Source organism: Rhinoraja longicauda, chromosome 8 (assembly GCF_053455715.1).
Source record: "Rhinoraja longicauda isolate Sanriku21f chromosome 8, sRhiLon1.1, whole genome shotgun sequence".
NCBI classification, from domain to species: domain Eukaryota; kingdom Metazoa; phylum Chordata; class Chondrichthyes; order Rajiformes; family Arhynchobatidae; genus Rhinoraja; species Rhinoraja longicauda.
The window spans coordinates 27,640,393-27,784,571 of NC_135960.1; the positions used below are offsets into that span (position 1 = coordinate 27,640,393).

The 144,179-nt window shown below is 41.2% G+C and overlaps 1 protein-coding gene across 1 annotated transcript; it reads left to right on the forward strand.

Annotated features, from left to right (window-relative positions):
- The first annotated feature begins 3,569 nt into the window (after nucleotides 1-3,569).
- On the forward strand, nucleotides 3,570-113,832 carry cfap221 (cilia and flagella associated protein 221). Its single transcript, XM_078404428.1, has 25 exons — nucleotides 3,570-3,684; nucleotides 25,387-25,554; nucleotides 26,617-26,717; nucleotides 36,910-36,996; nucleotides 38,736-38,831; nucleotides 39,559-39,659; nucleotides 41,727-41,830; nucleotides 42,846-43,005; nucleotides 50,643-50,781; nucleotides 60,876-60,972; nucleotides 64,242-64,350; nucleotides 64,599-64,686; nucleotides 81,484-81,573; nucleotides 85,845-85,940; nucleotides 87,487-87,583; nucleotides 88,573-88,700; nucleotides 89,816-89,896; nucleotides 90,093-90,200; nucleotides 92,258-92,443; nucleotides 97,447-97,599; nucleotides 100,597-100,697; nucleotides 104,054-104,149; nucleotides 105,907-106,011; nucleotides 109,621-109,677; nucleotides 113,496-113,832. Exons 1-25 carry the CDS (start codon nucleotides 3,570-3,572, stop codon nucleotides 113,626-113,628), a joined length of 2,796 nt encoding a protein of 931 aa, XP_078260554.1. The 3' UTR covers nucleotides 113,629-113,832.
- Nucleotides 113,833-144,179: the final 30,347 nt, after the last annotated feature.

Sequence of the window (144,179 nt, forward strand, 5' to 3'; positions counted from 1 at the left end):
CACAGAGATGAGTATGAATATTGACTTCTCTAACTTCAGGTAGCCCTTGCTTTCCCTCTCTTTCCATCTCTCCCCTTCCCAGTTCTCCGTCTAGTCTGACTGTCCTCGATTACATTTTATCTCTGTTTGCTTTGTTGTCACCTTCTCCTAAATAACAATGATCTATTCTGCATTTTCCTTGATCCATATCTCTTTTGATGTCTCATTTGCACACCTTATCTCTATCTTTATGGAATCCAGTATTTTGTGTCTATCTTCAATGTAAACCAGCATCTGCAGTTCCTTCCTACACCTGGAGAAGTGACGTATTGGTACCCTTCCTCAGACCAATTGTAGGGAGGGAATCTTCTGGAGGGTTTTGATAGGCAGAGGGTTGGACTAAGGCCAAAGATGAACACACCCAAGGTGTGTGTCAAAATTATTAGAGAGTTGGGGCTTGTGTAGCTAGAGGAATGATGATGGGAAAATTGTTTACGAATAGACGTGGAGAGGGAGGGCAGAGGAGAGATAGGTGCAAGTCAGCCAGGGGAGGGGAGGGGGAGAGGAAAGAAAGGGGGAGTTCATAAGATCATAAGTGATAAGAGCAGAATTAGGCCATTTGGCCCATCAAGTCTACTCCACCATTCAATCATGGCTGATCCATCTCTCCCTCCTAACTTCTCCCCAAAGCCTCTGACACCTATACTAATCAAGATCCTTCTATCTCTGCGTTAAATATATCCACTGATGACCTCCACAGCCTTCCGTTGCAAAGAATTCCACAGATTTACGACCCTCTGACTAAAGAAATTCCTCTCCATCTTTTTCGTAAAAGAACATTCTTTAATTCTGAGGCTCTAGTCCTAGACTCTCCCATTTGAGGAAACATCCTCTCCACATCCACTCAACCCAAGCTTTTCACTATTCTGTACATTTCAATGAGGTTCCCCGTCTTCTTCTAGACTCCAGCTAGTACAGGCCCAGTGCTATCATACAGAGGGGATTATGAAGGAGAAATGGGGGGGGGGGGGGGAAGGGATGTAGAGGTAACCTAAAGTTGGAGAATTCAATGCACATTTCATAAACCAGCATCTGCAGTTCCTTGTTACTGCTCAATACTCATACCATTGGGTGGCACGCTACCCAAGCACAATATGAGGTGCTGTTCCGGCAGTTTGTGGCCCAACCATGGCAGAAAGGTCAGTATGGCAATGGGAAGAATATTTAACATGGTTAGCAACCGGGAGTTCCTGCAGGCCTTGGCGGACCGAGTTCGGCAAAATGGTCACTGAGTCTATGCTTAGTCTCACCAATGTACACGAGGCCACATCAGGAACATTCATTGCAGGAGATGAGGTTGGAGGAGGTTAGGAGGTGCACGGCCTATCAACCCCCCCCCCCTCGCCTGTGTTACTTCGACAACCTTCTCTTGCGTTTGTTCCATATACCCACCATCCTCTGTGTGAAAAGGTGCCCCTCAGTTTATTAAATCTTTTCCCTCGCATATTAAGCATATGTCCTCTGGTTCTTGATTCCCCTACTCTGGGTAAAATAATTTCATTGCAGCAGGAAAAAGTTAGACATAGACCAAATTTCAAGCAAGCGCAGACAGGGAAACACAAGGAGAAAAAACAAAGACTATTAAGAGGGAGAGATTTGATGACCGATAAGATGTTGATGTAAGGAAAAATGGGTTGGTTTGAGAGCAGGTAATGAAGTACATTATAGGTCTTGCAAAGGTATGAATGAGAATATCAGTTATAATATAAAATTGTTAAATTTAGAAGGCTGAAGTGAGCTAAATTAAATGTGAATCATGAATTAAGAATTACTTTAATTAAAGATTGAGGATTTAAACCTAAATGCATGGGTTCCTGAGTTTTTTGAAACTTGCCAGTGAAACCCTACCAAATTCAGAACAACTTTAGATGGGAGGTGAAGAGCTGTTTACATATTCTTGCTATAAATACTGCAGATTTGCAGGTGCTTTCTGAGCAAAAGCTTTTGTTTATAGGAGTTTCAATCATTCTTTTATCATTAAGAATTAGAATAAACATTGTGAGGATTAGTGCTAAATGTATTGCTTGGTAACCACAGTAACTAGTTTGGTTGACCTGAAATGTCACCTATCCATGTTCTCCAGAAAGGCTGGCTGTCCTGCAGAATTGCTCCAGTACTTTGTGTCTTTTTTTAGGCTTGCTTATTTGTTTGTAATAGTTAGAATTGCTCCACCATAATATGAGAACATGTTTTGTTTTTACAGTATTCATTGGGACACAGAGAAGAAGGAAACAGGGCAACTACACAGGCTCAGCCTTAGTCTCTTGATGACATACCAACAGCTGAACAATAGCAAAGTGTATGTGATAAAGGAGCAGCTCACTAGAGGCTACATCTTTCAATGCAGAATACAAACCGAAGTTCAGTTCCTCAAGAGGGAAGAATAAAACATAGGTTTGGAGTCAGAAAGGGTCAGTTAAAGAGCAAAAAGGGTCAAAAGGAAATTGGTGGCAAGGAGTGGAAGCATTGGTGGAGTGGGAATGAGCACTACTCAAAGATGGCTTAATCATAAAAATAATGGGGTCCCAGACTCACTGGCAACTCACTAATAATTTTTTATCAGTCTGAAGAAGGGTCTCGACCCGAAACGTCACCCATTCCTTCTCTCCCGAGATGCTGCCTGACCTGCTGAGTTACTCCAGCATTTTGTGAATAAATTCTCCCTTTCATGCTCCCTTCATGGTGAGATGGTGGTGCATGTCCAAGAAATTTGAGCAAGATATGTTCCTGCAAGTTTCCAGTGGCCTCTATGTGTAAGGGTACAAAATGAATAGCAATTAAAATCTCTAAATTTCACACAATTTAATCTAAAATACACTTTGTATCTAAATTGGTATGCTAATCTTTACAACACTGCAAAATTCCACCATGTTTATATTTACAATTAAGGTCTTTGAGAAAAATTTGTACCACAAATTGGTACATGATAAAAAATTCAGACTTTTCAGCCCCTCCAAATGCCGCCAGATGCCCAATCTACCCTCAGTGAAATGCCCTATGATATTTTGCTGCAATGTTACTAGTTCAAAAGACAGTCATGTAATACTTTTCCTTTAAATGCAAATACGGTTAAGAATTTGCAAAATAGTAATTTATGATCGTTATCGATACAAATCTACAAATATAGCCACCATGAGAACATACCACACAACATTTTAAATCTTTTTATGTTGTTATGGGAACAGTACACTTCGCTATGAGAAATTTCCTCTGCGTAGCGATTTGCAGTCGACACGTTTGGGTCCACCCCCACCAAGTTCAATTGTTTTTGGAGAAAGTTTTAATTTCCATTCCCAATTTTGCAGGGGACATTGCTTTTTTCTCCCTCCCGGTAGCCCATAAAGATAACAACAGTTCAATCATAGTCATGCACTATTTAATCTAAGATACATTTGGTCTTATTACCGTATCTATCGACATACTCATTTTTCACAACACTGCACTATTGAAGAAGCCACCCCTATCCAGGCGGTGGACACAAGTTGCACTTCTTTCAACGTGGGAGAGCCGCGACCCCTGAACCCCGTCACATGACCGGAAGCTTCTACTGTTTGTTTCGGCGGCCCGGTTGCTATGGTAACAGATGGTGGAGTCGAAGCCAGGACCCGGGACATCGAGGATTGTCACTGTCTCTGCTGCAACAGGGTGAGTGAATGTCGAGCCGCCTGGATAAACATGTGGCGCCGTAAAACGTACAGCAGACTGTCCTGCTTTCTATACAGCTTCTTACAACTGGAGGGCGACATGCCAATCACTCCCCCTCACCCCCCCCCCCCCCCCCCCAATATCCGATACTGGTCCTGTGACAGTGTTTACTTCAACAACTTTTGGAATCACTATTTACAGATTTTGTTAGCGCCGTGTAATTGAAGCACATTGTGCATTGAGGAGAATACCATTCCCCCAATTAGAGACTGGAAATTTGTTAAGGCAGTATGCACTTTTGCCCTCAGACACAAAATGTTGGAGTACCTCAACGGGTCAGGCAGCATCTCTGGTAAAAACGAATAGGTGACATTTCGGGTCGGGAACAGAAAAGTCACTTGGCTATCTTCTCCAGAGATGCTGCCCGACCCGCTGAGTTACTCCTGCATTTAATGTGTCTATCTTTGGTATAAACCAGCATCTGCAGTTTCCTTTTTATTACGGGGCCGGTAACTGGCAGCATTAGCTGTGGCAAAACTGGCAGAGGAGGCATTATGTTTGATTTCAGCAATTGACTGGTCACACAGAACAGTTCCTTCAGCATCAGTGTGCCCATCTTCCATGGAATGATAACGACTTTTACAATGGAAACTGGAGTCATACAGCACAGGTCTGCTTTGGACATCTATGTTAATTTCATTTCACAGCAGTTGGCCATTATTTTTTACTCTATCATAGAATCGTCCAACACGGAATTCTTTATCATAGAATTGTCCATGCCAACCAAGTTGACGCACTGGGTTAGTCCCATTTGTCTGTATGTGACTCACTAAACCCGTCCTACCCATTTATCTGGCAGCAGATTCCAGATATCTACTACCCTCTGAACGGAAAAGTTGACCCAAGGTTCCTCTAAAATTTCTTCCCTGCCACTTTAAACCATTATCTTCCACTTTTTGAATGGGAAGAAGACGGTGACCATTCACTTAATCCATGTCCCTCATGATCTTGTACATCTCAATAAGGTCATCCTTCAGCCTCATGTCAAGAGTCAAGTGAAGAATGTTTTATTGTCATATGCACTGAGAATGGGAACAATGACATTCTCACTTGCTGCAGCTGAATAGGCTTATTGATGCAATAAAACATAGATATAATAATCACTAATAAAATAAATTAATAAATGTAATATGTATTAACCATAATATTGCAAAAAAAACAAAATCCATAGTGCAACCAAAGACACAATCCATAGAAGATCATAGTTGCTGATGTGGTGGTTAGTGTTGTGCAATGTTCAAGTTCCTGATGATTACAGAGAAGATGCTGTTCTTGAACCTGGTGGTCATGGTTATCAGGTTCACCTTCTTCGTGATGGTAGCAAAATAAGAGCATGGCCTGGGTTGCGTATGTATTTGATGATATTGGCTGCCTTTTTGAGGCAGCACCTACAGATAGATCCCTTTGATGGTGGGGAGTTTAGTACCTGCGATGAACCAGGCAGTGTCTACCATTCTCTGTAGTCTCTTTCGTTCTACAATTAATACGAGTCGTTAAATCAGGCCATAATGCAATCAGTATTCTGTCAAGTATTCATTGACATACTGAATCACCTCAATCTTCTAATGGAGTAGATTCATTGATGAATGAATGACAGAGCTTCAGCATATGCATGCCCAGGTCTTGCTAATGTTGAGAGTAAGATCTTTGTTCTTGTAGCATTTAATCTCACTCCTGTACATTGACTTATCCTTACCCATTATTCATCCAACAATGATAGTATGATTGGCAAATTTAAAAATGGGGTTGGAGCTATGTCTGGCTGCATCATCGTGAGCATTGGGCAACTAGAGCAGGGGACTGAGCACACTCTCTTTAGGAGTTCCTGTGTTAATGGTTATTGAGGAGGAAGTGCTGTTGCCAATTCATACTGATTGTGATCTGCTGATGAGGAAGTTGAGCATCCAATTACATATGGGTGAGCAGAGACTCAGTTCCCTGAGCTTGCTGATAGGTTTGGAGGGGCAGATGGTGTAGAACGCCGAGCTGTGGTCGATGAAAATGATGTTCGTGTTCTTATTGTCCAAGTGGTCCAGTGCAGAGTAGAGAGCCAGCGATATTGCATTCCATGTTGATCTATTGTGGCGGTAGCAAATTGTAGTTGGTCCAGTTTATTATGAAGGCAGGAGTTCATCTGTTTCATAGCTCAAAGCACTTCATTACCACACTCCGAAGCTCCAAACAAAAAAGTTCCAGGCTATCCAACCTCTCCTTATAACTCAAACCCAGTAGCATCCTAGTAACGCTCTTCTGCACCTTTTCAAAATTAATGACATCTTGTATGATTGGATGACCTGAACTGCACACAGTACTCTGAGTGTGGTATCACCAGCTTGTAAATGCGCATCATGATGTCGCAACTTTTTTGTTCGGTGCCATTCTCTATGAAAGCAAGTTTGACAAACACCTTCACCACATTGTCTATCTGACTTGCAATTTAGGGAACCTCGCATTTGTACTCCCATATCTCTCTGTTCTGCAACATTCTCCAGGGCTTCACAATTTATTGTGCAAGTCCTGCCCTGGGTTGACAGACCAAAGTGCAACACCTTACATGTTTCCTGAGTGTCATGAAATACATTAAACACAAACCTTTAATATAACAATTTAAATGTTAATTATGTTTCATTATAAAATATTACAATGCTTACATTTAAGAAACTACCACCCTTTTGTTTTTTTTTGTCTATAATGAAATGCATTCTGTTAGTTACATTTTTTTAAGCAATCTTTTGTAAAATTATTTCATCCTTCAAAATTAATCAAAGAAGACTAGGCAGTCAATGTCAATATTTACCGATACAACCAAAATTGCTTTTATTGTCGAAACAATGAAATATGGTTTATTGGGTGACGAGACTGTGTATATTAAAATAACTCATTCAACTGGGGCTGCAATGATAGGTAGACACAGTGTGAGCTCAATTATCTTTGCAAGATCTAGGGAGGAAAACTATATTTCTCTCCATCTCTTGCAAAACACAACAGAAAGTTTATGTCTGTTTCAATTAGACATTATTTTGGGTGATTATTGTTTTACATTTGCTCGTTCACAAAAATGACATTTGTTATCCATTAAACTATGGGTGCCAATTCTGATTTTGCAAGTGGGAAGGGTGTTTTGTATATCATACACTCCACTCTATTTCTCAATAAGGCCCACTGAAGTTGTTCTGTACAAATCCACGTAACTAAGCACAGTTGTGAAGAATCCTGTCTGCATTATAGTAATTCTTGAGTTTCAATGACACTTGTGTCACAAATAATTATGCAGCATCTTGATTCGTACATTTATGTTGATCAATAATCATTCGGGGTGAAATTGTGTCTGTGGTGCAGATCAATAGCCCCTTAAATTGCCTCGTAACATTTTCCTTATCCTGTTTTATTCAAGATTGAGAAACAATTGGATTATGCACATTTACTCTGTACAGTGTTTTTATTTGTTATGAGGTTGGTTCAGTAGCCATGAGAAAGTGAAACGTTTCAAGTACACGTCTGAGAAATTAGTATTGTCAGCAACCAAATGTCCTTCATCTAAACCTTAAATTTCTTTTGAAGATACTCATTCAAAAAAGCAGTGAAGAACTGCTGGTAGAATTTAGAGAGTCAGGCAGCATCTGAGGAGGCAAGGAGATAGCCAGCATCAGATGGAGACCCTGCATCATGACGTGGACTGTGTAGAGTAGATAGCCAATGAAAGGAGGTGAAGTGGACAGAGAAGGCAAGGTTTGTCAGGCGAGAGGTGGAATCAGATGCGTGGGGAGATGATGGGCAGATAGAGCCATGTGGGGAGGAGAGGAGTAAAGTTGGCAGACAGTGGCTAGTGGGTGAAAGGTCGAGACAGATCAGGAAAAAGAGAAAAATAAGTCTCTTGGAGACAAATGAGCTGGGAGGTGTTGGGGGAGGTGGGCGGTTGGAGGCAGGGACAGATGTTACAAAGTGATGTGGAAACACAAGAGGCTGCAGATGCTGGAAACTGATGTGAGAAAAATGAAAAGTGGAACCAGATTTGGGAGGGATTTGGAACCAGAATGGGGGTGTCGGGGCTGAAGCTGGGTGACGAGGGGAGGAGGAAATAGAATGAGGAAGAAAGGAGTTCTGGGCACATGGCTTACCAAAAAATGGAAGATGTAATATTCAAATCAGTACTCAGGCAGAATATAAGATGCTGTTTTTCTTTTTTTTTTGGCGTGGTTTCACGCCGGCAGTGAAGTAGGACAAGACTGACAGGACAGTGTGGGAATGGAAAGGGCAGTTGAAATGGTATCTAAACAAGAGGGCAGGTTGACCATTGAGGACAGAGCATAGGCTGCCAAATGGTTGCTCAGTCAACGCTTGGTCTCCCAATGTACGGGAGGCCTTGGTGCCATCCTCATGTATTTTCTCTCTCTCCATCTTCGCTATCTTCAACATCTACACCCTCTCCCTATCTTAACGTTTTGGCCCATATTCCTTGCCATGTTTCAGATCCCAGTTCTGAGTCTCAATCATGTTCTAGCCCTGGCATTTTCACGACGAGTCTTTACTGCACTCCAGCTGCATATCCGATCCCGATGAACAACTACTCAAGTGAATCCATTCCCATAAAATATGGGTCACACCCATACTCCCGCTCCCTGTTCCAGTCTGAGTTCTGCCCCCACACCTCACACTGTTCTGGGTCATGCTCAATCCACACATTGACAAAGAGTTACAAATGAAGCTGGTCAACACATAGGCGATTTCAAAGAATTTTGAAAATAAGTCTACAACAGTCAGAGTCGATGTGTTGAGCCACAGAAAATGGGCAAGTTGTTAAATGAACACTTCTCTTTTGTAGTTACCGAGGAGAGGAACGCAAAGGAATTGAGGGAAATGATTGGTGACATGTTGGACCACATTCCATTTACAAAAGAAGATATGCTAGCAGTTGTAAATGAGAAACAAAGAATTGCAGATGTTGATTTATACCAAAGATAGACTCAAAGTTCTGGAGTAACTCAGTGGGTCAGGCAGCATCTCTTGAGGAAACTTATGGGTAACATCTTGAGTCGGGACCCTTCTTCAGACTGAAGACGTCTTTAGTCTGAAAAGGGTCCTGACCCGAAATGTCACCCATCCTTCTTTTTCAGAGATGCTGTCTGACCCACTGAGTTACTCCAGCACTTTGTGTCTATCTTTGGTAAAGAACATAATCTTGGATAAACCCTTAGGACCTGACCAAAATGTGTCCTTGGATATTGAGGGAAGTTAGCGGAAAAAAAGTGCTGGGCGTCTAGGAGAGATATTTGCATCATCTAGCTACAGGGAGGCACTGGAACACTCTAGGCTGGCTAATATTGTTCCATTATTTAAGAAGGGCATTATCAGTAAGGGCATTGAGTACAGGAGTTGGAACGTCATGCTATAGAAATACAAGATGTTGGTGAAACCACATTTGGAATATTACGGCAACAGTTCTAGTTGCCATATTATAGGAAGAAGGTAATTCAGCTGGAAAGGGTGCAAAAAAGATTCACCAGGATGTTACCAAGACTTAAGGGTTTGAGCTATAAGGAGTGGCTGGATAGGCAGGGAGTGTTTTCCTGAAGCAAGGGAGGCTGAGAAGTGACCTTATTGTGGTTAGCAAAACGAGAAGCATAGATGTGGTGAATGGTTACAGTCTTTTTCACAGGGTAGAGGAGTCTAGAACATGAGGGCGTAGGTTTAAGATGAAATGGGATAGATTTAAAACAGATCTGAGAGGCAATTTCTTCACTCAGCAAACAGTGCATATATGGAATGAGCTACGAGAGGAAGCTGTAGAGGCAGGTACAATGGCAAAGTTTTTTAAAGACATTAAACAGTTAAATGAGCAGGAGAGGTTTAGAGGGATATGATCCAAACACAGACAGATGGGACTAGCTTGGCTATAAAACCTCGTTGGTAAGGATGAGATGGGTTGAAGGGCCTGTTTCCATACTGTAGACCTCTATGACCCTATCTGAGGAAAAGAAGAATGCTTTGTAGACACTTTCAACTTCTGTGGAGAAATGGCAAAGAATTCACGATCAGTGTTTCCCTCTGTTCCTGCCAAGATACGACTGAAATAACTTGGCATGTATCATATCATATCATATCATATATATACAGCCGGAAACAGGCCTTTTCGGCCCACCAAGTCCGTGCCCCCCAGCGATCCCCGTACATTAACACTATCCTACACCCACTAGGGACAATTTTTACATTTACCCAGCCAATTAACCTACATACCTGTACGTCTTTGGAGTGTGGGAGGAAACCGAAGATCTCGGAGAAAACCCACGCAGGTCACGGGGAGAACGTACAAACTCCTTACAGTGCAGCACCCGTAGTCAGGATCGAACCTGAGTCTCCGGCGCTGCATTAGCTGTAAAGCAGCAACTCTACCGCTGCGCTACCGTGCCGCCATCTGTTCACTCCTACATATACTCCTAAAAGGAAATATCAGTCGGTCCTTCTGGTGGGAAGGACACCTTGTCCCAAATTCTTCAAATCATCCTGTTTACTCAAATTAGTTTCACTATTAGCATCCTAGGCACAATAATTCCAAAAATATACAGAAATTAGCATTATCTAGGTGCCAAAAAAGGTCCCATTGTGAGTGACTTGTATCATGACCAAAGGTTCTAAACTCATTTTAAAATGCAGTGAAAACAAATCCACGACACGATTAATAAGATCGTTTACTGAACAATCTGTGCTGTAATTGACCATTATGAATAGAATTCCAGTTCAGTTTAGTTTATTATTGTCGTGTGTACTGAGATACAGTGAAAAACATCTGTTTGCATGCTATCCCGTAAAAGAAAAGGCAAGACATGAATACAATCAAGCTGTCCACAGTGCATAGATAAAGGAAGGAGGGGTACGACATTTAGTGCAAAGATATAACATTGAAGCCTGATAAAGTACGATTCAAGAAAGTTCAAAGGTCTCCAATGAGGTAGGTGGAAGGTCAGGACCACAGTGTAGCAGATGAGAGGACCATTCAGTTGCTAGATAACAGCCGGAAAGAAACTGTTTCTGAATCTGAAGGCGTGCGTTTTCAAATTCTGTATCTCCTGCATGATAGGAGAAGAGAGAAGAGGGAGTAACTGGGATGAGACTGTTGACTATCTTGGTGGCCTTGCCGAGGTAGCATTAAGTATAGATGGAGTCGATGGAAGGGAAGCTGTGTGCAGTTTGTGTGATGGTCTGGGCTATGTCCACAACTCTGCAATTTCTTGCAGTCTTGGATGGAGCTGTTCCCAAACCAGGCTGTATGCATCCCGATAAAATGCTTTGTTCGTCGAATCTCTAGAAGTTCGTGAGGGTTGTTGGAGATTCTTGCTAAATGGTGGAGTGGGTTTGAAGGGCCAAATTGCTTATTCCTGCTTCTAAAGTTAGTTTGTACAACAATGAAGATCAGTGATATATGCCTAAAATGGTGTGGTTGTACAACCTGGAGGGATCTTTGATGTGGTGGCATTCAAAATGAAGCTGCTCTTGGCAGAAATCACGGGTTTGTGAAGATCTCTTAACAAAGCCTCAGTGATTTGTCCTCGGGCATCTTTTAGATAATAAGCACCATAGCAACAATATGCCAGTAGTGGAGGCAGCAAATATTTAAAGTGGTGTATCCGGTATCAATCAAATCATTTGCTTTGGTTTATGAGGAGTATTACATCAGTGCTGGAGTAACTCAGCAGGTCAGGCGACATCTCTGGAGAACATGGATTGGTGTTGTTTGGGTCAGGATCTTTCTTCAGAATTCTTGACTTATGCATTGAAAATGATGAAGGGATTTGGGAAGTCAAGTTAAATGGGACATCATATTACAGCTCTACAAATCATTAGGATTAGCGTTGATATGCATCTTGGTTGGCATGGGCGAAATGAACCGGAGGATCTGTTTCTATGCCGTATAACTCTCTCTTAAATCATTCTCCGTAGAATAATCAGCCTCTGACTTATTCTTGTGTTTTGTAACTGGTTGTATTAAATTTGTTGTCAATAATTTAGTTTAGAGATACAATGTGGAACTAAGCCCTTCGGCCCACCGAGTCCATGCCGATCAACGATCAACATGCACTCGTTCTATGTTATCCCAGTTTCACATCCTATACACTTGGCACAATTTACAGAAGCCAATTTATCTACAAACCTGCACGTCTTTGAAATGTGGGAGGAAACTGGAGCACCCGGAGAAAACCCACGCAGTCACAGGGAAAACGTACAAACTCCATACAGACAACATCCGTAGTCAGAATCAAACCCAGATCTCTGGTGCTGTCAGGCAGCAACTCCACTGTTGCGCCACTGTGCCGCCTAACTTACAAGTTTTGTGATATTACAAGTTGTGTAATGACTGTGTTGCCATGTTTTGGAGAAATTTATATTGGGACAGAAAATTAGAAACATTTTAACATCCAGATAGGATGATTAACAAAAACAAAATAGATTATAAAGGAAGTTAGCTAGGAAGATTAAAATGGTGAGTAAGCTTCTAGTACTTAATAAAAATGAAGAGAGAAACTAATATACACAGCAGTTCCAATAGGATGCTTTGTGATATGAAGTAAAACTAAGGAATATTTCAAAATATGTTTATGGTCGAATCTATCCATGCTCATCAACAGTAATAATAAAAACACAATATGCTGGAAAAAGCACGAAGAAACAAGTTGGCATTTCTCATTGATTTTATCTCGTCAGAAATTCTGATGATAAGTTATACATAAAATATGAATTGCTCCATAGCTACTGTCTGACACTGTGTATTTCTAGTTGTTTTTGTTTTCATTTCAATTTACCAACAACCGTTTGACAACCTTTGACAGATGGAATCAGATGGAATCTAAAGTGGTGAAAGATGCCGATTTCCCATTAAACCCCAATAGATGTAGTAAAGCTGAAGTCCAAATATTATGTACTTTGCAATAGTTTACATGGTGAATCCAGGGTGATGAATCTGTGGAATTCAATGCCACAGAAGGTTGAGGAGGGAAAGTCAGTGGATATATTTAAGGCAGAAATAGATAGATTCTTGATAGGTAAGGGTGTCAGAGGTTGTGGGGAGAAGGCAGGAGAATGGAGTTACTTGGGAGAGATAGATCAGCCATAATTGAATGGCAGAGTAAACTTGATGGGCTGAATGGCCTAATTCTACTCTTATCACTTATAATCTTATGATGGTGGCAGTTCTTTAATTGCAGTTGACTAGGCCTCATTGACAAGGGCAAACCCTTTTTTTCCAAGCTAATTCCTAATTTGTAATCACGATTTCTTCAAAATTAAAATCTATATTAGAGTATAAATTCATCAAAATATGTTTGTTGGTTAGCTTTAAGATGACCGAATAAAAGCAAGAGTTTTATGTTACTTGGGAAGCCAGCATGAGGAGGGAGTGACTATTCCCTTTTGTTTCTGTGTTTCAAAAGGATGATATTTTATGAGAAGCGAAATTTATATACACAGAATTTTTTTTTTTCTCGCAGTAGTACAAGTTTAATCGTTCTATTCTTTACTTTATGTCATGGATTACAAGCACAGTCCTTATGCTTCACTTTAAAAAAACTGGGATGAATTATGAACGCATTGAGCATGAGACATCTTTTATAATCAGCTTAATTTATTGGAAATGGTGGCACGCATTTAAAATGATTATACTATTATGTCTTATGACTTCCATTAATATTTCATTTGGAAAGGTTACATTTCTATAAACAAAGTTATCTCCCCTGGAAACAATCATAAACTTAACGTCAGGATAATAAATTAAGTCCTTATATTTAAAACATGCATCGGCCTCACAAACTAGATTTTTTCATACATTCACAGTACTCAGAAATATATCTAAATATACACAGCCATGGAATTTTGGGGTATTATTTGAAAATTAAGCTTTTGCATTTGCACATGAAATGGTAGGTTTTGTATTTAGAAAGTCATTTCTGGAAAGATTATTCCCAGACTTTGCTGTTTTAAGTACTTATTATTTTGCATGAATTGTTTGGATTTTCTAAAGTGCTATCTACTGATCTTTTTGAATTCTTATTCTTTTCTGTTCAGCTTCTATTTTCAAGATCATATTGCCTGCACTGTATAGTATATCAAAGTAGGGATCAAAGTACAGTCCAATTCAATTATTTCCTGAAATAATAAACAACACCTTTATTAAAATTATTTTTACTTCTTTTTTAGAAAGGAAACACAATTAATGAGCTTTCAAGGCTGCTTGACATGAAAATTGACTTTTACTACTTTTCAGAATTAAACAATAAAGACAATGCCTTTTTATCCCCCACCTCAAAGGCTTCCGAATAGAATATTAGTAAGATCTTGGTGCATACTAGGATTAAGCTGTGACCGCATAACCTTCTTCTCAGTCTTTTAGCTGCAGCATATCATCTGCAACATGTGCATACCTGGAGTTGAGGTCATCTGTAGGATGGTTCATTTATTACTTCTACTCCAGAGTAAAATAGACCCAAGCATGGTATGTAATTAATAGAATACAGAGGACACCTGCCTGTGTGTGTAGTCAGCAGCTGGGCTTTAAATATTCATGAACTCCTTCAGTGATGTCTGTGACAAGATAGGCCTCAGACTAAATAACTGGATGGCATAGATTTGTTACCAACCTGTCTCCATTGCTCAACATTGGCCTCTGATAATCAAGATCTTTGATGGTATTTGAAAAAACATGGATCATTTTCCATATCTTACAGTGAGCCTTCGTACATTGGAGGTACCTCCAGTGTGCCAGCACACTCTTCATCCACTTGCTCTCAGTAGAAGAGTAACTTGGCCAAAGCTGCCTTTATTGCCACACTTTATTGTTCTGAGAAAATGGTGTGATTATTGTCCTTCAACAATAGCATTTCTTGAGATGATGGTACTCTCAGAATGGTCATGAAATCGTTTGGCATAGAAATAGGCCTTAAGCATTCCATGTCGGTGTTGGGTATCAATGATCTGCCTATACGGTTCCCATTTCAGTGTATTTGCCCTGTAGTCGTCAATGCTAGTGTTCATCTAAATATTTTAAAAATGTTAAGTGAGTAGCAAATTCCACCACCACCCAAGCAATGCAATCCAGATTTTTTCACCCTCTGGCGATCTTCTCTTCTAAACCTACTCACCTCAATTTAAACCTATGTTTTCTGGTCATAGTCATCTCTGCTAAGGGGAAAAGCTTCTCACCATTTATCCTATTTCTGCCCCTCATGATTTTGTACATCTCCGTCAAGTTATGCAAAGAAAGCAAACCCGGTCATCCAGTCTCTCCTCTTTGCTGAAATGCCACATTCCAGGTAATGTCCTGCTGTATCACCTCGACAGTCTTTTGACTGCAATTACACCCTTCCTTTTGTGTGATAAATCGAACTGTACACAGCATTCTAGTGTGGCGTAACTAATGGTTTAAATGATTGTGCTATTGTGATCCTGCTCTTATATTTTATAATAATAATAATAATAATGCATTACATTTATATAGCGCTTTTCAAACACTCAAAGACGCTTTACAGGGATTTCTAGAACATAGAGAAGTGAATAAATAGATAAATAAGTAAACGAACAGAGAAAGGAGACAGAAGGTGAGGTGACCTTCAGTGGTTGAAGGCAGTGCTGAAGAGGTGAGACTTCAGTGATGTTTTGAATGTGGTGAGTGAGGAGGAGTCTCTGACGGTTTGGGGTAGTGAGTTCCATAGGGTGGGAGCAGCGATGGAGAAAGCCCTGTCCCCCCAGGATCTGAGTTTGGTCCGGATGGGGGACGACAGGAGATTGGCAGCAGCAGAGTGGAGGGTGCAGGTGGGAGTGTGCCTGTGGAGGAGGTCAGTCAGGTAGGATGGGGCCAGGTTATGGAGGGCTTTGTAGGTCATGAGGAGGATTTTGTATTGGATTCTCTGGGGGATGGGGAGCCAGTGGAGTTTGTAAAGGACGGGGGTGATATGGTCACGGATCGGGGAGTGGGTGAGTAGACGGGCAGCGGAGTTTTGAATGTATTGAAGTTTACTGATGATTTTTGAGGGTGAGCCATAGAGGAGGCTGTTGCAGTAGTCCAGACGGGAGGTGATGAAGGCGTGGATGAGGGTTTCTGCAGCTGTCAAGGAGAGGGATGGACGGAGACGGGCAATGTTTTTGAGGTGGAAGAAGGCTGTCTTTGTGATGTGTTTGATGTGTTTGTCGAAGGAGAGGGTTTGATCAAAGATGATTCCAAGATTCCGGATGTGAGGGGAGGTGGATACTGGGAGACCATCAATATTGAGGATGAAGTTTTGGGTGGATTTGGTGAGCGTTTTTGGACCAATGTGAATTGTGAGGAAGATGCAATAAGGCTGCAGGGTGACTTGGACAGGTTGTGTGAGTGGGCGGATACATGGCAGATGCAGTTTAATGTAGATAAGTGTGAGGTTATTCACTTTGGAAGTAAGAATAGGAAGGCAGATTATTATCTGAATGGTGTCAAGTTAGGAGGAGGGGGAGTTCAACGAGATCTGGGTGTCCTAGTGCATCAGTCAATGAAAGGAAGCATGCAGGTACAGCAGGCAGTGAAGAAAGCCAATGGAATGTTGACCTTCGTAACAAGAGGAGTTGAGTATAGGAGCAAAGAGGTCCTTCTACAGTTGTAACGGGCCCTGGTGAGACCGCACCTGGAGTACTGTGTGCAGTTTTGGCCTCCAAATTTGAGGAAGGATATTCTTGCTATGGAGGGCGTGCAGCGTAGGTTCACTAGGTTAATTCCCGGAATGGCGGGACTGTCGTATGTTGAAAGGCTGGAGCGATTGGGCTTGTATACACTGGAATTTAGAAGGATGAGGGGGGATCTTATTGAAACGTATAAGATAATTAGGGGATTGGACACATTAGAGGCAGGAAACATGTTCCCAATGTTGGGGGAGTCCAGAACAAGGGGCCACAGTTTAAGAATAAGAGGTAGGCCATTTAGAACGGAGATGAGGAAGAACTTTTTCAGTCAGAGAGTGGTGAAGGTGTGGAATTCTCTGCCTCAGAAGGCAGTGGAGGCCAGTTCATTGGATGCTTTCAAGAGAGAGCTGGATAGAGCTCTTAAGGATAGCGGAGTGAGGGGGTATGGGGAGAAGGCAGAAACGGGGTACTGATTGAGAGTGATCAGCCATGATCGCATTGAATGGCGGTGCTGGCTCGAAGGGCTGAATGGCCTACTCCTGCACCTATTGTCTATTGTCTATTGTCTATTGTCTATTTCAGATTTGTTGCAGTTGAGTTTGAGGAAATTTGATTGAAGCCAAGATTTTATTTGAGAGATGCAGTTTGTCAGTGTAGAGTGTGTGGTGGTGGAGATTGATTGGTGGGGATGAGGAGCTGGATATCATCGGCGAAGCAGTGGAAGTTGAGACCATGACGGCGGATTAATTGACCAAGGGGGAACAGGTAGAGGATGAAGAGGAGGGGGCCAAGGACTGAGCCTTGGGGGACACCTTGGGGGAGGGGAGCAGTGGGGGATTTACAGTTGTTAATGGAGATGAACTGGTGCCTGTCAGAGAGGTAAGATTTGAACCAGGATAGGGCTGTGCCGGTGATGTTAAAGGAGGTTTCAATTCGGGTGAGGAGAATGGAGTGATTTATGGTGTCAAAGGCGGCGCTGAGGTCAAGTAGGATGAGGATGTTGAGGTTGCCAGCGTCGGAGGAGAGGAAAAGGTCGTTTGTGATTTTGAGGAGCGCAGTTTCAGTACAGTGGTTGGAGCGGAATCCGGATTGGAAAGTTTCATACAGGTTATTGGTAGAGAGGTGGTATTTGAGTTGGGAAGCTACAGCATGTTCCAAAACTTTGGACAGAAATGGTAGGTTGGAGATTGGTCTGAAGTTGTTTGGGGTGTCAGGGTTGAGACCAGGTTTTTTCAGAATGGGGGTGACAGCAGCGATTTTGAGGGATGGCGGGACGATGCCAGTGGACAGGGAGGAGTTTATTGTTGCAGTGATAAGTGGAGAGAGAGCAGGAAGGCAGGCCTTGACAAAGCTGGAGGGGATGGGGTCCAGAGAGCAGGTGGCAGTTTTTATTCCTGTGAAGAGGTCAGAGAGGTCGGTGGTGGAGACTGGGGAGAACTGAGGCAGGGGTTGACAGGATAAGGGGGGGCAGGTGGTTTGAGGGGGAGCAGGTGCGTTGGTGGTTAAGGTGCTGTTGATGCTGTCTATTTTGCTTTGGAAGAATGAAAGGAAAGTGGTGCATTTGTCAACTGTGAATGATTGGGAGATGGTGTCCAGGGGGCTGAGGAGTTTGTTTATTGTAGAGAAGAGTGCTTTTGGGTTTCCGGAGCCAGAGTGAATTATTTGAGAGTAGTAGGTGGAGTGGGCGCGGGAGAGGGCATCTTTGTAGTGCTGCAGGTGGTCTTTGTAGGCTTGGGAGTGAATTGTGAGACTTGTTTTGTTGCGAAGTCTTTCAAGTTGGCGGGCATGAGTTTTCATCATGCGGAGTTCGGGGGTAAACCAGGGAGCAGAGTGGGTGAAGGAAACTGTTTTGGTTTTTATGTTATGTCCTGGCTAATTAAGGCAAGCATAACATGTCCTTTCTTTCTCACCTTTTCCACTTATGCTGCTGTCTTCAGTGATTTTTGGACATGTACACCATAGTTTCTCTGTCCCTCAGTACTTTGCAGGGTCCAACATTCATTATTAGTCCTTGAAAAAAGTATTGCTTCATACATTTCAGAATTAAATTCTGCCATTTCTGTGTGATCTTGCCAGCCATCCTCACTATTAATGCTATCAAACCTTGTGTTATCTGTGAATAGACTAATCATAGATCCTACATTTTATCCAGATCCTTAATGTATATATACAAACAGCCAGGGTCCAAAACTGATCTCTGCAGTACATCAATGGTTACGGTCTTCCAATCACAGAAGCAACCTTCGACTATCATCTTACCCTCCAATGACCAAGGCAATTTTAGTATGATTTGCCAAATTATCTCAAATCCCATGGGATCTTCCCTTTTGGACCAGTCTCCCATGTGGGCCTTGTCAAAGGTCTTACTGAAATCTATGTATACTATGTCAAGCACACTACCTGCATTTCACTGAAATGCATGTAAACGCCATCAAGCACACTACCTGTATTTTACTGAAATCCATGTAGACTGCATCAGCACACTATCCTCATTGACACTTCCACAAAATTCAGTCAGTTTAGTCAGATAGGATATCCCCATGACAAAGCCACGCTCACTCCCCCTGATCAATCCCTGCCTTTCCCAGTGCAGATCAATTCTGTCCCTCTGTTTATTTTCCACTAATTTCCATATAGATTTCAAGAAAATGAGGGTAGAGTGCTTGATTTAATTTACATGGATTTCAGTAAGACTTTTGACAAGGTTCCACATAGGCATGTGAAAACTTTATTCCTTGGAGCGCCGAAGGCTTGTGGGTGATCCTGTAGAATTGTATAAAAACATGAGGGGAATAGATAGGGTGAAAGCACACAGTCTTTTTCCCAGGGTAGGAAAATCATGAACTGCAGGGCACTGGTTCAAGGTAAAAGGCGAAAGATGTAATTGGAACCTGAGGAGCTTCTTTTTTACACAGAGGGTTATTGTTATACTAGACCAAGTGGACCCGTTGGGCCCAAACCTCTCCTGCATTGGTGCAGCACCCTCTCCTTCCCCCTTCCCCTCTCCCCCCTCCCCCCCCTGTGAATAACTTTAAAAATATAACGCTGATTTCAATGAAACTTCTTCCATTAACACCAAAGGGACGACGGTGAGTAAGGTGGGCCTAAAATTGTCGCGCTATTGTGTACCGTTTTGGCTGTAGTTCAGGAACAAACAAACGAGAGTTTTAGTATATAGATGGAATTAGCTGACAGAGGAAGTAGTTGAGGCAGATCCAATACAACATTCAAAAGACATTTGGATAGGTACTGTGGGTGTCGGGGATGACGCTGGGTTTGGCAGTGACCACACCAACACTCGCAGTAGGGTGAACACATGATATATTTTACTTACATTGGTAAGAAAGCCCAGGATCACATGGGGGTGCTGTCCCTTGCTATCAGGGTACAAGTGCATGGAGGCAGTGGCGATCTTGAGCTTGTCCCGGTAGCTCAGTCCTAGTCTTGAAGAAGGAGGTGTGGTGAGCAAATGGGATTAGCTTAGGTCGAGCATCTTGGCAAGTTGGGCCAAAGCGTCTGTTTCCATGCTGTAGGACACCGACTGAGTCTAATTCCATCCTAACCTATTTAAATCTCCGCACATTCGCATAAACTCCCCACTATTTTCTGCCATTCATCTACACACGAGAGGAAACTTACTATGGCCAATTAATCCATCAACTTTCACATTTTGTGGATGAGGGATGAAACTGGAACACCCATTGAAAACCCCACATGGTCATAGGGAAAACGTGGCAGATCCACACAGACAGCAGCGGAGGTCAGGATTGAATCTGAAAAAAAAAATGTATTGCACTTAAGGAAGGCATGTTGAGTTTGAGTAGTGTCTAGAAGTATAGGCTATAAATGTGTCAATTATATGCCTTTCCTGCCAATTGATTAGGTCTGGGCACTGATGATTGATTAGTAATCTTGCATCATCTAGGAAGTTTGGGTTAAAATTATCCGGTATGTAGTGCTATATCAGGCTGTTTGATGGTCAATCAATAAATTTTCTGAACTTAGAACTTGCTGACATCAGTGTGAATGTTTATAATGTAAATCCATTGTCAAAGAATGGGATGGAGCAAATTATGATAATTCCACAATGATATCAGAAAGAACAATTTTTGTTAATCTGGAAATATGTTACTAATCAGTCTTCCCTTATGATGCTTGAAATAAACATATTAACCCTGATTGATAGCAGCCCATCATACACTCTAAATGTGTGATGACTACACTGACCTAATTGCATAATTCTATATAGTCGGTGATCTAAATGGTCAACATTTTAAAAGTATCTTCTATGTTATCACATTAAACATTACTTTAATTGTAGTTTATAATTTCAGAATCCAAAATTTGGAGAGAATTGCACATTCTGTTAATAAAAATGCTAAAATTAAGTGCTCAAGGCACTGATACCTGTTGCAAATACTTAACAGATGGCTGCAGGAAGTGATCTATCTATTTACAAACAAAACTTTATCTAAGTGGTTTGAAAATCCGGTCAATACAGGAATGAAAGTAGTTTCTTATTAAACCAAGAATATTATGTTGTTTTGCAGTTTATTTTACAAATGATAATAGATCAATAAGTACAATACACAATTTACTTTGAAATTCAAATCAATCTATTTGCAGTTTTAATATTTCTCAGTTCAATATTTTGTGCTCGATTAAACAATATGGATGTTTTTAAAAGTCATCCAGTAAATTAAATTTTATATTGCTGGTAAACCTTCAGCAAATATCTTTTTCAATGTACAAAGGAATTAAAGTGAATGGTGTTAAATGTTTATAATATTTTATTTGGTTCACTAATAAACGTTCATTTAGCATTTCTTTTTTCCATGTGAGATAGTTTCACTGACAAAGGGAGGTTAGAAAACATTATTTCAATGATCTGCCAATATTGCACTTAAGGAAGGCATTTTGAGCTTGAGTAGGTGCCTAGAAGGGGACCCATGCCTCAGGGATGATGGGAGAAGAGAGGGGCACCCAGTGTGGGGGGGGGGGGGGGGGGGGGAGGGGCACTTTAGTTTTAGAATCCTCTGCCCGGAGGATAAGCATGCGTTTGTTTGTTTGTTTATTTGTTCGTTCCAGTTAAGGCGCTGTGCACAAGGCAGCCAGCCAACAGTCGCTTGTCTTTTTCTTTTTTTTCACTTTTAATTTAATTTTAATTTCAAGTTTTCGTGTACCTTGTTGCATGCTATAACTGTTGGCAGACCAATTTACCTCCGGGAATGAATAAAGTTCTATTGTATCGTATTGAATTGTATTTGCTGTACGAGATTCACGCCTTGTGAAATAGTACAAAATGTAATACCACTGCTCTGCTCTCTTTCAATGCCTTTCTATACCACGCAAATACCACTACAATAAGCTGGTGACCAAATTGAATCTTATTAGAAAACTAGACGACCCGTGGACACTTTGGGTACAAACCTCTCCTGCATTGATAAACTTCTAAACGCAATTTTATTTACCCCAAAAGCGCTCAGCAAGATCCCAGGGTCGAGGGCCGCCGCCGGGCCCGGCAAGCCTCTCCCAACTGTGCACACGTGGATACCAGGCACGGTAACCCTCCTCCACCTAACGATCCGTGACTCCCGGGGCCAGGAGCGTGCGAGGGGGGAGAGGAAAGGGGAGAGGGAGCCACTCAGCCGGCCCCGGGCGGTCATTGCAATGGCCAGCAGCAGGAGAGCAGCCGCAAGGTGCTGCTGCTTGCCTGTCCTGCCTTCGATCTTAGACAATAGACAATAGATAATAGACAATAGGGGCAGGAGTAGGCCATTCAGCCCTTCGAGCCAGCACCGCCATTCAATGTGATCATGGCTGATCATTCACAATCAGTACCCCGTTCCAGCCTTCTCCCCATAACCCCCTGACTCTGCTATCTTTAAGAGCTCTATCTAGCTTGCTCTTGAAAGCATCCAGAGAATTGGCCTCCACAGCCTCCTGAGGCAGAGAATTCCACAGATTTACAACTCTCTGACTGAAAAAGTTTTTCCTCATCTCCGCTCGAAATGGCCTACCCCTTATTCTTAAACTGTGGCCCCTGGTTCTGGATTCCCCCAACATTGGGAACATGTTTCCTGCCTCTAACGTGTCCAATCCCTTAATAATCTTATCTTCTTTGACCTCTCTCTGACGCCGCACTGCACCACGGGAGGAAGGTCCGTGCTGCACCATGGGAGGGAGGTTAGGCATGGGGCATGCCGGGATGGGCGCGGTCCTCCCCGGCAACCCTCCCACAACTGCGCATGCGTGGATCCGGCGGAGATATTTATTTTATGTAGGATGTGTCCGAAATACAGCCAAAACAGTACACTAGAGTGCAAAAATTTGAATGAAACTTGACACTGCACATTGCAGGCGAATGGTGAGTAAGGTGGGCCTAAAATTGGTACATACATACAAGATGAGACTTTTAGTAATATATACAAGACGGGCGTGGACCCGTTGGGTCCAAATCTCTCCTGTGGCAACCCTCCACCAACTGACGACACTCACCCACTCTATCCCCTCTCAACCCCCCTTAAAGGTCCCTCGGGGCTGGAGGCAGGCAAGGGTGGAGAGGAAAGTGGAGAGGGAGCCACTCACCCGGTCCCGGGCGTCCATCGCTGCGGCCAGCAGCAGGAGAGCTCTCCTCACCCCCCCCCCAACCTTATTGGCCGCCACCCCCATCACTCCGGCGGATCCCGCCCCTCTGAGCGGCAACCCTTCCCCAAATGCGCACGCGCAGATCCGACGACCATTTTACGTAAGTATTAGATCAGCGGGCCACAACTGCACACGCACGGATGTGGTGGCCATCTTACGTAAGTATTAGGTCAACGGGCCCCAAATGTGCGGGCGTGGACACGTTGAGTTCCCATTGTACGTCGAACACGGAGGTATTATTGCACAGGTGCGGCTGATGGGCAGGGCAAGTGGAAAAGGGATTTATTAAAGTTTAAAAAGTGAATAACTTCTAAAATATAACAACCATTTGAACTACAGGCCAATGGTGAATAAGGTGGGCCTAAAATTGTTGCGCTATCGTGTACCGTTTTGGCTGTATTTTGGGTACGAACAAATATGCAATCAAACATAAATACGTACAAATGAACAAATATACAAGGTGAGAGTTTTAGTCATATATAGATAGATGGAAGATGTATATTACATTTGTACTTGGCCAACCCTTTCCAGATTTTGCTAGAAATTTGAATAGGCTTCTCGTTATAATGATTTCAGTGATAATTGCACTATGTTCATTATTGTGGGGCAAAATATTATGAGCAGTTAACATCCCATCAAAGCAAGCTAGCACTTATTAAAACTACTCTGCACTTAAAAGGAAATGCTCATGGTGAAAGTCAGTCTAGAGATCCAGTTATCTGGTACCCACATATAAACACAAGAGTGGGTGCTCAGATTTTTGGATATGTGCATGAATTGGAGTATTGCAATTATTTGGCTGCAAGTGGACAAAAAAGATCTTCAGGCAGATGCGAAAGTAGCTGTGGAAGGAAATGACAAAAAGATTAATAGAGGAGAAATGTACAACTATATAATAAAACTCTCGTTTGTTCGCTTGTTCCTGAACTGCAGCCAAAACGGTACACGATAGCACGACAATTTTAGGCCTACCATAATCACTGTCGTCCCGTGGTCCTATGGGGCTCCATTGATCTGGTACTCATGTAAGATGGCCGCCTCATCCGCGCATGCGCAGAACAAAAGCGTTCGCGCCTGTGCAGTTGGGGCCCGTTGAGCAGAGCTCGGCCGTTTGTCTCTTGTGGGCGGGAAATCCAGGCCTGGTGCCGGGGGAAGCAGCAGAGCTGCTCAATTTGCTGAATTCGGAAGCTCTCCCAATCTGTAAGTATATATGAAGGACTGGAGCGACTAGGCTTGTATACACTGGAATTTAGAAGGATGAGAGGGGATCTTATTGAAACATAGGATTATTAAAGGATTGGATATGCTAGAGGCAGGAAACATGTTGTTCCCAATGTTGGGGGAGTCCAGAACCAGGGGCCATAGTTTAAGAATAAGGGGTAGATCATTAGGAGCGGAGATGAGGAATAACTTTTTCACTCAGAGAGTTGCGGATCTATGGAGTTCTCTGCCTCAGAAGGCAGTGGAGGCCAATTCTCTGGATGCTTTCAAGAGAGAGTTAGATAGAGCTCTTAATGATAGAGGAGTATGGGGAGAGGGCAGGAACGGGGTACTGATTTTGAATGATCAGCCATGATCACATTGAATGGTGGTGCTGGCTCGAAGGGCCGAATGGCCTACTCCTGCACCTATTGTCTATTGTCTATTGTCTATTATTGCTTTTTTGGCAACATGACAAGCATTTTCCTTTGATCTAACAATAGCTTTCAGTTCCCATAATAATCATGGTTACTTTTCCTACAAAAGGACAAAAGAATGTTAGAAATAAAATACAATACACAAAAGTAGTGTGGGAAGATCTGCATTGAGGAGGATAAAACATTTACAGAAAGATATTGATAGATTAGGCAAGTGGGCAAAAGTTTTATAATTAATTATTTTAACACATTTTCCATTATTTCTGTTCAGATCTGCACAAGTGTATTCACAGATCATAACTGATTTTCTGAAGCACAATATATAGTTTTTCAAGCAAAATTATATTTCATTATCCACAATTTTGTTTTTGAAAGGTATGAATGTGAATAAGGAAGGAATGTTTAACATGTTGAAACTTCTACTGTACTTTGGGTTAATGTAAAAATTGCAAAAAAGAGATTCACAAAGTGAAAGATATTACGATTCAATACCAAATACTATTATGTGGTCAAGGGAACAGTGTTGGTTCTGTTGGAGCACACTATTTGCAAAGCTCTTCTTAAACTTCCAAAAACCATTAGAAATTAACATTTAAGCATTTATATTATTCATGTTCCAATGTTTGATTAATATACTTTTTAAACATTATTTGTTATTAATGTTAAACATAATGCTAAAGTCCTAATATGAAATTATTTTCATTTGGATGTTTCTGTTCTTTAGATCAAAGCAAGTTGTTTATATTGAATGCTATCATGGAGGTGGAAAATCATGCTGTCCTGCAGTTAAACAATCATGGTCAAGTCCTTATGAAGCCAGCAATACTTCCAAATTACAGATTGGTGGAGGAACCCAAGCATGGAGACGTGCCAAATCATTTATTGGAAACAAGTAAGGTTAATGTCGAGAAATAATAGAAATAAATAATACAATTAAAACCTTTGGACAAATAGCAAATACAAGAATGACATTGTAATCATTGTAATCCAGTCCATGAATATATTTTCAGGATTAGGGTTAGGGACAATATAATTTATAATTTGGGGACTTGGGGGCTAAACATTTAGAATTGTGCTTTTTAACCAGGTCTTATAGAAAGTTAAACATTTCCTTAATTGGAACTTTCAATCTGATAATTCTCTGTCCCAGAGGGGCATGAATCCTCTGTTATTGAGTGCATTCAAGGCTGAGAGATGTAGATTTTTTAAAATCCAGAAAATCAAGGGATATCAGGATTAAGTCAGAATCTGGAATTGAAATAAATGATCAGTTATGATTTTGTCAAATGGCAGAGGTATGTAAGACTTGCTGAGGTATGTGCCATACTCTCTCTTCTGTTTCTAATGTTTCTTCTGTTCTTAAATTCATCTGGGTTAGATGCAGTCAATAATCATGTAGGTTAGATGCAGTCAATAATACCACGTAGGTGAAAATATCTTGACAGTGAGGGCCGAAGGAGATAAAGTTATTTCCTAGCTCTTCCCAATAGCAAAACATGCACACTTTAAAAAGCCTTGACTGCATTTTTAAACACCATTCACCTAATTCCTGCCCAAAATTAAAAACGAGTTTACAGTTTTGTTTGTTTTAGTACAATAACAGTTGCTGTATAATAATGTTGTTGAAAAGGACACAAAGTGCTGGAGTAATACAGCAGGTCAGGCAGCATCTCTGAAGAACAAGGATGGGTGATGTTTTGGGTCGAGACCCTTTTTAAGACCTGAAGGAGTCTGAAGAAGGATCTTGACCCAAAACGTCACCCGAGTCTGAAAAACTCACCCGAAAACTTGCCTGAAATCTCACCCAGTCTAAAGAAGGGTCTTGACCTAAAATATCACTTGAAGGTAGTTTTAATTTAAATTGTATGCACATTGGAAGGATCATAAGGTCTATTCAAATAATATTCCAATGGATACTTTATCAGTTTCTAATTCTTTCCATTCTTTATTGCAGAGATTTATAATACATTACAGAGTAACAAAACAATTAAGGCTATCCCTGGAGTGCTACATTTTGGAGGCTTTGGGATAGGAAAACATCATCAACAGAATCTGGTAGGCTAAAATCCTACGGTAGAGAAATATTTTTCCCAGTTAACTTAATTCCATGGTGGTAACTACATTGTCAATATGGGGAACATATTGTAGAAGACCAGTTTTGACAATTTTTTCTTTGAATATTTTTAATTGATTTACAGAATGAGGGCATTGTGGCAAAGCCAGTGTTTATTGCCCCATTTATTGAGGCAACAATGATCTTTCTTCTTAAATTGCTGTAGTTTATGAAGGCACTCACACAGCAAAGGAATTTCAAGGATATGGGGTGACATAGAATCAAAAGATGTAGAGTCATTTTGGATAGAACTGAGAAATTGTAAGGGTAAAAAGATGGTAATGGGAGTTATCTACAGGCCTCCAAACCGTAGCCTGGATAGAGCGTGCAAGTTGCATCAGGAGTTCAAATTGGCATGTAACAAAGCTAATGCTATGGTGGTTATGGGAGATTTCGATATGCAGGTAGACGGGGAAAATCAGGTTGGTACTGGACCCCAAGAAGGGGAGGTTTGTAGAGTGCCTCCGAGATGGATTCTTAGAGCAGCTTGTACTGGAGCCTACCAGGGAAAAGGCAATTCTGGATTTAGTGTTGCATAATGAACTGGATTTGATAAGGGAACTCAAGGTAAAGGAACCATTAGGTAGTGACCATAATATAATAATAATGTTTTAATCTGCAATTTGAGATGGAGAAGATAAAATCAGAAGTGTCAGTATTGTAGGTGAACAAAAGGGGACTATGGAGGCATGAGGGAGGAGCTGGCCAAAGTTGACTGGAAAGGGACCCTAGCAGGGATGACGGTGGAACAGCAATGGCAGGAATTTCTGGGAATAATCCAGAAGATGCAGGATCATTTCATTCCAAAGAGGAAGAAAGATTCTAGGGGGAGTAAGAGGCCACTATGGCTGACAAGTGAAGTCAAGGATAGTGTAGGAGCCATTTGTGTTTACTAGCTGTCTTAGCATATTATATTATTTTGTATCCTGCTGTATTATTTTTGGACACTTGGGGGTTGTCGTGAGATAAATACATATATGGCCATAGGTGCATATATGGACTGTGAGGAGCCAGAATTATGAGTATAATTGAGCCAGCAGAGATGTAATGCGTCAGACACGGAGAAGCTGTGGCAGGATACTAATTCTTACCAAATAAACGACGGGAGAAATACTAATCTGTTTGTATCACTATTTCAACAAATGACTAATTAAACTGAAATGTGAAGATCTGTCTGTTGTTGTTTGCGTCAAGAACTATCACTCCACTCCTCCGTGAAATGGCAAGCGGAGACGGGTCGATGAGAAGAATCCAGGTTGCCGTAATTTTGTAAGAATGACCTCAGCCGGAGTGAATAAACTAAGAAACTACCTTGTGTAGGAAAATAACTGCAGATAGTGGTACAAATCAAAGGTTATCACAAAATGCTGGAGTAACTCAGCAGGTCAGGCAGCATCTAGGAGAGAAGGAATGGGTGACGTATTACCCATTCCTTCTCTTCTAGATGCTGTCTGACCTACTGAGTTACTCCAGCATTTTGTGATACCTAAGAAATTACCTCACTGAGTGAAGATATAAGTAGACCTGTCTCTAAAGAGTAATTTAAAGTTATAATTGGCTCAATGAGTGAGATTGGAGCATGTGAATCGACTGGATTGAACAGGGATTGTTTTATTTTGCAAGCCTGATCCAAATACTACAGACTGATCAGGGTCATTACCTGCGTTAATCTGACTACGGAGATTGAAAACATCGAAAGCCTCCGCACATGGAGTAAGTACAGCATTAAGCTTTATTGGAAAACAGTTTTTCAGAAGTTGTATTGGAAAACTGCTACTGAAAAGCTTTGAAATGCTGAGAACAAAGAAGTGACATTGAGCATCGCAAGATATCAGTTTGTTTTTGAATTCCCTGTGATAGATACGACTTTACGTTAATACGTTTCAAAGGGACAGTGACGTACAAGTATGCTTGTACTTAGATCTGTTGTTCAGCCATAAGGTGGCGACATCAGAATGGATTCCCAAGGGGAAAATGTTTTTTCTTCATTTTGTGGACCTTCAAAGTTCTCTTACGTCTTGGAATGGGTTGCTACCCTGAAATGCCAGCATGAGATCAAAGAAGAAGTAGAAAAACAGAAAAGACAGTTGAAAATAAAAGAAGAACAACTGAGAAGAAAGAAAGAATGTTTGAACTCAAGATATAAACAAGCTACCAGTTTAACGGAAGCTATGAAAGAGCTAATGAAATCAAGTAAAAATGTAAATGAAGTACAATTCAACTTGATTCAATTTAACCATCTCAATAATCAAATTAAAGAAGAATACGAAGCATTGAAACAGCTGAGAAGACGGAAGGAATGAATGGAACTAGATGCTGCAATAGCACCAACCAAGACAAGACTCAATGTACTTGATGCTATGAGATCAAGAAAGCTCGATAGTATCTGATGGGATGAACTCTTACGTGGAAAAAGGAATTGCTCAAAAGGAAACATCAGCTAAATTAGAGCTGCAAACAGTCAAAATCAGTTTTGCTAAGAGTGCAAGACCTGTGGATGCACAGGTGAAAGAAAATCATCCTGAAATGCTTCACAATGAACAAAAGGACAAAGGAAAGAAACCAGTACATACAGAACAGAAGGAAAAGCCAAGGGCGAGTGATGCTGTTCTCCCATCTCAAACGTGTGGACATATTGGGGCCGGTGATGAAACTTGCATCTCCTCCAAAGCAGTCCAAGCTGATCCATTGGCACCATTAAAACAAATGATGATTCCGAGAATGGAGCTTACAGCTGCAGTCCTAGCTGTCAGAGTTGACAAAATGCTGTGAAAAGAATTCTGGACTGGTAGCACAATGGTGCTTAAGTACATCAATAACAAAACTAAACACTTTCAAACATTTGTAGCAAACAGAATCTCTTTCGTAAGGGATGCTACTGAGGTATCACAATGGAGATATGTTAGCACAAAGGAAAATCCTGCAGATGAAGCATCGAGGACTAACAGCAGACCGCTTCTTAAGCTGGAAGAGAAGAAGATTGAAGAAGATCCTGGTTAATGGGCAAAATATTGGAGGCCATACCAGATGCACAAGGTCTTGTGCGCACAGTTCGACATCAGACTAAGAGCGATATCTTGGAAAGACCAATAATGAAGATATGTATGCTCCTAGAAGCTGATACCTGAGTACAACAAAGACTGGTGGCCTTAAAGATTGAAGAATCACTTAAGTAGATAAGATGCCAACATATAGTGCATGGTTTATTTTGATTATGCATGGTTTTAATGGCTCCTTTTAATGTTTATTACTTATTGTTTTGTTATATACAGAACAATTAGGGGCCAGTGTGTAAGAGCCATTTGCGATTACTAGCTGTCTTAGCATATTATATTATTTTGTATCATGCTGTATTATTTTTGGACACTTGAGTGTTGTCATGAGATGAATATATATATGGGCATATGTGCATATATGGACTGTGAGGAGCCAGAATTATGAGTATAATTGACCCAGCAGAGATGTAATGCGTCAGACGCGAAGAAGCTGTGACGGGATACTAATTCTTACCAAATAAACGACGGGAGAAATACTAATCTGTTTGTATCACTACTTCAATAAATGACTGATTAAACTGAAACGTCGTGAAGATCTCTCTGTTGTTGTTTGCATCAAGAACTATCACTCCACACCTCCGTGAAATGAGGCGGCTCGATGAGAAGAATCCAAGGTGCCATAATAGACAGTATAAAACTAAAAGGGAAGACGTGTAACATAGCAAAGATGAGCGGGAAGCCAGAGGCTTGGGTAACTTTTAAAGAACAACATAAGGTAACTAAAAAGGCAATACGGGGAGAAAAGATGAAGTACGAAGGGAACCTAGGCAAGAATGTAAAGGGGGATAGTAAAAGCTTCTTTAGGTATGTGAAGAAGAAAAGATTAGTTAAGACAAATGTGGGTCAATTGAAGACAGAAACAGGTGAATTTATTATGGTGAACAAGGAAATGGCAGACGAGTTGAACAGGTATTTAGGTTCTGTCTTCACTAAGGAAGACACAAACAATCTCCCAGAAGTACTAGGGGACAGAGGATTGAGGGTGAAGGAAATTCACATTAGTCAGGAAATGGTGTTGGGTATACTGATGGGACTGAAGGCTGATAACTCCCCAGGGCCTGTTGGTCTGCATCCCAGGGTACTCAAGGAGGTGGCTCTAGAAATCGTGGACGCATTGGTGATCATTTTCCAATGTTCTATAGATTCTGGATTAGTTCCTGTGGATTGGAAGATAGCTAATGTTATTTCACTTTTTAAGAAAGGAGGGACAGAGAAAACAGGGATTTATAGACCAGTTAGCCTGACATCGATGGTGGGAAAGATGCTGGAGTCAATTATTAAAGAGGTAATAACGGCGCATTTGGATAGCAGTAACAGGATCAGTCCAAGTCAGCATGGATTCTATGAAGGGAAAATCTTGTTTGACTAATCTTCTGGAATTTTTTGAAGATGTAACAATTAAAATGGATAAGGGAGAGCCAGTGGATGTAATGTATCTGGACTTTCAGAAAGCCTTTGATATGGTCCCACACAGGAGATTAGTGGGCAAAATTAGAGCACATGGTATTAAGGGTAGGGTATTGACATTGATAGAAAATTGGTTGGCAGACAGGAAATAAAGAATTGGAATTAACGGGTCCCTTTCAGAATGGCAGGCAGTGACTAGTGGGGTGCCGCAAGGCTCGGTGTTGGGACCGCAGCTATTTGCAATATATATTAATGGTTTAGATGAAGGAATTAAAAGTAACATTAGCAAATTTGCAGATGGCACAAAGCTGGGTGGCAGTGTGAACTGTGAAGAGGATGCTATAAGGATGCAGGGTGAATTGGATAGGTTGGTTGAGTGGACAGATGCATGGCAGATGCAGTATAATGTGGATAAATGTGAGGTTATCCACTTTGGTGACAAGAACAAGAAGGCAGATTATTATCTGTATCGCATCAGATTAGGAAAAGGGGAAGTGCAACGAGACCTGGGTGTCCTTGTACATCAGTCACTGAAAGTAAGCATGCAGGTACAGCAGGCAGTGAAGAAAGCTAATGGCATGTTGGCCTTCATAACGAGAGGATTTGAGTACAGGAGCAAAGAGGTCCTTCTGCAGTTGTACAGGGCCCTGGTGAGACCACACCTGGAGTATTGTGTGCAGTTTTGGTCTCCAAATTGGAGGAAGGACATTTTTGCTATTGAGGGAGTGCAGCGTAGGTTCACGAGGTTAATTCGCGGGGTGGCGGGACTGACATATGATGAAAGAATGGAATGCCGGGGTTTGTATTCACTGGAATTTAGAAGGATAAGAGGGGATCTTATAGAAACATTTAAAATTATTAAGGGATTGGATAAGCTAGATGTAGGAAACACATCCCGATGTTGGGGGAGTCCAGAACCAGGGGCTACAGTTTAAGAATAAGGGCTTGGCCATTTAGAACTGTGGTGAGGAAAAGCTTTTTCACACAGAGAGTTGTGAATTTGTGGAATTCTCTGCCTCAGAAGTCAGCCGATTCACTGGATGCATTCAAAAGAGGGTTAGATGGAGCTCTTAGGGTTAGCAGAATCAAGGGTTATGGGGAGAAGGCAGGAAAGGGGTACTGATTGTGGATGATCAGCCATGATCACATTGAATGGCGGTGCTGGCTCGAAGGGCCGAATGCCCTACTCCTGCATCTATTTTCTATGTTTCTATGATATAGACTATCCTTTGATGAATGAAAGACAATGTATTTTCAAGACAGGATAGTGTGCAACATGGAAGGGAACTTACATGCAATAGGGTTTCCGCAAATCTACTAGCTTTACTTTTCTACCCGTTAGAAGTCACAGATTTGACTAATGCTTTTGAAGAAACCTTTCCAGTTAATAGCAGTGCGTTTTGCAGGCATAAAATGTGATAGCTATAAAGAGAGCGCAGAAGAGATTTGCCAAGATGTTATCTGGAATAGGGTGCTGGAGTTTAGAAGGAGAGATTGGATAGGCTAAATGTATTCTCACTGGACCATAGGAGTCTGACCATATGTATGTTCATAAAATGAAGAGAGGCATAGACAGGATAGATAATCGGTATATTTTACCCAAGGCAGGGGAATCTAAACTAGAGGGCACAGGTTTAAATTGAATTGGGGAAAATTGAAAAAGATCTGAGGGGCAGGTTTTTCCACACAGAGGGTGACAAACAAGCTGCCAGAGGAGGTGGCAGAAGCAAATAGCGTTTGGACATGTACTTAGACAGGAAAAATGCAGAGGTTTGGGTCTAATGCAGGCAAATGGGATGAGCTTGGGTAGATATCGGTATCAGGGTGGGCGAGGTGGGCTGAAAGGTCCCTTTCCTGCGCTGGTAGAGAAGGAAGTTAAATGTTTAGGAAGCTGGATGTGGTGCTAATCAAACAGGCTGTCTTGATCTGTCTGTTATCAAACTTTCATCGAACTTTGTTGGAACTATGTTTATTTGGCAATTTGATTTCATCAAGTATGATTATTTGGCCTTGCAGATGAAAAAGGAGGTGAAATCACTACTTTTGAGATACCCACACCCTGTCCTGCTTTTGTAGCTATAGTATTTAAGTAATTTTTTTCCATCAACTTGAGCCCTGTGATCTGAACAATAGGAGGCTCGGTGATCATGCTGTTGAGTACCCAGGTGAGTGATTAGACTCTATCTTATTGGTGATGGTCATTGCCGAATCTCCACTATCAATTTTTCTGGCAGTTGCAGTTGATCGAAAATTTTATAGGACCAACAATATAAACAATATAATGTAAAGTGTGATAGTTGTCACTTTATTTGTTATATCTGAAATATATCCAGTGTTGCTGCATGAGGGCACCAATTGTTCCATTTCTTTAGCTTCGTTTAGTTTAGAGATACAGCATGGTACAGGCCCGTTTGGCTACCGGGTCTGCGACGACCATATTAACACTATCCTACACAAACGAGGCACAATTTTTACATTTACCAAGCCAATTAACCTATATTCCTGTACGTCTTTGGGTTTCTAAGGGATTTTGAATGGAATTGAGCTTCATCAAATCATTATATCAGTCCCGGTGATGAAACAAAGCAGCTGAAAGCTTTGTGCCTAAATAACTCTTATCATGATGCGGAAGTGGCGGCGCCTAACGGCTGCGGCTCGCTAGCAGTCTGTTCGTCTTTTTTCCTTTTTTTTTTGTTGTGTGTCGGTGTTGGGATGTTTCTTTTTGGTTTTTTTTGTGTATGTGTGGGGGGTGGTGGTGTGGGTGGGGGGGTGGTGGTGTGGGTGGGGGGTGGTGGTGGGGTGTGGGTGGGGGAAACCTTTCTCTTTTAGGTCTCTTCCTCACGGCACGGGGTGCGGCTCGGCCGCGGGGCCTTCCATCGCCCGGTGCGGCTCGGCCGCTGGACTTAACATCGCCCGGCGCGGCTCGGCCGCTGGACTTAACAGTGCCCGGTGCGGCTTGGCCGCGGGGTTTTCCATCGCCTGGTGCGGCTCGGCCGCGGGGCCTAACATCGCTGGTGCGGCTCGGCCGCTGGACAACAGTGCCCGGTGCGGCTCGGCCGCGGGGCCTAACATCGCTGGTGCGGCTCGGCCGCTGGACTTAACAGTGCCCGGTGCGGCTCGGCCGCGGGGCCTAACATCGCTGGTGCGGCTCGGCCGCTGGACTTAACAGCGCCCGGGCCGCGGGGCCTAACATCGCCCGGCGTGGCTCGGCCGCGGGACTTTTCATCGCTGGTGCGGCTCGGCCGCTGGACTTAACATCGCCCGGTGCGGCTTGGCCGCGAGGCCTTTAATCGCCTGGTGCGGCTCGGCCGCGGGGCCTAACATCGCCCGGTGCGGCTCGGCCGCGGGACTTAGCTGCGCACGGCTCGGTCGCGGGGCCTTCCATCGCCCGGTTCGGCCGCGAGACGTCTCAGCGCCCGGTGCGACTCGGCCGCGGGGACTTCCATCCCCTTGCAGGGACTGTGCGGGTCGGTCGGGGACGAGCTGTCTGTCCGTGGGCGTGGGGAAGAGAGTGGAAGTTTTGTTGCCTCCATCACAGTGAGGAGGTGTTTGGAGTCACTGTGATGGACGTTTGTGTTGGGGTCATGTGTCTTGTGTTCTTTTTTGTGTGTGACTGCTATGTAGTTTCGTTCGGTACCTTGGTACCGAATGACAAATAAAGCTCTGTTGAACTGTTGTTGAACTGTTGTTGAGATGATTGACCTCCAACAAGCGTAACCATTTTCATTTTTGTGAAATGGGACTCCAGTCAGTGAAGAGTTTTTACCCGTTAATTCCCATAGATTTCAGTCTTATTAGTGCTATGTTTTATGCCATACACAGTCAAATACAAACATAGTAATTTTTACCTCACCCCTAGAATTGCTCTCTTCATATTTGGACAAGGCTGTACTGAGACAGCCAAATCCAAATCAAGCGTCTTTGAACAGAATTGTAGTACATGTTACTTGATACCAGGGTCAAAGACACATTCCATCGCTAAGCTTTTGATCAAAAACAGATTAATGGAGCAATGATAAACAAGGATCTGCAGATGCTGGTTTACAAAAAAAGACACAAAGTGCTGGAGTAATTAAGTGGGTCACCAGTGCTTTATAATAATAACTTGGACTGGGTTTGTCCTGTGTTTTTTGGACAATGCATAACATGACAAATTTTCCATGATCAAAAAATGAACAGCTGGGGGATCTCAATGGGTCAGGCAACATCTGTGGAAGGAAGTGGACAGGTTGGATCAGGATTGAAGTAGAGGGGAGAGGGCTAGTAGAAAGGTGTTGGACAAGAGCTAGTGAATGGTGGATCCAGGTGAAGAGCAGTTGATTGGGAGACAAGTCAGGTAGAGTTAGATATTACCTGACCTGTTAAGTTCCTTTAGCAGTTTGTTTTGTTGCTCAAGATTTTGAACGGAGCCTTTAGCACTGTTGTAAGGAAGGATGAGAGGAGATCTTATCGAAACGTTGTAAGAATGTTGTAAGAACGTTCTGTTGTAAGAATTTAGAAGGATGAGAGGAGACCTTATCGAAACGTATAAGATAATTAAGGGGTTGGACATCGTTAGAGGCAGGAAACATGTTCCCAATGTTGGGGGAGTCCAGAACAAGGGGCCACAGTTTAAGAATAAGGGGTGGCCATTTAGAACTGAGATGAGGAAGAACTTTTTCAGTCAGAGAGTTGTGAATCTGTGGAATTCTCTGCCTCAGAAGGCAGTGGAGACCAATTCTCTGAATGCATTCAAGAGAGAGCTAGATAGAGCTCTTAAGGATAGCGGAGTCAGGGGATATGGGGAGAAGGCAGGAACGGGGTACTGATTGAGAATGATCAGCCATGATCACATTGAATGGCGGTGCTGGCTCGAAGGGCCGAATGGCCTCCTCCTGCACCTATTGTCTATTGTCTCGGCCCATGGCCTTTCCTATGTCAAAAGTTCCCAGCCATTGTTTGCTATCCCATGGAATTAATTGATTAACTCTTTAAATCATGTTGATAAGAATTAAATGGTGTAGAAAAAACATTAATTAAAGATTACATGTTTGCTGAATTAGATTTTTTAAAACATAAAGTTATTTACTGAATTATATAATGGTCAATGATTTAGAGTTCTGAAATGGAATTATCAGGAAATAATAGCAACAGATAAATTTAAAAAAAAATTTAAAGCTCATCCACAGATAATATTTACTGGCTGCTCTGTTTCAGAGAAGTCCTTAATAAAGAAAAATATTTTCAAGGACTTTTACAGTAAGAATAGTGCATTAACATCTGAAATTTATGTTAATTCAACAAATTCAAATAATGCCCATGAATGAAGATGTCATCCTTGCATTCAAAGGAAAAGCTTATTTTCATTATTATTAACCTCTGGACTTCCAGATTTAGATGTGGATCTGTAGTCTCCAAATTGGTTGGGAAATTTGCAGCCCGATTAGAGGTAAAAGCTGACAATTTTGCCATTGTTATAACCCAAACACAATGCCTTAGATAAATGAATTTACAATTAATAGTTTCTTCTAGTACTTGTAAATCATTCCTCTAATGCAAAATTATTTTTCTGTTTTAGACTGAAATAAAACCTTGTTACTGAAAACTAAAGGAAAAATACCATACCATATCACGTTTAGAGATAATTATTCAAATTCAATGCATAAATGTTGAATTAATTGTTTCTTTACAGAAACTGCTAAATATTTCTTCAGCAAAGACAAATGTTCACATTTTAACTCCTCAGACAAAATATTTCCAAATTAAATATACCAAAAAGGTAAGTACCCTTTTAACCTATTGTTATTGTTCAATGGCAAGTTTATTCAATCTTTTTATGAATCAGGCAGAGAAGAATTAAAGTAGGATTTATTTTCTTCCTTTCATTGACCTCCTCTTATGAGATAAATGGTCAATTTTCCCTTTATCATCTTTATAAACATTTTTGTACATCCATGGTCAATCGATTTTCCTTTATATTTATACTTTTAACCTTTGACAAAATGATGAAACAGAACTATGGCTGTCCTTGAAACACAATCCAGCAATAAATTATTGAGCAACCCTATTTACTAATTACACGCCAGCATGCATCTGGTAGATTTGAAGTACTTGAGGTGCTGGTAATAGCTGCTGGAATATGAGGAGCAATGGTAATTCAAAGTTTTTGATGCGATCATTAGAAACATTGTGGAGATTAGGAGGCAACTTTTAATGAAAAGACATTTTGATCAAAAAATTAAGTGAGAATTAAAAGTACAGATGCTCCCCGACTTACAATGCTTTGACTTACAATATTTCGACTTTGCGATAGCGAGCCGCAGCTCACGTCCGGTCACATGATCACGTGTATTCAATGCTTTTCGACTTACGATATTTTCAGTTTCCGATGGGTTTCTCAGAACGTAATCCCATCGTAAGTTGAGGAGCACCTGTACTTTTTTTCAACAGGGAGGGAGGTTTAACGTAAAATTGATTAAATTATTGAACAGAGAATTAGAAATGGGGACGAGAAAAAATGAATTAGTTTTAAGTTGGTGAGTTATGCATTTTATATAGCTGTTTATATTTTATAAGTTTAATGCAGTCAAATTTTGTTATTTATATTATCAAAGGTAAGTTTCCAATAACCCAGTATCTGAGTGTTCAGATCTCATGATGGTTCAGTGCACTTGTGCACCAATTTTCCATGCTCCCTTTAAGCTCAATGGTACTATGTTTCATCTGCTCCCTTTAAATTCACCAGGTTTTCTAGAAAATTTATTGTATTTTGTTATCAGGCTTCTGAACAGTACTTCCGTAGGCTAGTCGATTGCCCAATTAATCTCTCCCCCATTATGGACATTGGACTTTGTCTATGAAACTGGTGCTGTTACAATGATGAGAAGTAACTTCTGTGCTCTGCATCTTCCACTTTGCACTACCTGTTTTAAATGTACTTGTAAAAAAAAACACAAAGTACTGGAGTAACTCAGTGAGTTAGTAAACATCTCTGGAGAACATGGCTAGGTGATGTTTTGGGTTGGGACCCTTCTCTTGTACTTGAGTTAGGCTTGCTTGTATTTACGTATAATATTAACTAGTTTGATGGGATAGCATGCAAAACAAAGCTTCTGACTATAGAAACATAGAAAATGGGTGCAGGAGTAGGTCATTTGGCTCTTCAAGCCAGCACCGCCATTCAATATGATCATGGCTGATCATCGAAAATCAGTACCCCTTTCCGGCTTTTTCCTCATGTCCCTTGATTCCCTTAGCCCAAGACCATACCTTGATACACGTGACAGTAATAAATTTAAATCAAAACTACCACATGACATATATACAAAAACAATTGAATTAATAGTGTATTAATTAGTGTATATCAATAGGGATAATTTCAAAATGACTGGAAAGTCTCCTTGTCCAGCATCACCATACTCCTATGAATGCTGGATTATTGGAGTTCAGCCATACATCATGTTTGCAATGTGTATGTTACTTTTAAGGAACTAACTTATGTTGTAATCTATCATGCAGAATCATTTGGTCCCTGGAATGTCATTTATTGTTACAGTTGATTTCTGTCCTAATGAATGGCGATATTACTATGACAGTATTCGTGTTCATTGCAAGGTGAGTCTTTAAATTATTTCTCAATAATGGCACTAGATGTTCGCTGTTCTCTGATACCAACTTACATTTGTTGATAATTTTGGTTTAGTCTACCTATTAACTTAATCTTACTTATATGACTCTTGGACTTCTATGACTCCTTACAGCATTGCCTATGCATCAAAACATGGTGGTGGGTACAAGTGATGAAATGTTTTGTATAGCTTCAGATAAACTAGTAAAGGCATTCTTTATGTAACAAATTGTATTTATGACTTTAAACTTGTATTGGGACAGACTTTGTAATCAACATTGAGTAAATTTTCGTTATGACATAAGGGAAAACATCCAGGCTTCACTGTGTGAATTTCCCAGGAGGAATATTTCTTAATGTTTCAAGACTATTCAAAAACGACAAAAAACAGAGCTGACTAAAAATATTCAAACTTTTAAGAAATTTGCAAAAACTGGAATAACAAGAATAATTCATGTTGTTTAATGCAACAAGTACCTAAGTCCCTTTCAGTCTTTTCCTGCACTCAAATAAATAGTGAAGTATTATCTGCACTTCTTCTGACCCAGAATCTGTTTGAGGGAACAACAAGAATACCAGGCCCGTATTCTCTAGAGTTTAGAAGAATAAGAGATGGGAATGAAATGTTCAAAATTCTCCTAAAGAAATGTTTGGTTGCCAATATTTCCAGGGTACATTTTAATTTTTTACTTTTGTTTTGTTTTTTTGTCTCAGGAAGACGAAACACTACTTATTCCTCTGCATGCATATCCTGTTGCAAATATAGTGGATTTTCCTACTTACCTCAGTATAACTGATGTCACTCTTGGGCAAAGGTAAGATAATACAATTGCCTATTTTATTAAAGATCTTTACTTTTTCTTTATAATTATCCAAATGTTTCTGCTTTTATAGTCAATTTCATGTGATAGTTGGAGTATGTTAACTTCATTGTTTACCAGGATGCGTAGGAAAATAACTGCAGATGCTGGTTTAATTCGAAGGTAGACACAAAATGCTGGAGCCATTTTAACAGTCTTCTAAACATTCTTTCACTTTCAAAGAATTCCATATGTACATCTCTAGGTTTCTGTATTTCTTTAATTTCATAGTATTTGATTTATTATTTAATTCTAATACAACCCTTGAGTATTGCATCTTTTAAATTTATCTCCAACACATATATTATCCCAATATTTACAGGGATGTAAACTGCTGCTCTGTGTGAAAAGAGACCCTCTGGATTTATTTATTTAAATTTATATTACGAGGAATGGAGGTTGGCACCATCACCAAATAAATTTCTTGTCGCAAAGATAGAAGGAAATGGGCCAAACACGGGCAAAGTGGACTAGCTCAGATGGGGCATCTTGGGCAGCATGGATGTTGGGCCAAGGAGCCTGTTTCTGTGCTGTATGACTCTGTGCAGTATGACTCTGTGCAGTCTGCCCAAATATCCTCAACCTGTCATTGAACCTCATTGAACCCGAATAGTGAAAGGCCTAGATAGAGTGGATTTGGAGAGGATGTTTCTACTAGTGGGAGAGTCTAGGACCAGAGGCCACAGCCTCAGAACAAAAAGACGTACCTTTAGAAAGATGAGAAGAATTTCTTTAGTCAGAGGGCAGAGAATCTGTGGAATTCATTGCCACTGAAGGCTGTGGAGACCCGGTCAATGGATATTTTCCTTCTACATTTTCCTGGCCCATCATAAGTACTGACCCCCCTACCTTCAAATGTTTCTATAGGAGGTGATGTCTCGAAAAGGCAGCCAGCATCATCAAGGACCCACACCACCATGGCCGAGCTTTCTTTTCACTCCTGCCATCGGGAAAAGAGTATCGGTGTCTGAAAACTGTGACATCCAGGTTCAGGAATAGGAGTTTTCTCTCACATTTCAAAGACTTCTGAGTAGATTGGTTAACTGCCTACAGTAAACTAGTGTAATGATGATGAATTGTGGAATCTAGGATGAGTTATGGGAATGTGGGGAGTATAGAACATGATTCATATAAATGGGTGCTTGATGTACTTGCTGGGCCAAAGGGTCTGTTTTCATGCTGTATGAAAGGAAGCTACTTAAATGAGATCCAGTTGTGGGATTTAATTGCATAGTTTCTTCGAACTGGCCAGATTACATAGGTATGACAAAACATTTGAAAATGAGACTGGCAAAAGAAGAATGAAGATTTAAGGTATAGAACTTCATCAAGTTGGGTAAATGTGAAGCAGTATCCATACGAATATGATGAAGTGTCTTTTTTAATAACTAACCATTGCTTTCAGAAAATAACTTCACTTAGAATGATTGTTTCGATCCCTGGAAAGTGGAAGGGAAGAGGTAAAACGACGGTTATGAAAGAGTCATAGAGTCATACAGCATAGAAATTTGAGTCCGACTTATCTGTGCCGACCAAGATACCTCAATTGCACTGGTCCCATTTTTCCATGCCTACAGAGTTGAATCTCCTGCAGTTGCATGGGAAAGTGCCGTAAGAAGGAGAGTGGTCGGTGGGCACAGATGTGTGGACAATGGCATGTGAAGGGAAACAGCGCCTTCAAAGTGCTGAAAAAGGAGGGAAAGATGTGTCTGTTTGTGGAAACTTGTTGAAGACAAGCATCCAGAGACCCATTGTCTTTCCAAAATGTTTGACTTTTATTCTTACAGTGGAATTTATTATTTAAAAAAGAAACAAAAATGCAACTTACACCATTGCACTCCATAATTATTACATACTATGTTTTCATGTTTTTCTTACTACAAGATTAGCTGGGATCTACTGGATTATTTTGGATTCCCTTTGTAGTTCAGAATAACCATTGTTTCAGGCAAATGAAGCGATTCCTCTGTTTGCAAACACACTTCACAAATCATACTAATATTATTTTCCCAAATTTTACAGCAAAGATATCATCATTCCTTTGCGATGTAGCTGCCCAGTTGATTTTGAATTTCAGCTGAGTTGCCCACAAATGCATCCTGCATTCAAAATTAAGCCGACATCAGGTATGATGCATGTGTAAATTGCAACATTTAAGATAGTAATCACTGTTGGACCAAATGCTTTACCCCACCATTCTTCCCCTCCACACTACCTCCCCCCAACCCAACCCCAACTCTGTAGTGGAATATTATATTTATAATAAACTCAACAGGTATATTTATTTTATTCTGGCTGGAAATTTGAATTATAATTATTGTTGAAACCTTAGACTAAGACCTTTTTTAGGCAACAAAATAGAGAATTTTATCTTCATTTTTATGAATATTTTCATCATTGTTTGAAATCAGATAAAGAATAAAGAAGGGATTTGATAATTAGATTTTTAAATAAGTTAGTTTCTTTGAGCACAAAAACTAACAAGTTAAGCTTGAAGATATCTAAGGCAGGGATGTCAATGTAGGGAGCATTTAGGAACAGAAATAGGTAATAGTACAGAGTACTCTGGTGATGGATTGGGTGTGGAGCTCAGCTCAAGTGAACACTAGCTTGAGGATGCATACACGGTTGGAATGAAAAATCTTCATGTAACCATTAATTAATTACTAAGATACCAGCCATATAAAATGATTTAATATATTTTATTAAATTACACCCAAAGTGACCAATTTATATCACATCACATACATACCTTTCAACAAATTCTAATAGAGGCACAAGGAACTACAAATTCTGGAATCTTGAACAAAACATAAAGTGCTGGAGGAACACAGTGGGTTAGGCAGCATCTGGGCAGAGAATAGATAGGCAACATTTCAGGTCCGTGACAATGGACATTTGTGATTTAACTGGGAATTTTCTAATGTGTCCCCCAAGTAACCATTGTAACATTGACAGACATTTAGCAACAATGCTTCTTAATGCATCTACCCAAGATTATGGGAGCCAATATGGAGAGGACCACAGGAAATTCCAAATGTTGTATGCCAAATGTGGACTTCTTTCTGATAATAAGGACTAATGCACCTGTTGATTATTGTTCCATTTTATAAATGTAAGTGCATGGTTTTCTTCACACAGGAATAATACCAGCTGATGAACAAATTGACCTTGTTGTCACTTATACACCTACTAACCGTGCTATGGCTCAAATTGAGGTGCAGCTCATCGTTTCAGAGTTTAACACAAAACCCTACATATGTACTATCGCTGGGAATTACTCTCCAGGGGTTGAATTAATGTAAGTAATAAATTGTGAAATGAAAAATTGGATCATTTATTCTCTCATGAAGATTTTCAATTGATACATTTATTTACATAGTAGAATTGTAGTTAATTCATTTCAAGCTTATACAAAAGATAGACACAAAAAGCTGGAGTAACTCAGCGGGACAGGCAGCATCTCTGGAGAGAAGGAATGGGTGATGTTTCGGGTTGAGACCCTTCTTCAGACTGAAAGTCACGGGAAAGGGAAACGAGAGATAGATGATGATGTAGAGAGATAAAGAACAATGAATGAAAGATATGCAAAAAAGTAACGATGATAAAGGAAACAGGCCATTGTTAGCTATTTGTTGGGTGAAAATGAGAAGCTGGTGCAACATGGGTGTGGGAGGGATAAAGAGAGAGGGAATGCCAGGGTTATTTGAAGTTATAGAAATCAATATTCGTACCACTGCACTGTAAGCTGCCCAAGCGAAATATGAGATGCTGTTCCTCCAATTTGCGCTTAGTCTCACTCTGACAATGGAGGAGACCTAGGACAGAAAAGTCAATGTGGGAATTGGAAGGAGAATTAAAGTGTTTAGCAACCTGGAGATCAGGTAGGTTCAGGCGGACTGAGCAAAGATGTTTAGCAAAACGATCGCCCAGTCTACGTTTGGTCTCCGTTTCGCTGTACACCTACGTTCAGTCTGCCTGAACCTACCTGAAATCCCCGTTGCCTGTGGAAAACCACCCTCTTGCCTGTGTCCACCTGTTACCTGCTTACTTTATCCTGCCTCTCCTCGCTTCAAGCTTTCTACCCCCATCCCTACAATCAGTCCGAAGAAGGGTCCCGATCCGAAATGTCACCTACCCATATTTTGGGTAGAGTTGTTGCCTGACCCACTGAGTTTCTCCAGTACTTTGTTTCCTTACTTCACAAAAGTTGTGTTTCCTTGGATACAAAATTTAGCGATACTTTTGTTGGACTTTTCTAAATTGTTGAGCAATATTGTTCACTTCCAACATTGGAAGTGGCTTCCCACTGGTATAGAATATAATTGAATACGTGCATGTGTGTTTCAGAGCATCCAGGCATTCAAGAGTGTTTGTAGGCTTAAAGTTCTATAGCTTCTGTAATCCCACAGGATTTCCTGTTCTGACAGTCCATCCCCCAATCTAATAACACCACTCAGGTGCCTTAGCAGAGTAAAACATACCCCAATGAGGAACCCCAAAAACAAAGCCAGAAGCACTTTGTTTAAAGCTGTTTTTCTACAGGAAATATCATTGGCAAGTCATCAGGAGACAAAAATACATTTTAAGTGATTTAATTAACTTGATTGAGCCTCCACAGCCCTCTGGAGTAGGGAATTCCAAAGATTCACCTTATTTTAAGTGAAGATATTACTCCTTATTTCAGTTGTTAAAGGCCCACCCTTTCTTTTGAGACCATGGCCCTTGCTACTGGATTCTATGGAGGGGTAAAACATCATTCCTACGCATACCCTATCAAGCTATCTAAATTTTTTCAAAGTTTTTATGAGGTTACCTCTCATCCTTCTAAATATGAGTTCTAACAGCGAACAAACATCAAAGACCTCAATCTCTCCTCATATGAGTTTCCCACCATCCCAGAATGGTGAAAAGAGTCTTATGAATCTTCACTGCATTTCCCCAATAGCAGCATTTTTTAAAGTTAGGAGCCCAAAGTTCAACATAATACTTCAGGTATAGTTTCAGTATCGCATATGTAATTATAATAATACATCGTTATTGAAATCCTCTTTCAACAAATGGCAACATATTTGTTTGCTGAATATGATGTAAACTCACAGAGACAATAACATAATGTCATTTCAGGATGTCACACTCTTAGTAAAGTGGTAAGTGTTAATTATTGACAGTCACTCCAACTTTCAAAATTAACTATTATAGCAGTGTGCCAAGAAATTGGATTAACCCATCTTTAGCGTGGTAAATGTGTCCAGCATTTTGCCTAAATGCCAAATTGGAGGCACCAAAAGCAATTGCATTAAGAAATTGTTGTTTATTTCCTTTTAAAAAGCATTAAAGCCAGCCACACAGTCTGTCATGACAATTGGGAAATCCATGAGTTTTGGGTTGAGGAGTGGTTGGAAAACAGAGTGGGAGAGAGCAACCGAGCTGGGGATGACTTATCAGACAGTGGTAATAGGATCCTTATGTTATGGAGTGAGTCAATATGACCTTGCACCGTGAGTAATGACAGTGTTGATGCCATGGATTAAGATATCTGTGACCTGAAGATATCAGTGTTTCAATCTGTACTATGGGGTGATAGCAACAGAATTGTTAATACATTAGTATTGTTGTTGGACAATTTTTTTTAAAAATGCAACAGCAGGGGCATTTACATTCCAATTTTCAGCAATTCTTATAAGCCACAACTTTCTAATCTAAATTTTACCACTTTGTAATTGACCTGTGATAAGCATGATGATATTGGCATGGTCTGGAAACATAATGGGGAATAATAATCTGTAAGAGTGAATCAAGTTGGGAAGTACCTAGTCTAATTTCCAGTGTATTGAGCTTGAACAGGATATGGAGCAAACCTTTCTAAATATGTGTAGGATCATTAATATTGCACAAATGGATTTGCTAGGCATTGGAGTTACATTCCTCTATTTGGAATGATTATTTGCTTTCTATTCTTTTTCTTTTGCCTCTTTTTCCTCTGTTGATTTAAGGCTTAACAGTTTTCACCTAAATATTTAATTTACCACTGAATTCATCGTATTAACACATTACAATGCATGTGCTATTAATTTAACAATCATTCAGTAAAATTTGTTAAGAGGGAACAATTTAATTGTCATTGAGTCTGATCTCATATGCTGTACGAAGGATTTTAATCCATACATCAAACAATATGTAGTGCAAGACTTTGTGTCTATCTTCATGAAGAATAAGTTGACAAAAGCAAGACTAACTAACATTGGTTGGTATCAGCCCATAGTTGTGATGTACAGTGCATTCAGAAGTATTCAGACCCCTACACCTTTTCCACATTTTGCAACGTTACAGCCTTATTTGAAAATGGATTAAATTCTTTTTTTTATCATCAATCTACACACAATACCCCATTATATAAAAGCGAAAACAGGTGTTTAGAAATTTTTGCAAAGTAATTAAAAATAAATAACTGAAATATCACATTGAAATAAGTATTCAGACCCTTTGCTATGACACTCATATTTGAGATTATGTTCATCCTGTTTCCATTGGTTATCCTTGAGGTGTTTCTACAACTTGATTGGAGTCCACCAGTGGTAAATTAAATTGATTGGACATGATTTGGAAAGGCACACATCTGTCTATATAAGGTCCCACAGTTGACAGTGCAAGTTAGACCAAAAACCACGCTACCAAGACGAAGGAATTGTCCGTAGACCTCCGAGACAGGATTGTGTCAAGACACAAATCTGGGGAATGGTATAAAACAATTTCTGCAGCATTGCAGGTCCCAAAGAGCACAGTAGCCTCTGTCATTCTTACATGGAAGAACTTTGGAACCACCAGGACTCTTCATAGAGCTGGCCGCCCGGCCAAACTGAGCAATCGGGGGAGAAGGGCCTTGGTCAGGGAGGTGACCAAGAACCCTGTGGTCACTCTGAGAGAGCTCCAGAGTTCCTCTGTGAAGATTGGAGAATCATCCTGAAGGACAACTATATCTGCAGCACTCCACCAATTAGGCCTTTATGGAAGAGTGGCCAGCCGGAAGCCACTCCTCAGCAAAAGGCACATGACAGCCTGCTTGGAGTTTGCCAAAAGGCACCTGAAGGACTCTCAGACCATGAGAAACAAGATTCTCTGGTCTGATGAAACCAAGATTGAACTCTTTGGCCTGAATGCCAAGCGGCACCGCTCATCACCTGGCCAATATCATACCTACGGTGAAGCATGATGGTGGCAGCATCATGCTGTGGGGATGTTTTTTAGTGGTAGGAACTGGGAGACGAGTCAGGATCGAGGGAAAGATGAACGGAGCAAAGTACAGAGAGATCCTTGATGAAAACCTGCTCCAGAGCGTTCTGGACCTCTGACTGGGGCGGAGGTTCACCTTCCAACAGGACAATGACCCTGAGCACACAGCCAATATAACGCAGGAGTGGTTTCGTGACAAGTCTGTGAATGTCCTTGAGTGGCCCAGCCAGAGCCCGGACTTGAACCCGATCGAACATCTCTGGAGGGACCTGAAAATAGCTGTGCATCCGCGCTCCTCATCCAACCTGACAGAGCTTGAGAGGATCTGCAGAGAAGAATGGGAGAAATTACCCAAATACAGGTGTGCCAAGCTTGTAGCGTCATACCCAAGAAGACTTGAGACTGTAATCGCTGCCAAAGGTGCCTCAACAAAGTACTGAGCAAAGGGTCTGAATACTTATGTAAATGTGATATTTCAGTTTTTTTTTAAATTACTTTGCAAAATTTCTAAACACCTGTTTTTGCTTTTTTATTATAGGGTATTGTGTGTAGATTGATGAAAAAAAAGAGAATTCAATCCATTTTAAAATAAGGCTGTAACGTAGCAAAATGTGGAAAAAGTGAAGGGATCTGAATATTTTCTGAATGCACTGTAGACCAGAGAATAGCTTTCCTGCAAACAGCACACAAACAGCTTTTGTGTGGAAACCTCCAGAATTCACTACAATAGTGCAAATTTGTCTGCTGCATTCTTATGAAAACTGAAGGAAATATACTGTTCAGTCACTTTCAAATTGGTTTCTCAATGTGGTTTCAAATTGGCATTAGGTCCCTTATTTTCATATTCAATAAGGTTAATGGCAGTTTCTGATGCGTGGTTTGGGTTAATTATGGAAGTAGATCACCTCATTATGGAGGGAACGTATTTTGATGTGGAATATGCCGACCCACTTACATTGTCCAAAATAATCCACTTGAAGTTGCATTAAATGTATTTATACCATAACTGTTTCCCTTTCAATGGGCGCACCTGCAAGATGTGCAATTGGATTTTTAAGTGTACAATGGATTTCTAAGCAGCTCAATAGATATTTAATCCTATCCTTAAAGGAATTATTGAAGCCATTTCACAAAAGGACTGGATAATAGTTTGGTTGAATGTTTGCCAGTGCAAGAAGGGCAGAGTGATAAGAACTCCACAAGTCAATAGTAGTCACTAGCCTATCCAACTCAACTGCAGAAGGAAATGGAGAAGATAGGTTACAGATATTTTGAATGAATGAATGAATGAATAAATGAATAAGTTTATTGGCCAAGTATGTACACATACAAGGAATGTGCCTTGGTGCTCCGCTCGCAAGTAACACCACAATACAATACAGTACAATACAATACAATACAATACAATATATCTTTATTGTCATTGTACCCAGGGGTACAACGAGATTGGGAATGCGCCTCCCATACGATGCAATAATTTAAGTAATTTAGACAACAGCAACCCAACAAAATAATTGTAACAGTTTTAGACAGGGTAAAGTGCAAGTTGATCTATGCGTTGTGACCATCCGGCTCAGCAGGACCGGTTCATAGCAGCTATGGCCCTGGGGATGAAGCTGTTCCTGAGCTTCAATTAAGAATAAAGCATAAAACATTAAAACATTAAGAATACAACATTGCAGTTTAAACATGTGAGTGAAATAAACCAGAGCAAAAAGAGACTACAGACTTTTGGTTATTGAGTAGACCTGCTACTCGCGGAAAAAAGCTGTTTTTATGTCTGGCTGTGGCGGCTTTTACAATCCTGAGTCGCCTTCCAGAGGGAAGTGCTTCAAAGAGTTTGTGGCCAGGGTGAGATGGGTCAGAGATGATCTTGCCTGCTCTCTTCCTGGCCCTTGCAGTGTACAGTTTGTCAATGGGGGGAAGGTTGCAGCCAACAACCTTCTCAGCTGATTGAACGATTCATTGCAGCCTCCGGATGTTGTGCTTGGTGGCTGAGCCAAACCAGACCATGATAGAGAAGGTGAGGGCAGACACTATGATGGCAGTATAGAATTGGACCATCATTGCTTGTGGCAGATTATGTTTCCTCAGCTGCCGCAGGAAGTACATCCTCTATTGGGCCTTTATGACTGTGGAGTCGATGGTGGCCCCCCATTTAAGGTCCTTGGAGATGATGGTTCCAAGGAACTTAAATGACTCCACAGATGTGACTGTAGTGTTGTTGATGGTGAGTGGGGGAGGGGAGAGGGAGCTCTCCTAAAGTCTAAAAGCAGTTTCACTGTCTTAAGAGCATTGAGCTCCAGATTGTTACGAAGGCACCAGGACGCCAGCTGTGTCACTTCCTGTCTGTGGGCAGATTCCTCCCCATCCTGGATCAATTCAATCAGGGTTGTGTCATCCGCAAACTTGAGAAGCATGACAGAGGAGTCTGTGGAGGTGCAGTCGTTGTTGTAGAGAGCGTAAAGGAGAGGGGAGAGTACACAGCCTTGTGGTGTTCCTATGCTGAGGGTCTGCAAGTCCGAGATGTGCTTTCCCAGCCTCACATGCTGCTTCCTGTCTGTCAGGAAGTTGATGATCCACTGACAGAGGGGTTCAGGCACAGTCAACTGGGAGAGTTTGGAGAGTAGTAGCTCTGGCACAATGGTGTTAAATGCAAAGCTAAAGTCCACAAACAAAATCCTTGCATAGGTCCCCTGGCAGTCTAGGTGCTGGAGGATGAAGTGCAGGCCTAGGTTGACTGCGTCATCCAGCGATCTATTGGCCCAATATGCAAACAGCAAGGGGTTTGTGCTGTGTTTCAGCTGGGCCAGCACAAGTCCTTAACAGGTCTTCATGACTACAGAGGTCAGTGTGACAGGCCTGTAGTCATTAAGACCAGTGATCCTTGTCTTTTTGGGTACAGGGACAATAGCGGAAACTTTGAAGCAGGCAGGGATAGTACAGGTTTGTGGGGACTGGTTGAAAATGTCTGTGTAGACCAGTGCCAGTCGTTCGGCACAGAGCTTGAGGGTAGAGGGGGAAACATCGTCCAGTCTTGGAGATTTCCGGCTCTTCTGTCTCCTGAATAGGCTCTCCACCTGCCCAATTGCTAATGTTGGAGATGGAAAAGTGACTAGACTGATTTTGGGCAGCGTAGTGTGTAGTGGACGAGTGTCCAGTCTTTGCAGACTGGAGTCAGGCTGTAAGTGGGTGTGAAGTGGTGATTGCAGATGGGTGGGGGTTGGGGGGGGGAGGGGAATGCCCAGTCTTTGCAGACTAGAGTCAGACTGTGAGTAGGTGTCAAGTCGTGATTGGGGTGGAGTGGGTGGGGAAGGGTTCAGTCTTTGCAGAACGGAATCAGGCTGTGAGTAGGTGTGAAGTGGTGATTGGGGGATTGGGGGTGGGGGGGGGATGGGGTCCCAGGGTTATGTTTCTGTTTCTCGAATCTGCAGTAGAACTCGTTCAGGTCGTTGGTCAGTTGACGATTGTCCAAGGAGCGGTGGGTTTGTGTGTATATTGTGTGACACCAAATGACAAAGGTCAGAAGTTCAAAGTGTGATAGATTCCGGCTGCAAGCTTACGTTGTACAAGGGTATGACTGTGTTGTGCAACTAAAAATGCTGTTGTTTTAACTTGTAATGTCCACCTGAACCCCAGTTTCAAAATATACTGTAACATAATTGAAAATTCAGATTTTCATTCAAATTACCCAATATACCCCAGGCCTCATGCTGAACATGAAGACAGTAAAGATATCACCACAAGAAAGTTATTAGATCCTCGGAGTATTTCACCAATGCAGATATCAAGAAAAAAGAGACATCTGAAAAAAGTATTGGATCATACCGCTGGAAAATTACCGGTAAGTTTTTTAGAAAACGTATAGGCATTTTCTGTGGAATAGTGAAAAAAAATTAAAGTTTCTAAGGACAAATTACTAATTCAGGTATAAAACCAGAAAATTTGGAAATAGCTCAGATAAATTAGGAGCAGGTAGGCTATTCAGCTGCACGCGCCTTCTCTGCCATTTAATAAGATCCTAATTGTCTAATTGATCTGATTATAACCACAATTAGAAACATAGAAAATAGGTGCAGGAGGAAGCCATTCGGCCCTTTGAGCCAGCACCGCCATTCATTGTGATCATGGCTGATCATCCCCAAACAATAATCCGTACCTGCCTTCTCCCCATATCCCTTGATTCCACTAGCCCCTAGAGCTCTATCTAACTCTCTCTTAAATCCATCCAGTGATTTGGCTTCCACTGCCCACTGTGGCAGAGAATTCCACAAATTCACAACTCTCTGGGTAAAAAAGTTTCTTCTCACCTCAGTTTTAAATGGCCTCCCCTTTATTCTCAGACTGTGGCCCCTGGTTCTGGATTCGCCCAACATTGGAAACATTTGTCCTGCATCTAGCTTGTCCAGTCCTTTTATAATTTTATATGTTTCTATAAGATCCCCTCTCATCCTTCTAAATTCCACTTTCCCATCTGACAATAGTAACCTAACACCACCTTGCATAAAAATTATCTATCTATCTCAGCAGCAAATGTAATTCAAAGTCAATATTTCCATTGCCCTTTGATGAAAAGCTTTTCATTGTACACTAAACTAAACTCAAACCCAATAGTCTTTCAAAGATTTCCAGCCCTTTGAGAGAAAAAACATTGTGTCATCTCTGTCATAAATGGGTAAGTCCTTATTGTTAAACTGTGACCTCTTGTTCTTGAACCTCCCGTAAGAATATCCTCTACTTATCCACACGAAGGATTCTTAAATTCTGATACATTTCAATCATGTCTTCTGTAACAATTTTAAACAGCAGATACAAACCAAGTCTGTCAATCATTCTTCATGAGACAACCCATCCATTCCAGGTGTTACTTAATTGATTTAATTGATTGAAAAAATACAGCATGGATACAGGCCCATCAGCCCACCAAGTTGATGCTGACGATCGATCCCCTGTTCACGTTAGTTCTATGTTATCCCACTTTTGCATCCTCTCCCAACACACTAGGGGCATTTTACAGTGGCCAATTAATCTACCAATCCGCACGTCTTTGGGATGTGGGCGAAAACCAGAGTACATGGAGAATACCTACGTGATCACAGGGGAATGTGCAAACTCCACCAGAGGTCAGAATCGAATCTGGGTCTCTGACGCTGTGAGATAGCAGATCTACCAGCCGAGCCACAGTGTGTTAATCTTTTCTGAACTGCTTCCAATGCTGTTACACCCTTCCTTACATATGGGGACCAGTTCTGTACATAGAATTCCAGATATGGTTTCACCAATATTGTATCTCCCTACTTGTAATCTCCCTACTTTTAGATTGAATTCCTCGAGCAATGAACTATTTCATTTTATTATAGACAATAGGTGCAGGAGGAGGCCATTCGGCCCTTCGAGCCAGCACCGCCATTCAATGTGATCATGGCTGATCATTCTCAATCAGTATCCCGTTCCTGCCTTCTCCCCATACCCCCTGACTCCGTTATCCTTAAGAGCTCTATCCAGCTCTCTCTTGAATGCATTCAGAGAATTGGCCTCCACTGCCTTCTGAGGCAGAGAATTCTACAGATTCACAACTCTCTGACTGAAAAAGTTTTTCCTCATCTCAGTTCTAAATGGCCTACCCCTTATTCTTAAACTGTGGCCCCTTGTTCTGGACTCCCCCAACATTGGGAACATGTTTCCTGCCTCTAACATGTCCAACCCTTTAATAATCTTATACGTTTCGATAAGATCTCCTCTCATCCTTCTAAATTCCAGTGTATACAAGCCTAGTCGCTCCAGTCTTTCAACATATGACAGTCCCGCCATACCGGGAATTAACCTAGTAAACCTACGCTGCACGCCCTCAATAGCAAGAATATCCTTCCTCAAATTTGGAGACCAAAACTGCACACAGTACTCCAGGTGCGGTCTCACTAGGGCCCTGTACAACTGCAGAAGGACCTCTTTGCTCCTATACTCAACTCCTCTTGTTATGAAGGCTAACATTCCATTGGCTTTCTTCACTGCCTGCTGTACCTGCATGTTTCCTTTCAGTGACAGATGCACTAGGACACCCAGATCTCGTTGTACGTCCCGTTCCTAACTTGACACCATTCAGGTAATACTCTGCCTTCCTATTCTTACCACCAAAGTGGATAACCTCACACTTATCCACATTAAACTGCATCTGCCATGCATCCGCCCACTCACACAACCTGTCCAAGTCACCCTGCAACCTCATAGCATCTTCCTCACAGTTCACACTACCACCCAGCTTTGTATCATCTGCAAATTTGCTAATGGTACTTTTAATCCCTTCATCCAAGTCATTAACGTATATTGTAAATAGCTGTGGTCCCAGCACCAAGCCTTGCGGTACCCCACTAGTTATTGCCTGCCATTTTGAAAGGGACCCATTTATCCCCACTCTTTGCTTTCTGTCTGTCAACCAATTTTCTATCCATGTCAGTACCCTACCTCCAATACCATGTGCTCTAATTTTGCCCACTAATCTCCAATGTGGAACCTTGTCAAAGGCTTTCTGAAAGTCAAGGTACACCATATTCACTGGCTCTCCCCCGTCAATTTTCCTAGTTACATCCTCAAAGAATTCCAGAAGATTAGTCAAGCACGATTTCCCCTTCGTAAATCCATGCTGACTCGGAACGATCCTGTTACTCCTATCCAAATGCTCCGCAATTTCGTCTTTTATAATTGACTCCAGCATCTTCCCCACCACTGATGTCAGACTAACTGGTCTATAATTTCCCGTTTTCTCTCTCCCTCCTTTCTTAAAAAGTGGGACAACATTAGCTACCCTCCAATCCACAGGAACTGATCCTGAATTCCAGAACATTGGAAAATGATCACCAATGCGTCCACAATTTCTAGCGCCACCTCCTTAAGTACTCTGGGATGCAGACCATCAGGCCCTGGGGATTTATCAGCCTTCAGTCCCATCAGTCTACCCAACACCATTTCCTGCCTAATGTGGATTTCTTTCAGTTCCTCCGTCACCCGAGGATCTCTGGCCACTAGAACATCTGGGAGATTGCTTGTATCTTCCTTAGTGAAGGCAGATCCAAAGTACTGGTTCAACTCGTCTGCCATTTCCTTGTTCCCCATAATAAATTCTCCTGCTTCTGTCTTCAAGGGACCCACATTTGCCTTGACTATTTTTTTCCTCTTTACATACCTAAAAAAGCTTTTACTATCCTCCTTTATATTATTGGCTAGTTTACCCTCGTACCTCATCCCGTATTGCCTTCTTAGTCATCTTCTGTTGCTCTTTAAAAGAGTCCCAATCCTCTCGCTTCCCACTCTTCTTTGCTTTGTTGTACTTCTTCTCTTTTATTTTTATGCTTACCTTGACTTCCCTTGTCAGCCACGGGTGCCTCTTACTCCCCTTGGAATCTTTCCTCCTCTTTGGGATAAATTGATCCTGCAACTTCTGCATTATTCCCAGGAATACCTGCCATTGCTGCTCCACCGTCTTCCCTGCTAGGGCCTCCTTCCAGTCAATTCTGGCCAGCTCCTGCCTCATGCCTCTGTAATCCCCTTTGCTATACTGTAATACTGACACTTCCGATTTTCCCTTCTCCCTCTCAATTTGTTGAGTAAAACTTATCATATTGTGATGACTGCCCAAGCGAAATATGAGATGCTGTTCCTCCAATTTGCATTGGGCCTCACTATGACAATGGAGGAAGCCCAGGCCAGAAAGGTCAGATTGGGAATGGGAGAGCAAGTTGAAGTGCTGAGCCACCGGGAGATCTGGTTGGTTAAGGCAGACAGAGTGGAGGTGTTGAGCGAAACAATCGCCGAGCCTGCGCTTGGCCTTGCCGATGTAGAGAAGTTGACCTCTGGAATAGCGGATACAATAGATGAGGTTGGAGGAGGTGCAGGTGAATCTCTGCCTAACCTGGAAAGACTGTTTCGGTCCTTGGATGGAGTCGAGGGGGGTGGTAAAGTGACAGATGTTGCGTCTCCTGCGGTTGCAGGGGAAAGTACCTGGGAAAGCGGTGGTTTGGGTGGGAAGGGACGAGTGGACCAGGGAGTTACGGAGGGAACAGTCTCGGCGGAAAGCAGAAATATGGTGGAGATGGGAAGATGTGGCCAGTAGTGGGATCCCGTTGGAGATGGCGGAAATGTTGGAGGATAATTTGCTGTATGCGACGACTGATGGAGTGGAAGGTGAGGACAAGGGGGACTCTATGCTAGTTATGAATGGGGAGAGGGGGAGCAAGAGCAGAGCTGCAGGATATAGAGGAGACCCTAGTGAGAGCCTCATCTATAATGGAAGAGGGGAACCCCCGTTTCCTAAAGAATGAGGACATCTCTGATGCCCTAGTATGAAACACCTCATCCTGGAAGCAGATGCGGCGTAGACGAAGGAATTGGGAGTAGGGGATAGAGGTTTTACAGGAAACAGGGTGGGAAGAAGTGTAGTCAAGATAGCTATGGGAGTCAGTGGGTTTGTGGTCGATGTCGTTCACTAGTCTGTCTCCTGTGATGGAAATGGTGAGATCCAGAAATGGTGGGGAAATGTTGGAGATGGTCCAAGTATATTTAAGAGCAGGATGGAAATTAGTGGTGAAATTTATGAAGTCAGTGAGTTCTGCATGGGTACAAGAGGTAGCACCAATGCAGTCGTCAATGTAGCGGAGGTAGAGTTCGGGGATGGGCCAGTGAACGCCTGGAACAGGGATTGTTCCCTACAAAGAGGCAGGCAGAGCTGGGGCCCTTGCGAGTGCCCATAGCTACGCCTCGGATTTTGAAGAAATGGGAGGAGTCAAAGGAGAATTTGTTGAGGGTAAGAACTAGCTCTGCCAGGCGGAGGAGTGTATTGGCAGATGGAGATTGGCTGGTTCTGCAGTGGAGGAAGAAACGGAGGGCTTCATCATCCCTGGATGTCCATAGTAAAGATGAGGGAGTGGGGGCCTGGAAAATGGAAGTTATTGAGGAGAGGAGAGCATGTGAGGTGTCTTGGTCATAGGTGGGAAGGGATTTGACCAGGGGGGATAGGATGGAGTCGAGGTAGGGGAAAATTAATTCGGTGGGACATGAACAGGCAGAAACAATGGGTCTGCCAGGACAATTCTGTTTGTGGATTTTAGGGAGAAGGTAAAATCGGGCCGTGCGGGGCTGGGGAACGATAAGGTTGGAGGCATTAGAGCGCAGAGAGCCGGAAGTGGTGTGATCAGTGACGATGTTAGAGATTAAGGCCTGGTGCTCGTCAGTGTGGTCATGGTCCAAGGATAAGTAGGAGGAGGTGTCTGAGAGTTGTCGTCTGGCCTCAGTCTGTTAGAGGTCTGCGCGCATAACTACCACGGCACCTCCCTTGTCAGCGGGTTTGATGACTAAGTCGGGGATGCTGCAGAGTGAGCGGAGGGCTACACGTTCAGGAGGGGAGAGGTTCAGAGTAAGTCAGGGGAGTGGAAAATTTGAGGCAGTTAATGTCACACCGGCAGTTAGAAATGAAAAGGTCTCGTGAAGGTAGATGGCCAGCCGGGGGAATCCAAGAGGAGGAGTTCCGCTGGAGACGGGAGAAGGGGTCATTACTGGGTGATGAGGACTCCTTCCCATGGAAAAAGGCTCGGAGGCGGAAGCGACAGAAGAAAAGCTCCGTATCGTGGCGGACCCAGAACTTGTTGAGTTGGGGGCGGAGGGGAACAAAGATGAGGTCTCTGCTGAGGACAGACCGTTTGGTATCAGAAAGGGGGAGGTCAGGGGGGATGGTGAATACCCGGCAAGTGTGAGGGTTGGGGTCAGATGAAGGCAAGCAGGCAGATGGAGGCCGAGGCGATGTCTGTTGGGGGGATGGTTGGTTTTCAGAGAGAAGGAGGGCATGAGGACCATTGTGTGGGTGGGGAATAGCTAGGGCCACCTGGCTAGCTGGGGAAGGGGGAGACCCAGTGGAACCCCTGCTGAGGTTCACTACTGGAGGGGGTGGGGCAGTAGGACCCAGCGGAGTCAAAATACGTGCTGTGGGAGTCTGCCTCGTGGGAACTGTGGGCCCGGTTCTGAGTCGGGGATTCGGGTAAGGAGACTGCTGCAGCCCGCTGCTGGGCAGTGGAGTGACGAGGGTCGGCAGAGTCGCTGGTGGAGGCCCGCGGGGAACTGGAGTCCGAGTCAGCGGGTGAAGCGTCAGTAGGTCCGGTCAGCGGATGGCCGGGGAGGAAGCAGCGGTCGGCACTGTCGGTGAGGCGGTGAAAGTCGGCGACCCCGGTGAGGCAGTGAAGGTCTGTGGCAGTGGCGATTGCGGCCTCAGGGAGGCCATAGAGGTCGGTGGTTGCGGCCATGGAGAAACCTTCGAAGTCGGCGGCAGCGGCGGTTGTGGCCCCGTGGAGACGGTGAAGGTCGGCAAAGGCGGCGACTTCGGTGGTCCGGTCCTGAGATTGGTCGGGAAAGCGGTGAGTCTGGCTGCTGCTCCTCGTGGCAGCAATGGCGTTGCGGGAATTGGCCTCGTGGTGTTCGGGCAGGCGGCGCGGACCAGCGGTGGAGCCTCGGGCCTGCGGGCAGTCGAGTCGGGGAGTATCGGTGGAGGGAGCAGACTGGAGGCGAGCGAGTTTACGATCCTTAGTGGAGTCCAGGGAGGAGAGGAAGCGTTGTTGAGGGCATGGATCCAGCGTTGGGGCCCGTTGTAGGTGTGGGTGAGTGAGGCTCGGAGCTGCGGGAGAGTCAGAGCGAGGGCCTGCTAGTGCCGGCGCATCGCCATTGCAGCCAGCGTAGAACGCAATGCACGGAAGGAGAACTGTTGGGAAAAGCAGCAGATAGACTGTCAGAACCTGTAGTCCGGCTTCGGTCTGAATTGGGAGGTCTGGAACTGGAGCTGGAATCCCCGAGGTAAAAGATGGAGGCACATGCAAGTCCCAAGAAAGCACACATGACTGTGGTAGCGGGTCTGGATTAATAATATAATAATATATAATAATATATTCCTTTATTTGTCCCACACCGGGGAAATTTGCAGTGTTACAGGAGCAAAGTGGATAGCAAGAGACATTCATTATAAATAAAAAATAAAGATAAGGATAATTGTCATCATTTACTGTGATTTTTCTTTACTGTTACTGTTAACTGTTAAATGTTATAGAGTTGGAGGGCAGAAGGAATCACAGAGGGGGAGCAGCGAGAGAGCATAATGCCTATATCACGTCAAAGAGAGGAGGAGAACTTCTTCAAAGTAGACATACCTTGAGGAGAATTCGCAGTGGAGCGGCAAGATGTGTAGGAAAGAAAACTGCAGATGCTGGTTTAAATCGAAGGTAGACACAAAATGCTGGAGTAACTTAGCGGGTCAGGCAGCATCTCTGGAGAGAAGGAATGGGTGACGTTTCGGGTCGGGACCCTTCTGCAGACTAGGGCATCAGAGATGTCCTCATTCTTTAGGAAACGGGGGTTCCCCTCTTCCATTATAGATGAGGCTCTCACTAGGGTCTCCTCTATATCCCACAGCTCTGCTCTTGCTCCCCCTCTCCCCATTTGTAACAAGGATAGAGTCCCCCTTGTCCTTACCTTCCATCCTATCAGCCATCGCAAACAACGAATTATCCTCCAACATTTCCGCCACCACCAACGAGATCCCACTACTGGCCACATCTTCCCATCTCCACCCCTTTCTGCTTTCCGCAGAGACCGTTCCCTCCATAACTCCCTGGTTCCCTCGTCCCTTTTCACCCAAAACACCCCCTCCCCAGGTACTTTTCTCTGCAACCGTGCAACACCTGTCCTTTTACCTCCCTCCTTGACACCATCCAAGAACCAAATCAGTCTTTCCAGGTGAGGCAGAGGTTCACATGCACCTCCTCCATCCTTATCTATTGTATCCGCTGTTCCAGATGTCAACTTTTCTACATCGGCGAGACAAGCGCAAGCTTGACGATCATTTCGCTCAACACCTCCGCTCAGACCGCCTTAACCAACCTAATGTCCCGGTGGCTTAGCACTTCAACTCCCCCTCCCATTCCCAATCTGACCTTTCTGTCTTGGGCCTCCTCCATTGTCATAGTGAGGCCCAGCACAAATTGGAGGAGAAGCATCTCATATTTTGCTTGGGCAGTTTACACCCCAGCGGTATGAACATTGACTTCTCTAACTTCCTCTGTCCCTCTCTTTCCCCTCCCCCTTCCCAGTTCTCCCAGTAGTCTTCCTGTCTCCTACTACATCCTATCTTTGTCCCACCCCCTCCCCTGACATCAGTCTGAAGAAGGGTCTCGACCCGAAACATCACCCATTCCTTCTCTCCAGAGATGCTACTTGACCCGCTGAGTTACTCCAGCATTTCGTGTCTACCTTCTACTTCATTTATTTAGTTTTCCTAATTAGTTGCTGTACTTGCAAATTAGCCCATTACAAATTACGGACATACAGATATCTCTACATCTCAGTTTATTAGCAAAAATGAGCAATTTCATCCATTCACATTGTGCTCTATTTAGACCTGGAGAGATGGTGACAAAAGTGAATAGCAGAATTGATGACATAGAAACAGAAGTAAACTTTCTCCAGTATGTACCATTCAATAACGTCATGGCTGATCTTTTGTCCGAGAATTACTTTACCGTACGATTTGGATGGCATATCCCTTGATTCTCTTAATATCCAAATATTTATCAACCTTTGTGTTGAATAACCTAAACAACAGCCTCCACAGCCCTATTCGGTAGATATTTCCAAAGGTTCACTGCTTTCTGACCAAAATAATTCTTCTCTTCTCTGCTCTGAATGGCAATTTGAGACTGTCAGCCCTTGTCCTAAGCCAGAGAAATATCTTCCTTGCAGCAACACTGCCAAAACCTGTACAAATCTTGTATATTTCAATGAGAACATTTATTATTATTATAATCTGAAGAGAATTTGGACTGTCTTCTTAATCTTGTTTGATACAATAAACCTGCCTTCCCAACAATCAATGAAACTTTCCTACATTTCCTCAATTGAATAGATAACTGCATTATTGAGGAAAGGAGGTCCGTAATCTATTTTTTTTCTCTCTCTCTCTCCTTTTAACAGTGCAGCTACATTTGGTACCTTCCAGTTTCAAGGCATTCCACAAATATCTTCATACAAAAATCAAGCAATGTCTGTGTAGTTTAAATTAAAAAAAATTACGTTATTAACAAATCTTCAGTAAAACTCCTACACATTGACAGTATTTCACACGATATCTTATCCACATTTTTATATACGGCGAAAGAAGATGGTTATCTTATTAATGTGCTGTTTTAGAGAACAGCATATTTACTGAAAATGTTCACCAGATTAGAGTGTATCAGATCTAAGAAAATGTTGGGCAAACGTGAATTGTTTTCTCTGGAGGGACAAAATGATAGAAATATATACAATTATGAGGGGCATGGATGGAGTAGATAGTCAGAGTCTTGCGCAGTGGAAAGCTCAGATACTGGAGAGCATAGGTTTAAAAGTGATTTGCAAGACAAGTATTTTTACACATAGAGAGATGTATTGCCCTTACAGAATTCACAAATCACAGCCCAAAAATTTGAGGTATGGAATAAAATTCACTCTCACAGAATTAACATGAAGAGACTTAATAAATCAGCACAGAATGATTTTCAACTTGCATTTCTTGATGCCACTGACACGACTACGTTATGAAAAATCGTAATTTGGCCATTTCTTCAGAGTGGAACACTCCATAATGTAGCCTGAACAGACGGGGAATAGAAGGAAACAGACAGGGAATAGAAGGAAACAGACTCTTTGCATGTGGATGGGTATTTTGTTTTTCATGGCGAGAAAGGCATAATCTTAACAAATACAAAATAAAGGAATTCAGTAGAATAGTTGTTTTTCTATACTCAGAAGAGGAGAACTCGTGATTCATGTACTCAGTCACAGTTATTTAATTCCAAAATAACCACTTACGTTCTATAAAATTGACATTAAACTGCATTGTGAAAGGATAAATACATGTTTTATTTTTATCAGGAAATAAAGTTTCCAGCAGATTTGTCGAATCCACATGCTGTTGCCCTTGTATTAAACCAGAAACCTGGCAAACTACGAATTAAAGATCTGCGAGAGGGTAATTCAGCAACTTGATCAGAGACATGATTATTATTTACAACATTTCTTTATTACGTGCAAGTAAAAGATCATTTTGTTTTGGATAATTTTTGATAATTCTTTCTATACAAAACAGGAAGAATGAATGGTTTTGGATTTTAGCAGGATTTCAGTCATACTATTTCCGTCATTCTAAACTCCAAAGCACATATAATATATACACCCAATGATTGTATTCTCATTGCAGACATGAAAATACATTCCTTGTGTATTCCTATTGCTTATCTACATTGGCCCAATTGGCCCTACATTTCCCATACTCTTACTTTAAATAGCTCCATGGCCTTCTCCAGCCCACAGCTATCATTTAACACTTCACTCCTTTAATTCTGCTTCAATTACATTTTCACCAACTTGCCCACCAGCACTGCACCTTTGGCAACTATGTTTCCTTGACTTATAGTCTGAAATTAACCCCTCAATCCATTTTTGCCTGCTACTTTAATTCATCTTTCCCACATAGCCATTGATTACTGTGTCCGCAGTAAAAATGATTGTAAATATAAGGACAGAAATTCTTGGATTGATTTAGAAATAAAGAACTGCATATGCTGGTTAATACACAAAAGGGCACAAAGTGCTGGAGTAACTCAGCAGGTCAGGCAACATTGCTGGAGAACATGGATAAGGTGACGTTTCGGGTTGAGCCCCCTTCTTCACACTGATTATAAGGGGGAAGAAAGGGAGAGGCAGTACGAAAAGTGGCAAGTTATAGGTCGACACAGGTGAGAGGGATATTTTGACAGCCTGATGGTTGGAACTAAGGCCAGATATAAGAACAATAGGTGTGAGACAGGTTTTTAAAGTTACGGATTGTAAAGCTAGGCGGAGGAAAGTAGCTGGGGGGGGGTCGGTGGGAAAAATACATGGGAGTCTCGGTGAGGCCCAGTGGGGGTTGTGGGGGTGGGGGGTCGGGTAGGGGAGGGGGGATGGAGAAGAAAGTAGGGGGTGGTTAGTTAGAGATGACTAAAAATTGGGAATTCAATGTTCCTACAATTGGGTTGGAAGCTATCGAAACAGAATATGAGGTGCTGTTCCTCCAGTTTGTATGTGGCCTCACTCTGGCAATGGTGGGCCAGGACAGAGAGGTCAGTGTGAGAGGAAGTGTAGTCCAGATAATGCAGGGAGTCGTAGGTTTATAGTAGATTTCTCCAATGTTATCTCACCACCAATCACATCTTCCCATCCCCACCCATTTCCGTCTTTCACAGAGACTGCTCCCTCCACATCTCCGTGATTCACTCATGCCTTACAACCCAAACCACGCCCTCCCCAGGTACTTTCCCCTGCAACTGCAAGAGATGTAACATCTGTCCTTATACCTCCTCCCTGGCCTCCATCCAAGGACCCCAGCAATCCTTCCAGAGGAGACAGTGGTTCACGCGAACCTCCTCTAACCACATCTACTGCATCTGGTGTTCTCAATATGGCCTCTTGTACATTGATGAGACCAAGTGTAGTATCGGCGACCGTTTCACTGAACACTTACGCTCGGTCCACCAACGCCGGCTGGATCTCCCAGTTTCTAACCAGTTTAACTCCCCTTCCCATTCCCACACTGTCCTTCCTGCCATGGACCTCCTTCATTGTCAGAATGAGACCACACACGAACTGGAGGAAAAGCACCTCATGTTCCACCAGCGAAGCTTACAACCCAATGGTATGAACATTGAATTCTCAAATTGTAGATATCCTCAAACTACTCTTCAAATCAGACTCAAACCTATTATTCTTATTTCTGTTTTTTGCTCCAAACATCTTCCTGTCAAAAGATCCAGGTTTCTTCTGCCCGTTATGATAAGTCTGAAGAAGGGTCTCAACCCGAAATGTTACCTATCCTTGTTCTCCAGAGATGCTGCCTGAGCTGCTGAGTTACTCCACTGCTTTATGTCCTTTCTTGCTAAGATTATTTAATTCTATTTACAGGCATTTGTTAGCCTGTGACAGAAACCCATTTCTCACATTCCACAGGACTTCATTTGTTTATTTATTCTGACAAATATAACAGCAATTAGAAGATGCTCCATGGGGGTAGATGGCATTGTCAGAGTCTGATAATGGAGAATTACTCTCAAGATCAACCCAAAATGCAGGAGTAACTCAGCAGGACAGGCAGCGTCTCTGGAGAAAAGGAATGGGTGACGTTTTTGCCCTTCTTCAGAATTACTCTCAATGAGACACTCTGAAGGCAGTCAGTTGATTAACCACTAATGTATTATGGAGATTGGTGAGCGAGAAACTGATAAAAAGATGTTGAGCACATCCAGCAGACTTCAAACATGACACAATGAAGTAGTAACATCTTTAAAAAACATTAAAGACTGTAATAATGCACATGAACCAGAAATTTACTTGCTTTTTCCAGAATGCCAATAGTTTTAGGATATCTATCAAATTTACCTATGTAATCCCATGTAAAGCTCTATTGCAGACAAGTTACCCAAAAGGTAACAAGAGAGCTATTTTTGTTGAGTTAGGAGAATATAATATTTTGGATATAAGAAGTGAACCCATTTTCCTGCCAACTAGAACAGCCTCCAATCTGACTTGTATTAGACAGGGGTTGAGCCCAGAGCCAAAAAGCTGCAGAGGAGTTCTTGTTTCATGTTCTCAGAAAATAGTTTGGATCTCCTGTCACAGGATCTTTGTGCCATTAATTAGCCTTATTCATTAAAGTCTTTTGCCTCTGCCCACATCAATCTCTTTTTTTAATGCTCTCTCCCTTTCTCTCTATTGTTTGAGTTATTTTTTATGCTCTCTCCTTTCACCCCTGTTAATGGTCGAGAAAATATGAGTTATGATAGGTGTGCAATAAATAACCTCAATTTGTTTCCACGATACATTTAGATTTTTAAATAAAGTTAGTGGATTATGGGAACAATTAATAATAATAATAATAATAATACATTTATTTTATATAGCGCTTTTCAGGAAACTCAAAGACGCTTTACAGAGCAAACAAGACATAAAAACAACGAACAAACAAAAGATTTAACCTTTGTATTACACCCAATCAAGTGCACACAGAATTAGAGGACCTGACCTTGGGTTAATTTGCTGATTGCTTTGGGGATGTGAAAGGTTATTTGTGCTTTTGTAAAATTATTTACCATTTCAAAATTTTGTGTTATCAAAATGGATCTTATCATTTGAAATGAATTGTAAATTCTGACAAAAATATAATTTTTGAGTTCTCTTTTTTCACATTTACAATCCTTTTCTTTAAAGCATTGGCTCACGTTCAAGGAGCATCACAAGGCAGACAGGCAAAAGAAGCAATGTTTAATCAAAAGGTCAACAATATTGTCAAGTCAGAGCAAGCTAACCAATTACAATGGTAAGTGAAAGGTAAAATAGGAAGTAAAATAGAATTGTACTGAGTTATATTATTGTTTGAAATGTGAAATGTGATTTTGTTTTATTTTTAATTTCAATATATTGGTTCTAAAATACTATCTGATAGATGGTTACTTAGAAGTACTCATTTTAACTAGTATTTTATCTATTCATTACAGTTTCCAGTTATTTTTCTTTTCATTTAGTTTCCCCAGTGATCACACTAAACATTTCTGTGTCACCTTTCAGGCAGTCACACCTTGGTAGAGATCCAATTTCTTCTAAAGCTAAACAATTGATTCTGGAAAATAGAGAACTAGCAGATGAAGAATACAAGGTTTGAAACAATTTATTGCTGTGAATATAAATTTAACAGTAACTGTTTGAACATGAGGTTGAACATCATTTTGTCCTCACACAGGAGCCAAGAAATGTTGTGGAACTAGTGTAAAATAACATGGTCACTCCCTGTTTTTTTTCCATCTCAGCATGCCCTGTGCCACTAATGCAGGGAGCTGCACTCTGGCTCCATACTGATGCAATATTTATTGTGAGTGCAATCATGAAATGGAAGCATAAATTCAATGGAACATTGGAGGAATACCCACAATCAGAGACACTTCTGAATTCAGATTTTCTGGAAGTGCAGTTGTGGATAGAAAAAGCAATAAAAAGACCAATAGCAACTGTGTTTAAAATTCACGATTTAAGAGAGATAACAATACTCTGTCAGTAATTGGGTAATATAGGATTTAATGCAATATATTAAATGAGGAACATAACGGCTTAGAGAGTACATGGGATAAATTCATAAAATTATGTCTGAACTGGTAAACCAGATTTTAAAGGAATAATTAGTGCTTTAAAATTATGGAACATTATGATAAGGCCATGAGGACAGAGCATATTTTTTTGGTTGAGTGATCAATGGTAGGTTACAGAATTTAAATAGTGACTAAGAAAGTGAACAATGAGATGAAGACAAATGTTTTTGTACAGGGTGGAATGCTTTGTCAATCAGTTTCTGAGATGGAAACTATTGCACCTTTAAGAGAAAAGTGGACAAATATCATATTTGAAATAAAACAGCTTTTATAATTACAGGAAGAGAATAAAGTAGTGGAAATTTTAGATTAGGGTATTAATGAACCAAATTAGATGAAACACAATGAGAAATTCAACACCGTTTCACCTGTTTATTTGGTGTTTAATTAGTAGTAGATAAATATTGTTTGGTAATTCTCCCCTCCATTTTCCCTGCAGGATTGGTGGTCTGCAAGCTGCAAACCACTGACTTTTAATTTTATAGTTTGCCATGGTATAGATGTTCTAAACGTGTAAACTGAGACAAATGTGGTGCTCCAAAAGGGTTTCCATTTGGGAAAAGCTTCTGCTTCATCTGTTTTGGTACTTTTTTCAGATCCGAAAAGAACCATTGGAGGACACAAAAGCAATCAGAAAATGTTGCATTTAGTGCATTCTATGAAGTCAGTCCTTTTCCTAGCACTACAAAAATATTACCAACTGTTTCTAGTGTGCTAAATTGATACTTCCTTGAATTGCTGATCTTATTGAATACATTTTATTTTGCTGATGGGAAACATTTCCTCCATCTGTGCAGTAAAGATCTATGCTTTAAAGGGACCAGCTAATGACAACGGGGCACCCATAATATAGATAAATGTAAAATCAGTATGATTCCAATAGCTAAGCCAGAAAATAACAAGAGTATCAAATTATATTACAATGAACCTTCGTTTTAATGGACCTCTTTATAACGGATTTTGTTCTAGTTGATTGACCTACCGATGGCTGCTCACGCCACTTTCCGGCTGGTTCTTCTTTCCTCATCGTCGATCGACACAGCTTCCTCAACCATTTCCATGTCGCTGCAACCGCCATGGCTGACCACACCAGCCAACATGTCCCAGCTACTACACTAGTCCCACCTGCCTGTGTTTGGTCCATATCCCTCCAAACCTGTCCTATCCATGTAACCTGTCTAACTGTTTCTTAGACATTGGGATAGTCCCAGCCTCCACTACCTCCTCTAGCAGCTCGTTCCATACACCTACCACCTTTTGTGTGAAAAAGATACCCCTCAGATTCCTATTAGATCTTTTCCCCTTCACCTTAAACCTATGTCCTCTGGTCCTCGAATCACCTATTCTGGGCAAGAGACTCTGTGCATCGACTCGATCTATTCCTCCCATGATTTTATAAATATCTATAAGATCACCCCTCATCCTCCTGTGCTACAAGGAATAGAATCTCAGCCTACTCAACCTCTCCCTAAAGCTCAACCCCTCTAGTCCTGGCAACATCCTTGTAAATCTTCTCTGTACCCTTTCCAGCTTGACAACATCTTTCATATAACATGGTGCCCAGTACTGAGCACAATACTCTAAATGAGGTCTCACCAATGTCTTATACAACTGCAACATGACCTCCCAACTTATATACTCAATGCTTTCACTGATGAATGTGACCACTTTATCTACCTGTGACTTGACCTTCAAGGAACCATGCATGTGCACTCCTAGATCACTCTGCTGTACGACACTCCCCAGAGCCTTACCATTCACTGTGTAGGTCCTGCCGATGTTAGAGTTCGCAAAATGCAACACCTCACATTTCTCGGTATTAAATTCCATCAACCATTCCTCAGCCCAAATGGCCAATCGATCAAGAATCAGCTGCAATTTTTCACAACCATCTTCACTATCTGCAAAACCATCAATTTTTGTATCATCAGGAAACTTGTTAACCTTGCCATGCATGTTCTCATCCAAATCATTGATGTAGATGACAAACATTGACATGCCCTGCACCGAAACCTGAGGCGCACCACTAATCACAGTCCGAGAAGTAACCTTCCACCATCAACCTCTGCTTCCTTCCATGAAGCCAATTTTCTATCAATTCAGCAATCTCTCCTTGAATCCCATGCAATCTAACCTTCCAGAGCAGCCTACCATGCGGGACCTTGTTGAATGTCTTACTGAAATCCATTTTCACAACATCTACAGCCCTGCTCTCATCGACCTTTTTGGTCATGTCTTCAAAAAACGTAATCAGATTTGTAAGACACGACCTCCCACATACAAAACCATGCTGACTATCCATAATCAGCCCTTGTCCATCAAAATGACTGTATATACTATCCCTCAAAATACTCTCCAGTAACATTCCAACTACAGATGTTAAGCTCACTGGCCTATAGATCCCAGCATTTTCTCTGCAGCCCTTCTTTAATAGAGGCACAACGTTTGCCACTGTCAAGCCTTCTGGCACCTCTCCTGTCTTTAAAGACGCCTCGTAAATTTCAAGCAGGTCTCCCGCAATTTCCTCTCTAGTTTCCCACAATGTCCTCGGATATATCTGATCAGGCCCGGGGGGATTGGTCTCCCTTCATACATAATAGCACCTTCAGCACGTCTTCGACCATAACACTGACTGCTTTCAAGACATTTTCATTGACTGCCCCAAGTTCCTCCATCATCCTGTCTTTCCCCTCGTTAAATACAGAGGAGAAATACTCATTGCAAACCTTGCCCATCTTCTGTGGCTCTACACAGAGGTGACTGCTTTGATTCCTGAGGGGTCCCACTCTCTCTCTAGTTACCCTTTTTCCCCTTATGTATTTATAAAATCGCTTGGGATTGTCCTTAATGCTATCTGCCAGAACTATCTCCTGACCCTTTTTTGCCTTTCTGATTTCCTTTTTTAGTTTACTCTTCAGTACGTCAAATTCCTCCAGGGATACATTTGATCCCAGTTGCCTATGCCTGTCCCATGTGTCCTTCTTATTCTTGACCAATGCCTCAATTTCCGTCGTCAGCCAAGCTTCCTTCCGTTTGCCTGCTTTACCCATCACTCTAACAGAGACGTATATATATTGAACTTTTATCAGCACACTTTTAAAAACATCCCACGGCTGATGTTTCTTTCCACTCAAATAACTTGCTCCAGTCAACTTGAGCAAGACCTTCTCTCATACCCTCAAAGTTGGCCTTATACCAATTGAGCATTTTAACACATGAACCCTCACTCCCTATCCATCCATAATTATCTTAAACCTAATCGAACAGTGGTCACTGGTCCCAAAAGGCTCCTCCACAAACACTTCATTCACTTGCCCATCCCATTTTTCCCCAATACTAGATCAATAGTCAATTTTATTTGTCACATACACATAAATGTGCAGTGAAGTGAAAGATTACCCACAGTCCAACAATAAGAGCAATAAAAATAAGCAATAACACACACAATCATAAACCAACACCAAACAAAAAGAAACATCCATCACAGTGAGTCTCCTCCAGTCACCTCCTCACTGTGATGGAAGGCCAGAATGTCTTTTCTCTTCCCCTGCCGTTTTCTCCCGCGGTCAGGCTGTTGAAGTTGCCACGTTCCAGGCCGCGCCGGACGGTGAAAGGTCCGCAGCGGGCCGACACAAGCCCCGTGACCCGGGGCGGGCGAAGACGCTGCCGCTGCACGTTGGGGCGGTCGGGGCTCCCGACATTGAAGCCCCCGCCGGGCAGAGAAAATCGTGCAGCCTATTTCAGGCCGCGCCGGACGGTGAAAGGTCCGCAGTGGGCCAACCCAAGCCCCGCGATTCGGGCCGGGCTAGACGCTGCCGCTGCCGGAGCTCCCGATGTCGGCCCCCACCCAGGGTAGGGCCTGCGAGCTTCCGATATCCGGCGAGCTCCGCAGCCGAAGAAGCCTCCGGATCCTCCGAAGGCGAGTCGCAGCTGCTCCCGCAGCGCCACCACAGCCTCCGAAGGCAGCCAGCTCCGCAGATGGTAAGTCCGGTCCGCGGGCTCTGCGAACCAGAGCCCAGGTGGTCCCAGGTGGAGGCCGCCAGCTCCATGTGTTTTGCCGATGGTAGGCCGCAGCGGGAACGGAGACACGGCCCAGAAACAAAGGTCGGGTCTCCGTTCGGAAGAGACAATTTTACAGTCCCTCCCCCCTCACATAACACACAACCACAAAATATACTACATCATATCTAAACACTACAATTAAGACAAAAAACAACAAAAAACACAAAAGACAAACGAACTGCAGGCAAGCCGCAGCTGCTAGGGCAGCGCAGGCGGCCTCGACATACAGCTGGAGAAAACTCTTCTGAACATTTTTGAGAAATTGCACCCATCTAAACCCTTCACACTATGATTTCTCTAGTCAATATTTGGAAAGGTAAAATCCCCTACTACAACGACCCTATTTGACCTGCAGTCTGAAGAAGGTCTCGACCTGAAACGCCACCCATTCCTTCTCTCCAGAGATGCTGCCTGTCCGCTGAGTTACTCCAGCTTTTTGTGTCTATCTTCAGTTTAAACCAGCATCTGCAATTCCTTCTTACACAACCTTTTTAGACCTGCAGTTGTCTGCAATCTCCTGGCATATTTGTTCTTCTAATTCTCATTGACTATTTGAGGGTCTGCAGTACACCCCCAACAAGTTGATCATCCCTTTTTTTCTCTTCAACTCCACCCATATAGCCTCACTAGATGAACTGTCCATAATGTCACCTCTGACCTCTGCCGTAACATCCTCCTTGACCAATAATGCAACCCCCCCCCCCCCCTCCTCTTTCAGCCTCACTCCTGTCTCTCCTGAAGCTCTTGTATATCAGAACATTGAGCTGCCAGTCCTGCCCCTCTCTTAACCACGTTTCAGTGATGGACACAATGTCCCAGTCGCACGTACCTATCCATGCCCTAAGCACAACTTCCTTACCCATCAGGCCCCTTGCTTTAAAATACGTGCAATTTAAACCAACCCTCCTTTCTCACTCTCCGCCTTTCACCTGTCTATTCTGTCCACTAAACTTTTTCTCACCACCCTCCATATCAACTTCTAACGTCTCACCTGTCTCTGTCCTGCATGACATTCCCACCCCCTTGCCAATTTAGGTTATATCTTCATGCAAGAGCAAGCGTAGATTTGATGACCGTTTCGTCAAACATCTATATTTGGTCCACCAAGGCCTGCAGCATCTCCTGTTTATCCACTTTAACTCCCCTTCCCATTCTGATATTTCTATCCTGGACCTCCTCCATTGCCAGAGAAAGGCTACATGCAAACTGGAGGAACAACACCTCATATTCCACTCGGGTAGCTTATAACTCAAAGGTATGAATTTTGAATTCTCCAAATTTAGGTACCTACATAACGCTTCCCCTTTCCTTTTTACCATCATATAACCCCTTCCCTTCTATTCCTCCTTCCCCCTCCTCCCCTGAGCCCCACCTGGACTTGCACCTGTTTATCCCCCCCTCTTCCATTTACATTCCTTCCTCTACCTTGTTGACTCACACCTTTTGTATTTTCATCTCTGGCCTTTAGAAACTTAGAAGAAACATAGAAAAATAGGTGCAGGCGTAGGCCATTCGGCCCTTCAAGCCAGAACCGCCATTCAATATGATCATGGCTGATCATCTAAAATCAGTACCACATTCCTGCTTTTTCCCCATATCCCTTGCTTCCATTAGCCCCAAGAGCTTAATCTAACTCTCTCTTGGAAATATCCAGTGAATTGGCCTCCACTGCCTTCTGTGGCAGAGAATTCCACAGATTCACAACTCTCTGGGGAAGACGTTCTTCCTCAACTCAGTACTAAATGGCCTAGCCCTTATTCTTAAACTGTCTCCCCTGTTTCTGGACTCCCCCAACATCAGGAACATTTTGCCTGCATCTAGCCTGTCCAATCCTTTAAGAATTTTATTTGTTTCTACAAGATCCCCTCTCATCCTTTTAAATTCCAGTGAATACAAGCCCAGTTGACCCATTGTTTCATATGTCAGTCCCGCCATCCTGGGAATTATCCTGGTGAACCTACGCTGCACTCTCTCAATAGCAATAATGTCCTTCCTCAAATTAGGAGACCAAAATTGCACACAATACTCCAGGTACGGTCTCATCAGGGTCCTGTACAACTGCTTGCTCCTAATCAGGGTCCTGTACAACGGACCTCCTTGCTCCTAAACTCAAATCTTCTCACAATGAAGGCCAACATGCCACTAGCTTTCTTCACTAACTGCTGTACCTACATGCTTACTTTCAGTGACCGATGTACAAGCGCACCCAGGTCTCGTTGCACCTCCTCTTCCATTTCCTAATCTGAACCATTCAGATAATAATCTGCCTTCCTGTTCTTGCCACCAAAGTAGATAACCTCACATTTACCACATTATACTGCATCTGCCATGCATCTGCCCATGCCCAACCTATCCAAGTCACCCTGCAGCCTCATAGCATCCTCATCGCAGCTCACACTGCCACCCAGCTTTGTGTCATCCGCAAAATTGGAGATGTCACATTTAATTCCCTTGTTGAAATTGTTAATATATATTGTAAATAATTGGGTTCCGGCAACGAGCCTTGTGACACCCCACAAGTCACTGCCAGCCATTTTGAAAAGAACCCGTTAATTCCTACTCTTTGCTTTCTGTCTGCCAACCAGTTCTCGATCCATGTCATTACCCTACCCCGAGTACTATGTGCTCTAATTTTGCACACTAATCTCTTGTGTAGGACCTTGCCAAAGGCTTTTTGAAAGTCCAGATACACTACATCCACTAGCTCGCCCTTATGTTACATCCTCAGAAAATTCCAGGAGATCAGTCAAGCATGATTTCCCCTTCATAAATCCTTGCTGACTTTGACTAATCCTGTTACTGCTTTCGAAATTGGCTGTTATAACATCTTTAACAATCGATTCAAGCATTTTCCCCACTACCAATGTAAGCGTAACTGGTCTATAATTCCTCGTTTTCTCTCTCCCTCCTTTCTTAAAAAGTGGGATTACGTTGGCTGCCCTCCAGTCCACAGGAACTGATCCAGTGTCAAGAGAACATTGGAAAATAATTACCAATGCACGCATGATTTCTAGGTCCTTGAGTATTCTGGGATGCAAGCCATCAAGCTCTGGGGATTTATCTGCCTTCATTCCCAACACTTTACCTAACACCATTTCCTGACTAATGTGGATTCCCTTCAGTTCCTTGGTCCCCTAGTATTTCTGGGAGTTTGTTTGTGTCTTCCTTAGTGAAGACAGAACCAAAGTACTCATTTAACTGTTCTGCCATTTCCTTGTTTCCCATTATAAATTAACCCGTCTCTGATTGTAAGGGACCTTCATTTGTCTTGACTTATCTTTTCCTTTTTACATATCTAAAGAAGCTTTGTGAGTCACTTTTTATATTCCCAGCAAGCTTTCTTTCATGCTCTTCCCTCCCCCCTCTTAATTAACCCCTTTGGCCTCTTCTGTTGAGTTCTAAATTTATCCCGGTCCTCCGGTTTGCTGCTTCCTCTGGCCACTTTATATGCATTTCCTTGGATTTAACACTATCCCTAATTTCCCTCGTTAGCCACGGTTGAGCCGCCTTCCCCGTTTTATTTTTTTGCCAGACAGGGATGAACAATTTTTGGGGTTCATCCATGTGGTCTTTAAATCTTTGCCATTACATCTCCACCGTCAAGCCTTTAAGTATAATTTGCCTGTCTCTCCTACCCAATTCCCTCTCAACAATTCCTCCTCACCTCCTCACCTGTTTCAACCTTTTTACCTGCTGGGCTTAGTCCTGCCTCTCCTCACTTCTAGTTTTCTATTTCAGTCTGAATATAATAATAATAATAATAATAATAATAATAATAATAATCAACATTTATTTTATATAGCGCTTTTCCAAGTGCTCAAAGACGCTTTACAAAAACATTCATGACATAAAAACAAACAGACGAACTATCCTGACGGAGAAGCGGCGAACAAATAGCGCCAGCGTCCTCTCACGTCAGGGTCCGGCAGTAGACAATAAAGAACACAAGACACACAATTACAATTTTAACACAAACAGCCATCACAATGATTGCTCCAGGCACACCCTCACTGTGATGGAAGGCAAAGAAAAGTCTTATCTCCTCCTCATTCTTCTCCTGTGGTGCCACGAGGCGATCGAGGCTCCCGACTTTTGAAGCCCCCACCGGGCGATGGAAAGTCCCAGGGCCGAGCCGAGCAGGCCGATGAAGGTCCTGAGCCCCCACCGGGCGATGGAGAGTGCAGCGGCCAGGCCACGCAGGGCGATGAAGGGCCTGCGAGCGGGTCGGTCAAACCTCGCGCTCCGGGGCGGTCGAAGCTGCTACGGCTGGAGATCCCGAAAGCCGGTCGCCAGCCAGGGACCTGCGAACTCCAGATGTTGCGGTCTGCAGGGCCCACGGCCGAAGCCTCCGAGATGGTAAGTCCAGGCCCTGCGACCAGAGTCTTCAAGGTCGATCCCAGCTGGAGGCCGCCGACTCCACGGTGTTAGGCCGTAGCGCGAACGGAGATACGACACGATAAAGGTCGCATTTCGTTGAGGAGGAGATTAGAAAAAAGGTTTCACCCACCCCCCCACCACCCCCCACATAAACAGAGTTAAAAATAGATCAAAACATACATTTAAACGATGACAATAGACAAAAACAAAAAAAAGACAGAGAGACTGCCGGTGAGCCGCAGCTGCAGAACGCAGCCACGCCCCCTTATGGGCTGACCCAAAACGTCACCTATCCGTGTTTTCCTGAGATGCTGCCTGATCCAGTGAACTACTTCAGCACTCTGCCTCTTCTCTTTTAAAGCAGAGTTATTTTGTATTTTGAAATGGTAATGGATATTCTATTGTCAAGAGGGATGAGTGGACTCATATCTTCTCCGGAGTGCACTCTTGCAATGAAATTTGATTGGGAAAGAAACATAGCAAAATAAAGCTCGAGGACTGAAAAATCAAGATGGGTGGAATGATGAAATCTAAGTGAATCTTCCAGTAACAAAGACATCTGTGACATGATGTCTGCATTATCTTTTAATTCTTTTGTATTGCCTGTATCGATTTCCATCTCCTACTGTGTACCATATGAAATGATGTAGTGTCCTCCATCTTCTGTTCCAGCAAGTCCAACTCTCGGCAATGATGTGCACTAGCAAAAAGTTATGACTTTTTTAAAATAATCATTTAACAATTTTAGACTTAACAGATCCTAAAGGACTTACTATTTACCATTAAAAAGTTTAAAAATTAGGTTTGTGAACTTCAATTTAATATTGGACTAAAGCAGACATTTAGCCCTAATTTCATTTTGACATGAGGAGTGGAAATGGTTGGGGGAGAAGAAGAAAGAAATGATAACAATTATTGTTATCATTGAGTTTGAGGAAAATGCATCATCTTGGAACAGACCAAAGTTTAACTTTTGAGTAGACCAAGTGGACCCGTTGGGTCCAAACCTCTCCTGCATTGGTGCAGCACCCTCTCCTTCCCCCTCCCCTCACCTCCCCCCCTCCCCCCTCCACCCCCTACCCCACCACTCCCCTTCCCCTCCCCCTGCCCCCTTCTCCTCCCCCCCACTCCATCCCCCTCAACCCCCTTATCCTCCCCCTCACTCCACCCCCTCCCTCCGTCCCTCCGTCCCTCCCTCCCCCCACCCTCCCTAGGAGATAGATTTAAACTTTCAAATGTGAACAACTTAAAAAATTTCAATGAAACTTCTTCCATTAGCACCAAAGGGACGACAGTGAGTAAGGTGGGTCTAAAATTGTCGTGCTATCATGTACCATTTTAGCTGTAGTTCAGGAACAAACAAACAAACAAACAAACAAGAGTTTTAGTATATAGATAACTATTCGTATTATTAAATGATAGATTCGTTACCACAAGGAATTTTGAAAGTGATGTGAAAAATTAAGTTGTGCAGTTTAACTATTGTTTTGGAGATAGGACTAAAACATACTGATGGAGCACAATAAAGGGTGTGTTCTGTTGATTTGGTACATTCTGTATCTAACATTGGATTGTATGGTGTTGGCATTATGTGCGAGGAGTGAAAGAATGTTCAATACCAACATACCTCATGTTGATAAGTCATACATCATTCATGAAAACTTAATTCTCTTGGATAAAAATACCCTAAATCCAACATTGTAAATTCCAGGAAAGAGAGAAAAACAGACATTTGAACCTTTGATTCATACAATATGGATTATGTACAGCTTCTTTCTATGTCCTGTTTAACCAAAAGGTCAGTTTGACCCTGTTTGCAGAGTTGCGAATTGTCAGTGCACAAGGGAATGAAACCCAACTGTGACTTATTAATTTAGAAAGGTTATTATTGTAGCAGATGATATAAATGAACTATTTGGTGTGAAATGTAGCATGTACTACAGATAATTGCTTATTTCAGATTGCATTAAATAATGTATGATCCGGAGTGCATTTGTGTCCTTATTTGCACTGAAGTGAGACATAGATGATCAGTCAGAAATTATTAAATGTGCAAAAATGAAATATCTTGCAAGCATACATTTGAGAATAATTGGAGCTATGTTCCATAAGAGGTCATAGAATCATATGAGAACATTTTGTACAAAATATATCTCAATCTCTTTGCACAGCAAATGTTTTAAAATCTGTAAAATAATTTAACAGCTAGAACTACTGTTCCCACACTCTGGGAATTCGCTTTGTCTTCATAAATTGATTTTTATCTTTCATCTGTAAATTATTGCTCTTTTCTGGCACACTTTGTAGCATTATTACCTCTGAATCAAAAGGTTTATATTGAAATCCCCATTTGCAAACTTCAGTCTATAATGTGCCTTATGGAGCATGGAGTTTAGAAAGTCCTGGTTCATTGAAGGTCTTGACATTTAGATGAGATGTACAACCATGAGCTCATCCACTGATTTTAGTGGTTCCAGTTGATTAAAAATCCCACTGTTTGAAGAAGAAAATGAAAAAAAATGAAAAAAAATAATGGCCAAGAACTTCCTGGGAAATAGCAGCAGTTCCACATGGAATGCTTTGGCAAAGCACCAATTTCTTGTTTTCCAGCAGTTATGTTGGATGTAGGCCATTTAGCATTTTGATTCATTTTGGTGGAGACAAACGACTATTAGTAAAAAGAAGTAAGTTTCAGGTAATTTACATGTTTTAATGTTAATTATATTAAAAAATATATACCATTTTTGTGTTTTAAACATACACTTTTCTTTTGATAATCCTTTAAATTTTAATTTATTTTATGGTAAGATTAATATTTAACAGTTTAATGTTTTTGAATGTTTGGTCATATACAAGACAAATTCAATCATTTAAATTGTTTGAAGCTTTGGCTGTTGGTTAAAGCCGAATGTGTTGCTTCACCAACTGTCAAAGTACTTATCTCGGCAGAGCTTTCTCGGCCCCTACAGTCTGATGCCTATGCTCCTGCGAAGCCTGTGCATTGCACAGAGACTCAGAGACAATTATGTCCAGAGCTGGCTTTCTGGACAGGGTTGCCTGTTGAAGATCTTCACAAATTAATTGCAGACCCAGCAGATTAGCAAGCAGTAAACTTGCTGTTTTGAGGTAATTACAGGCCATTAGAAAAATAAATTAAAATGGAACTGCCAGCAAAGACAAAAAATTCATATTAGAACAGAACACGTAAATTGCTGTCTCATACACGACGCTTGTATCCTAAACATTAGTGCTATTTTGTGTAGATTTATATAATTGACCAGTTAAGTACTGTAATTTCTTTATTCATTCCTGGAAGGTGGCTATTGCTTCTAATGCCATCATTTATTGTTCCATCCTAATTGCTCTTGAAATGAGGAGGTACCTAAGAGCCAGAAATTGGTTTGTTTGGAATCCCCAAAAGGCCAGATTGAGTAGAGATTTCCTATCCTAAAGAAGATTAGAGAATCGGATATCATTTTACAATACTCCAGTAGTTTTATTGGTGCCACAGCTGAGACCATTCCTTGTTATTCCAAATTTTGTTCAAATACCTTGAATTTAAATATCTTGCCTACCATGATTCAAACTGATGTCTTTGCACCAGTTGCCCAATAACCACTAACATACCATTTTGCATCATTTAAACATAAAGGGAACAAAGGATGTGTAAACAGCAAAGGATGTTGTAACTAAATTAAATGTCAGAATATTTGGAAACATGATTAAAATTATAACATTTGAATATTAAAATATGTTAAATTAATAGGAACAGGTATTCATCAAAGTGATATTTTAATTTGTCTGATCAAAACAAAAAGCTGTATTCATTGTTTCATTGTTTGTTTATAAAAGAATAGCAAGCCTGTTGACAAGGAAACAATGCACTTGAAGCATTTAAAAGCATATAGTGCAAATTCTGTTATTGCTCATGCACAGCCAGTCTATTTTTGGGCATTTAAATAGTTGTCTGTACCAGAATCAGACTAAATTAGTGACTTGTAGCTCTTTCAGTCCCTCGGGCTTGTTCTGTCATTCATTAAGGCCAGGATGGATTGTCCACCTCAAGACATTATTCCTGGCTTTTCTCCATATCTTCTTATTCCTGGAGTATTCAGAAATCTATCCATCTTAGTTTTAAATATAAGCAATGACTGAACTTTCCTCACCTTCCTGAAAATAAATTTGGTATTGGTTTATTGCTGTCTTGGGAATCAAGATATTGTGAAAATCTTTATTTTTGTGTGCTACCCAGACACAGCGTACAACATACATGAGTACATCAGGTGGTGCGAAGAGAAGATAAAGAGTGCAGAATATAGTGATACAGCTACAGATAAGGAACAGATAAAAAAATTGCAAGGGCCATTAACAAGTTGGACTGAAAGATCATGAATTCACAGAAACATAGAAAATAGATGCAGGAGGAGGCCATTTGGCCCTTCCAGCCAGCGCCACCATTCATTGTGATCATGCTGATCATCCACGTAGTGTAAGAAAATAACTGCAGATGCTGGTACAAATCGAAGGTATTTATTCACAAAATGCCGGAGTAACTCAGCAGGTCAGGCAGCATCTCAGGAGAGAAGGAATGGGTGACGTTTCGGGTCGAGACCCTTCTTCAGACTGAAGAAGGATCTCGACCCGAAACGTCACCCATTCCTTCTCTCCTGAGATGCTGCCTGACCTGCTGAGTTACTCCGGCATTTTGTGAATAAATGCTGATCATCCACAATCAGTAACCTGTACCTGCCTTCTCCCCATATCCCTTGATTCCACTAGCCCCTAGAGCTCTATCTAACTCATCCTTGGTATATGAGAGGTGCATTCAGGAGTCTGACAATGGCAAAGAAGAAGCTATTCTTGAATCCAGGGGTGTATGCTTTCAGGTTTTTATATCTTCTACCAGATGGAAGTGATCAGAAGAGGCAATGAACAGGATGAGAGTGTTCCTTGGTTATGTTGGCTGCTTTCCCAAGGCAGCATGGTGTAGATAGAATCTGTGGGGGAAAGGCGAAGGGAGGTTGGTTGGCGTGTGGTACTGAGCTGTGTTCATGACTCTGCAATTTCTTGTGGTCTTGGGAAGAGTAAATGCCATAATAAGCTGTGATGCGTCCAGATTGGATATAATCCATGGTGCATCGGTTAGTAATCGGTAAAGGTTATTGGGGATATGCCAAATTTCCCATCATTTTCTGACGAAGTAGAGGCGTTGCTGTGTTTTCTTGGTTGTAGCTTTAATGTGGCTGGTCCAGGACAAGTTCTTGTGATATTTACGCCAAAGAACTTGAATCTCTCAACCATTTTCACTTCAGCACCATTGATACAGACTGGGGTATGTACTTCAACCCACTTCTTGAAAACATATAAAATTATTATTGGACACACTAGAGGCAGGAAACATGTTCCCAATGTTGGGGGAGTCCAGAATCAGAGGGCACAGTTTAAGAATAAGGGGTAGGCCATTTAGAACGGAGATGACAAAAAACTTTTTCACTCAAGAGAGTTGTAAATCTGTGGAATTCTCGGCCTCAGAAGGCAGTGGAGGCCAATTCTCTGGATGCTTTCAAGAGAGAGTTAGATAGAGTTCTTAATGATAGTGGAGTCGGGGTATGGGGAGAGGGCAGGAACGGGGTACTGATTGTGGATGATCAGCCATGATCACAATGAATGGCAGTGCTGGCTCAAAGGGCCGAATGGCCTACTCCTGCGCCTATTGTCTATTGTCTATTGATGACCTGTTCTGTCATTTTGCTGGCATTAAGGAAGTGGTTCTCATCTTCGCACCTTGCTACTAAGTTCTAAATTTCTTTCCTGTACTCTATTTTGTCATCGTTTGAGATCTAGCCCATACAGTGGTGTCATCTGCACATGTAAATGGGGTAGAGTGAAATTTGGCCGCATGGTCATGAGTCTAGAGAGTACAGTAAAGGATTCAAGATGCAACCTTGGTGGGACACCAGTGTTAAGAATTGTTGTGGAGGCTGTTTTGTCTCGACACTTACTTCAATCATAAATTCTCCACCAGTTATTTTGAAAATACGATTCCAAATTTTAGACCCCTCTGGAGAGACATCTCCTTTAGACCTATTCTGTCGAGCCCTCAAATAATTTAGTATGTTTTTGTAATCACAGATCATTCTTCTAAACTGTAAAAGAACAGTTATTTTACAGTTTTACATTTTATTCAATCTCTCTCTTATGGCAAACTTGCCATCTACAAACAACTTCTATGGCAAGTATATCCTTCCTTTGGTAAGGAGACCAAAGTTTCACACAGTACTTCAGATATGATTTCACCAAGACTGTATACACTTGCAACATGACATCCTAACTATTATGCTCAAATATTTACTCCATGCAATAACTCCATTGACTCCATCTACACTTCATGCTGCCCTGTCAAGGCCACTAGCATAATCAAGGACCAGTATCACTCTGGTCACTCCTTTCCTCCCCTCTCCCATCTCCCATAAGGCAGGACATACCGAAGCTTGAATACACCGACCTCCAAATTCAGGAACAGTTTTTTCCCGGCTGTAGTCAGACAGCAGAATGGTCCTCTCCTCAGCTAGAGTGCAGTTCTGACCTCCTATCTACCTCATTGGAGATCTTTGAACTTTCTTTAATTGGACTTTATTGGACTTCAATGTTATAACTTTGTACTAAATGTTGTGCCCTTTATCTTTGTACTTCGCACTATGGCCTGATTGTATCCATGTACAGGTTTTTCTGGACTGTATAGCGTACAAACAAAAGCTTTTCACTGTATCTCAATACACATGATAATAATAAACTAAACTAAACAAAGGCCAGCTATTTGACTTCCTAACATCTTGTTACACATATATGGTAGCTTGCAATGACTTGTGAAATAAAAACATCCAGGTCCCTTTCAACATTTCCTAATCGCTACAATTTGAAAAATGCAATATTACTGTATTTTCTACCATTCATTGACAAACAAATATTTTCCCACATTTTTTAACCAAATCCATTGAAGCACCAAATCCCCCAAATGCATAATTTTGGTCTGCTTTCCTTAGAATTAGATAACTGAATGTATTAATACTGGTTTTATTACAATTAATGATGGTTCCTCCAGGATAGGATGTGAACGGAAAGCTGTCATACCTTGTTCCTAATGTTAGTTGTGACCTCTTCTGATACCATATAGGCGTGGATGCATGCAAGGTCTGACCATACTTTGACTTGCAGAAAATTAATCCGTTCATGCATAAACTTGGTAAAATAATTTTCCTGCAGGCTGAAGAACAGGTATTAAAGACCCTCATATCTTACTCCAGTGATTGTTGGCTTTCAAAGTTCAGTGCATGAAGAGAAGACATGAAAACTCAATTTTATTTGAAAAAAAATGTATTCTATTTTATACATGTTTCAAGCAGGTTATTTACAATCTTTATTATAGAAGGCCAAGTATGGAAAACATTGCTAACAGGAAGAAGTGATGTCATGTCCACATCAAAGCCTTCATGTTGTCATACCAATTGGTAGATTTTCATGTGCCATATTAAGGAAAGCTAATATGAAGAAGGGTCTCGACCCGAAACGTCACCCATTCCTTCTCTCCCGAGATGCTGCCTGACCTGCTGAGTTACTCCAGCATTTTGTGAATAAATCGATTTGTACCAGCATCTGCAGTTATTTTCTTATACTTAAGGAAAGCTAAGCCTATTTAAAATAATTTTAATGAGGATGGAATTCTTCCTAACATATTTCTTGTTTACCTCATGCACTGAATATTGAATGTCTTTAAATGGCAGATTGATCAATATTAATCTGAAGTGTGGATTTATTTCTTCATTGTGTGTATGTCCAGCCAACATAATAACATTGACGTTTTTATTTAATAGGTGTCCATGGATGTCCATGTACCAGAGAAGGAATATCAAAGGCATAAAACAAAGATTTCATTGATCCGTGTCCTCCGATCTGTTGGACAGGTTAGTTATATATTCTTTTCTAACATTGTATGAAGTATTTCAATATTGGTGGGTTGTAGAATGTATTGATAAATAGAATGGTATTTTCAGGAATTAGAAATATATCCATGTAAAGTTTGTGACTAATACATCGAACAGATCACATAACATAGATATGGTAGTCAGGAAATAAATACTCATAATCACCTGCTAAAGTATCAAACTACAGTGTAAATTAGATTTTTGGTACTGCGAATGCAGTCAAAAATGCTCTTTTCACATCAAATAGAAGATGTGGTAGATTATGAAACAATTATGTGGTAGATTTTGAGGCATCGTTATCAAGGCTAACATCCTTAACTCTTCTTTATTGCCCTTGAAAAGTGATAGGAACGCACTTTCTTGAAATGTAGTGGTCCTTCTAGTACATGTACTCCCACTGGTTTCCAGCTCCGTTTCCTCCAGTGCCATAGTGAGGCCCGCCGGAAATTGGAGGAGCAGCACCTCATATTTCGCCTGGGCAGTTTGCGGCCCGGTGGTATGAACGTCGACTTCTCCAACTTCAGATAGCTCCTCTGTCCCTCCCTTCCCCTCCTCCTTCCCAGATCTCCCTCTATCTTCCTGTCTCCACCTATATCCTTCCTTTGTCCCACCCCCGACATCAGTCTGAAGAAGGGTCTCGACCCGAAACGTCACCCATTCCTTCTCTCCCGAGATGCTGCCTGACCTGCTGAGTTACTCCAGCATTTTGTGAATAAATCGATTTGTACCAGCATCTGCAGTTATTTTCTTATACTACTGGTTGCTCCACTGCGATTTCTCTTCGAGGTATGTCCACTTTGAAGAAGTTCTCCTCCTCTCTTCGACGAGAGTTCAGTAACATGCTCTCTCGCTGCTCCCCCTCTGTGATTTCTCCTGCCCTCCTACTCTACGACCACATCTTGACCCAGACTCGCTACCACAGCCACATCTGCTTCCTTGGGACTTGCCTGCGCCTCCATCTTCTGCCTCGTGGTTTCCAGCTCCGTTTCCTCCAGTGCCATAGTGAGGCCCGCCGGAAATTGGAGGAGCAGCACCTCATATTTCGCCTGGGCAGTTTGCGGCCCGGTGGTATGAACGTCGACTTCTCCAACTTCAGATAGCTCCTCTGTCCCTCCCTTCCCCTCCTCCTTCCCAGATCTCCCTCTATCTTCCTGTCTCCACCTATATCCTTCCTTTGTCCCACCCCCGACATCAGTCTGAAGAAGGGTCTCGACCCGAAACGTCACCCATTCCTTCTCTCCCGAGATGCTGCCTGACCTGCTGAGTTACTCCAGCATTTTGTGAATAAATCGATTTGTACCAGCATCTGCAGTTATTTTCTTATATGTACTCCCACTGTGTTGTTAAATAAGGAGCTTCCAAATTTACAAGGAGTGATAATGAATGAAGAGCTATCTATTTCCTAGTCAGAATGATGTACAGTTACGAGAGGAAATTCCTCGTGATGATTTCCATGCACCTAAAGTCCATGTTCTTCGTGAAAGGTAACTTGGAAAATGCTGTCAGAGTTGCATGGGCCAACAATCATTGTGTACATTGATGTATGCTGTAGTGTGCTTGTGACTGAGGGAATAAATGTTTAGGCATGTGGATGGGACACCAATTAAAGAGGCTGCCTCTGGAAAGTTTGGTGCCATTCCTGACTTGTGCCTTGTGGAAAGACTGGTGTGTGAGGAAGTGAGTCACTTCCTGAAATATATCCAGCCTCTGACCTTTTAGTAGTCACAGTATCTTTGCAGCTGGTCCAATTGGGTTTCAGTCAAACCTTATTTTCCATTCTCGGTGCACGCTTGGGTATTGCCTAAGTCTTCCTCACATGGGTCTAGACTAGTATATTTTCTGAGAGTTTTGAACATTTGTGCAATCACCAATGAACAATTCTTCACATGATCCAGAATCACCAATTCTGGCCTTATGATGGAAGGAAGCACTGATGTCCTGGGATAGCAATATTCTGCTTGGAACACCTACACCTGAATGGACGATAGAAAAGGTTGCCCAATTTTGCATTCTTCCTGTCATTATAGTAGGTATCATTTGGGATCTAATATCACGTAGTGGATTATGATCAATATTTAGGATAAAGGATTTACACAGAAAAAACAGCTGGAGCTAAAATAATGTACCTGCACCATCTCTTGATGGATTATATGACAAATTCAAGTTACATATTGTATGGTAATGGAAAAAGAAAGCATGGCAGGCTAGATTGTTTCGATTCACTTGATTATTTTGGTTAGAGGTTAGTTGGGCAGGAGTAATGGCAAGGCGCAACCAGTTAGATGGCTGCATTGTGGAGGCAATGATACTCATGTCAAGGCCAGAATGGCAATTGAAGATAGGTTTAAACTGTTCCTTCCAATGAACACTGACTGCCTCTTTGTCCTTAAATCATCTCTATTTTTGTATCTCATTGGTCTGTTTATCTGGGTCTTGGATGCTCTTGACAGCTTTGAAGAATCTGTGCATGTCATGAAACTAGCACATTGTCAGACCTCCTGCAGCCTTTCTAGCCACTATTTGTGCAATTTTAACTCATGGGCTTGGTTCTAGACTTCAACCTTCAGGTATTTATAGATGCTTCTTTTCCCTTGAGGTGTGATAGAGCTTCCAAACTGGGACACCTTACGTTTGTAGTTAGTTCCAGGATTTCCTGGTCATTAACATCAAAACTGTCCTCTGGCAGATGTTAAGAGTCTCTTCAACAGAAGCCAAGAAGCCAACAGAAGCAAACATAAAAATATGGGGACAATGGGAGTGGTTTGGGCTTGCATCTGATTAGATGTTTCTGTTATGCTAATGGCTCTGAATTTGAAGCATCAGAACTGTTTGTGCTATACCGATGCAGCCTGAGTTCTGAAACAAAATTTAAGTGGTCTACGTTGTCTTTGATTGTTTCAAAGCTCTTGAGTGATGCTGAACCTTCACTTTTTAAACACATGGAAGGAATTCCATCACGCTCCTGATTTATGCATTGTAACGTTTTTGGGATGTTACTGGCAGCAGGATACCCAGCCCCTGATCTGCTCATGTACCCACGATATCTCTGACATATATAGCTGGTTGGGTTGAGTTTCTGGTCAATGTAACTTCAATTATTGATGGCTGGCGACGTGCGGCAGCAGTGCCATTTTATGTCAAGCTGGTGATATTCTTTTGTTACATATGGTCATTGCCTGACATTTTTGGGACGTGAATATACATGTCACTTATCAATCCATGTTTGAATGATGTTTAGAACTTGTGGTTTGCAAGCATGGACTGCTTTATTTGCTGAGGAGTTGTAAATGAAATTAAAAGTTGTACAGTCATTATTAATTCCAATTGTTTGTGGTGGACAATTTTTCCTAGCCTCCTCGGAAAGTATTTGAGCATGTCCTTGAATCTATTTCTCGGTCCAACTGGTATTCTCCTACAATTCTACTTGGAATAGATTGTTTATTTTTCGGAGTCCAGTGTAAGGCATGCAAGCAAAATTATCTGCACAACATAACCAACAGAGAGTAACTGGAGCCTCAGTGCAGCATTTCAAAGAGTCAACACCATTGTAGCAAACATTCATAAATCAAACGTTCGGAATTGGAGAAAAACCTGCAGAGAAACAGAAGGTGAATCAATAAAGACTGCCTTAGGAAACCACCTGCTATTAGATGTCTGAGAATAATACCCTGCAGAATTTGACGAAGCTGCTACCTGCTTGCTTCATTGTTAAAAATTGATAACATGTCAGTTAAATGGAATTAAAATAATGTGGAATATTTGCTGTATTAATAATTAAAAAAAAATTATTTCAATTATTTTTATTAATAAATGGAGATTTACAGAATTAACTCAACAGTTTAGACAGCACCTGCAGTGAAAGAAGCAACATTAAAGAATTAGATCAGCAAATTTTGTAACAGAACTTCTGATGAAACTGTTTAGTTCTCAATGAATACAGTCTCACACACTCGGAACATACAGCGGCTGCTGTTTTGATTTTAAATTACAGTATTTTGCTTTTGTATTTTAATTAATAATGGTTATATGCAATTTAACTTAGGAAAGACTAATTATTTATTATAAAATGTTGTGCAAGATTATGTTAATCCATTGTATGCAATGTTAACAAGAATTGTGAAAGGAAGTTTGAGTAAGGTTATGGTCTACAAAATACATTTTATAAAAGATTTCAAATTGATAGCTGCATCACACCTGAAAATTGTTAACATGCAAATAGCATCCTTGAGATTTTGTTTTATTTCTTTCAGTTTCCAAGCTGCACCCCACAATTTGATCCATATACAAATAATCCCTGGGATGTTCGCAAGAGAAATCTCAAACAATTTCAGCTGGCTGCACGAAAGGTACAAATTAATTCTAAATGCTTAAGTATAACTAATAATTTATAAGTAATTTATAAGTAAAAATGAAAAAGGATTAAGAAATTTAAAGAAAATGAATAAATAACATTGTAGCATCTTATTCTATTACAAATTCACCTTGTTGGGCAATTATAGTAACGCAGGAGCGCTAAGGATATAAATGTAAGTTCAAGGATGACTACTTTCTGCTTAAAATTCGGTTAACCCTTCCATCCAAGTAATCTATTGCCCTGTCACTATCCTCCTTTTCCTCTCCTAGAATATGATGTGACCCCATAAATTGATAACCATCTTATCCAGAATTGTCTTTGTTTGAATCACCTTTACAGGTGTCAACCATTGTTACAGGGTTGACACATCTCTGTTGTATATGTTATTAATTAACCAATCTGCAGCCTTCAACCCAGTTAATCACATCATACTCCTAAAGTTTCTCAATTAGCATACTGAATTGAATAGTACTTCACACATTTTGGTTTCATTCTTATCTGTCCAGTTCTAGCATGCCATTCACTAGCAATGGCTTTTGTTCCTGCATATTTACTATAATTTATGGTGTTTGGCAATATCTCTCTCAATGGCGCCCCTCCTGATAGAACATAGAACCTAGAACAATATGGCATCGGAACAGACCCTTCAGCCCACAATGTCTATGCTGAAAATGATGTTGACCAACTCTTATCTGCCTAAATGTAATCCATATCCCTCCATTCCCAGCATATTCATGTGCCTGTCCAGCAGTCTCTTAAATGTCACCATTATAAAAGCCTCCACCACCATCAGGAATCCCTGACAATGTGTTCAAAGCACTCACCACCCTCTGTGTAAAAAAAACTTGCCCGGCACATCTCCTTTAAACTGTGCCCCTCTCGCCTTAAAGGTACGCCTTCTATTATTTGATATTTCCATGCTGGGAAATAGCTTCTGACTGTTTACCCTATCTACTATTAATAGTAATCATCAGGATGTTGATGAAGAGATACCTGGTGATAGTAATGATGCAGAATATTTAGAGCTAGCTGAAGATGGACTATTCTTGGCACTTTAGTGGAGCAGATGTTGAATGCCTTGGAATTTGTACAGGTCTTGCTGCATCTAGGCATGAACTGCTTCATTTGCTATGGAGTGGGAATTGGAAAATTGTGGAATTATCATTGAACATCCCTTCTTCGGACCTTAAAAAAAGAAGGAAAGTCATTGATGAAGCAGATTGTGTTTGGGCCCTTAGGCAATCTTGCAGTGAGGCCATAGAAACCGGTGCCATAGAGTTTTCAAATTACTCCTCGTTATTCTTAATGCTTAGAAACCTACAACTCAGTCTCTCATTACTTATCATGTTCAAAATCTTACCATAATTTACAATTGTCTTTGGTGTACATGCTGTCTATATTAGACACTTCGGAAACTCTTCTCTTAGATCCTTGAATTTATAAATATTACTTGGCATCAATAACTTCCACAAAATGTATTGTGTTTGACATGGCCATTCTGCCAACATTTTATTTGCTAATATTTCTTTTGATCTTAGGTTATCATACAATGCAGAATAAATCATAGGTTGCTTTTGCTGCGAAAACTTGTTGAAGAACGTAAAACTCAAACAGAAAGTTTAATCTATTTCAATGGTAAGTGTTTGATTATTTTTAAAATCACTTAAGACAATCTAAGTAAAACATACATCAGGCAACTGTCATTATAAATGTTAGTATTTTATACTTATAGTAGAAAATGAATGCCTTATATTATTTATAAATGTTATTATTACATAATACTTTTCCATTTGATTACTTTGAATTCTTTGGCATGTATGCAGCAGCATTAAGATGACTTACCGTGGGATTGTTCTTGTTCTTTAGAAATGAGCATTCACTTTCATTCATTGTACTGCTTGCAAATAATTATTTTCAAAACGACTGAGTTTGAAGCTGTATGTAATTTTAAAAGTGTCATTCAAAAGCTTTCTAAGCAACTCTGGTTGTACACGCATAGAACGAGAGGCTTTAACAGTAGCTCAGACGTACCATGGCCCTATTCTCCCAGCAAACAAGCCATAAATCTGGGAATCTCATTCAGTCTAGATCTTGTAGCAAATCATGCAAACAAAGCAATTTGTCTGGTTGGAAAGTCTGTGCCCTTAAGGATACACCGGTAAGCTTTCTCTTAATCTACTAGCACTCGGTGGACTAACCCTAATAGAGCTTTTCTTAATTGAAGATTTGAAACACACACTTTAAATAGTGCCTTTAGATATGAATTAAAAGGTAGCTAACTACCCATCTTGGTGCTTAGTGATTTAGTTCCCGGCAAGATCTGAAATCTTTCCTACAATTCTCAAAATAACCCCCAGGTATCAGCTGATTGAATTGTAGAAAACCTTTAAAAGTATCTTTAGGTCTCCATGAAACTGGAGAGCAGAGGACAACACTCATTATATTCCAAACTGCAAGAAACTTTGTTGAAAGCAAATTTGAACCTTAAATAATAATGACTAAATGCCTTTCTATTTATTTATTGGGCCAAATTGGAAGAATGTGACTATACATTGTGATCGAACACAGATTTCTTTGCTTTTTTTTTAACATACTTTAAGTTATTTTTCCTCCTTCTTTGGCAGACAACAGCAGAGTCGCCATCGATTATTCAGATCAGGAAACAGAAAAGTTTCAGGCGAATCTTTCAATGGACAAACCTCTGCCTTTTACATTCCCTTATTATGTCTCTCCTGATTGGAGTGATGAATTAGTAAGTAAAATAAACAGAATATGTGGAAATTGAATTATTTATGTTTAATTATGGTGAAGATAATTTTATATTTAAGCAAAACGGAACATTTAGTTAAAACAATAAAACATTTCCATTGACTATAAATACATAATTTCTCATAGCAGATATGATTTACAGTAGGCTACAGAACACAATTACAAATGACAGTATTAATGTAGCATTTTGGTATTTGTTTGGAATAAGTAAGAAGCAAATAGTTAAATGCTTACTTACAATGAGAAAATACTTAAACCAAAGGCAAGTGCATTCAAAAGTTGGTGTAAACAGTGTGGAAAAGTTGAATTGCTTTCAAGGTGTCAAGCCAAATGCAGTTAGAGATCATTATCTGGCCTGTTTAAGTTCAGTCAATTTAATTGATTCTTCAGTTGGTCATGTGTTTTTATTCATTACAGAGGACAGTTTGGGTGCAGTTCAATGATATAGACCTAATGCATGGAAATAGGCTACGTTCAGCAAGACAAAATGGTTGGCATGAATGTAGTCAGACAAAAGGCCAGGTTATGTGTATGACTCTATGATTCTCTGATGTTTTTAAATGTTTCAACACAGCAACAAATTCAGTAGTATCTATTGGTGTAGTAATTAGTTCTTATTGTGCATATTTTCTGGGTAAGTGGTGAATTTAAGGTTAGATGGATCATTTTTGAGCTGTTTGTTGCATTCATTGTTGTTTTCATATCACAATTTTCTCTGATGTTTATTTTTGTGTAGGTTTCCCTTGCTTTGTCTGATAATTACCATTGCGTAACCATATGTAGCAATCCTGAGCTATTCAGCATTTAAACATAGATTGACATTTGGTTTAAATACTGAAGAAACAGGCATATTTTAAGACGTTCAGTACAGTACAGAATACCTCTTGGAAATGTTTTGTTTAAAGTGGTTTTATACCTAGTTACAAAATCTTACACATCTTCTGGTAACAATATCTCAACATCATTTGTATAGTAATCCAATACGCCATTGTTCAATTTAGAATTCCGTCAGTGTACAAAATAAAATCGCCACAAGAAATGGAAAAGATTTTCAAACTAGACTGGCATGGCTAATACAGAAATATATAATTATTTTAGGCTGCTAATGCACTTGGATCTGTGACTGTCAAACCATCAGAAGTAAGAATCAATCGAGTGGTCCCATACTTCAACCTAAAGGTTAAGTATTTTGCTAACATTCATTTCAATATTGTATAGTGTCAGCATTATTTTTTTTAATTCATTTGAATAGTGTTAAATACATGAAGCAAAAATATCAAAGAAATATGCTTTGGAAGCTTTAATTTCATTGTTTAAAACATGGTTTGGCCTTTAAAATGTAACCTTTTAATTAAGAAATTTATAAATTTTACAGGCTTTCCATCATTCTCAGATAATGAATTATGTACCGTACTCTGCCCAGTATACTTCACTTGGTTATGTTCCATTGACTTTGGCACGGTCTCTCAGGACAGGAGCAGAGGTAATTCATCTTTAATTTAGCATATATTTTGGGAATATAAATATAAAATCCACCTTCTATAATCAAGAAGAGAATTATGATTTAGCAAACACTCAAGCAACTAACTTGGCCTTTAAATATCCCAAATAATAATTTTGCTTACTATGTTTTACTTTTCTTACTTAAGTACTTACTTATCTTGCATACTTGTTTTGCTTACTTTAATATGTTCCAATATATATAGGAAAATGTAAAGTTTGGCACATTACTGTTCATTCCTTTTCCTAACTTAATCTCCTTTTTTTTCCATTTAAAATAAGCAACTGTATATCTGGCCATTTCTGTATTTGGAAAGAACTGTCAGAATTGTACAAATGCAAGAACACCATTGTAGTACACTCATTTGCTCTGAGTACACTTGATAATTTTGTCCAGAAAAGAAGTAGTAAGTCCTCAAAAAGGTCATACTCATAGTGCTTGACCTTATTAAAATTGTTACAAAAAATATCTGGGATATTTATCATTAATGAGAGCAAATGCTGAATAATGATGCACTAATTTTCTCGTAAATAACTGGAATTGGAATCAGATGTGAACTGATCTTTCTTTGGGTTGCTGCAGGTTCACAGCAGCTGCTTTAAATTAGAAGGATGAGTGGAGGAAGGGCGGTCAGGAATTAATCTCATCAAATTCTTGCCTATTTTGGTGGTGATGGGATATAAATTTTTCAAAGGTTAATATCTTGATTGACCTCTAACTGTACCTAGAACAAATGGATGGGATTGGATCTTGATGCATCAGCTCACTCGATGCATCAGTTCACAATCAGTTTCCCAGTCAAAGGGTCACTAAGCTTCAATGACGAGCTCCTGGAAGAATCCACCAGCAACTCAAGAGTCAAGAGAGAGTCAAGAGTGTTTTATTGTAATGTGTACCGAAACGGAATAATAAAATTCTTATTTGTAGCAGCAGCACAAAAGGTTTATAAACATAGTACTCAATAGATAATAATAATAAGCAATTTTTAATAATCAATAAATTAAAAAAACCCAATGTACGTCAAAAAACACAACAAAGCCCAAAATGCAACTCGGGTAGTTCGGCAGGGTGAAATGAGAGTGTGGCCAGGATCCTTGAAGATGCTGGCTGCCTTTTTGAGACAGCTTGATCACAAACTGCCCTAGCATATTAGTAATCCCTATATTGATCTCACTGTCCTTGGAGATTACAGATGCAAAGTAATTGTTTGGTACCTCACCCTAGATCTTCTGTCACTAAGCATATATTTCCTCCCTCATCCCTGAGCGTTCTACCTTCACCCTGGTTACCCTCTTGTTTTTTTAACGTATGTATAAAAAGCCTTAGAATTTTCATTAATCAGGCTGAACACACATTCTCTTTTAAAAATGATAATTGAGGCAGCTCACTGTTTTTTTTTTTTGCTGCTGTTCCTTGACTACCAAAATAAGAATGCTACCAATTCAGCTAAAACGGACATATTGGGACATTAAGATATGACTCGACTTCTTTATCTCTCCGTCACACATGATTTCACATGGGTTATGGAGGAAAACCCAGCTGCCAAATATTTGAAATGCAGAATTACCTGTGCAGTTTGAGGATCACGTTACATGTTGGATATGTGGGTATGACACTAGGGCATTTTTCGAGGCTAAAAATGCTATATAATGCTTTTTTGTTGCATGGATGTTATCAGCGACACCTATGAGACGTTGTGTTTCTGTTAGGAAAAAAATTATCTCAGTGGATATACATTTAGGAAGCAAAATACTTCTGATAGCAACGTCTCTATTATCACATTGAACAACAGACTTAGGGACATCAGATGTTCAACACTAAAAGCAGGCATTCACTGATTTTCCATAGTTGTTATTACAAATTCCAAGCCAACATATATGGCATCAAACAATCTGTTGGAAGAATTCATCAGGTTGAGCAGCATGTGTGGGGAGGGGGAGAGGGGTGGAATTGTTGATCAGGTTGAACCTCTGCATCAGGGCTGTGGCACCATACTGGTGTCATTTCTTTTAATTTTATTTTTGATCTTCACTATACAGGATGAATGCATCGTAATATCACCACCTGGCAAAAAACAATTTGAAATTGAAACTGACACACATTTGGATGAACAGCGCACACCAAAAGCTTCAGGAAAGGATGGAGATTTCTTTGCTGGCGCATTAACCTTACTTCCCCCTGAAGGGTTACTCAAACACCCAGACTATCATCCATTATATGTGTTTGTAAGTATTAGGTGTAAACATTATATTATAGCTTAAAAGTTCTTTCCTATGTTTTACTGGCACTTAAACATTATTGTGTGACACAACAACAGCATTAAAAAAAGCTCTCCCAGTCCACTGTTATCAGGTTTTCTCGTATAAGCGTGTACCGTGTCAGTTTCAGTCCATTTTTTATTGTGTTCATCTATTTCATGCTCTCGCAATTAAGACCTTAGTCTCAAACAATTAAAGGGACGTCTCCACAACACAGGTAATGCTCACCACACTATTGGGGAATAGCTGCAATAATGAGAGAGTTATGGCAGAATTTTCCCAGGAGAGTGGAGAGATCTGGACAGGCTGGAGGAAAACAAATCTGCATGTAGCTTGTTCTTTGTACAAAGGGGTCCCAGAGATCTTCCGGGTATGTAAGCTAGTTTCCAGAGAAGACTCTCTAAGGACTAACAGCAGTTAAGTTCCGCCTGTAAATGCATACATTTTGGAGATGATCACAATGGAGGAAAATTCCCATGCTGACGTTGCCCACTCCTCTGTGCTGCAGAAAAAGTAGGTGCCGATGGAAACCAGGAGGTCATAGAGTCATAGTATGATACAGTGTGTAAACATGTCCTTCAGCCCAACTTGCCCACACCGGCCAACAATGTCCCAGCTACACTAGTCCCACTTGCCTGCGCTTGGTCCATATCCCTCCAAACCTGCCCTATCCATGTACCTGTCTAACTTTCTCTTAAACGATGGGATAGTCCCAGCCTCAACTACCTCCTCTGGCAGCATGTTCCATACACCCACCACCCTTTGTGTGAAAAGTTACCCCTTGGATTCCTATTAAATCCTTTCCCCTTCACTTTGAACCTATGTCCTCTGGTCCTCGATTCCCCTACTCTGCGCAAGAGACTGTGCATCTACCCTATCTATTCCTCTCATGATTTTGTACATGTCTATAAGATCCCCCCACATCCTCCTGCGCTCCATAGAATAGAGACCCAGCCTACTCAACCTCTCCCAATAGCTCACAGCCTCTAGTCCTGGCAACATCCTCGTAAATCTTTTCTGAACCCTTTCAAGCTTGACAATATCTTTCCTATAACATTGTGCCCAGAACTGAACACAATATTCTAAATGCAGTCTCACCAACATCTTATACAACTGCAACATGACCTCCCAACTTCTATACAAAGGTCTCCCTCATGCAGCAGTGAACAGTAAACTGGAAGAAGAGGTATAGATCATTGGTAGGAGCTTTACATGATCTTGAGGGGAGGAATGATCCTGAAGCTGGGAATGCAGTCCAGGCACACATTTGCATTTCAGGTAGCAGGAGGTCACAGATATCAGCGAGACTGTTATGGTGAAACCTAACCTATATTGACATTGCTCTTTAAAGAAATCCAATCATGAACACGGATCCCTGTAAGATCTGGATGAATGAGGTCTTTAGTACTGATTTCTCCCACATTGTCCCGGGCTGCCTGTACTGATTCCAGTTCTGATGCAATCGCCATGCAATTTCAACGAGAAAACTGGAAATAATGATAAACCCCCTTTGTAAGTTAATTTGAAATGCAGAAAAGTTTATGAAAGGAAGGCTCAGTCTTAAGCATGTGCAATATGTAAATAGAGCAGTGATGCTGCAGAATGGCGTAGAGTGAATACTGAGCTTTCTCATTTAGTGGACATGATTTAGACAATAGACAATAGACAATAGGTGCAGGAGTAGGCCATTCAGCCCTTCGAGCCAGCACCGCCATTCAATGCGATCATGGCTGATTTGGGGTTGTTTATAATGCTCACAAAAATATTGCCACAGAGTCAACAGTCAAACTTCCCAAAAGCATTGATGCCTGAAAATGGTACAATTTTATTCTGTTCTGGGTTAAGCCTATTTTCAATTGATCTTTGAGTATAGATAAGGATGCAATTTATGTCAAAGAAGATCTGAGTGCATATTGGTGGTAAAAATCCAAATATAATTTAAGAACTGGCTCTCAATCTAAAATGTAAGCAAACAGAAAGAAAGAAATGTACGCTCCACACTAGATGCCTTCCTCATACCTCTTCATTAACCACTTACAAAACAACTCTTGATTGGAAAGCAAAAACATACTTTCTGTGAAAATGTGAAACACTAATTAATGATTCTGTTCAATCTTTAGTAAAAGTTAACATTATTGTCATACAGAGAAAATTGACCCTTTGGCCTATTCCGTCCATGTTGACTATCAATCTTTCATTTACGCTCATTTTAAACTAATGTATACAAACTAATTTTCTCAAATTAACTGCCCCAAGAGTTTGCCTCACACCTACAAACAAGGTGCAATTTACAGTGATGGAGTAACTCAGTGGGTCAGAAAAGAAATGCGGATGACACGAAGCTGGGTGGCAGTGTTAGCTGCGAGGAGGATGCTAGGAGGCTGCAGAGTGACTTGGATAGATTAGGCGAGTGGGCAAATGCATGGCAGATGCAATATAATGTGGATGAATGTGAGGTTATCCACTTTGGCGGCAAGAACAGGAAAGCAGAGTATTACCTGAATGGTGACCGATTGGGAGAAGGGGAGATGCAACGTGACCTGGGTGTCATGGTGCACCAGTCATTGAAAGCAAGCATGCAGGTGCAGCAGGCAGTGAAGAAAGCGAATGGTATGTTGGCATTCATAGCAAGAGGATTTGAGTTTAGGAGCAGGGAGGTTCTGCTGCAGTTGTACAGGGCCTTGGTGAGACTGCACCTGGAGTATTGTGTGCAGTTTTGGTCTCCTAACCTGAGGAAAGACGTTCTTGCCTTAGAGGGAGTTCAGAGAAGGTTCACCAGATTGATCCCTGAGATGGCGGGACTTTCATATGAGGAAAGACTGGATAGGCTGGGCTTGTACTCGCTGGAATTTAGAAGACTGAGGGGGGATCTTATAGAAACATATAAAATTCTTAAGGGGTTGGAGAGGCTAGATGCGGGAAGATTGTTCCCGATGTTGGGGGAGTCCAGAACCAGGGGTCACAGCTTAAGGATAAGGGGGAAGTCTTTTAGGACCGAGATGAGAAAACATTTCTTCACACAGAGAGTGGTGAGTCTGTGGAATTCTCTGCCACAGAAGGTAGTTGAGGCCAGTTCATTGGTTATATTTAAGAGGGAGTTAGATGTGGCCCTTTTTGCTAAAGGGATCAGGGGGTATGGAGAGAAGGCAGGTACAGGCTACTGAGCTGGATGATCAGCCATGATCATATTGAATGGCAGTGCAGGCTCGAAGGGCCGAATGGCGTACTCCTGTACCTATTTTCTATGTTTCTATGTTTCTATGTGACGTTTCGGGTCGAGGCCCTCCTTCAGTCTGAGAGTCAGGCGAAAGGGAAACAAGAGATATAGTCGGAGATGTAGTGAATTATAGAACAAATGAATGAAAGATATGTGAAAAAGTAACGCTGATAAAGAAACAGGCCATTATTAGCCTTGTGTTAGGTGAGAACGAGTTACAGACAATGAGACTCGACAAGACGACTTTGAAGCTGGTATGACAGGTGGGGGAGGGATAGAGAGAGAAAGGGGATGCAAGGGTTACAATAATTTGAATAAACTATAACGGTCACCAAATAACCTACAGTGGCTAATTAACGTACCAACTCTCACATCTTTGGGATGTGGGGGAAAACTGGAGCACCTAGAGGAATCCCTTACAGGGAGAACATGAAAAGTCCACACAGTTAGCCCTGAAGTTAGGATTGGACAGCAGCCCCAAACATCATCACCGTGCAACATAGAACTTAGCTTCTGTGAGATTGGATATTAAATGACGTGGTAATTATGTTACCAGATTATTGATCTAGTTTAGATTGCATTATGGCGTTTAAATTCAATTAATTAATTAATTAAAATAATCGCATTAGTAATGTTGACCATGAAACTGCCAGATTGTTGTTTAAAACCAAACATCCAGATTGTTTAAGAAAATAACTGCAGATGCTGGTACAAATCGAAGGTATTTATTCACAAAATGCTGGAGTAACTCAGGTCAGGCAGCATCTCGGGAGAGAAGGAATGGGTGACGTTTTGGGTCGAGACCCTTCTTCAGACTGATGTCAGGGGGCGGGACAAAGGAAGGATATAGGTGGAGACAGGAAGATAGAGGGAGATCTGGGAAGGAGGAGGGGAAGAGAGGGACAGAGGAACTTCCTAAAGTTGGAGAAGTCAATGTTCATACCACTGGGCTGCAAGCTGCCCAGGCGAAATATGAGATGCTGTTCCTCCAATTTCCGGTGGGCTCAGGCGAAATATGAGGTGCTGTTCCTCCAATTTCCAGTGGGCTCCTATTTCATATTTCGCCCCGCCCACCGGAAATTGGAGGAACAGCACCTCATATTTCGCCTGAGCAATCATTTTAAGTGGCAATTTGTCTGATGAAACAATGGCAACCCCTGCATGAGAAAACTCGACTACAATGCAGATTTATGATTTGTCACATCTTTTCACAATGGCCTAAATTTTCTAATCTTGGTCCAGATTTGGTGCTGGGATCTGCCAATTCAAGGCTATGATGGAAGTTTTTAGTCTTTATTCACAGGATACATACTTGTGGAGCATTCCTGCACAGTGGAATTTCTATTCTGTAATTCTGCAGAAATGTGTTTGCATATTTATGATATTCCCTTTTTTAGTCGTGTACATTTGTCCTTCACAACAATTGATGTATGGATTTTTTAGGACGATACACAGAAGTGGATGAAAGGGGGAACAACTTGTGAAATATTGCCAAGGTCCAATGCAGAACATAGGACAGAGGATAATCATTAGTAGGGAAGCTGCAAGCTGAGAGGGGGATTCCCAAAGAGTGCTAGGAACTGTGAAGTCTGCAACATGCTGGTAAACTTTGTGCAGTGAAATCACAATTTCCCTGTTTCTTCCTGTTTGCTGTGGATTGCTGTGGATATTGCTCTGAATGAAGATAAAAGTACAGAAAATTAAACAGATTTCATTAATTAATATGTATAATTTTAACCCTATCTTTTGCTAGAACCTTGTTCCTGACCTTTGTACATTTAAGTCACCTCTTTCATTCGCTGAAAAAGATCTGGAATTTCATCTTTGTCCTTTGCCAAGATACATCATAGACAGCAAAGCCGGAAGCAATTTTGCAAGCACTCAGAAGAAATTTCTTGATAGAGATGTAAGGATTTGTGATCATTTTATTTGTTTTTTAATTACATTTGCAATCTTGAAATGTCTTACTACCTCAGCTAATATCCGATCAAATTAAATCATGGGAAAGAGAAAGAAAATATAGTCTCCTATAAGTAGGTTATTATTGTGACGAGTCCTGTTCAAGAATGTGGAATTAAGATTTCTGGGATCAACCTCATCTATAATAGAAGCTATCTTTAGATAGCCGAGCAGGTCACTTTTTTTTTTCCACTGTGCTTTTGAATAGCATCAACTTTGTATTGTATTATTAGCACCATCCCAATTATTAGTTTATTGATCCCATTTTGGAGAGTAAGCTTTATTTGCATTGCTCAAATAACCACCTGGCCTTCAGAAAGGCATGAAAAGAATACAGTAATTATAAAGGATAGTAATACTAATAATATTGACCGTTGCCGTTATATTTTTTTCTGGTAATACACACACTTGGTACAATAAAGATGTTGTAGCAAAAAGTATTTTCCTGGACATGCATTGCATGAAATGTTGGTAATGAAGATGATAGCCCTGTTTTGAACTCTCATGCTACTTCCACTTGGAACATTATTGAAGAATGGCTGAATGCAGGAAGTTCAAGAGGACTCTGGAGCACAGCTTGGATCACTCTTAGTGGTAGCACCTGTCCTTTAGAAAATGATGACCTCAATGTTTTTTGCAACTATATGCTAAACTAAAACAATTTAAATAAAAAAACAAGGTAAGAACAGCTAAATTCCAACTGGAAGTTAGCTTTGTGCTGTGAGGAAGTAGGGAGATGTGGACGTGCAGGTCAAATGCATTAAACACAGTATCTGATCAGATCATAAAAATAACAAATCACATTCTAGGTTTTCTCAAAGAAGCATTGTATAGAGACAGAGGCAATGTTGAGCCTTTACATGCCTTGTACATTCCCCATCAACAATACAGTATCAACCTGCCTGAAAAATGATTTTACACCAGTCCTTCAGTTTTGCTGTCTCTATGGGATACACATAATATACATCTCCTTTTGGTTTCCTAGCAGCCATTATGCTTCCTTTATTGTTTATCAAAGTTTGGTGACACTTCTAAATCAAACAGAATTAGCTATTTGCTAACAGAGGATATTAAATCTAGACTTGACTCATGATTCTTCTTCGAAAATAGACATGGATGGACAGCAGGCTTCAATAAGATTCATTTAACATCAGAAATTTATTCAAGTGGATATGTTGACATATTGGTTTTGCTGGCTGACTGTTCAGGTGGAGCATCTGCTGCTTGTTACAAGTTTTCACTTTTTTTGGAGATGAGTTACTACCACCGATAGGAAGCTGTGAAGGATGAGGAGGAAATAGAACTGAGTAAAAAGTAAGCGCTGGATTATGATTGATCATCCTTTTTCAGACAGATCGATACTAAAATAACTGATTACCAGAGCTAATGAATCTGAATTATTCCTTCTTTCCTTAATACAGGAACAACGCAAACCACAACACTTGAGGTCCAAGTCTATAGCTCTCTGAAAGTGACAACATAAATAGATGGAGTGGTAAAGAGAAGTCATATGATATACTTGCCTTCATTGGTCAGGGCATTGTGTATACAAGTCAAAAAGTAATGTTGCAGTTTTAGAGGACTTCAGTTAAGCTGCATTTGGAGTATTTGTGTGCAGTTCTGGTCACCCATAACAGGAAAGATGTGGAGGCTTTGGAGAGGGTGTAGAAGAGGTTTAGTAGAATGCTGCCTGGAATAATGGTAATACCTACAAGGAGAGGTTGGACAAACTTGGATTGTTTTCGCGAGAGTGTTGTAGGCTGAGGGGAGACCTGATAGAAGTATATAAAATAATGAGAGGCACAGATAGGGTAGATAGTCAGAATCTATTTCCCATGGTTAAAATGTGAAAGACCTGTGGGCATACCTTTAAGGTAAATGGGGGAAAGTTTAAATGAGATGTGCAGGGCAAATTTTTATATAGGGAGTGGTGGGTGCTTGGAACATGCTGCCAAGGATAGTGGTTGAGGCAGATACAATAATGGCATTTAAAATGCTTTTGGATAGGCAAATGTATGTACAGGGATTGCAGGAATATGGATCATGTACTGTCAAAGGTGATTGGTTTAATTTGGCATCTTGTTTGGCATGACATTGTGCTGCATTGTTCTATTTTCTATGACTTTCATAGCCATCATTTCATTATCTTCATGCAACCCAGCCTCACCAGCCTTCTTCACTATCTTTCACCAAAATAAAATTCAGAGCAATGTTATCTTCGAATAATTTAATTAATATTGGTATTAGAGATAATAAATAAATATATATATCTGTTATGGACTCACAGTTGTTACATAAATAACTTAGTAAGCCAGAAGCCTAGATTACCAATCTGGATTTGTGAACTTAAATTCCACTATGACATTTTGTGATATAAAGTTTGGTTAAATGCATTGAAAAGTAAATAATCATCTTCATGGCTGACATTACTTATCCTAAGAGATCATTAAACAAATTCTAGTCAGTTCATTGATCTACTTTAGGAAAAGAGACACAGTCCCAATCTGATATCTGTCAGGGTAGAGTGGAGGATGGTAAATTGAAAGAGCTATCCCACAGCCAAGTTAAGTAAGGATCTAACATATCGATGATTTGTGGATATAACTGTGACTGTCAGCCAATTTTTCATACATCAAAGGAGTGGAGTCATCAACATTGAATCTGAACCTCGTGAAGTTCCATGATTTGAAGTTAAATATGGGAAACTACTTATTTCCAAATATAATAAATATTAATAAAGCAGTTTTGATTTTAACTAAAGATAAACATAAAATGCTGGAGTAACTCAGTAGATCTGGAGAAAATGGATAGGTGATGTTTCGGGTTGGGACCCTTCCTGAGATTTTGATTTTAACTACTTTTTTCTTTCACATATCTTTATGTTAATTCTGAATATAAATAGTTTATTACCATATGTTTAACTGCAATGTTATTTTTTAAACAGGATATAATTAAAGGTTTAATGAATTGGAAGAGGTTTCCTTCTGCTGCTCTTAAGTCCTTAACGACCACTGACGTTCTCACCAGCTCATGGGTCCCACTGTGGTATGTATTAAGACTTTCGATGTGAAGCATTGACTAAATATTTTAATTTTACTTTTATCAATTTGTAAGAACTGACACCAAAAACATTTTTTTAATATAAGTTGGGTTCTTATTTATGTAAGATTGTGTCTGGTTACATTCTTTTAACCCTTAATAAATAGCTGCTTTTCAGCTGTTAGTATGAAGGATTCCAAGTTATTATTTGATGGATGTTGCTTTTTGCACGGACCTACACCAGCTTGTCTGAATATTTCTCATGAGTGCCATTTTATACAAAGATTTTGCGCTTAAGCAGCATGAATTGCAATTAATTTTTACTTTACAGCACATTTAGAATAAGTAACCAGGTTTCTCTGCAACATCAATGCTAAGAAGCATCATCCCCCCATCTCTTAAAGGGATGGTCACTAACTAAAACCCTTTCTGGAAGTCATTACAATCATGTGGGACGAAAGACTTCCAAGAACCTTTGCATGGAAGTAGGAGCAAGCATTTTGAAAACTCCATGAGTGTTCATTTGTCATACGCACCGTATATGAACAAGAACAATGACAGTCCTATTTACTGCACGTTTACAGACACAACAAAAACAAAAATGAATATGCCAAAGTACAGAGACAACCATGGTAGCAACAAAGAACTGCAGATGCTGGTTAATACACAAAAAGACTCAAAGTGCTGGAGTAACAGCAGCATTGAAACAAGGAGTTGCGGAACGATTTGGCTCTGCAGAAGGTGGAGAGGGGTACAGGTGGGAAGACATGTCATGCAGTGAGGTCACCACGTTGGAGGTGATGGAACTGTTGGAGGATGACGTGTTGGATGCGGAGGTTGGTGGAGTGAAAGGTGAGGACCAGGGGAACTCTATCATGGTTCCATTTGGGGGAAGGAGGAGCAAGAGCAGAACTACAGGACACAGATGGGACATTGTGAGGGGTTCATCTATGACAGAAGGGGGAATCCATGTTTACTAAAGAAAGAGGACATCTCGGATGTGCTAGAATGGAAAGTTTCATCTTGGGAGCAAATGCAGCGTAGACGGACAAATTGAGAGTAGGACAAAGTCCTTAGTGGTTCAGAGCTGAGGTAGGGTTGTGGCTAGGTTTATGCATGGTGGCCAAAAAACATGGTGGCCTATAGGAAGAAGTTATTCTGAAACCTGGAGGCAACAGTTCTCAGGCCTCTGTACTTTTTCTCAAAAGTAGCAGCAAGAAGGTAGTGTGGCCAAAATAGTGTGGATATTTGATGATATTAGGTGTCTACTTGAGGTGTATAGTGTAGGAAGGAACTGCAGATGTTGGTTTAAACCGAAGATAGACACAAAAAGCTGGAGTAACTCAGTGGGACAGGCAGCATTTCTGGAGAGAAGGAATGGGTGATGTTTCGGGTCGACCCTTCTTCAGACTCAACTTGAGGTATAGATCCCTTCATTGTTGGGGATGTCAATACCTGTGGATGGACTGTGCAATAACTACCATTTTCTGCACCCTCATTTGTTCTTGAGCTTTCAAATATCTTAACCAGACTGTAGTGCAACCAATCAGTGTACTCTCCATCGTCTACTTGTAGAAGTTCAATAGAGTATTCGGCAACATGCCGAAGCTCCACAATCTGCTCCTGCATCTTGCTAACATTGAGAGCAAAATTGTCATTCTATTTTGAATTTAAAGATGTCAGTGGAGCTGTGTCTGGCTACAAAGTCATGGATATAATATTGGCCTTGATATTCTAATTGGGGAAACAGATATGAAGATTGCTCCTGCATGCAGAGGACAGAAACAGACCAAGGACATTCATGCAGCCAAAGATGCTCCTTCAATGAACAGTAAACTTATTGATTCGACTAATGTGGTCAAAGTCAATATAATTGGAGATTGGGACCTGGACATTAACTTGGGCTCCTCATAACCCCTCCCTGACCTGGTTCTGGTTCCATCTACCATTCACTTATCCGCTAATAGTTCTCAGTATCATCGTCCTTAATTATCAGATTCAAGAAATGGTAACATTTCCGTTCCTGCATTTCCTACTCCAACAGCTGTCAACTTCATCCTTCCCTCCTACCAGCTGGTTCTATTTGTCTTTTTTCTTCTATTTAGTTTTCCTCCATTTTGCATTAACATATCTCTATCTCCTAACTCCACTCTTCCCCCTCCATTACCTGGCTTCATCAATCCATGCTTTACTCCTTCTCGGTCCACCAGATGCCTCCAGATCCTAACTCATTGCCCCCTCTCATCTTTATGCTGGCTATCTTCTTCCTTTTCTCAGCCTTGATGCAGTTTTGACCCAAAACATTTTCAATTCTTTTCACCCCACAGATGCAGCTTGACGTGCTGAGTTCCTTCAGCAGTTTGTCGTGCAATAGTCACCAGTTCACAATTTGCTTTCATGATTCAGCAGGATATTGTGCAATAGTGTGTTGGAAGGAACTGCAGATGTTGGTTTAAACCGAAAATAGACACAAAATGCTGGAGTCTTCTTCTTGCGAATGGCGTGCACAGCCTAAAGTTATAGGTCAAGGGTAGACATCCAGGCCAGGGCAGCATCAGTTGCTGGGTGGATGGCCTTGATGCCACCAAGAAAAAGCCTCAGTGAGCAGTCATTCACAATGTGTGGGATGGTCTGGTCTGGATATCCACAGTCACAAGCAGGGCTGTCTGTCATCCTCCACTTGTGCAGTTGATGGGCTGTTCTTGCATGGAGAGTGCGGATCCTGTTCAGGGTTAGCCATTGCTTGCGATGGAGTCAAATCCCGGTGGTTTCACTGTGGGGTCTGTGATGACCTCTCTGTTGTTGGTGTTAGATCGTGCACAATCTAATGCTGGAGTAACTCAGCAAGACAGGCAGCGAGTCTGGAGAGAAGGAATGGGTAACATTTCGGGTCGAGACCCTTCTTCAAACAGTCTGAAGTCTAAAGAAGGCCTGAAGAAGTCTAAAGCAGAATCTCGACCCGAAACGTCACCCATTCCTTCTCTCCAGAAATGCTGCCTGTCCCGCTGAGTTACTCCAGCATTTTGTCTCCATCGTGCACCACTTTATGTTAATTGCTATTATTTTACTGAAAGTTAAAAGAAGACATCAAATGACCAAAAACAGTCACAAATCTACTAAAAAATTGAAGGCAGCCGCACTTGTAATTTTCCTTGAGCAGTTTCGATAAAATATTCAAAAATAGTGTTCTGACGTTTTTATTTTCACAGTTAATTTCACACCAATTATAGTAGCTAATTTAGAAACAATTCTGAGTACTGGTATTTATGAGGTCATTGTACACAACATTGGAAATTATTGTGATAAACTCTGCATTACTTGTATTTTTGCATGATTGAATGTTTAACATGGTTTTTATATAGGAATGATCCATTTTCAGTGGATATGCTTCCCATTAACGCACCTTTCCAATTGGATTATAAAATAGATGAAAAAATGGATAATGCACCCCTGGAAAGGTATGTTCACAATACACAGCTTCACATTTATGTTTTTTAGTCATTGGCAACGTATGGGCAAAATAGTTCTTTGGACCTTAATATATGTCAAGAGTGGATAGGAAACTCAATTCTATTCACAATTAGCTAACATAGAACAGATGGCATGGGTTAAATAAAATAAATTGCGAAAGGTAGTTTGTTTAATGGAAACTGTCAGTCAGCAAAGATTCTTTCAAACATTTCCAGCATCCAGCCACCACCAGATACATCTTCTCCACCCCTCATTTTTCAGCCTTCCTAAGGAACATTTCACTCTGGGGCACTTAAGTTAATTTTCCATCTCCACCTGTATTTGCTCCAAGAGCACCTTCCCATTCAACTGCCGGCAATTCCACAGAGCCTTTTCATTTCCTTTCCACCCTATATCCAAAGCCCTAAACACTCTTTTTATCTGAATTTTGCACCTTACGTACTCCTCCAAGCTAGTGCACTATATTCATTCATCAGATTATGAGCTACTTTAGAGGAGAATGAGCACAATGCAGGTGACAGCTTTGCTGAACACAGCCTGTGTGACCTTTTTAAAATTCCAATCATCTGTCGCATTAATTCTCACCGAGCCCTCGATGCTCACTTTCCTACAATTTTCCAATTAAGCTTAATTTAAGCTTGAGGAATAACACCTTGCCTATTGACAAGGTGCATTACAGCCTGCTAGACTCCACAAACAGCTGTATACATAAGGAACTGCAGATGCTGGTTTATCAAATAAACACAAAGTGCTGGAGTAGCTCAGTGGGTCAGACAGCATCTCTGGAGAACATGGATAAGTGACGATTTGGGTCAGGACCCTTCAGACTGATTGGTGTGGGGGGGGGGGGGGAGAAAGCTGAAGAGAGGAGGAGCAGGACATTGCCAGGTGGGTGAGAGGTCAATACAGTTGAGGGAGGTTTTTGATAGATAGATGGATGGATGGTTGGGCAAGACCAGAGATAAAAAAGACAAAAGATGTGAGATAAGGCTAGAAGATGTGTGAATTATAAAGCCATTGGAAGGAATGTGGCGGAAGGGAAATAGTGCAAGTCCTGGTGTGACATGAACATTGAATTATCCTATTTTAGGTAACTAACCTACAAGCAACACCTCCCTCCTTTCTTCCTCCCTCCCCTCCCCCTGCTTTTTTCCGCTCCTTCCTTCTTCCCCTTCTACTTATATTCTATCTTCTGGTTTCACAACTAGCAGTTCTCAGTTCTATCTTTATCTCTCTTTGTCCAGTCATCTGCCTAACAAAAGAAACTCTCACCTGTATCCACATACTATTCACCAGGCTTTGTCCTGCCCCTCCGCTCTTCCAGCTTTCTCTCCCTCCTCCACAATCAGTCTGAAGAAGGGTCCTGACCCTAAACGTCACCTATCAATGTTCTCCAGAGATGCTGTCTGATTCGCTGAGTTACTCCAGCATTCATGTCTTTTTTTCTCCAGTGCTTCATTAACCTCAACCTATTAATATTTCTAGTCTTCATATTTAAAAATTCTGACATTCACAACTGACATTCACAATATAGTGCTTTGGTAATCTTTGGTAATGATTATAACATTACAAAATACATGGTGCTAGAAGCAATGATAAGCTTTGGATATCACGCAATCTCCAGATGCAATGTCCTTATCCTTGATGTGACAGTTAAAATGCAAATGAAAATTGGAACAGAATAAAATAAGACGTGTATTTTAAAATATAATGTTTGATTTAGTTGTTGATTTTTGCATCATAGTTCTGAAGAGATGATACTAACACCTGAAATGTTGGAAGCTGAATTCATAATGATCCAACGTTTATTATCAGAGAGTGCAACATTTGAACCAGAACAAGAGGACGAGTAAGTGTTCACCGAAACATATCTTTCCTCTTAGCTACAAGTAACATTTGAGGTAATATGCAGTTTTGGTGGGGTGTTACATTTGCATTATTAGAATGATCTCCCTTTAATCACCATGTTAATGCAAAGAAAGATTGGTCTCAATGAATAATGGTACATTGTAAAAAAAAACGTTGGTGAAATTAATTTCAGTAAGTTCGAGCAAGGTTTGTCTATGCCTTTGCAGAAGATCAGGATATTGATTAGAAACCCTAAGAATAACATCATTGCACATCAATCAAAAAGAGCCTTCTAATGTTATCACTGCATGTTAGTGAACCGTGATGTAGTTTGCCATGAAGAAAATGCAGAGAAAAAATTCAGATTGAGAGAGTGGGCAAAACATTTGCAGGTGATATGAAAGGAAATTAAGGCATATGTGTATCAGACAGGAAAGAGAATGATACGGGTGATTATTGAATGGAAGAGCAGGCTACGGAAGCCATTTGGTCTATTTATGCTTCTAATGTATTTTTGACTGAATGATAACTGTAGCTATTTGTATGACAAAAAGATACAGTTTGCATTACAAGTAATTACCGCGGCACGGTAGCGCAGCGGTAGAGTTGCTGCTTTACAGCGAATGCAGCGCCGGAGACTCAGGTTCGATCCTGACTACGGGTGCTGCACTGTAAGGAGTTTGTACGTTCTCCCCGTGACCTGCTTGGGTTTTCTCCGAGATCTTCGGTTTCCTCCCACACTCCAAAGACGTACAGGTATGTAGGTTAATTGGCTGGGTAAATGTAAAAATTGTCTCTAGTGGGTGTAGGATAGTGTTAATGTACGGGGATCGCTGGGCGGCACGGACTTGGAGGGTCGAAAATGCCTGTTTCCGGCTGTATATATATGATATGATATGATAATCTACAAACTATACAAAGTGATGGCATAGATGATACTTTAAAGAAGGACATTAAACAAAGTTGGCTGAAAGACCATTCTAATTAAGTTAATCATACAAAGCAAATCGAGATACAACGTGCCCAATTTTTTAATTAACTAATGTTTGTGAAGTACTAAACAATAGATAGAGCATACACCCTTGATTTTTTCATAAATCATGTTATAGAAAAATGGTAATTTTGTAATATTTATGGGGGGAGGGATTTATAGCAATACGCATATAAAAATCAGTTTATGTAGGTGCAGAGAGTTTCAAAGCAGTGTTTATAACATCACCACAATAAAAATCTCACTTAGGCCGAATGTGCAAAGGGTAATATTTTAAGGATCTTTTAAAATAAGCTCATAAAAATCTGCTCATTTCCCTTTGTAGTGTAACATTTTGCACTGTTGGAGGAGGAATAAAATATTGACAGTGGATTTGGAATGTCTACATTAAAGTACACAATGCCAGACAACCCAAAAATTGGAATGAAATGACTGACGTTCACTGCTGCTCTACTGCCTGACTTCCTTAAATCATCAATAATCGATTATATCTGAATAACTAGATTTCTTTTTTTCAGGAATAACATGGAAGGTTGCTGAGGGTGACACATTAAATGTAACAACATATTTGGCATGATTCAACAGGGCAAGCTGTCAACAGCAATTTCCATTTCTAAAGCATCTTTAAAGTAACAAAAAAAATTCAGGTGCTTTCAGGTGCATTAAAAATAACTGATAGTGAACTACATATTAAAGCAAATCACCCAAGGTTTTGTTATTAAAAAAACACAAACTGCTGGAGTAAATTAGCAGGTCAGGCAGCATCTCTGGGAAACGTAGATAGGTGATGTTTCAGGTTGGGACCCTTCTTCAGACTGATTGTAGTAGGGGGAAGAAATCTAGAAGAAAGAAGGGATGGGACAAAGCCTGGCAAGTCATAGGTGGTTACAGGTGAAGTTGAGTTTTGATTAGGAGATGGTTGGATTATAGCCAGAGATGTAATGACAAAAAGTGTGAGATATGGAGTCGTTAGAAGAGGTGGGAATGTGAAGCCAGACGAAGGAATATAAGTTAATGGGGACAGGGGAAGGGGAAAGGGAAAATTGGTGTGCATCGAAGAGCACAGGGAAGAGAAGGGGATAAAAGAGGGGGAAGAGTGTTTGTACATAAGTTACCAAAAATTGGAGAATTATGTACAAACACTTAGGTTATAAGCTATCCAAGTGGCAGGTGAGGTGATGTTTTTCTGGTTTGCGTGCAGACTCATTCTGGCAATGGAGGAGGCTCAGGAGAGAAAAGTCAGTGTGGGAATGGGAAGGGGAGCTAAAGTGGTTTGCAACCAGGAGATCCAGCAGGCCTTGGCAGACCAAGCACAGGTGTTTGGCAAAACACCTGTCAATGGTTGCCTAGTCAATGGTTGGTCTTGCTGATGTAAAGTAGACCACATTGTACCAGCAGAGGTTAGAGAAAGTACATGTGAACTTCCTCAGTTGGAAGATCAACTGGGATTCCTGGATGAATGTGAAGGAGGAAGTTTAGGGGCAAGTGTTATATTTCCTGCGGATGCAGTGGGGAGGGGATGGTTTGGGTGTTAATGGATGAGTGAACCAAGGAGTTGCGCAAGGAATGGTCTCTGCAGAAAGCAGAAAGGGGAGGAGATGGGAAGATGTGACTGTTGGGGGATCACGTTGAACTGTCGGAGAATTACATGGTGGATGCAGAGGCTGCTCATAAGATCGTCAGTGATAGAAGCAGAATTAAGCCATTCGGCCCATCAAGTCTACTCCACCATTCAATCATGGCTGATCTATCTCTCCCTCCTAACCCCATTCTCATGCCTTCTCCCCATAACCCTTGACACCCTTGGTGAGGGGAAAGGTAAGGACCTGGGGAACTCTATCCCTTGTTCTGTCTGGGGAGAGGGGGAGTGAGAGCAGAACTAAGGATCACAGAGGAGTTGTGGGTAAGGGATCCACCCGTGACAGCGGGGGGGGGGGGAAACCACATTTACTAAAGAAAGAAGACATCTTGGATAACCTACAATTAAGAGCCTCATCATGCAGGGAGATGTGGTTGACACGGAGAAATTGAAAGTAGGGGATGGTGTCTTTGCAAGAGGCGGTGTAGTCAAGATAAGTGTGGGAGGAGGTGTAGTCAAGATAAGTGTGGGAGTCAATGGATTTATAACAGACAGATCAAGAATGGAAAGAGAGGTGTCAGAGATAGTCCAAGTGCATTTGAGGGCAGGGGAAAGTTAATGGTAAAGTTAATGAAATTAACGAGTTCCACATGGTTGCCTGAGACAGCCCAAAGTAGTCGTCGATGTAGTGGAGAAAGAGTTGAAGAGTGTACGTTTGGAACAAGGATTGTTTAATGTAACCAGAAAAAGCATGCAAAGCTGGGACCCAAGTGAGTGCCCATGTCTACATCTTTAATGTGGAGGAGTCAAAAGGTTTTGTCATGTTGGCCATCGGACCAACATACAGGATTTTGGGCCAAAAGTCATAAAATTCAAGCCATTTGCTGTAATAAATGATGTGACTTATATTTTTACTTATTTATTTAAGTTTAAAGTAATTTTTGAAACAATTTATTAAAAGGGGGCAAAAAATACAGGATATTGCAATTCTTTGAACATTATTGAGAGGAACATTAATCAATTATTTATTTTTTCTCCAGTAAAAACACAAAGCTTAAAGCCTCACAAATATTGCCTCCTGTTCAACCCACTTCAAGGTAAATATTACATAAACAGTTTGTAACTAATTATTTTTTGAAATAGCTAAGAACTTCATAGGCTATTGTCATATATTTTAAAGTATTTAGCCAATACACCAGTGAAAACTGATCCCTTACATCTATGGCTGTTTAATTTGTAAAATGGGAAGTACACCATTTAATCATCCATGGCCAGGATATTATAAGCAGTAAATTATTTTTATTGTTGATATTTTTTTTTAAAAATCTGCAATTTTAATTTCAAGGGAATGAAAGAAAATCATGACAAAAATAGAGCTCAAAAATGTGATTAGTAAATCATGACAATTTTAACATTGTTAAAATTCATGTAACAAGCAAAGGATTGAAGAATACATTAGTGAATATAATTATTTTGTATCTGAACAATTACAAAAAAGCATGATTAAATTAACAGACAACAATTACACAATTTAAACAAGAAATCTGTCCATACTGAGTGAAAGATAACGGAAATCAGTGGTGGCCGCTCAATGGCTGATAACGACGCAATTCTCTGTCAGGAGCAATTGAACTGGGAATATGTCAATTTGCAGTGTTTAAAATAACTTTTTAACAAATACGATACTGTTGGTACAAATTTAAGTTTATTTGTGTGAGGCAGTTGAATTGTGAACAAGCCGTGCACATGCATCTTCCAACCTCATTGTTTTCACCAATTATGAGGGGAAAAACAACAGAGTTATTAATTATATTTTATAGACAATAGACAATAGGTACAGGAGTAGGCCATTCGGCCCTTCGAGCCAGTACCACCATTCAATGTGATCATGGCTGATCATTCTCAATCAGTACCCCGTTCCTGTCTTCTCCCCATATCCCCTGACTCCACTATCCGTAAGAGTATCTAGCTCTCTCTTGAATGCATTCAGAGAACTGGCCTCCACTGCCTTCTGAGGCAGAGAATTCCACAGATTTACAACTCTCTGACTAAATTTTTTTTTCCTCATCTCCGTTCTAAATGGCCTACCCCTTATTCTTAAACTGTTGCCCCTGGTTCTGGACTCCCCCAACATTGGGAACATGTTTCCTGCCTCTAACGTGTCCAACCTCTTAATAACCTTATATGTTTTGATAAGATCCCCTCTCATCCTTCTAAATTCCAGTGTATACAAGCCTAGTCGCTCCAGTCTTTCAACATATGACAGTCCCGCCATTCCGGGAATTAACCTAGTAAACCTACGCTGCACGCCCTCAATAGCAAGCATAACCTTCCTCAAATTTGGAGACCAGTACTCCAGGTGCGGTCTCACTAGGGCCCTGTACAACTGCAGAAGGACCTCTTTGCTCCTATACTCAACTCCTCTTGTTATGAAGGCCAACATTCCATTGGCTTTCTTCACTGCCTGCTGTACTTGCATGCTTCCTTTCAGTGACTGATGCACTAGGACACCCAGATCTCGTTGTACATCCCCTTTTCCTAACTTGACACCATTCAGATAATAATTTACCATCCTATTCTTACCACCAAAGTGGATAACCTCACACTTATCCACATTAAACTGCATCTGCCATGCATCCGCCCACTCACACAACCTGTCCAAGTCACCCTGCAACCTCATAGCATCTTCCTCACAGTTCACACTACCACCCAGCTTTGTATCATCTGTAAATTTGCTAATGGTACTTTTAATCTCTTCATCCAAGTCATTAATGTATATTGTAAATGGCTGCGGTCCCAGCACCGAGCATTGTGGTACCCCACTAGTCACTGCCTGCCATTCTGTAAGGGACCCATTTATCCCCACTCTTTGCTTTCTGTCTGTCAACCAATTTTCTATCCATGTCAGAACCCTACCCCCAATACCATGTGTTCTAATTTTGCCCACTAATCTCCTATGTGGGACCTTGTCGAAGGCTTTCTGAAAGTCGAGGTACACCACATCCACCGGCTCAACCCCTGTCAATTTTCCTAGTTACATCCTCAAAGAATTCCAGAAGATTAGTCAAGCATGATTTCCCCTTCGTAAATCCATGCTGACTCGGAACGATCCTGTTACTACTATCCAAATGCTCCGCAATTTTGTCTTTTATAATTGACTCCAGCATCTTCCCCACCACTGATGTCAGACTAACTGGTCTATAATTTCCCGTTTTCTCTCTCCCTCCTTTCTTAAAAAGTGGGACAACATTAGCTACCCTCCAATCCACAGGAACTGATCCTGAATCTATAGAACATTGGAAAATGATCACCAATGCGTCCACAATTTCTAGCACCACTTCCTTAAGTACCCTGAGATGCAGACCATCAGGCCCTGGGGATTTATCAGCCTTCAGTCCCATCAGTCTACCCAACACCATTTCCTGCCTAATGTGGATTTCCTTCAGTTCCTCTGTCACCCTAGGATCTCTTGCCACTAGAACATCTGGGAGATTGCTTGTATCTTCCTTAGTGAAGACAGATCCAAAGTACTGGTTCAACTTGTCTGCCATTTCCTTGTTCCCCATAATAAATTCCCCTGCTTCTGTCTTCAAGGGACCCACATTTGCCTTGACTATTTTTTTCCTCTTTACATACCTAAAAAACCTTTTACTATCCTCCTTTATATTATTGGCTAGTTTACCCTCGTACCTCATTTTTTCTCCCCGTATTGCCTTCTTAGTTATCTTCTGTTGCTCTTTAAAAGAGTCCCAATCCTCTGGCTTCCCACTCTTCTTTGCTATGTTATACTTCTTTTCTTTTCTTTTTACGCTGTCCTTGACTTCCCTTGTCAGCCACGGGTTCCTCTTACTCCCCTTAGAATCTTTCCTCCTCTTTGGGATAAATTGATCCTGCAACTTCTGCATTATTCCCAGGAATACCTGCCATTGCTGTTCCACCGTCTTCCCTGCTAGGGCATTATTTCAATTCAAAAGAAGATTTCTATTTATCAAATTTGTTTAATATCTATGGTAAAGATAAACTGGAGAAACCACAAAAAACACCCTGATATCTGAATAGATTCACGGTTCAATATTTGCAGGTTTTGGGAATGCATGGTGTCAGATGTAGTTACATGTGATCTCATCCCAAATGAGAAATATGACTTTATGATAAAATCTACCCAGTGGTTCCAGCGTCTTCCACCTCAATCCAAACGGATGATCAGCAGAGAGCATGGAGCAACTAATGTATAAAAATTGTGCAAGCCATTTTGGAGGTTTCTGTTAATAATGGATAATGGGAGGACCCCATTGTAATTTCTACGAAATATGCTGCAACCACTTATATTCAAACCACACCGGTCCTTCGATAAACGTTTTGTAATGTAGGATGTCAACCAAGCTCCATTATTTTGTACAAATGGCCCAATAATATGTTTAAAATGGGGATAGCATATTTGAAATTGTGAAACTTTTATTGTGGTAAATCAAGTGTTCAACATTCAAAAGTATTTTCTTAAACCACTCTATTAACATGCTATAAGCTCATAAATTTAAAGAGGCGTCACCTTAAAATTTCCTCTTAAAGTTTTATTAAATTTCCTTCATAACTGGCATAAATTGCAGCGAGTTATTAATTTTTCCACTATTCTTCCACCAAAGCAGTCTATGGAAATTCCTCTTTCTTGGCTGGCAGGGCCATTATTTAATGTCTATTCTTAATTGTCAATGTATTGTGATGATAAGCTGCCTTTTGACCTTCTGAAGTGAATGTGTGGTCGGAACTCCAGCAAGCTCTAAGAGAGCTGCTGCAGCAATAAAAGACCAACGATAAATTTCCAAGTCAGCCTAGTTTGTTACTTTAAGGTGTTACCTATAGATTCTACACTACTTTCTCCCTTATCCATGATGCTAACCAGTAATCATATTTTCAGGGAAATTCGAGAAGAACAGTTGGAGATTTCTCTACATGTACAGGACAACCGACTGGGATCAGATATTCAAATGCGGATAAAGCACCTACAAAGTTTAAGTATCAACAAGTTGATACTTCAAGACCAAAATTGATATTCAGCGGGAAATTGCAGTTCCAAACCACGACAGTTATCCATTTACTTCTTTTAAAAGACTAATGTGCTGTTTCGTACACAATCATTTTAATACGTAAATCGCTTTTAAAAAAGTTGTTGAAAGAGTATAATTATCCATCTCTGGAGTATGGAGTTTGTGCCATTATGATACACCAGGAATTCTATGTGCCCATATTGCAATTTGGAGTGAATCTTGTACATAAACTCAAAACTAGAATTAAATTTACAAATTATTCATTTTTGTGAAATTCTGCATTTTCAAGCATTCATTTTAAAGATAATATATTCTACTCAAGGAAGAATTATTTTTGTGTGGCCTTTTGTGGTGAAGGTTTTCCAATCTCCCATGGTAGGAGACTAATGGAATCTTAAAAAAAAAGAAAAATAAGCTTACACATAAAACATTGATCAACTGATTAAGGATATTATTGGCGCTCCGGAACAATATTACTGAATCTGAAACTTTATCTTTTTGTGGTTGATGGTAATTAGGTCAAAATATGAAGGATATTTCCTGCTATTTTTTTTAAATTGCTGGTTCGCGTAATGCAATGGTTTTGTCAAGCTGTCTGTGGTGTGTTATGCAGCAAGGTTGTATCTACTTTCTGGCTGTACCTTTGAAAGCTTGCAAAATTAAATCTGCATTCATCACCAGTGCATATATACCACTCCATATAACATATAACATATAACAACTACAGCATGGAAACAGGCCTGTCCGGCCCTACCAGTCCACGCCGACCATTCTCCCTGACCTAGTCTCATCTACCTGCACTCAGACCATAACCCTCCAATCCCCTCCTATCCATATACCTATCCAATTTACTCTTAAATAATAAAATCGAGCCAGCCTCCACCACTTCCACCGGAAGCCCATTCCATACAGCCACAACCCTCTGAGTAAAGAAGTTCCCCCTCATGTTACCCCTAAACCTTTGTCCCTCAATTCTGAAGCTATGTCCCCTTGTTGGAATCTTCCCCACTCTCAAAAGGAAAAGCCTACCCACGTCAACTCTGTCCGTCCCTCTCAAAATTTTAAAAACCTCTATCAAGTCCCCCCACAACCTTCTACGCTCCAAAGAATAAAGACCCAACCTGTTCAACCTCTCTCTGTAGCCTAAGTGCTGAAACCCAGGCAACATTCTAGTAAATCTCCTCTGTACCCTCTCCATTTTGTCGACATCCTTCCTATAATTTGGCGACCAGAACTGCACACCATACTCCAGATTTGGCCTCACCAATGCCCTGTACAATTTCAACATTACATCCCAACTTCTATACTTGATACTCTGATTTATAAAGGCAAGCATACCAAACGCCTTCTTCACCACCCTATCCACATGAGATTCCACCTTCAGGGAACAATGCACAGTTATTCCCAGATCCCTCTGTTCCATTGCATTCCTCAATTCCCTACCATTTACCCTGTACGTCCTATTTTGATTTGTCCTACCAAAATGCAGCACCTCACACTTATCAGCATTAAACTCCATCTGCCATCTTTCAGCCCACCCTTCCAAAAGGCCCAAGTCTCTCTGTAGACTTTGAAAATCTACCTCACTATCAACTACTCCACCTATCTTAGTATCATCTGCATATTTACTAATCCAATTTGCCACACCATCATCCAGATCATTAATGTAAATGACAAACAACAGTGGACCCAACACAGATCCTTGGGGCACTCCACTAGACACTGGCCTCCAACCTGACATACAATTGTCAACCGTTACCCTCTGGTATCTCCCATTCAGCCATTGTTGAATCCATCTTGCAACCTCACTATTAATACCCAACGATTTAACCTTCTTAATCAACCTTCCATGTGGAACCTTGTCAAATGCCTTACTGAAGTCCATATAGACAACATCCACAGCCTTGCCCTTATCAATTTCCCTGGTAACCTCTTCAAAAAATTCAAGAAGATTAGTCAAACATGACCTTCCAGGCACAAATCCATGTTGACTGTTTCTAATCAGGCCTTGATTATCCAAATAATTATATATATTGTCCCTAAGTATCTTTTCCATTAATTTTCCCACCACAGACGTCAAACTAATAGGTCTATAATTGCTAGGTTTACTTTTAGAACCTTTTTTAAACAAAGGCACAACATGCGCAATGCGCCAATCTTCCGGCACCATCCCTGTTTCTAATGATGTTTGAAATATTTCCGTCATAGCCCCTGCTATTTCTGCACTAACTTCCCTCAATGTCCTAGGGAATATCCTATCAGGACCTGGAGACTTATCCACTTTTATATTCTTCAAAAGTGTCCGTACCTCCTCTTCTTTAATCCTCCTAATTTCCATCACTACTCTACTTGTTTCGCTTACCTCACATAATTCAATATCCTTCTCCTCGGTAAATACCGAAGAAAAGAAATTGTTTAATATCTCCCCCATTTCTTCCGGCTCAGCACATAGCTGTCCACTCTGACTCTCTAATGGACCAATTTTATCCCTCACTATCCTTTTGCTATTGACATATCTGTAGAACCCCTTGGGGTTTACTTTTACATTACTTGCCAAAGCAGCCTCATATCTTTTTTTCGCTTTTCTAATTTCCTTTTTAAGATTCCTTTTACATTCTTTATATTCCTCAAGAACCTCATTTACTCCCTGCCGCTTATATTTATTGTATATCTCCCTCTTTTTCCGAACCAAGTGTCCAATTTCCCTGGAAAACCACGGCTCTTTCAAATTATTATTCTTTCCTTTCCACCGAACAGGGACATAAAGACTCTGTACTCTCAAAATGTCACCTTTAAATATCCTCCATTTCTCTATTATATCCTTTTCATAAAACAACAATTTCCATTTCACTCCTTTTAAATCCTTTCTCATCTCCTCAAAATTAGCCTTTCTCCAATCCAAAATCTCAACCCTTGGTCCAGATTTGACCTTCTCCATAATGATATTGAAACTAATGGCATTATGATCACTAGACCCAAAGTGCTCCTCAACACATACCTCCGTCACCTGACCCATCTCATTTCCTAACAGGAGGTCCAACACTGCCCCTTCTCTGGTAGGCACCTCTACGTATTGCTGCAAAAAACTATCCTGCACACATTTTACAAACTCCAAACCATCCAGCCCTTTAACAGAATGTGATTCCCAGTCTATATACGGAAAATTGAAATCACCCACAATCACCACTCTGTGCTTACTACTAATATCTGCTATCTCCTTACATATTTGCTCTTCCAATTCTCGTTCCCTATTTGGCGGTCTATAATACACCCCTATAAGTGTTGCTAAACTTTTCTCATTTCTGAGTTCCACCCAAACAGCCTCCTTAATCGAGCCTTCTAGTCTGTCCTGCCAAAGCACTGCTGTGATATCCTCCCTGACAAGCAATGCAACACCCCCACCTCTTGCCCCTCCGATTCTATCACATCTGAAACAATGAAATCCTGGAATATTTAATTGCCAATCGCAACCCTCCTGCAACCATGTTTCACTGATCGCCACAACATCATACTTCCAGATGTCAATCCAGGCTCTAAGCTCATCCACCTTTCTTACAATGCTCCTAGCATTAAAATATACACATTTAAGGGACCCATCATTTCTTATTCTCAGTTTATTTCTTTTCCCTTCTTTCTCTCCTACATATTGGGTCTGAGTGTTTCCCTTTTCTGCCTCCTGCCTCACACACTGCCTATTAGCTATCTGTGTTTGAGTCCCTCCCCCCAACCGTACTAGTTTAAAGTCTCCGCAGTTATTTTAGCAAATCTCCCCGCCAGGATATTGGTTCCGCTCGGGTTCAGATGCAACCCGTCCTTTTTGTACAGGTCATACTTCCCCCAGAAGAGGTCCCAATGATCCAGAAACTTGAAACCCTGCTCCCTGCACCAGTTCCTCAGCCACGTATTTATCCTCCACCTCACTCCATTCCTATTCTCACTATCGCGTGGCACAGGCAGTAAGCCTGAGATTATTACTTTGGAAGTCCTTTTTTTTAACTCTCTTCCTAGCCCCCTGAATTCTCCTTTCAGGACCTCTTCCCTTATCCTACCTATATTGTTGGTACCTATATGTACCACGACCTCTGGCTCCTCCCCCTCCCCTTTCAGGATATCCTGGACACGCTCAGACACATCCCGGACACCGGCACCAGGGAGGCAAACCACCATCCGGGTCTCCCGACTGCGTCCACAGAAACGCCTATCTGACCCCCTCACTATAGAGTCCCCTATTACTACTGCTCTCCTCTTCCTTTCCCTACCCTTCTGAGCAACAGAGCTGGACTCCTTGCCAGAGGCCCGGGCACCGTCGTTGCCCCCAGGTAGGCTGTCCCCCCCAACAGTCCAGTGCATTGATTTTGACAAATTTTATGAGATAAATCATTCTATTTCATGATGATACAAATACATCAAACTCTTGTCACTTACATTATGGAATAGAGAAGTTCTTATAACTATGGCTGCTTACAATTTAATGTGAGCAGCCATAGTTTTCTGTTTCAATCTGAGTCAGAAAATGTTAGGTCTACGTTCAATTGTAACACGCAAATATTAGTTCAATAGTATGAATTTCGTCCAGTGTTGGATGACAAATAAAGCTATCTTGAATCTTGAATCTTGAATCTTGAATGTAGGACGGAACTGCAGATGCTAGTTTATTCCAAAGATAGACACAAAATGCTGGAGTAACTCAGCGGATCAGGCAGCATCTCTGGAGAAAAAGAATAGGTGACGGTTCGGGTCGGAACCCTTCTTCAGACGGAAAGGTAGAGAAATGTTCCATAGTGTCAGATTGCTGCATGTTTGGAAGTTCTGACCTTTGAATAAACCATCAATCAATATCCTTTCAGGAGAATATAAAATGTTTTGTGGAACAATCCATTGAGGAGAGCAGGAGAGAGTGCTATTGGCTACCTATGAGTCTTTAAAACTTGTTTTATTGTCATTCTTAATTTGCTGCTTATAATATTTGCCAATGGCAACTCCTTTGGTCCATTAATTCCTTTCCACCCTTTCATTCCACTTCTCTCCTTCATCACCATCTAGGAATCTAAACAGTCCCTCCACCTGCATCTCATCCAATCTGGTTTACTGCATTTGCTGCTCACAATGTGGCCTCTTCTACATTGGAAAAACCATGCATGGACCAGACAACTGTTCTGCAGACCACTTGTGCTCTGTCCGCAACAAGCAACCTAAGCTTCTGGTTGCACATCATTTTAACTGTACTTCGCACTGCTACACTGACCTGTTATCCTTGGCCTTCTCCATGGCTATGGCAAGGCCAAATACAAACTGGAATAACAACATCTCATATTTGGTTAGGTGGGTTACAAACCAATGATATGAATATTGAATATTCCAAGTTCAGGTAATATATAGCCCGTGTTCTCCTACCGCACAATTTAACTGATATATACATAGATACATAGACAATCTGTGACTTCTACAGGGTAGAAGAGTAAGGCTAATAGATTTGCGGGAACCCTATTCCCTTCATGTTGCACACTATCCTGACTTGAAAATACATTGTCTTTCATTCATTAAAGGATAGTCTATATCATAGAAACATAGAAATTAGGTGCAGGAGTAGGGCATTCGGCCCCTTCTAGCCAGCACCACCATTCAATTTGATCATGGCTGATCATCCACAATCAGTACCCCGTTCCTGCCTTCTCCTCATATACCTTGATTCTGCTAGCCCTGAGCTCGATCTAACTCTCTTTTGAATGTACAGTGCATTCAGAAAGTATTCAGGCCCCTTCACTTTTTCCACATTTTGTTACATTACAGCCTTATTTTAAAATGGATAACATTTTTTTTTAAATCATCAATCTACACACAATACCCCATAATAGAAAAGCGAAAACATCTGTTTAGAAATTTTTGCGAAGTAATTAAAAATAAATAACTGAAATATCACTCTACAGAAGTATTCAGACCCTTTACTCAGTACTTTGCTGAGGCACCTTTGGCAGTGATTACAGCCTCACGTCTTCTTGGGTATGACGCTACACGCTTGGCACACCTGTATTTGGGTAGTTTTTCCCATTCTTCTCTGCAGATCCTCTCAAGCTCTGTCAGGTTGGATGGGGAGCATCGATGCACAGCTATTTTCAGGTCCCTCCAGAGATGTTCGATCGGGTTCAAGTACGGGCTCTGGCTGGGCCACTCAAGGACATTCACAGACGTGTTACGAAGCCACTCCTGCGTTATATTGGCTGTGTGCTTAGGGTCGTTGTCCTGTTGGAAGGTGAATCCTCCGCCCCAGTCTGAGATCTGGAGCAGGTTTTCATCAAGGATCTCTCTGTACTTTGCTCCATTCATCTTTCCCTTGATCCTGACTCGTCTCCCAGTTCCTACCACTGAAAAACATCCCCACAGCATGATGCGGCCGCCACCATGCTTCACCGTAGGTATGGTGCCACGTTTCCTCCAGACGTGACGCTTGGCATTCAGGCCAAAGAGTTCAATCTTGGTTTCATCAGACCAGAGAATCTTATTTCTCATGGTCTGAGAGTCCTTTAGGTGCCTTTGGGCAAACTCCAAGTGGGCTGTCATGTGCCTTTTAATGAGGAGTGCCTTCCGTCTGGCCACTCTACCATAAAGGCCTGATTGGTGGAGTGCTGCAGATATAGTTGTCCTTCTGGAAAGTTCTCCCATCTCCACAGAGGAACTCTGGAGCTCTGTCAGAGTCACCATCAGGTTCTTGGTCAACTCCTGATGACCAAGGCTCGTCTCCCCCGATTGCTCAGTTTGACCGGGCAGCCAGCTCTATGAAGAGTCCTGGTGGTTCCTAAGTTCTTCCATTTAAGAATGATGGAGTCCACTGTGCTCTTCGGGACCTGCAATGCAGCAGAAATTGTTTTATACCATTCCCCAGATCTGTGTCTCGACACAATCCTGTCTCAGAGGTCTGCGGACAATTCCTTCATCTTCATGGCTTGTTTTTTGCTCTGCAATGCACTGTCAACTGTGGGATCTTATATAGACTGGTGTGTGCCTTTCCAAATCATGTCCCATCAATTTAGTTTATCACTGGTGGACTCCAGTCAAGTTGTAGAAATATCTCAAGGATAATCAATGGAAACAGGAAACACTCAATTTTGAGTGTCATAGCAAAGAGTCTAAATACTTATATTTCAGTTATTTCTTTTTAATACTTTGCAAAAATTTCTAAACACCTGTTTTCACTTTTTTATTATGGGTATTGTGCATAAATTGATGGTAAAAAAATGAATTTAATCAATTTTAAAATAAGGCTGTAATGTAACAAAATGTGGAAAAAGTGAAGGGGTCTGAATACTTTCTGAATGCTCTGTAACAGTGAATCGGCCTCCATTGCCTTCTGAGGCAGAGAATTCCACAAATTTACAACTCTCTGAGTGAAAAGTTTTTTCCTCACCTCAGTTCTAAATGGCCTACCCCTTATTCTTAAACTGTGCCCCCTGGTCCTGGACTCCCCCAACATCGGGAACATGATTCCTGCATCTAGCTTGTCCAATCCCTGAATAATTGTATATGTTTCTAGAAGATCCCCTCTTATCCTTCTAAATTCCAGTGAATACAAGCCCAGTCGCTCCAGTCTTTCATCATATGACAGTCCCGCCAACCCAGGAATTAACCTCGTGAACCTATGCTACACTCCCTCAATAGCATTGATGTCCTTCCTCAAATTAGGAGACCGAAACTGCACACAATACGCCAGGTGTGGTCTCACCAGGGCCCTGTACAACTGCAGAAGGACCTCTTTGCTCCTATACTCAACTCCTCTCGTTATGAAGGCCAACATGCCATTAGCTTTCTTCACTGCCTGTTGTACCTATATGTTTACTTTCAGTGACAGATGTACTAGGACACCCAGGTCTCATTGTACTTTCCCTTTTCCTAACCTGACACCATTCAGATAATAATCTGCCTTCCCGTTCTTGCTTCCAAAGTGGATAACCTCACATTTATCCAGATTATACTGCCTCTGCCATGCATCTGCCCACTCACACAACCTGTCCAAGTCACCCTGCATCCTCATAGCATCTTCCTCACAGTTCACACTGCCACCCAGCTTTGTATCATCTGCAAATTTACTAATGTTACTTTTAATTCCTTCATCTAAATCATGAATGTATATTGTAAATAGCTGCAGTCCCACCACCGAGCCTTGCGGTACCCCACTAGTCACTGACTGCCATTCTGAAAGGGACCCGTTAATCCCTACTCTTTGTTTCCTATCTGCCAACCAATTTTCTATCCATGTCAATATCCTACCCACAATATCATGTGCTCTAATTTTGCCCACTAATCTCCTGTGTGCGACTTTATCAAAGGCTTTCTGAAAGTCCAGGTACACCACATCCACTAGCACTCCCTTGTCCATTTTACTTGTTACATCCTCAAAAAATTACAAAAGATTTGTCAAGCATGATTTCTCCTTCGTAAATCCATGCTGACTTGGACCGATCCTGTTACTGCTATCCAAATGTGCCACTATTACATCTTTGATAATCGACTCCAGCATCTTCCCTACCACTGATGTCAAGCTGACTGGTCTATAATTCCCTGCTTTCTCTCTCCCTCATTTCTTGAAAAGTGGGATAACATTAGCTACCCTCCAATCCACAGAAACTGATCCTGAATCTATAGAACTTTGGAAAATGATCACCAATGTGTCCACGATTTCTAGACCCACCTCCTTGAGTACCCTAGGATGCAGACCATCAGGGCCTGGGATTTATCAGCCTTCAGTCCCATCAGTCTACCCAACACCATTTCCTGACTAATGTGAATTTCCTTCAGTTCCTCCATCACCCTAGGTCCTCTGTCCCCTAGTGCATCTGGGAGATTGTTTGTGTCTTTCTTAATGAAGACAGAACCAAAGTACCTGTTCAACTCATCTGCCATTTCCTTGTTCCCCATAATAAATTCACCTGTTTCTGTCTTCAAGGGACCCACATTTGTCTTAACTAATTTTTTCCTCTTCACATACCTAAAGAAGCTTGTACTATCCTCCTTTATATAATTGGCTAGCTTACCTTCATACTTCATCTTTTCTCCCCGTAATGCCTTTTTTGTTACCTTCTGTTGATCTTTAAAAGTTTCCCAAACCTCTGGCTTCCCCCTCATCTTTGCTATGTTATACGTCTTTTTTTTTTTATACTGTCCTTGACTTCCCTTGTCAGCCACGGTCGCTTCTTACTCCCCTTAGAATCTTTCTTCCTCTTTGAAATTAAATGATCCTGCATCTTCTTGATTATTCCCAGAAATACCTGCCATTGCTGTTCCACCGTCATCCCTGCTATGGTCCCTTTCCAGTCAACTTTGGCCAGCTCCTCCCTCATACCAACATAGTCCCCTTTGTTCAACTGCAATACTGATGCTTCCGATTTTACCTTTTCCCTCTCAACTTGCAATCTCCTTTTCCCTCTCACTCCTGATGCAGAATCATGACTCAAAATATCGACATACACCTTCTGCCTCCACAAATCCTGCTTGACCAATTGAATTCTTTAAGTGTCGTTTAGCCAGTGTTTTGTAAAGTTGCAACATAACAACTCAACTTGTATATTCTATGCCCCAATCTATAAAGCCAAGCATGCCATTGACCTTCTTCACCACCAATCAACGTGTTGCCATTTTCACAGAAATATGGACTTAAACTCCAAGGTCCCTCTTTTCATCAACATTCCTTAGCACCCTACCATTTACAGTATATGTTCTACCCCAATTTGATTTCCCAAAATGCCTCACTTCACACTTGTTAGGATTGAATTCCACCTGCTATGATCTGCCCAATTTTCCAGCTGATCTATATCCTGCTGAAGCTTTAAAACTTCCTCACAATCCATATCAGCACCAACATTTGTGTCATCCACAACCTTACCAATCATTGCTCCTACATTCACATCCACACCATTAATATATATCACAAACAATAAGAGTCCCAGCACTGATCTCTGCAGTACATTACTCATCACAGAAATCTAATCCGAAAAGCACCCTTCTACCATTTTCCTTTTACTCCCATCACCAAGTTAATTTGGATCAAGTTAGCCATCTCATCTTAGATCCTAAGTGCCTTAACCTTCTGGACAAGCCTACCATGCTGGATTTTATAAAATAATTTAGTGAAGTCCATATAGACAATGTCTACTGGGCTACCTTCTTCCAATCTTCTGAGTTACCTGCTTGAAACATTCAAATCAAATTAGTACGGTAGGATTCCCCTGTACAAGGCCATACTGACTATTTCTGATCATCCTCTGTCTTTTCAAATATACATAAATCAAATCCCATAGGATTTTCACCTTTGAATTTGCCTACCATTTGCCATAATGTTCACCACCCTGTGTTACCTGACTTATTCCTGCTATCCTTGTTAAACAAAGGAACATCAATTTATGCTCCAGTCTTCTGGTGCTGAGCCTGCAAAACTCTCCATCAGCGTCTCAGCTTCTTTGCTTCCCACAGAAATCTTGAATAGCTCATCCAAGCCAAGAGACTTATCAACCCTTGTATGTTATATGATGTCTGACACCTCCTCCTTAATGCTGACCTGCTCCAGATTATCTAAATTTCCCTCCCTGAACTCACTATCCTCCTCCTTGGTGAATAAAGATGAGAAGTATTCATTTAGGATCTCGCCCATGTCACATGGCTCCACACACTTTGGTCCCTAAGTGGACTCATCCTTTCCCTTGCTAGTTTCTTCCTCTTGCTTTTGATATGATTATAGAATGTCTTTGACTTCCTAAACAGAAAACTATACAGGATTACAGCCCAAAGATTAAATGAGGGGGTTTAATTAAATAGCTCCTTCAAAGTGACCAAACTATTATTTTGGGCTGAATTCCCTTCATTTGTGCTGCATGATTCCATGAGGTCAGCCAAACGATCCTAATATGCAATACATATTGTGTCAAGGCACAAAAGATACATTATACCTGCATATATCTCAGTGTTATTCAGAATCTTCTTCAAATCATTTTTCAATATCTGATAAAATAATGGACAGTAATTACCCACACACATGATTCATTATTGTTATATTTAACTGTAGGATCTGGTTTCTTTTCATTACAATTAGTTAATCATGTTAAAAATTAGATGCTCGTCACAAGGTTCTCTGCCGCTAAAATCTAATGAAGTGATTCATAGTTATAAATATGCTTTAGGGTATTTATTCTTCAAATGAATTTTAAGGTAAAAATAGATAGACTGAAACATAATATTGCCATAACGTACAAAGAAAACATTTAATGGAAGTGTCATCCACATTTGGGGCATGAAAAGCATTCTTTGTATCAAGGGAACATCACAGATTTTTCAGATCCAAATAGATTCAAAATCATTTTCCCCTTGACATGGCAAACTATTAGCAAGTGTGATAAATTGTGCTGTGATTTGAGTTTCGTTTCTGTAGTTGTTATTTATTTTCTTTTTAAATTGTCTTCTGGATAAGAATGATTTGTTTTCATTCCTGCTGGCTTCTGTGATGGCTAATGAGGTTAAAGAACAATCTGCAGGCTCTGCCACATGAGGGGTGGAGGTAATTGACATGCATTTGATAGAAGGGCGGACTGTTTTGGAGGTGGTACTCTCTCCTGTAGTTTACCATGGGCTTTTATGTGTTCCAGATGAATGAACTCATCAATGCCCTCCCAAATACTGTTTTCCACCGAGTAAACATCGGCCAAGGATTTCCATGAGATGGTGGAGATGTTACACTTTTGAAAGTATGTTTTGAGACTATAATTATATTGTTTCCTCTGTCCACTGGCTTAGCTCTTGATGTGACAGAACTCAGCACAAGGGTTCTATTTTGAGAGTCTGGTGTTGGGGTTGTAAATAATGTGACCTACCCATCAAAGGTAACCAAATATAATTAGCATCTCAAAGCTGATGTCAGCTTAGAAAATGACGCTGATGATTTGCTTATCCTTCCAGTGGATTTGTAGAAGTTTGTGGAAACATTTTAGATAAGATCTCTACAGTGCTTTAAGGTGCCTAGTGTAAGTGGCACCAGAGTCAGAAGTATATAGGACAGCAGTTGCCTGGTAATCCATGAGTTTGGTTTATCTGCAGGGTGGGCCCTTAGGTAGTTGGTTGTAGATTACCTTAACAGAACGTAGGTACATGTTATGGTTATCAATTGTTGGATTTCTTCAGCTTTCTCCATTCACCATCTGTTCTTTCGATCATGGAATTTCTGTGGATATCTTCAGTAGAACTGTGTTTTTTTTAAACCTTCTGACATGGAGTTACAATCAAAGAACACCATGCGTTGAAGACAATTTCAGAAGAAAATAAATAACCACATGCATTTCCCTAATGACTACAGCTTGAGGGGATGGGTGGCGGAGAAATATAAGGCTATTGAAGATACTTGAGACATCCTAGGTCTAAAGCTTGGTTGCACACTGCTGCATTTTTACCTCCAGAGGTCTGAAGCCAGCTGATCAAGTGAAGCACGAGCAGATAGCTGGTGGAAAACAGATATGAGATTTTAAACTAATACAATAAGTTGATTATGGTAATCCGTGGGTAAAACCAAATTTTCTTATTAAGTTTTATGGATATAAAGTTATATGGATATAAAATTACACTGCAGTTCACAAGGGAAATAGGCGCCCAAAGGCATCAGTTCTGGTAGTATTTACAAGACCATATCTTGGCCCAGATCCGAAAACAAAGTGGTAAATTATTGTCTAAAAAAACGAATATGATATATTTAACTTTTGTTGGCTGCATTAAGACACCTGGGAATCTCCAGGTTTGACGTGTATTTCCAGCAATAAACAAAAATTTAAGCGCTCTAGGAATTTCATTATAGGTGAAAGGGGTGTCTCCCACCTCACACCCACTTTGATGTTCAAGCCCCCATTCATATTGAATATCATGGCTGCTCACATGGCAAGTTAGAGCCTACAGTCTGAATGGTTACAAGGTCAGCAGAAATTCTCAAACGCAGAAATTATTTGCTCTGACATAGAATTTAAGAGGCACCAACATTGTCTCTGCACCGTTTATATTTTTTGTAGCCTGTAATAGCAAAATAAATTGTACCATATTTTTAACAGGAGTTGATGAACCCAATTTGGATTTTTTTAAAAAGTAAACGAAAAGACATCTGCAGTTCTCCTTTGGCTACAATAGACAATAGACAATAGGTGCAGGAGGAGGCCAGTCGGCCCTTCGAGCCAGCACCACCATTCAATGTGATCATGGCTAATCATTCTCAATCAGTACCCCGTTCCTGCCTTCTCCCCATACCCCCTGACTCCGCTACCCTTAAGAGCTCTATCTAGCTCTCTCTTGAATGCATTCAGAGAATTGGCCTCCCCTGCCTTCTGAGGCAGAGAATTCCGCAGATTCACAACTCTCTGACTGAAAAAGTTTTTCTTTCCTCATCTCCGTTCTAAATGGCCTACCCCTTATTCTTAAACTGTTGCCCCTGGTTCTGGACTCACCCAACATTGGGAATATGTTTCCTGCCTCTAACGTGTCCAACCCCTTAATAATCTTATACGTATCGATAAGATCTCCTCTCATCCTTCTAAATTCCAGTGTCGAACAAAACTGTGCAACATCAGTATTTAAAACAAAAAGAGAAAATGCTGAAAATACTCAGTAGGCAGGCAGCATTTGTGGGAAAAAAACAATGCTTCACATTGACCAGAAATGTTAACTTTGTTTCTCTTTGTTTCAAGTATTTGCTGCTTTTATTTCAGGTTTCCTACATCTGCAGTTTTTTCAATATTGTATTCTCTGGAATAGATGAAAATAAAGAATAGAAATGACAAGGAATAAAAATATTTTTTTTTAAATGAGAAGATCTTTCAAAGCTGAATGGAATTAAATATGAGAATGAATTGTAACAAATTTAGAAAAACGTTTTAGTTCAGCAATAGATAAATTACTTTCAACAGATCCTTTTTGGGGTAGTACAATTCTGCGCCATATTTCTCACAATTTTCACCAGTTTGTACCTGTTTGATCGATCTAAAGGACATTCTGATAGCCTTAAGCTCTAGTTTCCATCTAAACTACATTTGACCTGTTAATAGTGGCTACATCCTCTGCTCTGTGCCTTACAGCCACATTGTCATAAGATTAGTACAGGCCTTTAATAATTTAATGAAACCTAATCCCAATTTCACTCAAACTAGTTTCACAAAACTGTCACAACCAATTTACCACTTCCTTATCATTGCTAATTTAGGTCCTTTGTTGCCTGCACGACCATATCAAAGTGATATTGGCACAGAATTGTCATGCTATGCTTTATTTGTTTCTTAGAGCATTGGGAAATTAAAAAACACATATCTGCTTGAACTTCTTTTTGTGAATAGTTTTTCAGGAAAAATAAATACATTTACATTCATATGAATTTGTTTGATAATAATCCTGTGAAGTTAGAATGTTTTGTTGATGCAGTACAAATGTTTTGTTATCAATACCTGTGTTTTAACCCTCACTGCTAATGTTAAACATCTTACTTTTCTTTTTCACTTACCATTTATTGAAACAGATCTCCATTCTATTAATCGTAGGGTGGCTTTGAAAGAGCTGCGAAAGCAATCAACTAGAATCCTTGCTAGTCCCCACTAATTCACAATGGATGTTTTCTAAGTTGATGTTCATAATGGAAATGCACCTCTAGGTATAATTTTACCTTTATTTCCTGTTTCACCCCCCACCAAACTTATTTAATCTTATCTTGATTCCATCCTTTCTCCCCATCCCACTTGCATACATGATCCTTTGGATGTCATTTGCTACTTAGATCATTTGCAATTCTAATGCTAACCTGTTTGACTTCATAATGGATGTACAATCACTCCACACCTCTTTCCCAGAACAGGAAGGTTTAAAGCTCCTGCTCGTCATCCTTGCTCAGAAGCCCAACCAGTTCTCCTTCATTATCACACACCTTCATCTTGTGCTGGCTCTGAACAACCCCTTCAACGACACATTCATTTAATGAAAGGTGTTATGGTGTGCCTTTGCATGGGCCCAAGCTACATTTGTCTTTTTATGGGATACGTCAAACCATCTTTTGTCTCAGTTCAACATCAATGACTGGATTGGTGTTGCTTTTTACACCAGTGCCAAAATCAAAAGTTTCATCTATTTTGGAGCCAATTTCCTCCCTACTCTCTTTCACGTGTTCTCTAGTTCTCCCCTTTCCTTTCTGATTCTCTGTCTCTTTTTCAAGGGATAGGCTGGATACGAACATACACCGATCAGCCAAAACATTATGACCACTAACAGGTGAAGTGAATAACATTGATTATTTTGTTACAATGGCACCTGTCAAGGGGTGGGATATATTAGGCAAATGAACAGTCAGTTCTTGAAGTTGATGTGTTGGATGCAGGAGAAATGGGCAGGAGTAAAGACCTGAGCGACTTTGACAAGGGCCAATTTGTTATGGCCCGACGACTGGGTCAGAGTATCTCTGAAACGGCAAGGCTTGTGGGTTGTTCCCAGTCAACAGCGGTGAATACCTATCAACAGTGGTCCGAGGAGGGACAAACCACAAACCGGCAATAGGGTGTTGCGCGCCCAAGGCTCATCGATGTACAAGGGCAACGAAGGCCACCCCACCTGATCCAAACCGACGGAAGGTCCAATGTGGCACAAGTCACAGAAAATTTTAATGGTGGTCACGGGAGGAGTGTGTCACAATACACAGTGCATCGCACCCTAATGCATATGGGGCTGCACACGGAGGATTAACAGCATATGAGGCAGTTGGCTCATCAGGTGAAAATGTTTTGGCTGATCAGTGTATATTACAAGCCCACAGATTTCCATAGTCATCTCGATTGTTCTTTTAGTTTAGTTAAGTTTAGTTTCATTTTCTTTTATTATCACCCTGTATTGAGGTATAGTGGAAAGCTTTTATTTGTGTGCTAGCCAGTCAAAAAAAAGACTATGCATAAATACAATCAAGGCATCCACAATGCACAGACAGAGGATAAAGTGTACAGCATATAGTGCAAAGATATAACATTGATGTCTGATAAAGACCAATTAAAGGTAGTTTAAAGGTCTACAATGAGGTAGATGGGAGGTCAGGAATACACTATCTGATGAGAGGATTGTTCAGTTGCCTGATAACAGCTGGGAAGAATGTCCCTGAATCTGGAGGTTTTCAAACTTTTGTACCTCCCGCCTGATGTATAGATGGAGTTGATGGAGGGGAGACTGGTTCGTGTGATGGTCTGGGGCACATCCACAACTTTCTGCAATTTCTTATGGTCTTGGATGGATCTGTTCCTAAACCAGGCCGAGATGCACCCTGATTAACCGGACTGTGATGCATCCTGATAAGGTGCATCTGTGGAGGTTGATGAGGGTTGCTGGAAACATACGATCTCCCTATGCCTCCTAAGGAAGTAGAGGCTTTGGTGTACTCTGAAGCTTGCGTTCTCAGAAGGCAAAGGAAGTTCAACAACCTGATCTTTCGCCCTACCTCATTGCGATTCTTGGACTTTTTCTCCATAACTATAGTACTATAGTACTGTCATACCAGATTCTGCCCTCTTTGCACAACCTGTTATATTTGTTATATATGATAGTACTCATGTATCATCTGATATGATTTGAGTAGATAGCATGCAAACAAAAGCTTTTTACTGTATCTCTGTACACGTGACAATAATAAAACCAATACCAACATCAATCAAGGGTAATTAAGGATGGGCAATAAATAGTAGCTTTGGTAATAAAGCTCCAAAAAGTCTGTTAAAGGCTCTTTAATCTGAAAAGTTAACTCTGTTTCTCCTTTAACATATGCCAGCAGACCTGCTGAGAGATTCCATCATTTTCTGTTTTCATTTAAAAATAAACCAGAGGTAGTTTGATTACCAAGAACTGTTGCTGCAAGCTGTCTCAACTCATGAAAATCCATCACAACTGGATTTTCTCTTGTCAACAACAGCCAAAATTATTTGGAGCAACCTTTCATACATTTATTTCATTTTTACAATAAGAAGAAAGTGTGTAAGGAGTGTTGAAAACACTATTAATATACTGCTGTTCTTGCCAGAAACTAAAGTAACCACAAATCACACAGATAAAATTGTTTAATAAATTAGTCACAAATCATCTAATTACGGACTTTCGTGTTCAAAGCTATCAGCTATTTTTACAATTAAACAGAAAAGACCATCAACCGATTTGAAACACAAGAAACTGCAGATGCTGGATTCTTGAGCAAAACACAAAGTGGCGGAGGAACCCAGAGGGCGGGCAGCAACTGTGGAGGAAATAGACAAAAGATTTGCCAGGTCGGGATCCTTCTTCAGGATTCATTTCCTCCACAGATGCAGCCTGACCCACTGGGTTCCTCCTTTTTGCTCAACCGACTTGAGTTTGAGAAATAAAATGCAATTTAACAGAAGTAATTCCTCTTATTATCATTCAATTATACTTCCTCTCCCCATTATTATGAAGTGAAAAAAGATACAATTACTTTGAAAAAGAAATTTACAGCTGTCCATTCTCAGTAAAGAATCTTCCAAAGTGCTTTAATCAACTAATATTTCCTTCAAATGTTTTTACAGAATGTTTCTTAAATCCTTATCAGTTTATTTATAGACGAATGGAAAGAGTATGTGCTCAATGTGTTCTTTCATACAATCTGTCATCTCTTGGCAAAGCATTTCATCACAAGACTTTGGCCTTCTCTTCCAGACTGAACTTTCTAAATCTTGGGAGGATTGCTGTCATTATTCATAATACAGAAATAATCTATTTAAACTTCTAATACTTATAAAACATTTTTAATCTGAATCATTTACAGTTGTTCATTTCAAATATTACTTGGTGTATTTAACACTTTCCTTCCAATGCATCCACAACATGCCTCCACAGCTCGTACATTCCTAATGGAAGTGGGTCACCCACTCCCATCTACCATTTTGGTCAGCTTCCACCTTCTGTAAATTTATGAAGATCCAAATGTCTGCTGTCCACATTCTAGCTTGCATGGAATCCATCCATTCATCACTCCTTAATTTGTTAACCTATAATTAGCCTCCAGTTAAACAATATTTCAATCTCACCATCCTTATCTTTCCCTTCAGCTTCATGGCTTTTCTTCTCCCACTGAACTCTCTTCCTTCTCTAAACTTCATAGATCTCTATGCGTCTCTAATTCTGGCTTCTCACATATAGACAATTGACAATACACAATGGGTGCTGGAGGAGGCCCTTCGAGCCAGCACCACCATTCAATGTGATCATGGCTGATCATTCTCAATCAGTACCCCGTTCCTGCCTTCGCCCCATACCCCCTGACTCCGCTATCCTTAAGAGCTCTATCTAGCTCTCTCTTGAATGCATTCAGAGAATTGGCCTCCACTGCCTTCTGAGGCAGAGAATTCCACAGATTCACAACTCTCTGATTGAAAAAGTTTTTCCTCATCTCAGTTCTAAATGGCCTACCCCTTATTCTTAAACTGTGACCCCTTGTTCTGGACTCCCCCAACATTGGGAACATGTTTCCTGCCTCCAACGTGTCCAAACCCTTAATAATCTTGTACGTTTCGATAAGATCTCCTCTCATCCTTCTAAATTCCAGTGTATACAAACCTAGTCGCTCCAGTCTTTCAACATATGACAGTCCCGCCATTCCGGGAATTAACCTAGTAAACCTACGCTGCACGCCCTCAATAGCAAGAATATCCTTCCTCAAATTTGGAGACCAAAACTGCACACAGTACTCCAGGTGTGGTCTCACTAGGGCCCAGTACAACTGCAGAAGGACCTCTTTGTTCCGATACTCAACTCCCCTTGTTATGAAGGCCAACATTCCATTGGCTTTCTTCACGGCCTGCTGTACCTGCATGCTTCCTTTCAGTGACTGATGCACTAGGACACCCAGATCTCGTTGTACGTCCCCTTTTCCTAACTTGACACCATTCAGATAATAATCTGCCTTCCTATTTTTACCACCAAGATGGATAACCTCACACTTATCCACATTAAACTACATCTGCCATGCATCCGCCCACTCACACAACCTGTCCAAGTCACCCTGCAACCTCATAGCATCTTCCTCACAGTTCATACTACCACCCAGCTTTGTATCATCTGCAAATTTGCTAATGGTACTTTTAATCCCTTCATCCAAGTCATTAATGTATATTGTAAATAGCTGCGGTCCCAGCACCGAGCCTTGCGGTACCCCACTAGTTACTGCCTGCCATTCTGAAAGGGACCCATTTATCCCAACTCTTTGCTTTCTGTCAACCAATTTTCTATCCATGTCAGTACCCTACCTCCAATACCATGTGCTCTAATTTTGCCCACTAATCTCCTATATGGAACCTTGTCGAAGGCTTTCTGAAAGTCAAGGTACACCACATCCACCAGCTCCCCCCTGTCAATTTTCCTAGTTACATCCTCAAAGAATTCCAGAAGATTAGTCAAGCATGATTTCCCCTTCGTAAATCCATGCTGACTCGGAACGATCCTGTTACTACTATCCAAATGCTCCGCAATTTTGTCTTTTATAATTGACTCCAGCATCTTCCCCACCACTGATGTAAGACTAACTGGTCTCTAATTTCCCGTTTTCTCTCTCCCTCCTTTCTTAAAAAGTGGGACAACATTAGCTACCCTCCAATCCACAGGAACTGATCCTGAATCTATAGAACATTGGAAAATGATCACCAATATCTCTTTATTGAATCCCTCTTCTGTTAATGCCATACATTCAGCTGCTTAGATCCCATGCATTGCAATTCCCTCCTTAAAAACTGACCTCTTTAGGCATCATATTTGATGATCCTCCTGTTAATTTCTTTGAGATGATTTACCAATGCAAGGGGTTTTTTTCTGTGAAAAAAAAGTAGTATTGAGGTGTCTATTATGATATATTTCTCCTGGATTAGGTCCATTTGCAATGATACCATACATCATCTTGTGCCTTTCTTATGTGGCTATTGCTTAAACCTAAAGTGCGTAATGATAGTCAAAAGGCCCAAATCCAAATTCCACACGTACTTTTAAATAGGCAGGTATCTCTCAGTAGTACTTGTTAAATTTCCACGCACGCACGCACACACACACACACGCACTAATTGAAACACATTGTTTTCAAGTCTAGGACACTTTCTTCTGCTGCAGTTGATACAGCAAACTTAACATATCTGTGTGACCTGCATGTCTTAACTATTGCTCATTATAAGCTACTGAGCAATGTCCCTGCTTACTTACAATATATTTTCAGAAAATCAGGTAAAATACAGTAATTACATATACTTTAAGATAAGATCACTATTGGAGAGGTACGTGAATAAGTCAACATAAATTTATTTCTGTCACGTGTGTTTTATTAACTGTTTTATCATGTTCCATGCTGTGATTTGCTTTTTACAGATTGGTTTTCTTTTAAAAATTCTCTCCGAAAGCCTTTTTAGTTTTAGTGACTTGTTGAAATTCCCCAAGATCTAAGTAAATCTAAACATTTTTCCTGAAAACCTCATTGACTTGTATTCACGAAGAGAAAGAGCTGAAGGATGGAGGTTATCGTGAATTGTAGCTGTATAACTAGCAGCTAAACCTGGGTAAAGCATAATGGAAAAATGAAGCCAACTTTATACGAGTCATAGAATTACACAACACAGAAACTGGCCCTCTGGACCAACTTGTCCATGCCAACCATAATGTCTATCTGAGCTAGTCCCATTTGCCTGCATTTGGCCCATATCCCTCTCCTACCGATGTACTTGTCCAAATATCTTTTAAACATTGTTATCCTGTCTGCAATTAGAGCTTCCTCTGGCAGCTTGTTTCATATACCCCTCACCCTCTATGTGTAAAATGTTGCCACAGGTCCCTTTAAAATCTTTCCCCTCTCATCCCAAATCTGTGCCGTACAGTTTCAGAGTCCCCAGCACTGGGAAAAAGACTATGACTATCCTGCTTATCTAGGCTTCTCATGATTTCTATATAGTCACCTCTCAACTTCCTGTGCTCCAGGGAAAAAAGACCCAGCCTCCATAACTCAAGCCTTCTGGTACCAGTCCCAATCTGGTGAATCTTTTCTGCATCTTTTCCAACTTAATGGCATCATTTCTATAGCTGGGCAACCAGCACTGCACACAATACTCCAAGTGTGGACTCACCGATGACATGTAACAATCACAGCACAATGTCACAGCACCTCCTCTGACAAATGCAGGCAGGAGTGCCAAACATCTTCATCACCCTGTCTACTTGTGTTGACACTTTCAGGAAACTATGTAAATGTATTCAGTCTCCCGGTTCTACTACACTCTCCAGAGCCCTACCATTTACTGTGTAAGTTCTGCCCTGGGTTAACTTACCAAAATGCAACACCTCACACTTATCTGGGTTAAATTCCATCTGCTATTCCTTGACCCACTTCCCCAGTTTATCGAGATCATGTTGTAATCTGAGATACATCTTCACTGTCCACTACGTCTCCAATTTTGCACATGAATTTACAAATGCTATTAACAACATTATCATCCACATCATTAATACAGATTACAAATAATAGCGGAGCTAGCACTGATCCCTGTGGCACATCACAGGTCACAGGTCTCCAATCTTTTTAACAACCCTCCATTTCCACCCTCCGGCTCGTTACGCCAAGCTAATTTAGTATCCATTTGGCTAGCTCATCCTATACCACACGTGATATAACTTCCCAGACCAGTCTACCATGTGGGACCTTGTCAAAAGCCTTGCTAAACTAGTGAGACGCAAAAAGGGTGGAAAAATCACCATCCTGGCAGAAGAATGGATAGTGTCTTCCGTTTGAACAGGCCACACACACAAATAAAATGAATGGTCTGTGACATTCACATTTGAGAATGCAAAGAGAATTAATAACAGTTTAACTGGAAGAGTGTTCTCCGACAATGATTGATTGATGGCAGAATTGTGCATTGGGTGCTGTTGTGAGGCCACCTATGGCCGTTAAACTATGAGGTACAAACTGAAACCAGATCTCATGAGATTTAAAAAATGGAGCTGCAAAGTAACAGTCATACAGTCTCTTTATTCTCAGTGGGAGTTCCAAGCTCAAAGCCTCAGAGACATAATAAATTGAAAACAATAACAGAGTGATCTTTTGGTTGTTGTGAAATGAGATACTGAAACAGACAGGCAGAAGGGCTTGGTGTCACTATGATAATAAGAGAAAACCAGAGGTCTACATTAAAACAGTGAAATACCAAGGAGGGGGAAACTCTCAGCACCAATCAATTCTATACTCCACTGTGTCTGATTGCCTTAGTCGGAGTTTGAGGAGCCACCGCATTATGAAAAATTAATATAAAAGAAGAAACATCGTTTACAATAACCTGGAAACAACTATCCCAGAAAGAAAACCTTGAGCTCAGAACTCAGAGGAGACTGCGATCTGTCAAAAAGAGCCCAGCCAGTTCGTCTCGCACAAGTGGTATCCAAGTCCACGGTTTGCATTATCCTGATACCACAAGGATATCAGCATTGAATCTTTCAATATGAAACTCCGAGTGTTAAGTGAAAAAGCCACAATGATTTAAAATTCCCTCTCTACATGAATTTAACTTATGAGAAAGTATTCCTTTGAATAATTATTCTTTTCAGCAACATTCTTTGGAAAAAATACTGCCCAGTTTCTCCAATATTTAAAATAATTATATATATTTTTTTAATATTTCCTTAAATACAGATCACCTAAAGCAAAAGGCAGTATAAAAACAATGCACAAGTACAAAACAGAAGTGCTTAAAATATACAAAAGTCAACCAACATATGTGGAGAAAAAATTGGTATTAATACATTGTTATTATCACTGACCCTTTGACTGATGATATTCATTTGATTTTATTTCAGATTTCCAGCAACTGGCTTTTTCTTTGTTTACGTAATGTATTCCTTTTGTTATATCATTTGAAAGGGGAGGGGGTGGGGGGAGAGGGGGAGAAGGGGAGAGGGGGAGAAGGGGAGAGGGGGAGAAGGGGGGAGGGGGAGGGTGAGGGAAAGGGAAGGGGATGGGGGGGAGAGGGAGAGGAGAGGGTGCTGCACCAATGCAGGAGAGGTTTGGGCCCAGCAGGTCCATTTGGTCTAGTATCTATTTCCTCAATTGATTCATTGCTCATAAATCCCTGCATCATCCCCCCTCAATTTACAGCTGTATTAAATTACCATCTAGGCCAATTGATGAGCACATAGTAAATGATTGCCCCTTCTAAACATTTGGTAATCTTAATTATTTATTAACGTATATCCCAATCAGAGTTCTGAAAATTATATTTTAATTTTCCTCATCCATCTTATCCTCCCAAGCCTGTACTTATCTTATCCTACATAGCGAGCTACCAACCAGAGTTAGGTGTCTCATGTTGATGGTGTGGCTGTCATGGACTGGCAGGAGCAAATTTTACTGCTGCAGCCATGTGTTCCTGTCTTTGTGGATGGAGGGCAGTTGTGAAGAGCGCAACAGCCTTAAGGTTAGGGCCCAGGGCAGTGAAGGGACAACTATCACTACTCCCTCTCCTCCCACTTCCTCTCTGGCCAGAGCAAGCTACATAAATGTCATGTTACTGTTTAATGCCTTCAATTGGCTCCGAGTTGCTTTTTGATTAAACTTTATTTTATTGGGACATCTTTTTTTGAAAATGTTATTTATAGCAATGCATCTTTAAATCTAGCACACATCCAATTTTTTTTTAAATGAGGAGAATATTTTGAATTAACGTATTCATTCTGCAGATAAATATGTCCTTCTGAAATGATAATTTCTCATATGTATGAAATTATTTGAGCTAACAGCATGATGGTGCATATATGAACCCAGCAATTCTAGAATAATTTAATTTGACAATTCTCAGTCAGTCACGTCCCTTTTTTCCTTATAAAATGCTTGGTACAATATTTAAGTGGAGTGGCAGTTCTGTTTGCAACCTTTTATGGTCTAGTTCGTTCAATGCTAGGGCTGGACAGGCAAGAAGACAACAGTATCAACATAATCATTTTAAAAATGTGTTTGTTATGTTCTTGAAATCCTCATAAAGTCATAAAGTCATAAGGAATAAGAGTAGAATTAGGCCATTCGGCCCATCAAGTCTACTCCACCATTCAATCATGGCTGATCTATCTCTCCCTCCAAACCCCATTCTCCTGCCTTCTCCCCATAACCTCTGATACCTGTACTAATCAAGAATCTATCTATCTCTGCCTTAAAAATATCCACTGACTTGGCCACCACCGCCTTCTGTAACAAAGAATTCCACTGGCCCTCCAAAAACTCTCAAATTTAATTTCCCTCCCATACGCGCTACATCAACCATGCTAGTCACCTCACTACAAAGAAAATTAACTCACTGTACCTGTTAGTATAACATATTTGTAGCTTTTAACTGCCCAAAAGATATATTCATGCTGACATTTGAAGTGTGTAAACTATGGATACTCCTCATTTAAAAATCACAAAGAATGCAAGTATATCTATCAAACTGCAAGTTGGGAAAATGTTACTACACTTTGTATTCAAGAGCCTTTGCCCAACTGCATTGATTTTCTTTTCTTTCACAGTAAGAGGTACTATTGTAAGATTGAAATCCAGTGATGTTAATCGACACCATCACACAATACTCGCCCAATCTGCAATGTTCTCAGTTGACAAAGATCAATATAAAATGAATTAAAGCAATCTCACGGTTAGCCATTAGGACAGTAATTGAAACTGCCAAATAGAGCTATCTGCTGTTCATTTGATAAACTTCACTTTAAATCAAGGAGTCATGCAGTGCCGTAAGAAGCCCTTCTGCCCATGGAGTTCATGCCAGCCATCAAATCGGCACTCATAATAATCCTAGACAATTACTCTTTTATTCTCTCCACAATCCCATCAACCCTGCCAAGCAATCTCCCCCCCCCCCCCCTTCATCCTACCTCCACCCCATCCTGCCAGACTACCGCACACAAATGGAAATTTACAGTTATCAATTATTAACCAACCCACACATCCATGGAAAGTGGGTGGAAACCACACAGGTAGTCACAAGGAGAATGTGCAAACTCTAAAAGACAGCCCAAGAGATTGGAAGGGTAGGAAAGGGAATGAGGTTGGGTAGGAAAAGAGATGAGATACTGCAGAGTGAAAATAGAGAGTTAGACAAAAACAAATTGTGACCACGAGTGTAGTAATCTCCAGATTATTCCAGGTGCCACATGCGAGCGAGGAAAGAATTAGGAAGATAGGACTGATGAATGCATGGCTCAAAGGTTGGTGCAGGGGGCAGGGTTTCATATTTTGATTGGGATCTCTTCTGGGGTAGAGGTGACCTATGTAAGAGGAACGGGCTGCATCTGAACAGGAGGGGACCAATATCATTGCAGCAAGGTTTGCTAGCGCTTCTAGAGTGGGAGGGAGATGGGAACCAGGATACTGGGTTTGCCAACTTTACCTTTCCATTACTCCTTACGATTGAATTAAGCTTAGGATTTATAAGTCTCAAAGGAAGGACAGGTAGGGAGAGGTGAAGGAATATAGTGAAGCTGATGGGCTGAAGTGTGTTTAGTTCAATGCAAGGAGTATCATGGGGAAAGCAGATTAAATTAGACTCTAGATTGGTGCTTGGGACTATGATGTTATGGCCATTGTGGAATGTGGTTGTGAGAGGGAGACAATTGGCAGCTCAACGTTTCGAGGTATCAATGCTCCTCTGCCTACCAGGGAAAATGGCATGGTGGCACTCAGCGAGTGCCTACAGAAGGGTTTGTCTGCTAAGGCTATATAGGTAGTGCTCAAAAATAAGAAAGGTACAAAACACTCTTGTGGCATTGTACTATAGGCCTCCCAAAAGCAACAGGAGATAAAGGAACAGATACGTTGACAGATTACTGAAAGATACCAAAGCAAAAGGGTTGTATTAATGGGTGATTTTTAATTTCAAAGGCTTATGCAGGGCAGAGTTTGATAAGTTTATTCCGAGTTTACTTGGAACAGTATGACCCGAGAAGGGAATCCGAGAAGGGAACATACTGGGCCTTGTGTTGGGAAACGAGCCTGACCAGGTGACTGGTGTTACAGTAGAAAAGCATTTTGGTGCTAGTGATCACAACTCCGTAAGTTTTAAGATTACTTTGAATAGGGATAAGTCTAGACCTTGTGAGAGGGTAGTAAATTGGGGTAATGTAAATTGTAATGTTATTAAGCAAGAGCTCAGGAGAGTATATTGGGAGTAGTTGTAATTGGGCAAGTCTGGCATGTGGGAGTCATTTAAAGGCCAGTTGATCAAAGTTTAGGACCAACATGTTCCATAAGGGGAGGGATAAGTATGGCAAAGTAACCAAACCTTGGATGACATAAAGATTGTAAGTCTGGTCAAAAAGAAAAGGGAAGAATATGCAAGGGTTAAGAAGATGAAATAAATCAGGGGCTTTGAGGAATATAAAGCAAGGAGGAAAGAACTTAAGTGGGCAATTAGAAGGGCCAGAAAGGGCCAGTGAATGGTTTTAGTGAGTCGGATTAAAGAAAACTCCAAAGTTTTTTATTCCTGTATTAAAACAAAAGGGTAACCAGGGAGAAGGTAGAACCATTCAAGGATACAGGAGGGAAGTTGTGCTTGGAGACAGGGTAAGTAGGTAAGATATTAAACAAGTACTTTGCATCTGTTTTCACCAAGGAGGAGGACATGGACAACAGTGTGGTCAGTGTGCAGAATTTTAATATGCAAGGACATGTTGAGGTTAAAAAAGAAGAGGTGTTGGGGATGTCAAAGCGCATTAAGGTGGGCAAATCCCCAGGGCTTGATGCAATCTATCCCAGATTATTGAGAGAAGCAAGAGAGGAGATTGCAGGAGCCTTGGTGAAGAACTGTGCATCTTCTCTAGCCACAGGCAAAGTTGCAGTGGCCTGGAGAGTGGCTAATTTTGTTTCTTTGTTTAAGTAGAGAGAATCCAAGGAATTATGGGCAGGTGAGCATCACGTCAGAGGTAAGGAAGCCGCTGGAGAGGATTCTTCAGGATAGGATTTACTCCCATTTAGAAGAGAAAGGGTTAATGAAGTGCAGTGAATGTGGCTTTGTACACGACAGGTCGTGTTATACTAATGTAATCAGGTTTTGTGAGAGGTGATGAAGGTGATTGAAGAGGGGAGGGCAGTGGATTTTAGTCAGGCATGTGATAAATTCCCTCATAGTAGACTGATTCAGAAGATTAAATTGCATGGGATCCACAGTGACTTAGTTGTTTTGATTCTGAACTGGCTTACTGATAGAAGATCAGTTGTTGCGGAAGGCTGATATTCAGGATGGAGGTTTGTGACCAGTGGAGTTCCACAGGGAATTGTACTGAGACCTCTGTTCTTTGTGATATATATAAATGATTTGGACACCAACAAAGATGTGTCGGTTAGTATGTTTGAGATGACATCAAGATTGCTGGGATCACAGACTGTGACGTTGAATGTAATGGGAAGATTTTAAAACTAATGACAAGATAACTGCATTGATGTACAGATGGGATCTTGTAGTCCATGTCCATCACTCCATGAAAGTGGTAATGCAAGTATCGAGTGGTAAAAAAGTGCTACTGTGTACTAGTCTTCTTTAGGTGAGGTATTGATGATAAGAGTCAGGAAGTCATGATACTGCGATATTAGGACTTTAATTAGGCTGCAATTAGAGTATTACATGCACTTCTGGTGCACGGGCATTCCATTACAGGAAGAATGTGGAGGCATTAGAAAGGGTACAGAGGATGTTTATCAGAATGCTGCCTGAATTAGAGGGTATGAGAGTTTGGACAGACTTGGGTTGTTTTCTCGAGAATGCTAGAAGTTGAAGTTGGACCTAATAGAAGTATATAAAATAATCAGAGACTTAGAAAGGGTAGACAGCCTGAATCTTTACCCAGGATAGAAATATCAAATACTAGAGAGCATGGCTTTACGGAGGGGGGGGGGGGGCAAAGTTCAAAGGAGCTGTGCAGGCCAAGTTTTTATACACAGAGAGTGGTAGGTACCTGGAACACACTGTGGGGGATGGTGGTGAAGTCAGATACAATAGTGGCATTTGAGAGACCCTTGGATAGACACATAGATATGCAGGAAATGGTGGGATATGGACTATGTGCACGCACATTAGAATTGGTCTTGGTCTCATGTTTGGCGCAGTCATTGTGTGCCACAGGGCCTGTTCTACGATCCATGTCCTAAATCTAAGTCACTAGAATTGTGAGGCCGAAGCTGCACCACTGTGCCACCTCTATTCAAGACGGCCAACATTCAAGATGGCCGCGCCGTTGTGTTTGGCTGCCTGTCGTCGCTCACCTGGAGATCGTAGTGTTCTTCGAACCCTCCTGTTGATCCGACCCTCCGTCATCGACTTCTTCAGTCCAGGTCCCGGACAAAGTTTCTTCCAGCGATCGCTCCTCGATCAACTCCCGGTAGATGTGCGGGCCCAGCCTTACATCCACCGTCGCACGCACCGCGCTAGGAAGCGGGGTAAACGCGCGGGAACATTCGAAAATTTAAAAAACCTCGCCCGCGCTCATCCAACAGCGGCCTACCTCGCCCAGCGCTGCGAAGTCGGACCTGGTCGACCTTACTGCTCCATCCACCGGCGCTCCCTCGAGCTCAGGTATGCCGCTCTTCGACCGATCATCCCGGTCCCTGGACTGCCGGCCCGTGGGCTCCCAGCAAGGCCATCTGTGAAGCGCAGCGGCGTGGTCTCCCTGAACCTCCGCCCGCTGGCGTGGGAGCCGCTACCAGACAGAAGCTCCCCTGCTGTCCCTGCTAAAGTGGCCCTGATCAACGCAAGATCCCTACAGAACAAGACCTTCATCCTCAATGACTTCTTCACCACACGTGGATTGGACTTCTTACTGCTCACAGAATCCTGGCTTAACCCTGGTGAGCTTGCTCCACTCGTGGAACTCTGTCCTGATGACTGTAACTTCTTCACCTCGCCTAGGCTCTCCGGACGCGGTGGGGGCTTAGCCACTGTGTTTAAGAAACATTTCAACTGCCGCCTCCTGAACGCTGATCATTTCTCCAGTTTCGAGGTGCAACTAATTAAAGTAGGCCTAGCCTATCCCCTCTTAATTGTTCTTGTGTATCGCCCACCAAAAATGCATAAGGACTTCATCACCCAATTTGCTGATCTGATTTCTAGCATTTTGCCCAAATTTGACCGGATCATGATTCTTGGTGACTTTAATATTAATGTTTGCTGTTCCACTAAGCCTCTTGTGAGTGAATTTATGCACCTGGTTGAGTCCTTCAATCTGACTCTTCACACCACGGGACCCACTCACAAGTTAGGCCACACTCTCGACCTAGTGTTATCGTCCGGATTCCCAATCAACAACATTGAAACTACTGAAGCCTGTCTATCGGACCACAGCGCTATCATTTTTGACGCATCTCTGCCTTTATCTCCCGCAAAATCTCATCTCCCTGTTCGCTACTCCCGCGACATAAATTCATTGACTGCCAGTAAATTCTCCGAGGCTCTCACAGCTGCCCCCAACATCTGCACTATTGAGGCTTCTCCCCCCCATCTCAGCACTGAAGATCTCGCCTCTTTATTTAATATCACTTGCTCTTCCATCCTGGATTCTATCGCTCCCCTTAAAATGAAAAAGCCTAAGCCCAAAGGTCGGCCGTGGCTCAATGACACCACCAAAGCCCTAAGAAGGGAGTGCAGAAAATCAGAAAGGAGGTGGAAATGTGACAAGCTTCAAATTTCCTTCGAAATTCTGAGAAACAATCTTCTCAAATACCAGGAAGCAGTAAAGTCTGCTAGAGCACAATACTTCTCCGACCTTATTTCAAAAAACTCTCATAACTCCAAGGCCCTATTTAGAACAATTACCTCTGTCATATGTCCCGCCCCCAGTACCAGCTTAGTTGGGTCCCCTGCTAAGTGCGAAGAATTCGCTAAATTTTTCACCAACAAAGTTGAGAACATTAGAATGAACATTTCCCCTCCCACCCGTGACCTAACTGTCTCACTAGTCTGTTCATCTAAATTGGACTGCTTCCAACCCGTCACTCTATCCTCCCTTGCAAAGCTTGTCTCCGCTATGAAACCTGCAACCTGCCCCCTTGATCCTGCCCCCACTGCCCTTCTGAAGGATGTCATTGCAATAGCCGGTCCCAGCATCCTCTCTATTATCAACAGTTCTCTGGCCACTGGCACTGTTCCAACCAGTTTCAAGCACGCGGTGGTCCAGCCCCTACTGAAAAAACCTAACCTAGACCCCACCTTGCCTAGCAACTACAGACCCATTTCCAAACTGCCATTCCTGTCAAAAGTCCTTGAAAAGGCAATTCTAAACCAATTAGTGCCCTACCTGCACCAATACACCATCCTGGAAAGTTTCCAGTCAGGTTTCAGAGCCCACCACAGCAAAGAGTCTGCCTTGTTGAAGGTACACAACGACCTGCTTCTCACCATCGACACCGGCGACTGTGCAATCCTGCTCCTTCTCGACCTCAGCGCAGCGTTCGATACAATGGACCACACCATCCTTATTGACCGTCTCCGGTACGCGGTTGGCATTGATGGCACTGCCCTGAG

Coding starts and splice junctions, on each gene's coding strand:
- cfap221 (XM_078404428.1), top strand. CDS start 3,570: ATGACCGGAAGCTTCTACTGTTTGTTTCGGCGGCCCGGTTGCTATGGT. Junction 26,718..36,909: donor AACATCATCAACAGAATCTG/GTAGGCTAAAAT, acceptor GTTTCTTTACAG/AAACTGCTAAATATTTCTTC. Junction 89,897..90,092: donor TCCCATACTTCAACCTAAAG/GTTAAGTATTTT, acceptor TAAATTTTACAG/GCTTTCCATCATTCTCAGAT.